This window comes from Centroberyx gerrardi, chromosome 11 (assembly GCF_048128805.1).
Source record: "Centroberyx gerrardi isolate f3 chromosome 11, fCenGer3.hap1.cur.20231027, whole genome shotgun sequence".
Classification (NCBI taxonomy): domain Eukaryota; kingdom Metazoa; phylum Chordata; class Actinopteri; order Beryciformes; family Berycidae; genus Centroberyx; species Centroberyx gerrardi.
In genome coordinates, this window is record NC_136007.1 from 24,577,534 (window position 1) to 24,709,087 (window position 131,554).

Here is a 131,554-nt window from a genome sequence, read left to right on the forward strand (position 1 = left end):
GGAGTCATAAGTTTAAGCCGAGGTCAAGGTGTAAAACTTGACAATCGGCTGTTTGTCTGTGGCTTGCTCTCTTTGATTTCCTGACCTCAGCGCGAGGCCAAAAGGATGTGAATGCTGCACACACCAGGCCGCCAGTGACTCAAACACAGGCCAAGGACTCTGAAGTCACACAACAGGCATTTCATAGTTATGAGGCCTCCGAAAACTATTTCCTGGCATTATACATGTTTGTTCTCTGACAAAACAACTTCATGACTGTACTTCGTCTAAGAGTTTCCAGTGTGTTATCTACATGGGTACACTTGAACTTAAAAACCACATCCACTATCCTACTGTGTCTTCTGTAGACTTCAGTGTTACTGAGGTACAGACTGTTCTGTGTTTTCTGGTTGGGTGAGGTGCTTTGTTTATTCACATGGAGGCCATACAGAGCTAACACTTGTCATTAGTTGTCATGGTGACTGGTGTGATAAATATGCTCACAGATGTTCCATCACCCCGGCCTCATACAAGTGTTTGAACTTTGAGCACACGGTTTGACCTCAGATGTTAGGCAAACACACACACACACACACACACACAGTGTAATTAGCATTTTATGGGTCATATAACCTTATTTGGAGTGTCATTCCGGCAGTACCTCGTTGATAAAACACCAGACTTTCTTCCACAGTAACACAAGTGAAAACGCGGCTTTTGCTTTGCCTTGAAGTAGTATTACCGCAACACTTGAATGGGTGGAAAGCACAGAGGAGCAGAGCCTCAAGTCAGACAACAACAAAGAGGTTAAAGCAAACACCTGGGGAAACTCCCGCTCGGAGAAAGGAGGTCAAATTGGTTTATTTTCCCAACCTCAGCAGCTCCCCCGACGGGGCCGTAGCTTTTTGAAGATGTACCTCTTTGTGAAGTCTGTTCCTTACCTCCCCCCGGGGTCGTGACCTCTTGAACCCCCCCACCCCCCTTCTTGCCCTGACCTGGCTGATCCTGTTTCCCGGCCCAGGATCAACTGTTGGCCTGCAGCTGTGACCCCCCCCCCCCCCACCTTCCCCCTCCCCCACCCACTATCCACCCCCCCACCCCCTCCTGGGCATTACAATCACAAGGCCATTCTTCAAACGTTTCGCATAAATATGACAACTGGCTGCGGCCCTCTCTTTTAATCACGGCTGATAGCCTTCTGACCCGCTCGGCCTCCTGGTCGGCCCGCATATATGCAGAGCTAATTATTCATAAATGCCTAATAATGTGGATGTGCAGAGCTTTAATGTCTGCAGGAAGGCCAGAGAGACAAGAAGTGAAGTGATTTTTCTTTAAAACTGGGTTCACTGGGTGTAAGGAATAAGACGAAAGTGCAAAGGTTCACATGTTTTCATTATTGATAAGCTCAATGATAGGTATTTTGCGAGGCCTCCATATTGATAGTCAAGTGCATGCATGTAAACAGAGCGAATGAAATATTGATGATGAGCGAGAGTCCCTGCAGTCCACAGTGCAGCCTGTCGGCTTGAGGGATCTTGGCTGACATTGAAAGAACATGGATGACATTTGCCATGTCAGATAAGCACAAGGGTAAATGTTTTACAAACCGGCCGGGGAGAGCAATGTCAATCTGCTGTCTGCGAGCGCCTTCTTCCTCTGGGCATCTTTCTCATGCAGATAGAAGCTTTCTCTTGTACTTCCTCTTCTGACGAAAGCCCTTGTTCATATATTTTTGAGCACTTGATTGTTGAAGATAGAGGCAAAGCCCTGCTGGGTGATGCTTTCTTCGCTGATTAATTTCACTCTTGACCTGATTCTGACCTGAACTGACTCAATTTAGACTGAAAGACAACTAAGTCAACAATCGTTTCACCGATTTCTATCTCTTTGATGTATAAAAAAAAAAAAACTCCCCATCTCCAGGAAATGTATTTGCCTCTAATTTCCTGCATGTCCCATCACAGATGATGACATTGCGGTTGATCTGCTGGGTCATGAACTTTCTAAGTAAACATTTCTCAAAATCCCCGGTAGAATGAGAAAGGGCAGTTCAGTGTCAGCCAGCCAGTCTAGCTAAGACCAGCTTGAGATGTGAACTTTGTGCTGCGGGGGCTAAGGGCCATTTAGGGGGAACACATGCCAAATTTAACTCTGTTGAGTTTGTGTTCTGATGCTCCACCATGTGTGGAGGCGTACAGGACAAATAATGCTGCATCTGGCATTCAGAGGGGTTTTAGTTACATCTAAAAGACAAAAAAAAGATGGTGTGAAGATTGAAGTCATTAAAAGTTTGACACTCAGAAACAGAGGAGGGAAGTCAAACTGTGAGGGAGGAAGGCGGAAGGAAAGGACAGAAATATATCACTTTGCATATGTTTAATCTGTATACAAATTGACCTGGGCAAGGGTTCAGTAAGTTTCAAGTTAACAAGTCACTTGCAATCAGAACTGGTGCGTCGATGAAAAACAGAAGACTAAACAACATAGATAGTACGGTCTCCTCCGCATGCTATCTATGTTGTTTAAAAACATGATGAAACCGCATTTTAAGAGTATCTTGCTTCCTTAATGTGATGTATTTCCTGTTGAAATTGGATATGGGGGCGGGACATAAAGCAGGGAGGGATCATTCAAAAGAGTAAACCAATGGGAGATCAGTTAGGGAGAGAAGAACATTTTTATTTGATGGGAAGGACGGAGGGGAGGGATCATTCAAAAATCTTTGAAAGTTTTATTGGTTGGAATTTTTATTCATGTCTACTGGTACAGTCACCACTAAAGATTTTCCATTTTCCAGGAAGTAAAAGTAATAAGATTTTGATATAAAAATACAAGAAAATATTTTTATATTATTTTTTTTTTTGGCAGAAATTGTCAAATAAGTGTATGGTATGATAGCTTGAATGAACTAAAAAGGCAAAAATTACATTTTGTATTTCAGTGTGACTAAAAAATGTTACTTCCCATCAAATTCTTCAACAGTCTATACTAATATAGCTACATTTATATGGCCAAATTCTGGATTGGGGCATTAACACGGGCTGTAGCGAAGAAAAAAGACCTTTTAAAAAAATCATGATGGTGGAAGTCCACATAACACACATCTTGTCAGGATGCACTTCAACCAGTCGCGACCGGATTTAACTACTTCATTCATTACACTGTCATAAAATCAATGCTCACATTGCACTCTGCACACAAAAAAAGAAAAAATAGTGATGGGGAAGAACAGGATCAGTGTTTGAGGATTGCTTCTAATTAAGTGAACTGTTCACTACTGCTGCTGCCAGCAAAATGCATTGATATGTGCACACTGAATGTAACCTTGGAGCATGAGTTCTGGTATGTTTCTCAGGTATGGTGCGTTCATCTTTTCCGTATCACATAATAACATCTGTGATGGACGTCTATGTCTGTATTTGATATTAAATGTGAGGATCAGCTGCTAGAATCTCTATGTGGCATTGTAATATCCCCCTGCCTGCAAGAGATACTGAGGCTTGTCTTGCTTATATGAAGACCAAAACCTCATATACTGCACCCCTGATGCACTAAGACTCTCCCACCCTTCAGTCTGGAAAAAGATTCAGATGATGAATCAGTTCTTACTGTTTCATGGTTTATGGCAGGTAATATCCTGTTGGGCAAATAGAAGTCCACAATGGTGACAATGATTATTGGGCATCGCTGTGAGAAACAAACAGATTGAATGCCTTGACTTATTGACTGGTCACTTTCTCTGTGGCATCTGTGTGTTTCTAAATAAAATGAAAGTATAGCGATGATGAGTAATGATTCTGGCATCCAAACCCTGATGTAAAGACGTCAGGAATCAGGGAGCTGAATGGGACTGCTCAAAGATTAGGTAAGTTTTCAGAGTCAGTGTGTTGCAATGGTTATATGCCTTTTTTCATAGTGACACTGCAAACACACTTTAGCCATGATGTGCTTGGTCATGCTGCCATGTCCCATTCACAACCAATAATCACTGACTGACTGATCTTAAGCCTGAGAGTAGGTGGTCCAAATTCCATGAAATTTGATCAGCAGTAATTTGAGAAATTATCATGGAGTCTGGCATGCCTGCTTCAAAAATAGATCATCAGTTATATCAAATGTCATAGTGACTGTGCCAACCCATTTGCAGTTACAAGCCATTATGTGATGGGCCACACCCATAAAACACATAATTCACAACCCAACTTCATACAGTGACCGGCACTAATACTCAGCTCTAGAGCAGGTGGATCATATGCGATGACAGTTAGTCAGCCAGATTCAGAGAAATAAACTGAAGTGTTGTTAGTTAATATAAATAGTACTTTATCCAGCTGCAGCCTGTCTCTGAAGCCCCAGAGTAAAACATGGACTCTGAGTAAAACCTCCCAGTTGCGCAAACTGACTGAAGAGGGCAGCACAGCGGAGATGACCATGGCTGCATTTCAACACTTTGTTTCCAAAACATTGTTCTGATATAATGTGTACACAGAGCGCCTGCATGGAGCCAACACCCCCCTCCCTCCCCCCTCTCTTTACTCAGGGGCTAGTTTTAGTGACAGCCTAGGCACCATGCTGGTGTGCTCAAAAACCGAAAAACCTGAGGGGAAAGGACTGTTCCTCAAAAGATTCAATATGGCAGTAAATCCATCCTAGTGGGACTTTGATGTTCCAAGAGGTAAATTTGTGGAACAGTAACAGCTGGATATACAGACCGAGTGTCATGATAATAGCACACATGGTGCAAGAGTTTTTATTTAGAGAGTGTTTATTTTATTTTATTTTTTTTTTTATTTTTTTATTATTTGAGGTAAGATTTGCTGTGAAGCCCAGACACACAGTTATTGATGAGACTGCAAAGGTTGATGTCTCTAGCATATGGGATCTCTTGGGGAATTGAGCAACAGCAGAATAATATTAAGCAACAGAAAAGCAAAAAATGTCACAGTTCTTTGGGCTTGAACCTCCACTGGATAATGTGCACTAACAAGCAGGACTGTAACAATAATAGACATGGACCTATTTTAGTACATCTGGGATCGAACCCTAATAAGGCATTAATTGAAGACAAATACAATAGGGGTGCATGCTGTGCAGGGTCAGGACCCCTAATAAAACTAGGAGTAATAATAGCTACATGTCTTGAACCCCTATTAAACTAAGAGTGAATACCAAACATGCTTCTGCTCCCATGAGAAATAATAGATTTAATCACACACACATCTATGTCGCTGTTCAGGCCCAAACTGTACTGTTAATCCATAATCTATCTGCATCCATATTGACATTCACACGAATGGCTAAACACTCAAAGTACTGTCATTTTGCTCCCTTTAGATGGATTTGCATGACATTTGCATGCTCCAAGCGATGCTCCTGACATGCATATCATGTTTTCTATTGATTGTGCAAGCCCATTTTGAGATGAGCCTCTACTAATAATGAATCAAGACAAAAAGTATGTTTATTAGCCCCCATACAGGATTTGATATCCACATGCTGTTTTATTACCTTGTTTCATGATACTTCTGACTCGACTGAAGATTTTAATATTTTAACCCTCCCTTCATTTTAGCTTCCCAGTAGTGTGCTTGTGCTGGATGACATGGTCGGACTGAAGCAGACAGAGCAGCAGAGGGACTCTCTAGACATCCTGGTGTGAGTAAAGCTGTTTCCTCGCTGCCCTCAGGCTCGCTTTCAGGATCCACTTTGATCTTGAACAAACAAGTCAGAACTCTTTCTGTCTGCTCTCCAGCCAAGGGATCTGTTCCGAACGCAGCGGCTACTGTTTGACTTTGCCAATTGATTCATCAATTTCATTTCTGATTGGTTTCCCCGACAGCTTCCCAGATACTCTGACTGATAGCTCTACCTCCTGCCTTGAGGTCAAACGTGTGTGATGTTTCTGCTCCGACAAGAGCGCCGTTTTAAGAGGCCTTCTGAGTGCTCAAGGTAACCTTCACACACTCTGCTGGTCAGTCAATATTTCAGCATGCTGCACATAAAAGTATAACATATTGATTAAGTCGCAGTGCTGAAAATTGGAAAACGGACTTTACGATTTACAATGCGACCCGGTTTACCAAGTGGAATCATTTTCATGAATCATTTGCTTTTCCTCGTTCATCCTGCTGCGGTGAGGATCTGTCATTATGCAACCTGACGCTCCAAATGAGATGGGATGTTGCCATCTGCTGGATGTGGGCGCAACACTGAGCAGCAAGGGCTTGCATTGAATGAAGCATTGCTGTGAGGCTATGACAAAAGAATGTATTGATATCTGTATATACAGTATGTGCATAATCAAATGACATGCAGCATGATTTTGATTACATTGTGTTATGAAATTGCAAAACATATCTAGACAAAATCTTTCTTTACACACCCACTGATGCTAAATCTTCCTCCTGATAAAAAACTTCTGAATATGAATATTTATATGTACTAGTTAGATGACACACAAAAAACAATTCGTATTAGCGAAGGCTGGTGAATACTTCAGTTATAACTCTTACAACAGGGCTGTTCCTGAACATCTAAAGAATGACCCAGTTCTGTGTCAGAGGACTGTTCCCTTCCATCTTCCACTGAATTAATAACAACTGACAGATTTGAATGCCCCGTGTTTGGATGTTGCTACTCTCCTCTCTGTTTGGAATAATTAGGACACAAATTGGACTATGGTTTTGCGCCTTTATCCACAAGCGACAAACCCTGTGATGTTGACGCAACGTGCATGAAACCTAATAACACTCTGCCCTAGTTGCATTGCACTATCAACCATGCAGCTGGGAGCAGCAACTCTGGGGTTCACACCCTGCAGGACATATTAAAGATTTAAAGCTGTTAGAGGTCAGGAGATGTGTGAGAATGTTTGAAGATTAGGTTTGGACACGCTTATCAGGAACTTCAATCCAGTGGCACTGTGACAGTTAGATGTAGGGATCCACCTATGTGTTAACTGTGACTGGATAAACACTCAAATCACACCCACATGAACACATCATAGCCAGTGTGGATATATTGACTTATATTGATCAAATTGCATGACGTTTAGTTGTGATTTCTGCATCTATGACATCCAACATTTGAAAATCATGCTTAAACTTGAGGATGAAGTTTAGATTGGACAAACTGTCATGTGGTTATGATCGGCTTATGATTGTTTGTAAGTAACAGCTATATAGTGTGATAAATTCCACTGTAAAATGATCAGATGTTGTGTTTTTGTATACTAATGGCATAGCCAATTGGTGCAGATAACAGTTTAACATGATAGAGAGTTTATGATGGTGGATCTACATAGTCCCAAGCAAATGTTCACCAAAACCAGATGGATCTGAGTACCGAGTCTGTTGGACTTCAAATTGTGTACAAGCTACAGCATTGTAAATGTGTTAGGTTTGTACCACTATAGCACCTCCTTGAGGCCAAATGACAGTGTTAAGTTCCATGCTCTTACCTTACCAAGGGAAAGAGTATAAACAGCAAAAGTTCAGCAAGAACAATCCACATTTCGACAAAGGAAGGCAAGTGCAACAGGGTTGATGTTGGCACTGGCAAACCCATATGGAACAAAACATCGCCGTTACATAAAAGAAAATGGCAGCAGGGCAAACAGCTTGTCAGGAGGGAGCAGCAGTTTGTACCCAAAGTGCTTCCTCAAGCCAGCCAGGAGCAACACATTGGAAAAAGAGTAAAGAGGAAGTAAAGAATGGAGGCAACACCGTTTGGATCCATTACTGGAACAGCGACCTATATGATGTGCAGCCATAACACTACAGCCTAACCAGGGGCAGGGTGAACACGGTCCTCACATGTCCTCTGTGTTCAGACGACTCAGCCTGTCAGAATGCAGAGGAAATCCTTCGTAAGGTTGAAACACTTGGCCAGAAAGCCAAGTGCTGAAGTGTCTCACAGCTGCAATCGAGAGGAAATGAGCAGCTATCAGTCCTGCGTCTCTCAGAAAGCAGAACCATATGCATTAAAGTGCCTTTTTGTGTGAAGAGGAAAACATCAGGAACATAACAGAGCTGCAATCTATCTCTCTTCCACTCACTGGAATCGCTCTCAAAAAATCCCTTCTACCTCTTTCCTTAGCTATTATTCTATTTCTTCTCCAAGCACTTTACTTTTACATGATCTTTCTACGGCCACAGGAATATTGCACTGAGGCCATGACGATTGCACTCATTATTGGTTGCTTGTAATGTTAGTGATTGAGAAATTTCAACTTATTCTACTGTTGCACTCACTGTAAGTCGCTCTGGATAAGAGCATCAGCTAAATGCTTAAAATGTTAAATGTAGTTCCACAGTTTACACTCCAACAAGTTTCTAGCAGATTTGAAGTTGTCAGGAAACAAGAGCTGTAAACCGTCATCTATTATCTCCCCAGGCCACTTTTGAATCTCTTTTCCATCTGTATCTGTTTATCTGAATCTGTTTTACTTGTAATTGGAGATATTAATTAACCCCAACTGGTTTCTCCAATCTCTGATCAAATGAATCAAATCCCTGTTAATGCAAATTCCTTCCTTCTCAATGTTAAAGTGACAAAACGACCTCAGAACAAAACCTATTAGAAGTGTCTTTAGAAATCATTTCCTTACTGCATGTATTATACTGAGATGATCAAGTCTTAGTAAAGTGTAAATAAGGAGTAGCATTACTAATGTGCAACATGTATGCACAGAAAATGCGGATATCATAGTTATTCCAACTTTCCCACAATAAATATCACTTTGTTGAGTAGTTCATGTGTGCTAAACTCGTAATTAGAATAAATCCAACATGGCTTGAAGGCACCATTAGCACAGTTATTCTGTACTGTCCAATACATATTCATATTGTCTAAAGTGGGTGCCACAAACATTTATGAATCTGGTTCACAATGTTGTTAAAATTAGTGCAGATGCTCAAAGCCACAATATTTATAAGGTTTTACTGTTGTTTGTGCATGATATTATGGCCAGTGCTGAGGAAAGTCCTCTTAAACTGTAATACAACAAACTGCTAATTACTTCACACTGAAAGATGTTTAATAACATTTAACTAAAATGAATGCATAACTAAAGCCAAATTGCATTGCTGATAAGCAATGAATAAAGATGATTTATAGGTGCTATGTGAAGCATTGTAACATTGATAAATCATTATCACTTTAGTTTTGAGCCATTAGTATAATTACTGTAAACAAACAAGACCATCGCCAGGAAGATTGGCAGCCTCTTCTGGCCTCTACTCTGCATTTTACATTGTGTGACACCAGGTCGGGCTTTATAATTAAACCACGGTATCACAGTTAACTTGACAATTATATATCGATGTTTAACAATGATACACATTGCACCTTCAAATCTTCAGCAATCTGGGGTGTTTCCACATAAAATACAATTCTTCCTGTTTTTAACCTCATTGTGTGTCTCTTTTTTTTTAATATCATAGACCTCCTGTGAGACTGTGAAGCAAACCTGTAGACTTATTCCCACTGAACCCTTCATATCCTAGGCTATTTGGATTTGGATAATGAGGATTCAGGAGAAACCCATCCAAGTTATCGCTGTCATTTTGGAGTCTGTACACTTTCCTTCTTCATCGTCACTGTTGAGGCTTGTTCACTGGCACTGAAATGGCCTCAGTATCAATTGACAGTGATTGACACTTAAGGAAACAAATTAGCAGATAAGAAATGTCCTTTATATTAAAAAAAGGCTTGTATGAGAGCAATGAATTACCCAAACTAACCCGAATATAAAATGAGGCAGGAGGCAGGAAACTGGATGGAGATATGTGAGGACTAGTACTTAGTTTTTGTTTTGTTTTTTCAAAGGAGAAAATGTAGTTTGCAGTTAACTCCCAATCACTGGGTGTGGCCTATCTCATAATAACTGAGTGGTTGAAATCACTATGGATTTGGTATATACAGTATGTCCAATATTTATAATGTAACATATTAAAGTTAATCTAACAGTCTAACACCTAAACAGTCTCATATGTGCTTAATGAATCTCTGTCTATGGCTTTATTTATCAGTCACACTGAAGGAATACCTTGGCATTTATATTTTTACTTTTTTCATATTGTGTGGGACATGTTTCTCTTGCAGATACTCTAAAAGAGCTTATTGTCATTCTGCATTGAAACCATTGGGTGAGCAGCCACAAGCTACCTCCTTCATTTGGAGACAGAAGTACCCTTTGCTTTCAATGCAAAATGCTACATTTTTAAGGAGCCATTGCAGAAATCCTTTGCCTCAACTGTGTCAAGTTCCCGGGAAGGTAAAATAACAATAACGTTCAAAACATCAAGGTTTCCCTTTAAGATTTGTTGCATAAGAATAAACAATACACACAAAATGTATACCAAGTAGCTATATAGCCCTAACCCTATATATATAGTGTTATGTAACATAATTACTAGAAGACCTTAAGGAAAGATAAATATTTATCAATTTCACATCCTTCTTATTGGAAGAATGTAAGATAGCGTTCATATATTGTTCAATATCCTTGTTGTGAATAGGTTTTTTTTTAACCTGTAAACTTACATTTATGAAGATGAAATTTAGCAAAAAAGATAAAATGAATTGAATATATTTGATTCTCCTTGCTTCTATTACACTCAAAGAAACCAAAAACAACATTTATCTGTGAGAGGACAAAATAATTGCAGATATGGTGAATTATTAGTCTACAAACAAATGAGCTATTCCAAAATAATTGGACAGTACAGTTTACATTATATGTCTTTCTTTAGCTTTTAGTAGTAGTCGACAGTATAATATTTATTAATGATTTTAAAGTATTAAGATCTCATTATCTCCATGGGTAATTTGAAAATGACGTCATTCTCACGATTTTGATCCGTGACGTAAATGCAGTTCAGCCAGACTTGAGTAATCGATCCCAGATCCCAGGCAGGGAGCAGCAATGTTTTCATGCCTGACGACCTGCGCTAGTTACTCTGCTATGGCGCCCGTTATGTCGCTTGTTAAGGAGGGGACATCTTAGCATCGTGTTTTAATTCGCTTTGGTGACAATTAAACTGCGCGTTTTGCTTCTCCTGGTTTCAATTTAACTTCATTTCACTCTGAACCGGCCATGACCGTGGAGCAGAATGTCCTCCAGCAGCATTCTCAGAAGGTAAGCTTAGAGAAGCTAACTTGGAGGCTTGCTAACTTTAGCCTAATTGGCTAGCTAAATAGTTTTCGGACTCAAACTACTTGCAGTCAAAGTCGGCTAGCCAGCTACCTAGCTAGTTAGGTTTACATTGCAGAGTTGTTTCATAAAAGTAACAGGCTAGTTGAAGGCACTATTTGCAAATCACAAATAAGTTAATTCAGGCCTAACTTAACGTGAAGCGTTATCTAATGTTTTGCTAGCTGCTATCTAGCGTTTGCTAACTTGAGTACGTAAGTTAAACCTTGGCGTTAGTTTTGGCAGTTTTGTAACGTTAGCAAGTTATGATGCGCATGTTAAAGACGAGCTGAGGCTTCGCTTGCTAACGTTAGCTACCTTAGCTAACTGTGTCGTCAATTGAAATAAACAAGGCCGAGTGACAGTGACAGATTCGTATTTGTTATCATCAACCACATAATATTGAGTTAGTCAATCTGGTTACTTTCACAGGACGCTATGTTAAAGACGTTGCATGATCTATGTTCCCATTTACGTTAAGGAAGTTAATGTTTCGTGTAAAGGCGTAGCACTTGGTGGTTTCTGTTTGCAAATGTTTCTTAGGTTACTCATAACATATCTGATATCTTTGTTTACAAGTCATGGCCAGCGGTGACGTTGGAGAGACACATAGTCGAGCTCTTAGCTGTTGCCTGGTGGGACTGAGCTGCTAGCTAGCATGCCAAGTGTGTGATAGTTACGTTAACATCTGCAAGGCAATGCATGTTATTTTGAAAGATTGCCAATAATTAGAAGAACTTGGACCAAAGGCAGATCACCGGGTACAGTTGACCGTACTGACATTTTAGCAAAGTGCATTTATGGTTTGATTCCGTTGCTAACTAGTCGTGAAATTTATCCATTGACCATCATGGCCAACAGAGCATAGCTTACCGTGGTTGGTTATGTAACGACTTGACTGATGTTGTTAAATCTGGGTCCAACCTTAACATTTTCATTTGCAGACATTTCTGCAGGTCCCAATGAAAAATATATATTTATGTTACAAATGAATTATATATTCACTATCATGCTTTTACTGCCCTGCGCAGATTCCAGTACCTCTATTTTGTGGCATAGGCCTACTGTAGAAAGCAAAGTCTGATATACAGGCCTAAAAATTGGCCACTACAGTGAATTGATTATTTTCTGGGCTGATGTTCAGAAGGCAGGAATGTGGGCCAAAATAACTAATTTGAGTCCAGGCTTAAATGATGACCCAAACCAAAAAAGCAGCAGTGTTACACAAACCTGATTATGCAGTATGTCCTGTGATTGGTTTGAATGAAGGCATGATTGCCACATGAATGTCGAAACAGACTAAAATAGTAGAATACAAATCATACATAATTATAGCCCGCTATTAGTGACCCACTTCAAAGGACTCAAACTGTGTTGTTTGTGGCAGAGCAACTGATGCAACTTCATCAGTGATATTTTAGTGAATTATCAGACAGGCATCTTCAGCGGTCCAGCCATATTGAGCATATTGAGCATATTGGAAGAACTGCGATGGCACAGTCTCTTTCAACTTCAGATTACTTCATTTTAGGCTGTATCTGGTAATAAGTGCTGATTTAATCAGGAATGTTTGAGTTCAGGACATTGTCTCTATGGCTCATTTAATATTAACAGGAGTTCTCATTTCATCAAACTTTTAGTGAAGGAGGAGGAGAGGCATGGAGAGTCGTGACTGTTATAAACAAAATGAGAAGAGTCCAGTGCTTATTTCAGTATTGTACCTTGTTGCCAGAGAACAGTGATGTCTTATTTTGAACACAAAGGATCTTAAAATGTGTCCTTCAATTTTATTTCTTATTGGCATATAATAATGTTTTAGGCAATTGAGAGCAAAAGGATCACATCGTAGAGCCCAGCCAAGGGTTAGTTTTAACTTGGTATGGAGCTGCCTTTATTGTTTAACCTTGTAAGAATCAGAAACTGATTCAAGCTTGTGTTTTTGAGATTTACTACAAATTAAGAGCAAAATAGGGTTGCAGCAAGATCATTATTATTATTATTATTATTATTATTAATATTGCACCCTTATTGTTATTATTAGTATTATCCTCATCATCAGCTTTTGTAGTAGTAGTAGTTGTTGTAGTGGTAGTATAGGCTAAATGTAATAATAATTGTAGTGGTAAAAGTAAACAAATCTCTAAAAATCGGTGGCTTCAACAGATGAGGGTTTTTGACGGGACAGTTCTCATTAAGTAGGAAGCCATTTGCTGTATCATGATCTATTTAATTTCAAACTCTTTATGTATGTTTACACACATGTTTATGCATGTTATAACTGTCTCACCTAATTTATGTAATAATAAAAAAAATCCACATCTTATCTAAGGCAGGCAGTGAATGGGTGATGGGTTAGTCTGATTTATTTGTAAAACCTGGGCTGTAGACTCATCCATTTCTGTCTCATTCCTACATCACTGCAATGTAAAGTCAGCTGAATTGATTACTTTAGGCCTAAAAAAATGTTTATTCTTAGAATAGTCGGCACAACAGCCCACAAAAGCAGTTCAGGTCTCAGTGGTTTTGACAGTGTGGCTCACCTGAGGAAGAAGTTTGTAAACCACTGCCTAAGTGTCTTGTCGATGTGTTTCAGTAACAAGCATTACAAGGCTTGTTACTAAGTTTTGCTCCGTCATTGTAGCGCTCCTTGAGAACTGGGTGTGGTGCAGGTAGGCATGTTGTGACCTGTAGATCATGGTGAGGTCATGTCGAAGATCAACTAAGCCAGCCTCTGTTATTTATTTTGTATGCAACTCCACCATACACACATAAAACAAGGCTGCGAGAGCCTGATAGTGCTGGAGCAGTGTAGTCCACTGAGAACGCTCATGCCTGTAACATGCTGTAAAGCCACAAAGTTGGCTCCCGCTGCCAGGCAGAGAATTCTGTTCATTTAAAACCCAGTGGTGTCATTCACAAGCTGCCTCTTAAGGACAGACGACCAGTGTGACAAACAGGCGCGCCAGACATGTCACATGAAGATGAGAAGTGTGTGTGCGTGTGTGTGTGTGTGTGTGTGTGTGTGCTTGTAGATGACTTGGCCCAAATCTGTCACAGGTGTGACTTCCCTCACACTACACTGACCCTTCTGTCTTCCACGCTGACCAACCTGCATCCATTAGTCTCTGACAGTAACCAAAACACATTGGCCATCTTCATGTTTACTTGTCTACCCAGTGGCTGAAACACGGCTGAATGAAAAGCCTGTATAAGCACATGAACTACACTGAATTTTGAATGGTTTGTTCATGGAGCTCTTAAGGATAGTGAGGAAATGCCATAAAGCATCCCAACTCCAGACTGGAACCACAGGCAGCCATCTTAACTATACAGTCCTTAACCTGCTATAATTGGAGCCTGTGGGAAAAGTAGCCTGTCTAGTGCTTGTAACTCGTTTTCATGTTGTGTGTGTGTGTGTGTGTGTGTGTGTAAACATCTCTGGTGTCTATAATGCCTTGAAGTATATTTTAATATGATGTATTAGATTGGGTTAATGCAACAAATGTTATATTTTCTAGGTGGCCCCTAGTTATGAATATTTGTGGAAGAGGAGTTTTATTAGCTAAAGTTAAATGTTTGCCATTGGGTGTATTATGTGTAATTTAGGCACTGCATTTAGAGTGTTCAGAAACTTTCTCTCCTAGTTTTAGTTTAGACACTGTATTGCCTGGGAAACATTACTGATTGTCAGAGTCCCACTGCAGCATTTCTCCCTCAATACAGTGACAAGTCAGTTAAATCAGGATAGCTGTCCTCTGTGGGAATCTTCAAGGCTGGGAGGGAGCAGTGTTGTGTTGATGCTCAGCAGCCTAGTGCTTTGACCTAGCTAGCTGCATGAGCACTGAGCTCATCGTACTGAGCTGTGTATCCTTGCCTAGTAAACTGTGAGCAGGGCCAGAGACAAGATGGGTTTGGTGCATTATTTATATGCTTTTACTCTAACAGGGGGTGTGAACTCTGTTTTCACTCTCTAATGCCTCTGTGAAAAGAGCTGCCCCCTGGGGTGAAAAAGCACGGTTACTTTTTAAGCTTATAGAAAATTGTGTAGCTACTACACAGTAAATTTTGCAGTGTTAAAGTAACACTTAAAGCAGACCTGCAAACTCATAAGAGGTGAAAAAGGTGACATGTTTGTAAACCAAACCCCTGTAGTGGGGTCTGGGGGCATTCTCCCCCAGAAGAAATTTTTTGTGATTTTAACATGTAAACAAAGCATTCTGGTGCACTCTGAGAAGAAAATAAAGGGAAAAGACAACATTTATCTTTATTTTATTGAAACTCCGTCAGTGATGTGATCCGTCATACGAAATATGACATATACGTTCGATTTAGTTGCTATATAGGCCATATCAGCATGACGTCACAACAACAAAGAACTTACTTCCAGGTGGAGTCGGTGGTGCTGCATTGGCGCTGCAGTATTTTTTGTCATATTTAACCAAAGTAAGACCCCTTTTTAAGCTCTTGTGATTAGAAATACACAGACATTATGTAGTTCTGGCTGTCCACCGAAAACGAGACGTTCCTGATGTCGTTGCTGTTGATATTTGTTAGTGTATAACCTAACATAACTTAAATATATAGCCTATTTAAGCATGTGTCCACAAACTACTGTATTTTACCAAAATGTTTAGAAATGCTTAAAAGTTCTGTTCTGGCCACTGTCTTATACAAATGAATCATAACTTTCTGTTTTTATTTTATATTATGTTATATAGCCAAACAGTGACAGCTAGTGACACAAAGTAGGCTGTTAGTGTGATTCAGCGAGCAGAAGTTCAAATTCAAGTGCTGATCTAACAAAGCAACCTCAAACCAGTCATTCTTTAGTGTTTTGCTTTATAGTAGAAACTGTGGACTGTTCGTTATTTACTTTCAGACTCGATTGTAAAGCATCTTGACTGTAAAGCAGGGTATGACAGCAAAGCCAGATCACAAACCACTGCGTGTGATGTGCTACTTGTGCTGTGCTAGAACCTCGGTCCATTAAAAACCATGTGGATAAAACATTTGTGGCACTTTGACAATATGTTTTACTCGTGTAACAGAAAATGGCTCAAGGATTTCAGAAAGCTTATCATGTTGGCAAAATTTCGGTCAGGAAACCTTACCTACATGAAGTGAAAGATTTTACCCGAACGGTTTTTAATGGAACGCCTTGGGACTGGCAGTGCAGTGCCAGTCACAACGGAGCTACTGCTGTGCTAGACCCAAACAAGACCAGCAAAACCGAGAGACTGTATTACTGTCACTCTAGCAAGCTTGCATGTTATGCTACCCAAAGATGCTCTATAACAACAACTTTCTGAACCCTCTCTGGTCTCACTCCAGTCTATGGGAAATTGTGCTAGCCACTTGCTGGCAGACCTCGTACCTCAGAATTCAAAACAGCGAATTTCGACTAGTGCGACTAGTTTGCAGGTATGTTAAAGAGTTAAATTTAACACTATTCCCGAGTGTATTTGGTCCCATTCGGAATTGGTGTTAAATTGACTCTTGCCCTAGTGTTAAAATTTTAGAGTTAAATTAACTCTAAATAGAGTAAAAAATTAACACTCACTTACACTGTATCGTGTTATTTTAACTTAACACTACAGGTTAAATAACTCTGGAGAGTGTAAATATTATTCTCAGTAGTGTTGATAATTTACTCTTCTGTGATAACAAATCAACTCTGAGTTAAATTCCAATGCTCATTAACACTGCATTGAGTTATTAAAAGTTAACACTGGAGGGTCAAATAACTCTGACAAGTGTTGATGTTACACACTACTGTGGTGATAATTTACTCTCTTGCTGTGAAAAACCAGCTCTGATAGAGTAAAATTCTAACACCCATTAACACTGCTCAGTGTCTCTGAAACTTGACACTATTTGTGAAAATAAATCTCAGTGGTGTTAATTTTACACTTAATTTACTCTTTTGTAGTGTCAAATTACATCTAAACAAATTTGTTTTCAATATTGCTTTTTCAAATATACCATTAAGTGAGTAAAAATCACAAGTTACCACAAAATAATGCATTTAACAACTTTATTTTCAGCTCCCAACTATGTCAGGCCAAAATATCAAAACATCTCATGGAGAATACAAAACCACTTAAAACATTGACCTTAGGTCTGCATAAAATGGCAATATGGAACAACATACAAGGAGGAATCTGTCGTTCCATACTTCATTTGAACATCAAATGGTTTGAAGTAACACAGCTCATTTATGTGCAACACCTTTAGAACTAGGGCTGCACGATATATCGTTTCAGCATCATCGCGATGTGCGCATGCGCAATAGTCACATCGCAGGACGTGCGATGTCAAGTAAGGCAAATTAACTCAAACATGTCATGCTACAACTTTTTTGCTGCTTGATACAAAAGGAAAACTCACACGGTTCTCATTTTACATTATCTACAAGAGAAGTTTGTCTGATATAACATAATTTACTCCGATTTAAGGGTTTGTTGTAAGAGTATCGTATGTTACCTTTCCAGCTTTTGCGGCTCCGAACCGTAGTTGGGAAGCCTCTGCTGTTGTGCTAGCCTATTTTAGCTTAGCCTGGCTCGTAGCTGGTAACAAGCTTTTTACTAAGAGTCCGGACCAACTCTGCAGTGGAGAACTGGCACTTTATTTCGGTACAGCAGCGAACATAATGCACGGCCTCTCGGTGACGTTCTAAGCTCTTTTCCCGCTAACTATGATAACTTTACTCACTTAGCATCCTGCAACTCACTCTGGCTGCGGCTAAAAACACACTCACTTCCTACTACGTCACCCGCGCAGGTTACCCACAAGGCCACCTTCTTAAAGGGGCAAGGCTTGATAGAGCTATTCAAGTCATTTGGTGAAAATTCCTGTATTTTTTCATATCACAATATATATCGCAGAAGAAAAAAATTGCAATGGCAGTTTTTTCCCATATCGTGCAGCCCTATTTAGAACCCTGTCTGGATGCAGCCTGACCTTAAAGGCATGGTAATGTTGATCAAAACACATAGAGCAATACACTGTCATCTTTCACAGCAATAGTCTTGATCTTACAAAACACAGGCATCTCAAATGCTACCTCAGTACAGATAATGAAGTCACGGCGGTACTCTGTACCATGATGTTTTGTCCACTTGGCAGAAAACACACTGGTTGACTACAGCTCCAAATTTGGAAGCAATCTCTGGACCGTCTTTGAACTCACTAAGTGTCACCATCTTTCCTGGACCTAAAGTTAATCTTTCCTTGCTGAAGGACTCCCGATACATTGCCATACAACTTTGGTGCTTTTTGGCTAATGTCTTTGTAATGTTTTTAAAGCTTTTTAATTGTTTCTTAAAGAAATTATGTTTGGCTTCATAATGCATGCACCACATGTGCAGAATTGGGCCGATGTTCTTTATATTACGAGGGTAATGTATCATGAAGTGATGCTTTGGTAAGAGACTGATTGCAGGAAATAACTGCTTGAAGAGCCGATGATGATCAATGATTAAATGTTTGAGGTAAATGGTCATGCCTTCTGACAGGACTGGTGAAAATACAATGTTAACAATCTGTAGAAGCAAAAGTAGAAGATGCCAGTACTTATCATCTGTCTGTATTAAATCACCAAATAGCAAAGGCATATTGCGCAATAAGCACCAAGACTGTATGACCCCATCCATCAAACAACTTTACTCTTGGCGGACAGTTTTGCTGCTGATTGTAACCATAGTCAAAAGCATGTATTCTACCAGCCAGTTGTTCAGCATTTATGAAGTTGTCCTTAATGTAGTGCAGAACAAGTTTCACCTCAAACTGAGCAGCCCCTTCTAAAATATCATGCATTATATCTACAGAAAAATTGTTGGCTGTGTTGAAATACTGAAGTGACTTCAACAGACAAATGCGTTTCACACCATATATATGAGGTAGCGTAGGATCTGTTTGTATAGTTTGACAGTGCTGTGCGTGCATCTCGATAGTTCTTCGTACAACTTCCGGATCATCTTCACAGAACACAGTTTGAAAACAATTTTTCTTAAGGAGACAGAAACGAACAGTAATATCGAGCCCCAAATGACTCCACAAAGCCAAACAGACTATGCAATCCAAGATTATCCCCAGTGACCTGAACTATGGTACCATGAATCATGTGTTTAAACATGGGAATTTGAAGTCCCTCTGTCTCGAGTACTTTCAGATCATTAACAAGTGGCTCAAGTATCGAATTAAAACCATAACGCTTGATGTCCTGTGCATGGAAAAGAGCACACAAATGAATATTAATCAAAGAGGAATTAAAGATTGGGGGAAAATTCCCTAATGTAAAATATATAGCACCTAATTTATGTACACCCTTTTTAGAGCCCAAGGGATTTACAGTTTCAAAGTCGTCATAAAACAGTTGAATCTGCAAGGCATCTTTTTCTATAGAAAATAGGGGACTTTCTTTAAAATAGGTGGCATCTCTCAAGTAGGGCTGCAGCTATCGATTATTTTAGTAATCGAGTATTCTACCGATTATTCCATCGATTAATCGAGTAATCGGATAAGAAATACTTTTGCTTTATTAAAGAGCAATAGTAAATATACAAAAGAGAAAAGCTGTCCGCACGAAGCTGTCCATACGACACTGTGATTTACTGAAAACGAGGTGAAATAATTATTATTATTGATATTTATTACTAGGCCTAAATATCATACAAGTTCATAAGACTGGCTAATGTACATTTATTTACTATGTTGAAGGGTTGCCCTACACCTGCTGACCCTACTCACTGCAATCAAACTAAACTGAATATACCTGCTGTATTGGACTGGTGCATTTTAGGCTCCAATTGCTACTTACACCACCTGATATTTTGCTTTCTTGGGTATTTTATGCATCACTGTGAGCGGAGTAGGTGTGTGTGTGTGTGTGTGTGTGTGTGTGTGTGTATGTGTGTGTGACTATCATAATAATAACATGAATGAAGCTCAGGCTTTCACAAATTGACTGCAGCATTTTATTTTCTGTGGTTATTTTCTTGAGCAAAACTTAGCTAACTTAGGGACATCATAACTAGCCACCATATTGATTTACGTTCTTAACTAGCCATTACATATAGCCATAATTAACGTGCATTCTTTACTAGCCTTCATCTCATCCCGTTTTAATATTAAGTGCTGACGCCGCCCACCCGGGCCAGTTTCGGGGTACGCCGGTAGCAATTACAAGTGGACCCTATCCTACAGTCCCTGCTCTCAGCGGAGGGAGGAGCTACGCTGTGTGGGAAGCGCTGTGACCGTCAGACCCCTCTGGATTAGACAAGCAAGTAGAGAAAACCGGCATCAGCCGAACCAATTTATTGCCAAATACTTTGGGATTCAACACATTAACATTGCTTCCCATGGTCAGAAAAAGTCGGCAGATTTGTCACTAGTCGCTTTTGAGAAATAAAGTCGCCAGGGGGGTCTGAAAAGTCGCTAAGTCTAGCGACAAAGTCGCCAAGTTGGCAACACTGGATCCGAAACTTTGGACACTTTCTGTCGTTTTCTCTGGCCTGTCTCTTCTCTTCGCCCCTCGCTATTTTCTCTTTCTCCAGCGTGTTGTGCAACAGTAATAATCATCCGTGCGAAACACTGAGTGTGTATATAGTTATATGGATTAAACGAAGCTTCGATGCAAAGAATTTGCATCGATGATTTTTAGTAATCGAGTTACTCGAAGAATCGTTTCAGCCCTACTCTCAAGTCTGCATACACACCTTCCTTGGGCATGTGCCTGGGCTTGAACATGTCTGCAAGTTCTGGGTTTTGAAAAATTGTCTTCAGTGTTTCCAAAATGGGAACATATGCAAACTTATCAGTTACAATTACCTGGTCATATGTCCCAGTAGTTTTGTTTCTTCTGCTGTCAAATCTTGTGCCAAGCACCTTTTCAACGGGTTCAACATTTCCCCATTTCTCTATGAAGTGTTTGTTTCATTTAGCTTCTGAATTTAAGGGTGTGAATGGGTTTTCCAACTTTTGGAAGGATTGTTCTATTTTGTTGTTTTTTTCTGTGTCCTGTGGAGATAAGCACTGTAAAGCTGCATCTTTAGCCTGACTATGAATCTCAAAAAACACTTCTTCCATGGATGAGACATAACTATTTACATTAGACTGACTTAATCCAGCTGCCTTGAGTTGTGCGACAGCAGTGGCACACATATCTAGAGTGCTCCTATTGGACTTTCTCAACAGTTCAGATGTTGTGGCTGTCTCATCTACATTAGCTGTCACCGCCTCTCCTGCACTGCTTAAATTAACATCAGTGTCAACCTGTTGGTCAATATACTCAGTGTGTTTGGTGTTTAAATGTTTCCTAAAACCAGAAAAAGTACCAAACACACGGCCACATCCAGTCTGAACACATTTAAGGCGAAGATCTTTTCCAGGCAAGTAACCGTGAACTACTCGTAAATGCCTAACAAGCATATTTGAACTAGTTAACTCAGCCTGACAAACAAAACACTTCATGATGGAGGAGAAACTTCAAGCACTAATGAAGCAACCTCGTCCTAACTTCAGCAACACGAGGACTCTCCTTGACTTTGCCAACATCAATGTTGTACACAGTGGTCTGGATTAACGTGTACATGTTGTGGAGCATGGTGTTGTATGATGTGCCAAACACAAAATGTGCCTTAAACAGTTCATCCAAAGCACCAAGAGAAGAGGTTGACCTGCAAGGTATGGCATTCTTGTCAAGAATGATGAAGAACTGGTGGATTGCATTCTTCCTAACTCCAACAGCCAGGAGATAGGGTTGAGTGCTGGTAGTGATGGCATCGAGATGCTCTTGGATGCTTGTTCCAGTCTGAGAAGACAAACACACATGGAGAGACGATTAGAATTACATGGTTGTAATATTATAAAAATTCTTATCATAAATTAGGAAAAAATACAAACCTTCTTGAAGACCACAAGATGCTTCTCTGCTTGGGACGCCGACACCTTTCCTGGTCTCTTCCGACCCTGAGCAGAGGGTGGAATCAGGTGTAACAGCAGTAAAACCGATGAAAGGTCACTGTCCCAACCTGTAACAAAACAAGTTTGATGTTAACACACTTGAATTATGTGGACCATCAACAAAATTCAGTGCATCTGCAATGTCAGCAGCATTTTTACAAAATACAGAAAAGATAGCAGTTCTATATCGTCACAAGAAGCTCTCCCACTCCAAAAATCCTTACGGCTGAGCCAGACTCTTCAGTGCTTTTGAGGTTTTGTTCAATATACAGTACCAGTCAAAAGTTTGGATGCACTTTCTCATCCCACTACTATAATTGGAGAGCGGTTTGTGTGTGTGTCCCACCATGGAGGAGAGGAGAGGAGGAGACAAGGACAGGAGAGGAGAGGAGACAAGGAGAGGAGAGAGGAGAGGAGACAAGGAAAGGAAAGGAGAGGGGAAAGGAGACAAGGAGAGGAGGAGGTTATAAATTCTAGTTCAAGTGAATGGGAAGGTATGTCCAAACTTTTGACTGGTACTATATACAAAATGTCCTCTTACATTATTCACAGATACATTATTTTTATATCTCAATCCAGCTTTAAGTATTATGTTGATATGTAAATGTTTATACATGATACATGATGTCGATATATTACAAGTCTATGAGTGCAATACAACAAGAACAGTATGCTTACAAGCAGCTTACCAAAGTCAACATCCACTTCAGTGCCATCCTCAGGATGATCAGCTGCCAGCAGGGGTTCTTCAAGCTCACTGATGGATGGAAGCTTTCTGCATTGTTGGATGATCTTTTTCTTGAATGTGGTCGGCCACCTCTCCAGAAGCTTGCCTGATACACCCTCTCCAAACATCAGACCAAAATCCTGTTCAACCTGGGGTGGGGGGTGTTGGGTGATAATTTCAGGATTTCACAGCCAACCAAAGTTAATAGGTGCTAGTTGTTTGAGTATCACTACAATACCCATCTACTGTCTAAAAAAACTATTCAATTGTCATAACACTGTCAAAATAATGACAGATAATTACCAAGCCTTTGACGTCTTTGAAACGTGGAAAGTCAGACAATATGTTGCTTGACTGCTGGGGGTCATGGACCATGTTGCGGCGATAGACAAATGCCAGCTTCATCTTCTTCTTGACTGTGTCCTCATCAGCTGAATGTTTCATCAGTGAGATCGCTTCCTTGCACTCATCTTCGCTCGGGGCAGTCTCTGGAACAAATTGGGACTCTCGTCTGACTGTTGGTCCTCCAGACATTTCTTCACCAGATGGTCCTTCGGCTGATGCTACACAATATGGGAAAATACCTTATTATCAATACTGATGACAACCATGTACACTCCTGGGCAAAAAAAATTAGGCAAAATTAAGGGTGCTCCGATCAGCATTTTTGGGGCCGATCGCTGGAAGCAGTATCGGCCGATACCGATCACGGGGTCTATTTGAAGCCTTCTATTCATCGTGTAGCATTATTTATTTCTTTATTTAACTATTCTTAACAACATTGTACATTAAGTATTAAAATTTAGAGATGAGAAAGTATCATGAATTGACAACTGTTTATTGGCAGGCAACATGTGCAACATATTCCACTCTCTCTCTTAGAGACACAACTTAAACCATAGCAGCCTACGCTTGGTTATTGGGAGCAGCTTAGATCTTAACAAATATATCTTACCTGTGGAATAAAATAAATAACATTTTATAAAATAAAAATTAGAATAAAAGCTAAATGTGCACAACACACCAAGTTAGAACAATAAATTATATATAGGCCTACTGAGGCAACAAAAATCAATTCCAATAGACAGAACAAAACACAGGGCCTTTATCAATTTACTCCAACTTTCGAGACTATAAAAACTGCAACATAACAAAATATTTTTCAATATTAATCTGGATTGAGGGAGCAAACATTCAGAGTTAAAAAGTAAATATTAACGTTTTCAGTCCACTCAGTGGATACTGACTAGCACCTACAGTAGCCTATATACAGCTAATCTGCTAGTCTCGGAAACCCAGCTGTATTCCCAATAACGTTAATAACCCTTAGTTCTTCTTTTTGGGAATTCAGCCGGTCGTCTTCTTGGCATCGAAAAAAAAATATCCCTCACGCCTGCGTGTGCAGTGGGAGGCGAACAGACGGGTCCAGCAAGAGAGAGAGAGTGAGCGAGACAGAGCGAGAGAGAGAGAGAGAGAGAGTGAGCTAGAGAGAGCGCGACACAGAGAGAGAGAGAGAGAGAGCGTGAGAGAAAGAGAGAGAGAGCGAGAGACAGATAGCACAAAGAGACTACTTCTGTTTGGATCTCTTCCCAACTCGTCTCTCCCTAACATTTTTGCAAATTTATTGTCTTTTTCAGACACCTGGTAGAACTGCCAGACCGGTGAAGCCATTTTAGCGGCGCGTAGAGAAATTGTCTCGCGTGTTTTGCGTCATCTGATCGGCGCTTCTGATCGGCCTTTATAGAGACCACCGATCAAACTATTTAGAACGAATATCGGCCGATAACAATTGGTGGCCAATCGATCGGAGCACCCTTAGCCAAAATCTTTTCAGAAAAAAAACATCCCAGAAGATATTTTTGGAAAATTTTGTACATCCAGACGTGTTAGTTTGAATTTTATATCAAACATTGTAATCATTATCATTATTTTTACCTTTGTGTACAAGAACACTATATAAGTGAATTTCCCTGTTTCCAGCTTTCTCCCAAACAATTCTTTGCAACAAAAGTTAACGAGCAAATGGTGGCGCAGAAGGTCTCAGGAGTGTATTTGTATAATTCTTGCTAATTTCCTGACCAATGATTTGTTATTAAGACCATTAAAAGCTTAATGTTTTGTCATTTTGGGCTTGGCCCATTTTTTGGCCGGGGGGTGTACATTTCAAAACACTTTCAGTAACTTGGATTTGACCTAACTTTTAAGAAAAATGATTTTGTTTATTATTGGCTGGAGAAACATTATGTGCAACAAAGGCAATAACTGATCTTGTGACTGTTTTGTTCCATACATTTTTCTGGTATTATTACAGTGTTACCCCCAAATGATGATCATCTGTCTTTAGCAGTGCATCTCTGAATAGTTTTAATCCTCCAGGCCAAGTACCCAGTGCCACTCTCGCCATCATAATAATGCTCCTTGGACGGTGAAAGGATAACAAAAACAGACACTTCATTAATAACATTTAAAAGTGAAAAACAACATGCTCTGGTAGGATTCAAAATGTTTCAATATAGCATTTAACATTACCACAACCATTACTGTGTGCAACTCACATAGCCATTCTTAGAGTATGGGTCATTGAGGTAGGGGAATAAGGTCACAGTTCCTCTGGCATGCATTTCTTTCACCTGTCTGGGTGGTGATGTACTGCAAGATTGAAGAAGAAAGGATTTCTCAGTCATATTCCCTGGATTTAACTTAGATTTCAAATTAATCTGAAAACTAGATTGAGAACACAAGGGCTAACTAAAAACAATTAGCACATGAAATCATTACAAATCACGTTTCTGTACCTGGGTCCACTACCAGCAATGTAAGAGGCAAACTGGCTCCTATCTAGACTCAAAACACACGTTAAGTTAATTAAAAAGATTATTTTAATTAGCACTGGTGAGCCACTTAGCATGGTGTCTCCTAATCATCACTGAACACCCGGGAGGTTGTCAGACATCAGAAACTGAATGGAGTTTGTCAATAACAACACCTGTAGTAACGTTAACGTTACTTTATCTTAACGTTACTGAGACAACACCGTCAAGTTACATTTACTGCCAAACACACATTAGAAAGGGCTACACGACCCGGACGTCAATCTTCCCCGTCTATTTCTCCATTGTGCTGGTCTGGTTTTCATCCTAGTGCTGCCTTGGCCGCAAAGTAATTTTAATGGACTGTAACATCATTGTGTGCAGCTGCGAAAGTAATTTAACAGCAAAGCTACTTTGAAAACCCCTCATTTAGTTTAATCAACTAGCCAAAAATAAAGCGATTACGCAGTAATTCATACGAAACTAATTTGTTAACGCTACGTTAGCGTTACATCTTCTAGTTAGTGTTAATCCTTGTAGGATTGCCCGCGCACGCAAAAGTTAGCCACGGATAACTAGTCAAGGTAACATTAGCTAGTTTAGCCAACTCCCCACACATGCAGTCTTTGCTATTTTACTGGAATCTATGGACGTTACAAATAATACAACACAATCACCCCTCCACATTGTATTAACAACGTTAACGTTACCTCTTGCTGACATTGTCTATTTTGACGTTAGCTAGTTAGCGTTAATTAGCTTAATGCTGCTTGCACATTTAAGCTAGCCATCAACTCAGTCACGTTAGCCCTTTGGATTTCGGTATTTTAAGATACAAAACCAGCTGGAGTGTATGGTGAACAACAATATAAAGTTATTCTAAAATGCTGCTTCTGTTGAAATGCCAAATAATTGGTTTAATAGTTGATTAGGAGAAACATACCGCAGTCTTTCGACGTGGAGAAAATGGCGCCTTGACAATTCTGGTCGGTTTGAAACGAGAAGGAGGTGGGCGGGGCTTTCCAGAGTACTTCTTACACCACGTGTTTTAACTACGAAAATTTTCACCAACACTGGGGGGCATCTTACTCAAGCTGTTGTTGTAATAACTCTGAAAGAGTCCATGTACTTTGACACTGCATATTTTACACTGGGGGATTTACTGTGTAGGCATGTAAGGATGTGGGCAGGATTGAAGAAAATAATCTGTCTCTCTGCTCAGCTGCAGAACAGCACCCCTGGGGCTGGTAGAGGTTCAGTGTCTTGCTCAAGGACACTTCAGCAGGGAGGATGGCTTGAACCCAGGACTGTCCAGTTCACCATCCTGCTGCCCTGAAAACCTCCTCTGACCCAAACAGGAGCTTGAACCCTGGACTTTCAGATTAAAAATCTAATGCTTTAATGACTGAACTATCTGGGCTCAGTTGGAATTACATGTCCTTCCACCACCACCAACTCTTACTTTATTATAATTATGACGATCGCGATGATGATAAATATTCTTAGTAGTTGCTTTTTTTTAATTAATTGTTGCCCTATAGGCCTAGGTCACTTTAGCAGCGGGGTCCTTCCAAGCTAGCATTCTCAAAGAATTATAGGAAAGTTATCCAGGTTTGTTGGTTTCCCCAGGGCCTGGCTATTGAATCAATCCTAGTAATCCATGTTTTCCACACTGCAGCACTATGCAGAATCTTTCGCACTGCCAAAGTCCCATTGGGTGACATTGAGGAGATTTATGGGACTGCATTTGTATCTCAAAGGAACTAATCAACAATCTGCTAATATTAATGGACCAACCTAACAACTTTTGGGGTGCAAGACCAAAATGACCATGTACAACTTAAACTTAACATGTCACCAACAATTCTGCAGATACTTTGGTTCGCGGGTGCACCACAAGAGACCAACACAAAATCCTTCTGAGGCGATTAACACTAAATTCACTTGTTATTCAGCTTGTTATGCCACTTGTCTAGTGCACTAGCAAACATCAGTGGTTTCTTGTGGGAAGCAGTCAAATTAGAGCTGGAAGGTATATGTTTGCCGTTTGTTTGGACCACTGTTTTTTGATCAAAACAGTTTCTACATGTTATTTTGAATGCTTGGCATCGTAACTGATGTGCACCAGCTGCGACATCTCACTTTCCCCCTCTCCCAGCCAGCTGGCATTTCAATGGTTGAATAAAGAGTGTATTTTACGAATTACCATGCTGTTATTTTGCAATTTTGACAGCAAATTATGTGACGGACGACTACAGATACATGTTGTAGTTGTTGTGCTGAAACAGCTTGAGGTCGGAGGTGATGAAAGGAAATAATTTTTACATCAGTGCATTTTTACATTTTGCAGATATGATCTTAGTTTTACCTGCTTCTGTTCAGGATGCCTTTGAATTAGCACACTTTCCTAGTCCTATCTGTTGCCCGCTGCACTTGTGAAAGCCTTGGTCTCTTGTTACTTTTAAAAGATGCCTGCCTTGGGCGCTGACAGTAAGTGCACTCCCCCATTATTTAGAGTGCATTCATTCAAGGCGGGCATTGCAGGTTAAGTGTGTGGTAAGGCCATGCACCCCAGCTGGGTTTGACATATAACAGTAGGTCAGACACTGGTGCACTCATTAGCTAAAGACGCTGGCCTCCAGGATTGACATCTTTCTTTCTTCTCTCCTGGCTCATTTGTTACAGCAAAGCCTAGCTTTTCCAAACTGATGAGAATGTTTGAATGCTTTGAAATGTGCGAGGGTTAATTACTTCAAACCAGGAGGCCAAAATCGGTAGCTGGTCGTCTCAGAACAATGATTCTGTTTGAATAGGCCACTGTTTCTCAACAAGTGTGCTTTTTAATTAGCTCAGGTGTGCCTTGACAACATTTATGTTTTTTTGTTTTTTTTCCAAATGGAAAAAAAATGGAAGGAGAAAATGAAAACACATTACCCTGAACTCATTAACATCTATGAAATCTGCTTATGACAATACTCCCTGTCCCCATTCAAAATTAATGCAATTATGTTTCTTGTCCTGCAGCGTATTTTGTATTTTGCTAGCTCCTTTTGTAGACTTGCTGTTATGTCTCTACACAATTTATAATTAGATTTTTGTGTGTTATATAGTGGCAGCACATTAAAACAATTGAGACCCTTTGGCCTAGCAATAAAGTAGTCTCACAATGTTTTGCTGTAAATATCAAATGTAGCTTTTGTTCTTTTACAACCCATTGTATCCCATACATAAGACTTATTTGAATTGTCCCAACACAATATCATACAACCACAAACAGACTTTCTATTTTTATTTTAGATTTGGTTGAAATGGTGGCAGTTTTTTCAGTCATGGCCTTACAGTTGTCCATGTTTGACTTGTTTATTGACTTTTTTTTTGGTCTGAGACCCTGTTTATTCACCTGTCTTCTCTGCCTCTATGCTCCCCTCTGACCTTTCCTGTGTCCCACCTCTCCTCCAATAGCACCAGCAGACTCTATTAAACCAGTTGAGGGAGGTCACAGGCACCACAGACGTCCAGCTGCTCCAGCAGGCGCTGCAGGTACAGTACTGACATGGCACACATGCATCACAAACACTACTATCAGGGCTGACACACACGTATACAGCCTTTCCCTGTTTGTCTCTTTGTCCGTCTTAGACATACATTCAGACACTGTCTTATGCAAACTCAGTTTCTCTCTTTTTAAAAGCTGTCTTCACTTATTATCACACACATACAGACACACACAGAGAGAGCAGCTCCCTCAAAAGCACCATCAAACATTCCCTGTGTTCGAGGTGCATGTAAATTCTCAATTTTTGCTACATTTATCTTGGTCTTTAGAGGATACTAATTATCATATATACACATATTTACACAATTGTCCTAATTTGAATTTGTGTCACTGACAGTTTGCAGAGTTACTGTGCAGGTCTGGAAAAACTGGAAAATCAATTTGATAATTTCCAGGTCTTTCCAATTCCCAAAAGTATGGGAAAAGTTTTATTTCTGATATGAACATGACCACACATTTTTGACATGCAGCTTGGGACACACTGCCATTACACTCAAGCTGAAGAATAATCTTTAGCTTGAGTAGAGAGATAGCGTAATTTAATTTAGTAGTAGTATTCCACAGCCACTATCAGCTTACATCACACTGAACATCAACCAAAATCTTTAAATCCAGTTCAGAAAAAAAAAATTAAAAAAATGCAACAATATGTAGGATCCTTGTTCAAGTTGAGTTTTGATGCAAATTCATTTCATATGTTCTTATCCAATCAGCACTGAACCACCCATAAGCACTGTGCAGAAACACTAGCCGAGACATAAATTATGAATCATTGTGACAATTCAGAAGTGCTTCCCCACAGTCTTACCTGTCCCCTCTGCTGCCGCAGGTGAGCAATGGAGACCTGGCGGAGGCTGTGGCGTTCCTGACGGAGAAGAATGCCAAGGTGCCTCAGCAAGATGAGGCCACCTACTACCAGACCTCCCAGGTGGCCAACGACAGATACATCAGCGTGGGCAGCCAGGCAGACACTAGTGAGTAGCATACTTAGACATCGCTGCTGGCTTCGCTCCTAGCTGTCAATCAGCTGTGTGCCGATTGCCACTGATTTGATGGGTAGAGGAGAGAAGTGTGTTCGTCTTACTGTTTTCCTTCAAATGTACCTACTTTAATTATTTAATTTATTTAATATTATTATTATATTTTAATATGAATTCAATTTAGTTTTAATGCTGCCTTCTATACATGCCTGCCAGCTTTGTCTGCATCCTCCCCAAAGACAGAGTAGACAAGAGACCTCCTCTTTGGTCCAGGCACTTGAATTTTCCTGACTCTCCATGTTTGTTCTTGCCCAGATATGTTGCTGTTTGTTTATGTTGCTTCCCGCTCAAGTCGCAGCATATCAGGTCAAACGTTGCGCAGGGGAAAAAAACACTTGGAATCTGATCACAGCGGTCCAACTGAGTCACATGCCCACAAATACGATTTGAATTGCATTTGTTGACCACAATGGAAATAAGCCTTAGGGCTTTATTGTATCATCCTTGACCTTTTCTGTTTGTAATGCATTGGCCTGTCATGATATGCCTGCTTTTATATGGAATTGTTGAATAAACTCAATCAATTCAAACCACACACATATGAAACCTGATTTGAAAAGATCAGATTCCATGTCGTTTTTTACTATTCACACATGAGAAAAAAAATATCCAACTTGCCAAAAAATCAGATTTGAGCTGCCTGGCTGAACATAGCCTTAGTCTGCATGTGAACATAGCCAGTGAGTCACACATGAACAGAGTGAACTGTTGTGTGTGTGTTGCTGCAGACGTGATTGACCTGACTGGGGATGACAAGGATGACCTGCAGAGGGCCATCGCCCTCAGCCTGGAGGAGTCCAACCGGGCTTTCAGGGAGACGGGCATCACCGATGAGGAGCAGGCCATCAGCAGGTGGGCTCATCATTATTACTCACCTGTTACAAATACACCAGGAAATTCTGAATGCAACTTATGTCCAAAAAAAGAAAAAAACCTGTTGATACCAATCCTTGGTTTAAATGTCAACTTCAGTCTTGGAGTAAAAAACCTAAGGGAGGCATTGGAGTATAACTTGGTGGAAGGGATGTTCTTTGCTTTATTTGGATGTGTTTGTGATGTGCCTCCCTCCCTATGTAGAGTTCTGGAGGCCAGCATAGCAGAGAACAAGGCAAGTCTGAAGCGCACCCACACAGAAGTATGGAGTGATTCGCCCAACCCCCATGACAGGAAGAGGATGGACAACTGCCCTGTGGGGCTGAAGAATGTCGGCAATACCTGCTGGTTCAGTGCGGTCATTCAGGTGCGCACACACACACACACACACACACACACACACTACAAGACCAAGTGAAAGTGATCATATGAAATTTAAAATGGAGCCTTTTAAAAACAATCTTTACTATTGAGCCTTTTTTCTGAATGTTAACCTCTCTACTCCTCTCTAATTGTGCTCTAAAAATCCCTTCTGTTTGTTTCTGTTTTATTTCTTCTCCTAGCACTTTGCACTTACATAATCTTTGTGTGGTCACAGGAATATTGCAAGGGCACAGACTTTTACATTCCTTATTTCATTTCTTTTTGGTTGCTTGTAATTTTGGTGATCCCGTAATTGAAGCTTATTCTATTGCAGTCATCTTAAGTCGCTATGGATAAGGGCATCATCTAAATGCTGGTATGCAGAAACATTTTTCCCCCGCCGTCACAAACACCATTAGTTTCTTGTATCCTCGCAGAGCCAGTGGTAGAATGTGAACTGAGCTGAAATATGCCAGATGAACACTGGATACACCGTCACATGCTGCCTGGCTCCTGTGTGTAATGTAACCCCCACCCTTTAAAAGATGGCACAGTCCGAACTTGACCCCACTGCTACACTTACTGAAAACAGGTGACAAAAAAGGAGTAAACAACTTTCTCTTTTCGTTACTGGATTTCCAAATCTTAAGAGCCTCTCTATTTTTTTGTTCGCTTTCACATACAACAGGGCAAATAACAGCACTATGACCATAAAATTCAACTTGTGACAAGCATTAGGACTATCACACTCTAAAACACTGTAGTTATGAGCATGAAGAGCTCTTGTTAAGGCAGTTACAAGTGTGACATGTTGACCGTCTTAGGCCCCAGTATGTGCCATTCTGTTGTATGGGACAAACGTCATGTCAAATTCTGTCAATTTAATGTGGTCTTGCTTATAGGAAAACATACAGTACATACCCCATAGAGCATGACTTGAGACATTTTACAAATTGTTAGGATCCATTCTTCAACATGCACTAGCACTTATTTGAATACAATTGAAACGTTTAATACTGTTTTGCCTCCTTCCACCAAAATAGACTGTGGTGGGCAGTAGCGTTTTAAATTGGTGCTGCTTGCTGCATTGGAAGTACGCCGATTTGAAGAGTGGATCCTAACAATTTGTAAAAAGTCTCAAGTCATGTTCTGTAAAGTATATATTTGTCAGTGAGCAAGGCCACACCAAATCAAAGCCACACTAGATTTTTCAGTGGAGTTTGCGTGACGTTTTCTCATGCAAGACAATGGCACATATCTGGGCCAAGGCTGCCTTATCACGAGATGTTACTGACCTGTCTATTCCTCCCCTGCAGTCTCTGTTCAACCTGCTGGAGTTCCAGAGGCTGGTGCTCCACTACTCTCCCCCGGCCAGGGTGCAAGACCTGCCCCGCAACCAGAAGGTGAGACACCCTCCCATCCTCCCAGGTCTCCAACAGAGAAGGATGAAATGGCGATAGCTGCATCGCAGATTTCTTATATACTAATATAATCATTTCACTTATTTTCAACCTGGGCCTTATTTTTCTGACCCTGTGGGTGTGTATTGGAGAGAAACTGGAGGAACGTAAAGCTCGAAGTGAAGTAAGTGATTAAATTTTGAACACAATCAATCGTCATGATGGCAAAAACTCGGAAAGTAAGATCCAGGTTGAAAATAACTGGAATTATCCTTTAGGTCAGAGTGTGATCTCTTTTGATGCCAGTTCATCCGGTCCCCTGTGTGTGGGACTTTGTGTCTGCCCAGCTTACCTCATAGCAGCCCTAGCCTACCAGGGTTTTAGCCCAGAAGGCTTTAGCCCAGAAGGCTTGACCCTCTACAGAGAGCCATGAGCCACCAGGATGAAATAGATGTAGGATGTTAAGGCACCACTCAGCAGCTGTGTGATCCCACCCTTAGGTCACACAGGCTTAGCGTTGCCCCCTGACAGTCCTCTCAAATATTTGATGGAGCCTTGGCATTTCTCTACCAGCACACACATACACATGAAGAAGTATGTTTCAATTGCTGCAGGGGTTTCGGCAACTTTGAGCTGCTTAACTTGGCCTAGCCGCTGTCCACGTTACATTAGCACTCATAGTTGTCAAAATGTTGCCGTTTTCCCCTTCTTTCCTTACAGAGAGCTCACCATAGGGTTGGCGCCCTGTCACTAATCTGGTCTAAGCCTCTGCCGTGGCTGTATGGCTCGGGCAGTCATCTCTTGATCTCAGTCCCCTCAGTCTTAATCACTGACCATTTGCTTCCAACAGTGAGAGACTGCTAGAGCTTAGGTCCTAGTCTTGACATCAGCATCCCTGACTCACCAGCACAGAAAAACAGAAAAACAAGTGTTTTCTTATCGTGCACTGTTAACAAATCTCAGTATGGAGTGTTAAGTTTGACTTTGCCATACATCCTCGTTCTCATTATGGTCTTTATTAGCAGATCACTATGCTGGTATTGTTCAACTTTCTATAAAATGACCAATTTAAATGAAGATAATATAGAAACTGCCTTGAATACTGGCTACCACAATTTCCAAATCGCAATAGGCACAAAAATTTTCAAATTTGCAAAAATTGCAGCCCTACTACGTGTGTGTGTCACTGTGTGCATTAAACACACACCATGTATTATGATTACTATGTCATATGTTGTTCTGCTGTGACAATTGAATTTCTCTCTTGAGATAACGTACCTACTTAGCGATCTTCAGTGAGTCAATTACACCAAGTAGTTGTGGTAGAACTGTTTGCATTTCTCCAACCAGGAGCACAGGAACCTGCCCTTCATGCAGGAGCTGAGGAACCTCTTCTCCCTCATGGTGGGGTCCAAGAGGAAGTACGTGGATCCGTCACGTGCTGTGGAGATCCTCAAAGACGCCTTTAAGTCCAGCGAGTCACAGCAGGTAAGCCTCTTCCAACCATAAGCTAGGCGTGATTACATCATTACACTTAATAATGGCAGTGTCCAATGAGGAGAACATCAATACTGCGGTGGCGCTTTTAAGCAAGTGGAGAAGGGTGGTATACTGGTATGAGTGGGAAAACTTACTATAGGCTGTCAGAGTTTACGTTATATACAATTGCCGCCGCTGCTTCAGAATTTTATGAAATGTCATGAAGTCGCAATTACGCAACTCTGCAGAGGGCTTTTAATTTGAAACGATGGATACAGGAAGTGGCGACACGTGGCGACACCCGGCCGAGGTGAGAGGGAGAGAAAGAAGAGAAAAAGAAAGAGAAAAGAGAGAAAGGTAGATTTAACTAGCTAACGTTAAGTTAGATCAATTTTACATTCGCAATGTATTCTCTATTGATGTTCATGACCAACTAATTATTATTAATAATAATATATCGTGAAATAATGTTCCAGCTAACGTTAGCTAGGTAACGTTAAAGCCTCTGGAAATGTGGCTTGAAATAGTAAAAATGCATATATGATATCAAAGTTGAGTGTCACATTAAGCATCCACAAAAATCTGAGTGAAAATAAACGTTCATAACTATTAGAAAACCTAGTTAAAAAAACAGCTGATTTTGCTGTTTAGACCATTTCTCAAGACTGTGTGGGCGTGGCAGATCACGTTTTGATTGACATCTCCCTGGCTTCGTCTTCTTAAGAGGACTATGAAATCAACTGCTCCAATTCACAAACTTCTGTTGTACAACATACCGTAGGCAGTTCACTTAAGTTTCACAATCACAATTTAATTCATAACCAACCAAAATAATTAGTTCAGAGAGCTAATACTTTTAGTAAATACTCGATTGCAGCTGGCGGACTTTTAGATCGCTAACGCTTTTAGCATAACTCAATGGAGTTGAACATAGCGGAAATTAGCATCACAGCTAGCGGACTTTTAGATCGCTAACGCTTTTAGCATAACTCAATGGAGTTAAACATAGCGAAAATTAGCATCACAGCTAGCGGACATCTTCTATAGTTAGCTACATGCTAGTGTAGCAGACGGATTTCTGCTCTATCTGTTTCTTTTTCGCTCAACAACAAGTGACAACTGACGTGGATTTTTTTATGATTGGTTCGCGGAATTAATTGCGTAATAAATGTCCGAGCATAACCACGCCCAATTCAAACCCAATATCAGGAAAGTTTACAAAAACTTAAATGACAATATTTCGAATTTGGATTGAAATTAATTTCTAATACTTTTTAGATGCTTACTATTATGTACTATATATGTACTATTATGTACATAAGACCCTAAATTACATAGTTAGAAGGTTATTGTGGATTTGGGTTTCCAGAGGCTGGATTTGATTGATCACATTTGATTTGGAGCAAAAAAAAAAATTTGGAAAATGGGAAAAAAAACAAAAAACTTTGCCTTTTTTTCTGTTTTCCAATTTTTTTTGCTCTGAATCAAATGTTTTATGGTCACGATCCATCTCGTAGTTGGTTGGCTTGGTTACAGGCTTAAACCTCTTTATATAAGGATTTTCTGAAACGTCAATGGAGGAATGAATGGGAAATTCACTTCCTGGAACTGGAGCCGTTCAAAAGTGGGCGGTCACTGTTGAGCTCTATTACCTATTGATATTCACTCCGACAGCCGGCGTACTACGCGCGCGCACCACCCAGGTACAACAAAACCCTTTCCCCCCGCTGCTAAAAAAAATCCTAGAGGAAACACTGGCTGTACCTGTTGTTGTTTTTAAACTGTTGTTAATTGATGCATAGAAGTATTTAACAACAACAGCAACAACAGTAAATAAAGGTAAGTTTAAGTAGTGTCTCACAAGTTCTCTATGTTGGCAGTTCCTTTTTGTGAGTATTTTTTATTATATTAATGTTTCAATCAGTAGGGCAGCTACCATCTGACTTACGCGAACATAAATGATTCCATAAGAACCAGGTCTGTGAGGGTAGACCTGAATTGGTGACATCTGTCCCCCCTTTATCCTTTGGAAAACAAGCACTGCTTCATAGTTTTCCATTTGCATACACCTGATAGATTTAATACCTTTTCAACCCCTTTTTGTGTCTTGTCCTTTTGGTCGAGAGCTTGACCCCTCAATTCCATTATCGTTCTGCTGACTCGGCTCTTTCCATTCTGAGACGCTTAACATCCCATGTCTATAAATGTTAATCCCCAAACCCACAAACCCCCGCTGAACTCTGCAAAAAACAATATCGACCAGGAATTAGCCTGTGTGCAAATATCCTGTAATGTAATGCTCATATGATGAATGTCCCAAAACTGTCCCCGGCCCCTCTCCTTCCAATAGCAATTGCACTAATGTATCTGTGTAGGTTAACTGAGGTCAGCCCTCTGGCCACTGTACTCATCAGTCATGTATCTCCTCTGTGTATTAGTCAGGTTGGAGAGGCACTGACCTGAATTACAGGGCGGCATTGATGTCTATGAGAGAGTGGCCTCGGGGCCTGCAGGTTCCCTTTGAAGTTCAGCAATCTGTGAACTCCTCTGCCAAGACGAGTCATCTCATATCCGAACTTTAACTATATCAGCAAATGACAGACACAACACTGATTTAACTGAGCGCTTGCTCCGAGGCGTAGAAAAGTCCTGTAGTTTGACTCTGTGACCTCTGTGTCCCAAACGCAGCCCCGTAATTGGTCTTTATGTATGTATGTCTGTGCTTTGCCCAACAGCAGGATGTGAGCGAGTTCACCCACAAGCTGCTGGACTGGCTGGAGGACGCCTTCCAGATGAAGGCCGAAGAGGACAGGTAAGCACTGCTCCGCTATGCTAGCACTGAGGAGAGAATGGACATAGGAAATAGACACATGCGTGGTGGTTTTAGTGTGCAAAACGGAAAATGAAATGAGCGTTATTTGCGTGGCTCTGAGGCAGAGATGCCCTCTTTAAACAGCTGTGGCTTGTGCATTTGTGACCTCCTCTTCTTTTTTCCGTCAGGGAGGGTGAGAAGCCAAAGAACCCCATGGTGGAGCTTTTCTACGGACGCTTCCTGGCTGTGGGTGTCCTGGAAGGTGAGATGAGGTGGAATGGTGTTAAAACACAAACCGATAAGAGTGAGAGAAAGTGAGGGATATCGAGAGAGAGAGAGAGGCTTAGCATGGCCTCGACGCAGCAGCCAGAAAGCAAGCGAGTCCTTGCCCCCGGTAATGAAAGGTGACCTTGTTTTAATGAGATGTGGCCCATGTAAAAGAGGAAGAGGGCAGCTGCATTGATCGCGGAAGACCTTGACGGCTGATTGACATTGCGCTTATTATGCATGACAATACTGGCCCAGAGCCACCGAAAGCTGGGCCAGCGGACACTTCTGCTCATAAAATGACCTTAATGCCTCATCTGCATGTCCGCTAACAACTCCCCTCCGCCCCTTTTTATTTTTTGACTTCTCATCAGTACTTGATACAAAGAGGTCTGTGCTGCTGTTAAAGTGGTCATGATGAGTGAGCGACTGCTGAACTAGTGAAAATCAGCTTGGATGCAAACGAGTGTGAAATGGCTCCTATTATTGCTTTTTCTCTCAAGCGCTCTGCCTTTCCAGCTCTTCTCTCACGCCTGACCCATTTCTCCCCGGGCCTATACATATGGTGCTCTCCATCTCTCTCTCCTTCTTCCTCTCACTTTCTCGTCTCTCTCTCGCTCTCTCTCTCACTCACTGTGGGGACACAGCTCTAAGGAGTAGGTTGCATAATAGGGAATGCAACTGCCTCTAATAGGTACACACTGTGCTTGTTCTCAAAGTCTCTTTCAATTAAGTCAACAATTATGACAATCTGTGTGTCACTCCATGGGTGCTCATCTGTTCATCGCGATCCTTTTTGTGTGTGTGTGTGTGTGTGTGTGTGAATTCTTCAGGTAAAAAATTTGAGAACACAGAGATGTTTGGGCAGTACCCCCTGCAGGTGAATGGCTTCAAGGACCTCCATGAGTGTCTCGAGGCAGCAATGATTGAGGGCGAGATCGAGTCCCTGCACTCGGCAGAGAACTCTGCCAGGTCCGGACAGGAGGTCAGTGCCAAGATGGGCTGAGATGCAAACACAGTGGTTATGTTTCCATCCAACTATCAGGCGAATTTTGAGCAAACTTATTTGATATGTTGGAAAAATTTAATGTGAATTAAGTGTGTATCCCACAGCTAGTAAGCGAGTAAATAGGCTTCCTGAACGTAGCTAATGCAAGTGAAGTCAAAAACACTGAGAGAATGAGAAAAATGGAAAGGATCTGAAAACAAATTGAGAATTATATTTTTTGGACTTGACTAATTTTGGCCAATGTTGTTTTCATCCAAAGATGAAAACAAAGAAATGCATTTGGTACATGGCCATACAACCACAAAAGAGACTTATACATGGGAGTGACAGTGTATGTGACATTTCTAGGACAACGTGGTGGACAGATATTCGAAAGACAGTTGGCAACGATGAAAAAAATGCTATATCAGTATTTATTTGACAAATGCATTTCCATAAAATCTGTTGTGCGATATTGAAGAATTTTTTATCAAAATTTGTAATTTACATTGAGCTTTTCTTATTTGATGCATCATAATTGCCATGAAAATACTTGGATGGAAACCGACCTAAAGAAACATTTGCATTAGTAATATGCATATGTTTATGCATCTTTGTGGTGAGTGTGCCATGGAAATGATTTCACAATAGCACAGTGGCAAACCAAGTACAAATTACTGAGGCTCAGTAACAAATCAAAAAGTCACAGTTATTTACTCTTCCACAAAGGAGTCATCAGTCACCCGCTACCAGCAGCACTTAAGAGAAGACATTGGTGTTAAATAATTTGGGATTGTGTGGTGGATCCTCTCCACAGGGTTGACCCCCCCTTTCCCCTCAGTGACCCCCCTGCTAGTCTGGGTTTGACCTCTGGTTAGCTGTAGCCTTGCCCACGCTGTCCCACAGCAGCTGTGAGCAGCTAATTACCAGGCCAGTACACAGATGGGCATGGCACCCAACCCCCTGGAATGAGCTAGAAGGAGGGAGAGAGAGAAAGACGGGGAGAGAGCATAAGAGATAGAGTAAGAGCGAGGCTGCGTTCACGTCATATGGGAATAACCATCAATGTGAATTGATGCTCAAAAGCAACAATTTAGATGTAGAATTACCATGTTTGAAGTTTTCTGTAGACTGGTGAGTTATTTAGTACCCAAATATAGAAGAAATGACAAAAATAATGGGGGGCTGTGCTGAAGAACTGTGTGTTCTTTCCATGGTGTCCAGACTCAGATACACTGTGATTTATGTGTTTGTGTGCCTCTCTTCAGTGGTGAAGAGAGGCTTGGGTCTCAGCACATAACCTGGCTGTCACAGTGCAACTAGGCCATGTGTGTGTTTGCCAGATAACATTAATGTTGTTGTAATGTCTCAGGTGTCCGTCCCTCTACTTCTATTATGAACACACTAACACAACAGCAACAAATCTGGTTTAGATGTCCGAAGCAGTAGTTTTTAAAGTGGGGTCCTCAGTAAAATGAGAAATAGTATAATTTTGTTGTATTTTAATTTACTATAAAATGATTAGAGAATGTATAAGGACTCTTTTAATCATAGGTTTTATTCTCACTGCTATTGTCTCCCCACGTAGGCAGTTATACAATTCAATACTAATTCAACGACAACAATTCTCCTAGACGGAGGTCCCTGAATCTTAGGAAATGAGAATCCACATGTTTTCGAACCCCTGGTCTAAAAGGAACATGTTCTAATTCATTCTAATGTAATGTATAAGTAAATAATCTCTATGAACATTTTATTTTCTTTCAGCACTGGTTCACTGAACTCCCTCCTGTGCTGACCTTTGAACTGTCCAGATTTGAGTTCAACCAAGCACTGGGACGACCTGAGAAGATCCACAACAAGCTTGAGTTCCCCTCTATGCTTTACATGGACAGGTGATGTAAATCTTAGCACTGGTCATCAGTATAAAAGAGGGTGTTAGATAATCCATTTCTCTCTGCTGTAAATGACACTTGGTTTCCTTAAGCCTGAAGCCCCAGCTCTGCTCTGTGTGCTGGCAGGTACATGGACAGGAACAGGGACATCACCAGGATCAAGAGGGAGGAGATCAGGAGGCTGAAAGAGCATCTGACGCTGCTCCAGCAGCGACTGGAGAGGTACAGCATGCCGGCCAACGCCCGTTTACTTAGCTAAGGTCAATAAAGCTTTCTAATATAGCCATGGGAATAATTTCTCACTCTGACCGTGCCCTTCTCTGTCTCTTCTTCCTCGTTATTCCCTCTTTCCTTTTATCTCTCTCCCTCTGCTTTCCTCTCTCTCTCTCTTTCTCTTTCCCTCCCTCAGGTATCTGAGTTATGGCTCGGGCCCCAAGAGGTTCCCTCTGGCAGATGTCCTCCAGTATGCCATGGAGTTTGCCTCCAGTAAGCCAGTGTGCACTTCCCCTGTGGAAGACATTGACACATCAGCGCCCCCCGGTGGCACAACAGGGCAACAGCTGCCCCCACCAAGGCAAGTTGCGCAATGGACACCACCCCCTTTTTATTTTCACTGCTTTTCCTCCCCCTCCATCACTCTTCTTGTTTCAGGAACTAGGAAGTAACTGGGAGGAGATGAGAGAGGGAGGGAAAGAGAGGAGGAGCAGAGGAGGGTGATGGGATTACATGTGCCTCAGTGTTATACCTGAGACATCAGCTGAGTATTCAGGCAAATTAATGAATAAGCTGAGCGGCCCTACTTAACCATGATTTTGTTTACCTCTTAGAGAGATAGAAAGACCAAATATGTTTGATAAAAACATTTATTTTTAATTAATAGTAATTAAATAATAATAATGAAATGTATTTCTTCTCCTAAGCAATATCGTTTTTGAACAGTAGCTAAACAACATGGTTGCTTTGTGACACATATGCACTGCTATTATCAGTTATGCAATCATGTGTGTTTATTTGTTATTTTACAATGGCTTTGACGGATTTAGAACTGAAGACCGGCACTATCAGTTTTATCAGTATACAGTGTAATTTTATCAACTTTAGAGTAATTGAATCTTGAAGGTTTATAGTTTTATCAATATTTTCAGAGATTTCTATTTTTCACTGAAGGGCTAAGAACAAGTAAAAAGTATTTTTTCCATTCCAGGTATTAAAAATGCATACATGTGCAGTGGTTCTGTATAAAACTCGTAGGCAGATAGCAAGGAGCATGAAAAGTAATTGAATGCAACACGAAAAAGAAACACACAATGAAAACATGGTATACAGTATTTACATGTGTTTTTAAGTTCAGTTTGCCATTCAAATGCAGTGTGAGTGCATTCAAAGTGCTATTTTGTTCGGGGTATGTACTGTTTTGGGGAATAGAAGTAGGAGAGGTTGCTCAACTCAGGAGAAGAAATAAAAAAACACCCTTGTAGATGCAAGTAGTCTGAGCAGAATTTACCATGATTGGACTTGCCCACAGTCAGCGCTTGCCTGTGACTTAAAAACATCCTGCAGTGCAAAGGCTAACCATGTCACAGATAAACAAGGCATGGCTGTCCACATCCTGAACAGCCAGAAAGCTAAAGCACCCAAAGGTGAACAGTCCATAACTGTTTTCTGGTACTTGTACCTCTTTATGTCCTATTAAGTATTGGGTAAAATGGGATCAGACCTCTGTGTCATGGAGGAAAGCAGAAGGTAGGTGAAGAAAGGACTAATGATTTTTGGACTAATGGGTCAAGGTGAGGTCAGTTCACTTTGAATTGAATCACTTTAAGATGTGAAGTGTAACTATTTGTAAAGGATAGAACATTCACTCAATAGGATATATGAGCCCTTTTAAGAAAATGGCTTTTCAGTCAGTGGTTTGAAGTACATTTACTTCCTGAATCGGTTGAGTTGACAGCGCTTTGACCCCCAACCCGAATAGACGCACGCTGTGTGATTCAGTATGTCATTGTTGTACCATAACTTCAAGCTGCTAAGTGGTAAGTACTGGAACATTGAAGACCATAAAAATAGTGTTTTGCTTTTTTTAAATCCCACGTCCTGCGCTGTGTCTCTGATCCTGCAGCACAGCCGAGCAGAGCTCCTCGGTTCCCCCAGAGGGCTCGGCCCCGGCCTCGGGCCCCGCCACGGCCCCCGCCGCAGCCCAGCAGCAGAGAGTACCCATTCATAAGCCCTTCACCCAGTCCCGGCTGCCTCCCGACCTGCCCATGCACCCTGCCCCACGCCACATCACCGAAGAGGAGTTGAGGGTGCTGGAGGGCTGCCTGCATCGCTGGAGGAGCGAGGTGGAGAATGACACCCGCGGTAGGACTTCCAGCCTCCCATATGCAGCCCTTTATGTTTGTCACTTGTGGAACCTTGAGCATGATTTACTTGCCCAACACATACTCATTGGGCAAGGGTAGCATATAAGATGAGCCTTAGTAACAGTTCATAATGGTTGTCTTCCCTCCAGATCTACAGGGCAGCATATCCAGGATCCACAGAACCATTGACATGATGTACTCTGATAAGTCTATGATGCAGGTGAGCAGCAGCCTTTTCTGTGTTTGTCAACAAAAACAAACAGCAAATATGTAGTTTGAAAGGCCACATCAACCTCTTTGTTATTATTTTTCAGCATTTAAAATCTCCTCTCTGTGGTTCCAGGTTCCATACCGGCTTCATGCGGTGCTGGTCCACGAAGGCCAGGCCAACGCAGGCCACTACTGGGCCTACATCTACGACCCACACCAGCGCCGCTGGATGAAGTACAATGACATCTCCGTCACCAAGTCCTCCTGGGAGGAGCTGGTCAGGGACTCATTTGGAGGCTACCGCAATGCTAGCGCCTACTGCCTCATGTATATCAATGACAAGAAGCCCTTCCTCATAGAAGGTACACATGGAGTAAAGATTAGTGCAGTAGTATGGTTCCTATATTTCAGATTTGATTATTATTTTACAGACTTATTGGTGATTGCATAATCTCATACCTTCAAAAACGAGGACACCTTAATTGCTTCGACTGTGAGCTTCTTGGTGAATTATCAGGGGAATCAAATATCATTGATTTCCAATGTTCTTGTCATCCTTTGGCTCAATTAAATCAAAGTAGTTAGCATAATTTCACCCAGAGAAAGTAAACTTAACTGCCATTTTTTTTCCTGTAGGATAACTCGTAGCTCAGAGCTGCAATTGAACAAGTCATATTCAAGCTGATTAGAGGGGGTGATAACAAAAGTAACCATTTTTTGATCGGTAACTGTAATACTAGACTGGAAAAAGCAATAATATTGCAGTAATGCTTTGCTAACCAACCATACTTGTTATTAGGCCTAATATGTTCTGTCCACTGTGCTCCCCTTGTGTCTGTGCAGAGGAGTTTGATAAAGAGACGGGTCAGATGCTCAGCGGCTTGGACAAGCTGCCTCCAGACCTGAAGCAGTATGTGAAGGAAGACAATGAGCTGTTTGACAAGGAGATGGAGGAGTGGGACGCCCTGCAGGCCCGCAAGGCCCAGCAAGAGAAGCTGGCGCTGGCCGCAGCGGCTGCTGCTGCTGCCGCCGCCGCCTCGGCAGCATCCAGCACCTCCACCTCGTCCTCTTCCCCTCAGCCCATGAGCATCGAGTCCAGCCCTCCAGACAACGCAGGTCAGGGTCACAAACTCAGGGGCACCGAGTAGGGATGCAGAGCAGAATGCTTAATTGGAAATCAATAGTTGGTAGGCAGATCAGCCCAGGGAAAAATACTTGTATGGTCCCCAAGAGTATGATGTAAAGAATGAGGAACTGACCTTGAAATACTGGCATGCAGGCTTACAGCTATAATGCTCTGTCTGCTGTTGTATAACATATATCACAGGAAAAGTCCTAACTAAAAGATTGAAAGTCGTGTGCAGATGAGCTTAGATGTTCACCATGCAGCCCACATCACACATACGTATACTGTATTGTGGCCTATATTTTTGTTGAATTATGGTGGACAAACAGTATGACATTTGGCTGGATTGAGCCCTAATTAGGCAGTGAAAGTCCGAGGTTGTTAGCTTTCTCAGAGCACAATGAGCCAGAAACTCTGTCTGCGACGGCAACATTGGTCCTTTGTGTGTTTGGGAAATGTTGCATGCATTCCACATTACTTTATCGGTGTTGTCGTCGTCCTCCAGCACCCCAGCAGGAGCCAGAGTACATGGAGCAGCCGTCACCCACAAATGACTCCAAGCACCTCCAGGAGGACATGGAGAGAGCCATCTCCAAGGCTGCTGCTGAGCAGGAGGAGAGGAGCCCCGAGGCGTTGCTGAACGCTGTGTGTAAAACATGCAAACACACACAAAGACACACACACGCACACACCTGTCTTTTTTCCACCTGTCAGTTTGTTGACATTAAGCCCAATTTCTCCATCTATGTGTTCTCACTTCTTTATTTATTTTTTATTTTTTTGGTGACCACATAGTACCAAAATTCTTTCCCCCTCAAGCAGCTGAAGTCATGGGATACTTTGCTAGAAGCGCAGTCAGGAGTAATTGTTTTACATAAGTTTTCATTTTATTCATTAAATGTGGTGTAAACTGTCATCTTGGCTCCCAAACATTGAATATTTAAGTATTACTACAACAAAGTTATTTCCATCTCTGTTTCGTGGCTGTTCAAGCTTTTCCAGCGGTGTCTTTCCCTCCATGCTTAAGTAAATGTGCTACTACTACCTTTAGCAGCCTGCTACCTTGCTGGCTAGAGCAGCATTCAAGACCAAGGCAACAAAATAAATGGAGCTAGTGCGCTCTGTGACCAAAATCAAACTAATGGCAAAGTCACTAAATCAACATGTATCTTGACCTTTTGTGAAATGGTATGCAAGACAACTTTATTTAGACTAACAAAAAATTCTTCTGGTTGTGTAATAATTAAAAGAAAATAACATCAGAGCCTACAAACTCCGTTAGTTAGTCTATGAAACTAATTTGTGAAATGACAACTAAGCCATCTCAAAACCCCACGATGTAGCGTTCAGACATAAGATGAGGTTTCAAAACGGTTTTCCCTCCGCGTTTAATGTTCCATGCCTTTCTGTCTGTCCTCTACCTGTCCTGTCTCATCTGTCCCATTCTCTCCACAGTCTCCTCCCCCTCTCCCTTCCCCCCAGCCCGAGGTCCAGGTGAACGCCTCCTCCACCCCTCCTCCTGACCTCGTCACGGAGGATGAGGCCCCTGGCCAGCGCACGGTAGAGGTGGCCATCCCTCACGTGGGAACCTTTGTCATTGAGTCAGAGGAAGGGGGGTATGACGATGAGGTAGCTCTCGCCCCACCAAGTCTTCTCTCCCTATTGTGCTGAGAAGTCAATGCCTGTTTGATATGTGGAGTAAGAGCATCACTGCTCGTTCTACTGGCTCTTTAAAAGATTTTTCACACCTGAGAAAATCCTACGCCTTATGCTGACTGACGTCAGGATTGGCTTGAGGCTGACCGTCACCCAAGTTTTAAAAGGCCTGTGCTTGAAACCGCAACAGAATAAAATAGGCCTTTTGTTTAGTCTACCTGCAAAACTCCTGTGTGAAAAGTCTTGAAAAGTCTCCTGAGCCAATCCTGCATCTTGGCACAAAGGCATATTGACCTCTTGACAGAAAGCTCAGCTGTGCTTCTTCACCCACATCACTCTTTGAAGTGAACAAGGCCAAGGCCACGGCCACTTTAGTGACTTGAGGAACGTTAAGATGTTGTCCATTTGAGACCTAACTTGTGTCAGCATACACACTGAAATGCATCTAGTTCTATTGGTATTGTGGGTTGCACAGATTTCACGAAGATGTAATAGAAGAGTAGCTTGATATCTGCAGTAGTTTTAAGTCGGTGTGTACAGAGTATGGAGCTGCTGTTGTACAGTCAATCTAGCCTGTCTCCTTGCACCATTAGCTGGCTGTGAGCCATATTACACAGCCTTCATATGGCTGCCTTGGTTTTTACACATTATCCTTGTTAGGATAAAGCATTGTGCCATTGAACTGACTGGCTGTGTCTCTCACAGTTGTGTCACTCTAACCATTGCATGGACTGCTGAGTGATGTCTGGCATGCCCTGACTATGGTATGCCTTATTGTAGTGCTTCAAAGCACATAACAAAGTGTTTGGCCTTGCTTGGTTTGTCCCAAGGATCTGTTGTCTTGTTTAACACAGTTCCCCCTTCTTGGGCAGGCAATGATGACCCCAAACATGCAGGGTATAATTATGGCCATTGGCAAATCCAGCAGCGTATATGAAAAGAGTGGGCCTGAGGCGGCCTTCTTTAAGGTACACCACCCCATCTCCCCCTCTCCTTTCTCCTCTCCCTCTCCACCTTCATCCACCCTTCCTTTGATATGTCACTCATTTCTTTGTCTTTTCTTTCTATTTATACTTAGTGCAGAAGTGAAGTAAAGCTCGCACTAAATTAGCACAAACCCTCCTAAACACAAGGAGCTTAAACCGTTTTTCAAACTAGTATAAGTCAGTCTGTCGGTTGGTATTCAAAATAACTGAACTGCACATGTGCCATTGCTGGACACCGCTATAAAGACTCTGTGAGCCAGATTGCTGCATCACTTTGAGTTTAGCTAGCTCGGTTGGTAAAGCATAGGTTTGCCACGCCAGACATCTTGGGTTCTAATCCTGAGTTAGTCAATTTAGCACCAAGCTGGTTACAGTTTATCACGAATTACGTCCTTGTTTTACAGCGATGGGGAGGATGATGGGGATTATGATCACATAAGGTGTTGTGATTATGATTGCTTTTATATTAAAAGGCTTATATGATGTTGGTAAATAATTATTTCCTGATGGTTAATGTTGTCAGTAGCTTAATCCAACATGTATTGAATTCATATGACAGTGTTTGGACGGTTTGCTTATGAATCTTGTTGTAGTATATACATGACAGGCCTGTCAGTACCTTGCAGGCCATCTGGATCTCATGAAATCACATTTTATTTTGCAAATCTGAGCTCCTGAGCTCCAGATGTCTTGCAAAAGTATATGTCTAAAATGGTAAGCGTGTTGCCCAAATCATTCTGCTTTGAGACATATTGTTGTCATTTTAGTGAATCAGCTCATAGCTATCTGCCCAAGTTTTTGTCATGTGCAGACAGAAAATCTTTACCACATTTCCATTAACATCAGTCTGAAATTACATCTATAACTGATGCATCTGTGCTCATCTGATTGTTTTGCTATAAAGTTTGTGAAACACATTTCAATGCTAGCCATAAAAAATCAACTTGTGCCATTGCAGATAATACGCCTAGTGGTTTGCTTTGTGCTTTCAGAAGTTTTCAGATCCCTTCCAGCAGACTGGTGTGTTACACATCAAAAGCAGTGAGAAGGGGATTGATATATACTTAATAAGATAATATCCTGATTAAAAAAGCAGCTCACAGGGGCCCTAATGTCACACCGACAATTATATCCACAACTCATTTAACCGTGATATGAAATCCAGCGCTGGTTACCTTTTTAATTAAGTTCTTGACTGAGGAGGAGCTGAATAAGCAGGTGCAAGTATGCATGTCCGTACCGCCTCGACCTCAATCAGAGTTCTTTATCTGTCCCTTCGTCCCTCTTTCTCTCTCTGGTCAGGCCATAAAGGTGGAATACACTCGTCTGCTGAGATTCGCCCAAGAGGACACGCCTCCGGAGAATGACTACCGGCTGCAGCACATCATCGTCTACTTCATCCAAAACCAGGCGCCCAAGAAGATCCTAGAGAGGACTCTGCTCACGCAGTTTGCTGACAGGAACCTGGCCTTCGATGAGAGGTAGGCTGGACTCCGCACCTTGCCGTTAGCAAGTATTTATCATGTGCCTTTATGTATATTTATTCAGAGATATAAAACATGATACACCATTCAGTGGGCACTTCTCTTCAGATTGTCAAAGACTACCCCTAATGCATCAGGCTTGGTCATTTACATAGGATCAACTTCCCAAAATCACCAGCAGAGGGTAGCAGAGACCTTGACTCTGACAAGTCTGAGACAGTCCTGTTGGCTTGCCGTCAGCTGCAGTCTGATAATGTCTCATCTGGTCAGTGCATTTTTGCAGCAAATCCTTACTGATGAGCATTGCCTCCACCTTTGTACAAACGCACATCTGAAGAGACACATATCCACTAATGACATTTTTTATACTGCTAGCGAATATCAAGATTCCTTCCCTATTAACATACCGATTCTCATGTCATTAGGGTATCAAGTGCCCCTTACTATCTCTAAAAACTTTTCAACTACGCTTGTTGGCCTCAATCCATATTCATGAGTGAAAAATTGATTTCTCCCTTCTCCTCTATTTTGAGCAGGATAATTAGATTTATGTGTGCATGTGGCCTCAATAGGAGCCTCCGGAGGAGTGTTTCACTTCTCCTCTCAGCACTAAAGAGTGATTCATTAGGCCATGTTAAGGCCTAGGGGCAGGGTGGACCGTTTCATCTGGAGTACCTCGCAATGACTCACCATCTCATCACTAACGCCAGTTCCTCTTCCTATCTCCCCGCCTCCCGCCCCCAGATGTAAGAGCATTATGAATGTGGCACGTGCCAAACTGGACCTAATTAAGCCCGAGGAGGTCAACATGGATGAATATGAGGTCAGCAATACTGTGTTCTGGCTTTTATTTATCTAAAATATCAAGAGTTTTGAGTCCTTTTCAGGCTGGCATTAAGATAGGATTACAAAATGACTTTGCCGTCTTTGCCTTTGCTGTGAAAAACTTAAAAATAAAAATTGCAAGTAATACTTTAAATCAGTTTTACACATCCCGTCTGGGAACTTCAGAGAGCTCCTTTTCATTAACTTTTGTTCCGTACCTCTTATCAGATGTGGCATCAGGACTACAGGAATTTCCGTGAGACAACCATCTTTCTGATGATTGGCTTGGAGCTCTTCCAGAAGACAAAGTACGGTGACACCTTGCCAGCGCTCTTCCTAATATTTAATGTCTTCCAGGAACACTTGACTTTGTTATTCTCCGCCTATCTTGTTAGAGATTTTCTGTGCTATTGCATAAGAGTTAAATATTATTAACAATAATTGTTTGCATGTTTGATTTACTTTGAGTATTCCCCCTCATCTGGGGCAGCCAATGAATCTTCAAAAGTCACCTGCAGAGGGCAGCAAATATATGCAACCCATTTCTAGCTGGATCTAAGTCTGGTATAGGACAAGATGGTTGCACATGTTCACTGAATTTATCAAGTTTATTTTGTTTATTTCTTTTTTTAAATTGTTTCACATCACAATGTACTTTTGGCCAAGTTCTCAGTACAGTTGTAAATATTCAGTATAATATCTGAGTTTTCTGTGTGTGCATCTCCTCCTGTCCAGTTATGTGGAGGCCCTGATGTATCTGATCTACTCGTACCAGTACAACAGGGAGCTTTTGTCCAAGGGGCTGTACAGAGGTCATGACGAGGAGCTTCTTGGTTATTACCGCCGCGAATGTTTGTTGGTGAGACGACACACACAGTCACACAGCATCTAGATCGCTGCTTTGTTTGAACGACTTCCAATCTCGACTGAAGTTAGCGGATTCTCATGTTGTTGCAAACTCGCATCCGCAGCACAGAGTACAGCAGACCAAAATGACTAGCTTACAGACCCGAGCAAGATATAATGATAAAACATTGACCTATTTAATTTATACAGTTTTGACAGGCATGGTCATATGTCTACAATTAAAGAAAGTGATTACAAAGGAGGCATTGCCAACATACAGATTCTGTTTTGAAACGGAAACCTTTGTGTCCAGCGGTTCTTCCCTGTGATCCTAGTCTCCTTTTTGTAACTCCCTTTTCCTCTGTATCAGACTTCCTCTGCTAAAATGACTCAGCGAAACAACGCCAGACGTTTCCCCTTCAATACTGAGCCATGGTGCTATAATCAAATTACTTTTGCAGAGATATTGCTTTGGCTTCCTTATGGCCCACAAAAGGTTCCGATGAACATTTTTCATCTGATACTGACAGATGAAAATCCTTTCAGTGTTCTGATGCGAGCCCCCTTTTCATTTAACTCCCACCAGGCTTCAGGCTGTGCTTAGGCATTATTGGTCAGGGCTGAGGGTATTTTGGTCCGATCAGCCTTGTACTGGTCTGCAGCGGTCCTGTTGCTGCTGCACTCAGTAACCTTACACCAGCATTGTGCTCATAATGTAATCATTGGAGTGGGAATAGGAAGCAGGAGGGCCAGCGAGTGTAAACACATTACCATGAGACACAACCGTGTCCTCGGCTAACCTCGAACCTCAGCTCTGCACAGCCGGATCGGCCATCTCAGATCTCCGGCCAGAACCTCTGGCTCCCTGCTCCGTCCGCTCAGCTGTTTACCTTCAGCTCTTGTTTTAATTGAAAACACTGCTAACATTGACACAGTTAATGTACTTGGATGTTTTGCAAATCCAGCCTTATAGCCAATGATTCCAGGCTAGCTTGCAAAAAATGGTTGTTTCCTCAGGGAGGAGGAGGTCAGGGAGTTTGTCTGTGACAGCAATGTGGACAAGAACAGGGATAGTGTCCACATTCATCAACAAGTACGTCAGGCCCCACATCAGTTCCAGCGGCTGTAGGCTATGTGACATTGATGATGATGTCTGTGGGATTACTAACAGCGCTGCTACACTTTAGCTATCTAGCACTTTTCTAATAACGGGGTATACAAACCGCTTTACAGACAAGCATACAAAGAGAATAAAAAATAAATACATATGATGAAAAAAACATAAGAAACATCACAGGATTATAAAGTGAACACAATCAAAACGGAATCTATAAAAATGTGTTTTTAAGAAGTGATTTAAAAGGTGGTACTGAATTAGTTATCCGAATTCCACCTTCTAGGGGCCCCGATGGCAAAATCTCACTCGGCTTTAGTCTTGAGTCTAGACTGAGGGACAGTCAGTAAGTCCATTCAGTCACATTTAGTCTTTAGTCTAGGGCCCAGCCTAAGGATCTCAGGCTGCAGTCCAGCTCATAGGCAACTAAGAGACGTAAAGTCACAAATGGACTTCTTCGGACAAATGTCAAAACTATACATCAGCTGTACAGGGAAATATTTTGCTTTCAGTAACTCAAAAAAGCATAGCTATTAATGAGTCGTCTGCGTCTCCCCCCATAGAAACTAAACGAGCAAGCGGCCGCCATGTTTGAGTCGGGGGAGGAGCCGGAGGTGACCACGGGGCTGGGCATCATGAACGAGCTGGTGGTGCCCTGCCTCCCTCTGCTGCTGGTCCACGACGCGGAGAAGGACCTGCTCGCAGTGGAGGACATGAGGAACCGCTGGTGCTCCTACCTGGGCCAGGAGATGGAATGTGAGTCCCTGAGGGAGAGGGAACACACTCGGCCTATTAGATATTTCTGGAGAGTTGAAGGCTCGGGTTACTAGTACATTCCCCCGTACCCCTGCCAAAGATCAGCAGAATCAGGCCACTGCGTAGTTCACAGATGACAGTCGCTAGGAGGGCGTGCAGGCTTCCTGCTTGTCCTGGAAAACCTGAAGATTTAAACACTGGCTTTTGCTTTATGTGGAAAAACAAAATTTAAATAATGAATTCAATGTCGGGACCTTGGGTAGCTTAAGAAATCGGATGATGATTGCAGGCCCTTTTCTCAAATCATTAAAAATAACATTTTTAAGCTACTTTTCAAAAATCTCTTCATGGAGGGAGAAACCCTCCTAGTGATAATTGCTCCCCTAATTAAAACCATAGCCTTAAAATGTCTAAAAAGATTACCAAAAAATATCTTTGGCTGCTTTTGACAAGTTTGAGTCGGTCCCATTGGCTCACTGTCAGCATATCGCCACATTAGCATACTTCAACCTTTTTCTGAAGTGCTGTAAATGAATGCAGAAGTCCTAGAATGTGAGAACTGTCAGATTGTCTGTCAAATTGCACTAAGATGTGTTCAGGGAATGCTCCTGCGTAATTATTTTTTGGTAGAAAACTGCTATTGAGATGAAGTAGCCTTTATCTTGGCAGTACGTCCCAGCACCAGTCCAAAGAGAAATAGTTCTTGGAGTTCCTGGCCTCTGTTCAGGAAACACTAAGCGCTATCACCCAGAATCCCTTTCATCGTATTTTTACAATCTGGGTTTCTTTGTGGAGCACGCCTTCAGACGGCGATATCGCAGCGAAAATATTTACCTTGTGATTTCTCTGTTTGAGGATCTGATTGTCAGTGCCATCGCGATGCCAGGCCCGTACAATGAATCGCTCACTCTCTTATCTTCCTGTCTGTCCCAACTTCTCATGGCAGCCAACCTCCAGGAGAAGCTGACAGACTTCCTCCCCAAGTTGCTGGACTGCTCGACGGAGATCAAAAGCTTCCACGACCCGCCCAAGCTGCCCACCTACTCCACCCTGGAGCTGTGCGAGCGCTTCGGCCGCATCATCGCCGGGCACAGGAGGGCGCCCGCCGAGGGCAGATGAGCTCGGAGGGGCAGCTAGACACCACCCGCCCCCCGCCCCTCCTGTATCACAGGCCCAGCCCTGGGCACAAATCCATGGACCTCTCTTAACCCATGCCTTCCTTTATAAACCCAGGGGTCACTCGCTTATAGCTGTTATTCCTCCGTTTCTCTTTTTGCTGCTATAGGTTTTATCATTATAAATATGATTTCACTTTTATTTTACGCAAAACGCGACAGAGGAAGGAGAAGGAGAAGGAAGGACTGTTGGGAGGAAAAAAAATAAATGAGCGAGGAGAAGTTACAAAAAAAAACATAGCAATCCTGCAGTGATTGAAAGCCAAGCACATTCTGCTTCAGCTTTGCAAAAAAAAACAAAAAACGAGGTTGAGGGTTTTTTTGTAGTTTTTTATTGTTGTTGTTGCTGTTTGGTTTAAGCGCCCCCAACCACCCACATAGCCCTTTCTTAAGCACCCTTCTCTGCGTGAAAAGGATCACCCTGCTGCTCTGCCACCAGTTTGGTACAGTATTATCACGTTTTTGTTTTATTTTTCTAAGGAAGTAAGGAAACGAGAGCCTTAAGATTTATCAGCGGCTCCGAGTATCTCAAGTGGGTCTCATGTCTTTGTGGACTGCGACAGAATGAGACGTTTTAAGTGCTGTGGTAGACGGCCATGGACACTCTGTGGCTTGTTAATAAATCGAGAGAATAAAATTTTATTTATGGCCCTTTTAGGCCAAATAAACAAGTGTTTTGTCTGATGTCTGTTGATTTTTACTTATGTATTAATCCATATTATCCTGTACTCACTGTACTTATTTTTATGATTTGACCTAGTGCAGTATTTCACCTTGGGACAGTGTTTTCATCTTGGGGCAAACATACTGTATATCTGGGGTGGGATCGTGAACGGTCAGTTAACGTGCCTTTAAGTCACATTCATTTGAAAGTCATCCCAGCTAAAGTTAGAAGTTGACTGTTGTCATCACACTGAGGTTAGCACACTGGAAAATGTTACAAATTAAATATTACTTTTTATTTAGGGCATTTAGCTGATGCCCTTATCCAGGGTGACTTGCAGTTAGCAGGGTAGGCAGGTGTTCAGTGTCTTGACATCTCTCTTGCTGGGATCAAAATTGAGACCTTCTGGTTACAGGATGGTCTCTCAAACCATTAGGCTACCCAGCTGCTCTAAGTTGGTTATTATTATGCAGGTTATTGGATACAGAAATTCATTACTGTGTTAATACAAACGCCAAAGCATACAGAATCTGGCCAAATGAATGAAAATGCAAACAAAGATTTTATGATGGCGACTTTGAAATGGAGTAATTTTTTTCTGACATGGTTTTGGACTACTCAGCATATGTGATGAAGGTAGAAAACACTCAGAAAGCCCCTCCAGAGGTTCAAATCATCACGTCTTGTTTATGTGGGTGTTGTCATCCTGGGGGGAAAAAAACACCACTCCCACCAAGGTGAAATGGATTCTAAGATGAAAGTGATCGTTCAGAATTGTTTGGGATTTGTCTGATGGATGACCGCTTTAATTGCAGTGCTAGGAAATTGACTCCACACTAAAGAACCACAAGAACTCACACTGAGGGAGAACTTCATGCTGGTTTGTCTTTTAGTTCAAGCCTATCCTGTTTCTTCTCTAGTTTGTTACTCTGATTTGGTTATTTCCACACATTGCCTGTTCTCTACCTGCCCATTATATTGTCATGACAGTGTTCACATTGTATGAGCTGATATTTTATTGACTTTAATGTGGTCATATGTTCAACATACTATGCCATCAAGGGCCACAAGTACAGCCTTGGAGCTATTTTGGAACTTTCTGTCGGTTAAGGTTGACCTAAAGGCTACAGAGGGAATTCAATATATTTCAGTATAGCTGCACGGATGGAGCAACTTCTCAGCAAGACAAAATCGTGAGTAGGAAAATGAATTAAATGGGTAAGTTAATTCACTTCAGCACTTAAAGAACGCCTACCACAAAATACTACCATGCATCCAATCCAGGTAGGTCAATAAGGCAAATAGAAGCTGCTATGACAAGTTGGAAAATTAGATTTTCATTACATCTTCATTCCATTATTTGTAGTTTTTGTCATCCTTAGCTAATGAAATGCATTAAGAAATTACACATGCTTTTTGAGGAAAGCAACTCAGCCCAGCCCACTCTTAACATTCCATCTTAAATTCAATAGTAAAAAGTATTCAATTTTCATGTAGTCAAAAATGCTTAATGTGCAATGAATTCAAAATTTATGAAACTCATAAAAAGCACCGGATTCTTCTCATTTTATTGTCCGTACTGCCTGGTAGGAGTAATTTCAAGCCAAGTTTACTCACAGCTGAATCCTGCTGCATATATAGGCCAAAAGGCTGTAACAGTGAGACATGTAGAGATTGGGGGGGTGTATGGGTTGCACATAAGACTCTTGTGGTTCCACGAAACCTATTTTAACACGGTGTGAGTGGTCTTAACAGCTCCGTTTAAGGCAAAACAGATTTTCCAGTTTCACCCCACTTTGCAGTGACCTGGTGCGACCTCTTGTGAATCTTTGTGCCCAGACAAGAGAAGCTCGGCCCATTCAAAGGATGTAGGGATATAGATTCAAGATAAGAGTATCATTTACAGGTTCAGCTCAGTTTGGAGCGGCGTAGGAGTGCGAAATAACACACTCTCCACTTTCATAATTTGAATAGGCAGAGAACATTGCAACACACTGACAAGCTGGCTGACAAATGCTCCCTCTTTCCGATGGCGTATAGCGTTTACGTCTGCCATCAACCTCGGACGAACTTGTATTGACAAGTTAGATTGCTTGTGCGTTCTATATGGCTCTTTCAGCAACGCTGTTGGACTGTCAGTTGACAGCCTGTCTGTTGCAATTTGTGTCAGCCTCCTTTGGCCTTTTTTTTTATTTTATTTTTTTATCAGTGATCGTTGGTGCTTAGCGTGGAAAAACCTAGCAGTGTTGCAGTTCTTGAAACACTTGAACTGGCGTCCCTGGCATGTATTTACATGTTCCAATTCAAGCTGCACTCCGAAAGATTTTTATGTAAAAGTGCATCTGTATTATCGGCCTAAATCATAAAGGGGGGCTGCAGTAGAGAAGAATTAAATTCTGGTGTTGGGTATGGGCTAGGGATGGGACGATATATTGAAATTCAATATATTGCAATACAAAAATGTGACAATGCGTATCGTTGGGAAGAAAAATGAATCGTGATATTGGCTCCATTTTATTCTGCTGTAGTAATCACAAATGAGACGCTTGACCATCACAGTTTCACACGCTCTCCATCCAAATTATATTATTTGCGCTTTGTAATGACATTCTGACTTAGACATTAACATAAATCTGCACAGTCATACTTTGTTATTATTGAACTTTTATTCATTCGATTTTATCGTGGTTATATTGAATCGTGAACCCCATATCACACACTGAATCGTGAGATGAGCGTATCGTCCCATCCCCAGTATGGACGAATCCAAACTTAAGGGTGAAATCCAAACTGTCTCCTAAACAGCTGCCAGTCAACACTCCGTCCAGAGAAAGCTGGACTCACCAACGTTAGATCTTTTCCCTCTCTCATCTTTTTGGTCTCAAGGCATCAAGATCCTTCCTTCGCTCGTCTCCTCCCCTTCATCTACACTGACTGAGGCGGATGTGACAGATGAAATCGAACAAGGCATCACGGCTGTTCACCTAGTTTCACCTTTTCGCTCTGTTTCATGGAGAGAGCGGGACAGTCCTGATGTTTTGTCCACTCAGTGTAGTGGAGCTTGGACCCTTCATTTCCATAGTGCAAGGCTTTCTTTTTTTTTATTTTAACGCCCTCTAGGTTAATTAAAATATAAGTCACTCTGTTAAAAAACAAACTATTGTCTTTGAATCCCTTTGGAGGGCTTTCTCCAAAACGAGGTGGTTTTCCAAGGCCAGACGGACTCTGCGACACGATCCATTTCCACGCTGATCCGTCACTGTGAGCGTCTAGACAGCGGGTGACACCTGATACACTGTCCCATCCCCAGCTGTGGTGGATCACATCTATCTGGAAATCAATGGCCTACCTCTCTGCTTCTGAGTATTTAACCGTCGTCATAAGACCCAACAAGTAATATGAGGTGGAGATCTATGTAAGATATGTTGTCCTTGTTTTATCCTCCGGCTTTCAATACCGACCATGTGTGTTGCGGTGTGTGTGTGTGTGTGTGTGTGTGTGTGAGAGAGAGTCTTGGGTTAACTCACAAAGCCATGAATATGTGATGACAGACACTGGAATGAAATTATTTATCTTATTTCAGCGTGCACACCATTGGTTTGGGCCGCAGAAACATAAAGGATGGTCTGTCCCGTCCAAAGACGAGTCCCCAAGCCAGTCTGCAACGATTTCTCAACATAACCATCTTTGAATTGACCCTTGATAGAATTGTCTAAATAGACCTTGTTGGCTTGCGCATGATTATGGGAAATTCATTATCATTATTGGCGATGGCACCCCCTCATTTTGCTCATTATTTTAATTGACTTTAAATAGGGCATGATGCCAAGTTCTGTGATGATTATAGACATAGTTGCATGTTTGATCCTGATGCACAGGCCAGATCAGTGGGTGGAACTGGTTTTGAAACAGCATCCATATTCAAAGCCTCTCCGTCCATTTCATGATCCATAGATGTTGGGAGGGAAAAAGTTCAGCTAAGAAAATCTGCACACCTCTCTGCCAAGTCAGTTTAATTGTACATGCAGTGAGTGCGGTGCTTATTGAAGAACTGTCCAAATAAGTTTGTTAAACTGTCACAGGGTTACATGCTCCTATACGCTTGATGTAAAGTATTATGGTCCAGGAAGTATACAGATATTGTATTCTTTAGTCTTTAGACATTTCACTGTTACAGCAAAACCAGAAATAGCACGGTTACAGGCAAAAATAGATGAAGGAATGAGGACAGTGCAATTTCCAAGAGATGCAGACGCTGAATAAAATGTACATAGGCTTAAATGAAAAATATGAGAAGAATATGAGAAATATGAAAATGACCATTCCATTCATTTATTTTAGATTCAATGGCCCCAAAATCTCAGCTGAAGTCAGTTTAGGTGGTTTAACAAATGCAGCCAGTTTTTTTTTTTTGCTTGTGTTTGTTTGTTTTTCATGGTTTTGAAGTGGTCAGTGACGTGTGGGTGTGTGTGTCTGCCTCCTGTGTGTGTTTATTTGTCTCCAGGTGGGAATAGGAGTCCCATTGTGATTGATGTGATGTTGGGAAACGGCTCCCAGAGACTTTCTTTTTTTTTTTCCCCGCACAAATTTCCTCACCAGCCAGCCAGCCAGCCAGCTACGGTTTAATGACCGCACGTTTGAATAAATGAGCTGTAAATAAGTCGGATTTTCTTCCCACGCTAAAAAAAAAAAAAAAAAGGCCCAGGCAGGCAGCATCATGTCTGCCCCCCCCCCCCCCCCCCCCCCCAAAACCCATTGTGCTACTGCCGCAGTGAAGTGAGAGAGGCGTGCAGCTGAGGCCGATAGATGGCAGGAGAAACAGCCGAGGGGCTTCATCTGAACACATCTGATAGGCCTACGAGCATCTTTTAAACCACTCCAGATTCAGCTGAGTCAGCTCTCTGCGTTCGTCAAAGGATTCATACGTTAGAAGTGTGCAAAAGGAAATAAAATAATAACAAATGGAGGCTGGTTCAGGCAAATATAAGAGGAGAGGGACCGTTCTAACTTCATGCTGCTGCTGGCAATTTGCAGCCACGGCATGAATAGAGAGCAGTGGAGGACTTTTCTTTCTCTGAACACATATTTAACATCTTTGTTCATGTGAGGTTTTTTTTGAACTGAATATCAATTAACAAGCACCTCTTTAGCCGGCTGAAGTTTGAGAATAGACGATGGGGAGGGAGGGAGGGATGGAGGGAGGGGAAGAGTAAAAGGGGATTTCAAATTGCTGCCCGTTCACTTAGCACTTAATGATGCTTTCTGAGAGTCCTGCCCTCGTCGGCACCGTGTTTTACGGTCAGATAAAAGTTGCGCAGGGAGAAAAATGCCGTCTGGGCTCGGTGCCAGCGGCTGGTGTTTCAGAGCCGCCGCTGCCTCGCACCGGGGCGTGATGAGAAACTTGGTGGGGGGGCCCAGGCCAGAGGGGTGGGGTGGGGTGGGGCGGGGCGGGGTGGGCGCTGGAGAGCCTCTCAAGGTGCCACTGCCATGGAGACGCAGCTGGGCCGAACAAGACTTCCACCGGTGAGGCGGTTTTCTGAGGCTGGAATCCGCTCCTTTTAGCCGACCGGTTAGGACCGCCGCTCGCCAGCGTCTTGCGGTAACGAGCGGTGTTGAGCATAAATCTTTTCTCATGGAGATCGGCTCTGTTGTGGCCGCGAGCAAGGTTGCCTAGGAAATAGGCAATATCTCACTGTAAGCTGCAGATTGTCTGTTTGCACTTTTCCCTCAGATCTTTTCCCCCTTTTTTTTGGAATTAGGTCCAACCTCGAAACTGGGCATGCTCTCTGCCGCTTGCCTTGATTTGGTTTTAATTCGTTTTCTCGCCTTGTTGACTCTCGTAAAGTCTGTCAGCACAGCCCAGGATTCTCAAAGGGGGGGGGGGTGTGATGGTGGTGGTGGTGGGGGTGGGGGGATGGGGGGGGGGGGGGGGGGGCGGGCAGTGAGGTGACCTGGTACCTACCATCCCTCCCACCACCCCCCTCCCTCTCTCTCTCTCTCTCTCTCTCCCTCTCTCTAATGGCAGACCCTGGGACTCCTGGAGCACTGGCTGAAAAGAGAAAAAAAGAAGTACAAAGTGCCACCAGTCTTCCTTCCAAACGCACGGCACAGGGTTCATGATCTGCATTCAATCAGCGCATGTGGAAAGGAGCCGGCATGTGTTTGCCCCGATAAGACTGCAACAGGATGGAGCAGTGACATCACAAGATGCTCACAGGGGGATTATGGGACTGTGCGAGCCGGCTACCTTGGTAATGGGGTCCATAACCTGTTGTGGCTGTTCACATTTACCAGCGATGAACAGATAGAGTTTTTGCTTTGTGTCATTACTATGTATATTACCATATGATGCCTGTCTAAATGCAGCGACTCCATAAGGACAAATGGCACACAGGCTACAGAGGAAGACACAGCCTTGGCATTGGCAATACCTTGAACACTTTGTGCAGCAGCTACATAGAGGACTATTGTAAAAATAACTCTGTAAATGGGGTGTTTGACTTTTGGTGAAGGTCCAGATGGGGACTCACTCACTCATGATATGCTGCTGTTAATGTCCACAGTAAGGCAGGCAGGGCTGGGTACTAATGGAATACTTGTAGCGTAAAAGAAAATAAGTATTCTGTTATGTGACCTAAAAAACAAATGTGAAAAAATGATTTAAAAAAGGAAAAATAAAGAAAAATGTCAGAAAGCGAGAAACTCAGAAGACCATTTAAATAGTGGCCTTTTATAAAAATATGGCACAGAAGTAAATTAGCATTTTTGCATGCAAAACCTGAAATAGATTTCCTGAACGTTGTCATTTTTCACTTTTTCTTACTTTTATACCTCAGATGTGGCAAAGCAATCTGAAAATAGCACAATACATTACTGAGGCGACTAGTAACTGCAACTGAATCCATTTTCTAAGTTACCTACCCGACCCTGAAGGCATGCTACGGTGAAGCAACTGGCACTCTACTGATAGCATGGGATAAAAGAGAGAGGGATGAGGAGAGAGGAGACGCAGGACACCCCCGACTCAGACAGACTTCAGGCTGCATGAAGCACTCCAGACTTGAAGCGTTCAATTTCCCATTTAGACAAAGTCAACCATCAGCAAAAAAAAAAAAAAAAAAAAAAAGCGTCTTGGCTTCCAGGACTGATGCATTTAATATAAGAAGAAGAAACGTTCATTTAAACACAGGGTCATAAATCATTACCTTAAGCCCTTTCAGTGCACGGCTTTCTTCTTCAATTCCCCCCCACCCCCCGTTCCCCCCCGTCCCCCCCTCCTCGCCTCGTGGCCCAGATCACTGAGCAACTCACTAAGAGCATTGTTTCTCTTGCCAGCTCACTTGGCATATCTCGTTTTATTTAGAACCCATGGGCCATTTGGCAGCGGGAGGGAATAAGGGGTGTTAAAGGTATTTATGAGGCTGTCCTCAAGAAACCTCTCTTTATATCAACGGTCTGACTAATGCATGTGACAGTGAACTTCATGCTGGAAACGGCCATGAAGAAGTTGTCTGCGTGACTGATGTGGGCCGCGACGGCTGCCAAGCCAACATGTATTAATTATGGTGGTTTTTAAACACAGCCACTTTCCTGTGAAAGACACAATGTTTGGTTGCTACCTGGTATTACAGTTCCCAACAAGTTTTTAATTAAATCAGAATCCATATTCTGAGATGGTATTTGATTAATATGTATCACCAGCAGGCAATGAGTTGAACTGGGGTACTGGAAGTCTGAAATGTGAGCAGGAGTCACAACTATAATTCAGTTTAAACTTCTTTTTGAGGAAAGCATAGAGAAAGAAAGGGTTAAAATAAAAAAGGGTTCCCTGCCTTTGTATTCTACTGCAGTTAGCTTAGTCAATGCTGAGTATTTGGTTATAAAAATAGATGATATAGCCATAAGCAGTGATTCTGAAATTCAATCCAATGTGGAAATGATCATTTCCAATTGTCAAAAGCTCAGTCCAGTCAGTGATGACATCATGACAACATAAAATAACTTGGAACTGAAATTGGGCTCTCACAATCACTTTGAAACGTGGCAGCTACAATATACAGGAGCTCTATTTGAAGCGTGCATACCAAATTTCACGCAAATCCATCAAAGGGAGAGGGCATCCCTGTGTAATGCCCACTGCAGGTCAGACCTGTCTGGATGGATGTCTGCATCACGCTTAGAAGTGCTGTGACTGACAAAACCTAATCCTAAACATTCCCACATCGACGTCTGTCCGCCAAGATATCACAGTGTTTGCAAAAAAAAAGAAAAATAACAGGATGCTCAATAGCTAAATATCAGTCTCATAAGCCAGGTGGCATTCAATGACCCCCCAAATGAACTATCTTTCCATTTACATTTCCATTGTCCAGTTGTTTGACAGCAGCAATGACAAAATATAGCAATAATGACTCAACCACTGTGGTATTTAGGCAATAAAACACATGCTAAATTATAACAGTCTTAGGTGAGATAAGATTATTTTGGCTTCAGCCCCCTGAATCGCTCATAATCATTTGTTAAGCACAGTGTTGTTTTTTTTATTTTATTTTTAAGATTTGGGGGTCATGAGGCAGTTCAACTGGGCATCCAGTTTGTTGGCTGCACTACTAAATGTGAATTCAGTTGAATGCTAGACAGAAAGTAATGTGTAGATTTGTCTCAACTAAAATTAAAACGATTAAGTAGCCTTTGCGAGCAAATGGCCAACTGGAACATAGCCTATTCATTTTTCTGAGCCACGATGACCAAGCTGAGCACTCTTTCCCCACCAGTCTCCCATAATTCAGTGCGCGAGTCACAGTATTCTGCTCCCTGGTCGTTACAGCTAGTGCTATCTAGCCGGAGCTCTTTCCTGCGAGGCTCTTTGTTTTCGTCCCCCCCGCCCCTCGGGCATGACCTTCAGACTGATGCTGACATGTTACAACATGACACAAAAGTTTACAGACACTTTCGACGCTAATTTATTGCCTCATTTCTTCGCGCACCTCAATGACAAGGCTTTTTGTAGCGTATTCACCTAGCCTGTTTACAGTCGCTTTACAGTTAACAGTTAACTTCCAGCTATGAAGTATGATGTAATTATCATGCAAGTACCTCGTGAATTATCAATCATTGTCAGTTACATGAGAAATTTGCGTCATTTGGCTGTATAGTGTTTTAGTCGGATATTATATCAACTTTAGCCAAGTTACAGGACTTTTACAATTAGTTTACAATAGGTCACAATAAGATGCAATCATCAGTAATCTATCAATGACTAATGTAAAACACAAATGTGCATCAGGTGTAAAGTGCAGCTAAACCTTGTAACAATGAGGTCACTGCCAATTGCGCACATTGTAATCGCTGTAGGGATGAAAGAACAGAAATGTTGCTCAGAAGACGCAAGCTGCCAGGAAAACTGCCGTCTCAGCCAACCATAAAACAACGCTTGGGATCATTCCTCTCCCTCATCTGGAGCTGACATCTCACCAAAACAACGGGCAGAAAACCACGGGGTGAGTCCAGTCAAGCAGCCGTTAGTAATTGTAGGCTACCTCATTTTCATCAGAGGCTTTAGATTCAGCCTCACGTCCTCCATTTCCCTGTCATTCCCTGTTGTAAAGTCAGCTACAGATTTCTACTACTGAAGAGAGGCAGGGGCTCCGTCTCTTCTGCTGATACATTTTGTTTGTGTAGAGAGCAATAAGCTCCATATCTCTGGAGTCTGGAGTATTGGCTTCTTTAATTTGTTGATGGACAGAATGGAGAAGTGGGTAGGCTGTAGTTTTCCAAAGTTTAGTCAATTTTACAACTTAAAGCCGCTGGAAAGTCACTTTTTATTCATTGTCTTTTATCTTCATAAATAAATCATTAAGTTATGTTCCTTCTACAGACCAAATTCATACACTGTGGATGTGGTAACTGCATTAGGTCTGTGTAGGTTGTTTTTCATCCATAGAAGACAAAGTGCAAAGAAATAAGCTCCCTTATGTCATATGCTTTTGGCCACTACAGAAAAGAGAGGATATGCCAGTAGAGGTTTCCCAAGTGGTTTGTGTGTTTCACCAGGGGTTCTCAATCATTTTCATGTCATGGACCACCAAATATACTCCCATTAGGCCACAGACCACCATTTGATAAGATTTTATCTCAGGGAAGATTTTTGTTGTTGTTGGTTTTGAATGGTATAAGTCTACACTGTATGTGAGGAAACAGGTGAGAGTCAGACCTGTAGCCTAATTACAATACTCATTCTAATAGCCTGCATTTGCCAATTGGGATGAAGTTAGTGAATTCAGTTGTAGTGACAATTATGAATTAGTAAGTTTAGCAGCAGTCACATTTTAAATGGTTTTTATAATGTGACAAGGTGTGAATAATGAAAAATGATGGCTAATTTAGCTGTCTGTCAGCATACCTGTAACCTGGGTGACCGCTGACCTGGCTAATGAGTTAGCTGCTGGCTAGCTTAATCAAGCTAGCTGTGTGTACATGTCCTTGCCTTACCTGCAAACCATTTTTGCTTTAGGTTTTCCTTTCGTATTTCTTCTCTGTATATCCAAGTGTTTGTTTGTGTGCAGAGAAAGCAAGAGAAGGAGATGGATAAGTAGCCTGTATTGTATATCTGCTATGTCTTAATTGAGAAGTCATATAGCCGGGGCAAACCTCAGTCTGTTACATCCAGCACTCCATCAACTGAGCAGCTTTGGCAAGGTGTGGTACTGACCATATGTTAGCCCTAAGCCTTATATGAGTCCACATTTGTTGTTGTAGTCTTTATCATTATAATGGAAGGCAAAGATCATGCAACATGTTTTAGATATGTCCAAAAGAAATCACATTCAGGGACCAATGACCACTCAGGAGCAATGTTTGTTCTAAGCTGTGATAGTGACCTACATCTTTGGTCCACTTGTCCCCAAATATTGAGTCAGTATAAACAGGATTTGGAATTTTTACAGCCATATATTAGATGTAGGGATTTTTCCATAGCTTAGCTTAATGAATTGATGCTCCTGCATCACACACACACACACACACACACACACACACACACACACACACACACACACACTCTCACTCTCTTACTGTGAGTCCTTGCATGTAATATCACACAGACCAAAACTTCTAAACCTCGCTGATAATTATATATAATACACTCACTTATTTATGTGTGTGTGTGTGTGTGTGTGTGTAAGAGAGAGACAGAGAGAGAGAGAGAAACAAGACTCCCGAACTACTCAGCATCTCCATCAGTGTCTGTACACCGCTCTATTTATGAGCCTAACTTTGCCGTGCATGTAATATCCAAAAAGTGTCATTTTTCCCATGTAGAGGAGAAAGGCCGTCAAAGGTTTACAGATCTGTAGCCTGCTGTGAAATTTAACCTGGAGACAGGTGCTGCCACACATTAAGAATCAGAGAAACAAATCCTGAGAGATGTAAAGGTATATGTTTTCCTGTGACTTGCTGAGTGCGGCATAGCTACAATATGCCCATGTTTGCACAGGAAATATGATGTGTGTTCCACTTGTCTGAGAAATAGGCTCATAGTTTAGTTATGAGTTAGTTTATTAGTGAGTTGTCACAAAAAGCAAGAGCACATGTTATATTTCCTACACATTCATAGCCTGCTAATGCCAGATCTCATGTTTAAATTAATTATTTCCAAAACACCTAAAAGTGCATAAAAGAGCTATTTATTGTTGCTTTTTATTTTAATGTTGAAATGCATACATTAGAGAATGAGAGTAGAAAATACACAGCTCCTCAGTTAATTTCAGTGTTCATAATCTGGCTCTAGGTATGTCTATTCATTACCTGTGGAGGGCAGCAGTAGGCTGGAGATGCATCTAGACTGCCTGAAATCTTTCAAGAAGAATAAGATTAAGAAGGAGAACAACAACACACCGCCCCTTTTCTGAAGAACAATGTTGAGGGCCTAAATTTTTAGTCCAATGCTAGGCCGAAAACCTGGATGCACGTCTACCTCAGGCTCAGCCCCTGCTGACGTTCTAGGCTCAGACCCGGCCCTTTTAAAGTCATATCCACCAATTTTCCAATTGCTGAGTTGAAATTGCTAAACTGATTACACAGAACAGGCTGAGATTTAACAGCAGGCTATAAACAAACATCTTGATGGAATTGCAGTTCAAAAGTAGCGACAACACACTAAACAAATCATGAGGGCCAATGCTTAGTAAGATGCAATAAGAGCCTGAGAAGAAATATAGGCTACTTTAAAGGAGAATGCAAAAGAAAATATTTTCCCAATACATCTTAGTTTGAGTATGGAATCCTAGAATCATCACACTGCATTGTTTGAGATGGATATACAGAACATTTTATGGGGCCATTTTCCCCATGCCATAATTAAGCAGTTATTTGATTTTTTAAAATCTATTTTTGTGACATAAAAGCTACGTAAAGAGATAAGTAAAGTAAATTCTTGGGCAAGTTTGGATATTGAATTGAGTTTAGTTGATGATTCAAATGTCAATATAATTCAGTGCTGATCATTATTTGTCAAACCAGTTTTGTGTCTGGTCACATGTTAATGTGTTTTCTTTATGATTAGTCAGGAACTAAATAATGCAGCTAATGACTTGACTAGTCAGCCAAACCATGTGTGTGCTGGGAGCTAGTGCCTTTAACAAGGGAAGCTATTGCCTTTATATTGCCAATCAAAAAGAATTTGCTCTTTTACACAACAAATATATTTCTGCATAAGTTTGCATTTTAAAGCCTTTGAGCACACAAACTGTGGGCAGCTTTGTCCCCATTTAATATAGGTGCTAGAATATGACCATTCATTTAATGTCCACAATCCACGGCTTTCATTGTGATTTACGGGTAATTAAAACTGGCTGTCATCAGAATAACGATGAAAAAGCACACACTCGTGTTCGTGAATGAAATGACGCACAGGTAGCATCTAAAGTCAGAACAAAATGGGACCCAAGATGGAACCCTGAGGCATTCCACATTTTACTTGTGCCAACAGTAAAACATAGCTCTCTGAACTGATTAAAAAAATACAAAACAAAACAGTCTGTTAGAAAGATACAATCCAAATCAGTTTAGCTGCGGAGAAAGTCTCAAGTGAGAGGAGTAGTCTCTCTAGATCTGTGATTAGAAATAGTCAAATACTTTATTGGTCAACAATCCATTAGCTACTAATAAACAACTGTCTCTTAGATTTAATAAGAATGGAAGTTTGGAAATAGGTCAATAATTACTAAGTATAGAGGTCCATGCCTTGCTTTTTAAAACAGGGTTGGACAAGTGCCTATTTAAAGTAAGGATGAATTAGGGCTCTAGCCAGAGGACACAAGTTCAGTACTCCTCTAATATTTGTCTGTGTTAATCATAAAACATATTTGCGGATATTTCCCTCAGGTTAAGAATTCCGGTGAAGAATAGCAAGGACTTTTGACAATTTGTGATGGTGCTCAACATTATAGCTTTCCGTAACACAACCTGATCAAGAGCTGTCAGTGATTGATTGCTCTCAGAGATCAAATTACAGAGGCATTTCGTTCTTGCATCCTTCATAGCGGTATTTACATGATATTAAGTTCCTTTATATGCAAATAAGATACATGCAGTTTTGAAGGTCTTCAGGTTTGTTTCTGTTTTTCCCCACATTTAAACTGTTGGATGAATCTAAAAACTTTACAAACCTGACAAATACACAGAAAACAATGACTGCTGTCATTTAACTTTAAATTTAACTTTTGCGGTCCCATTTTTCTATGTTTATCAGCTGTTATGAACTCAGATAACTACCCAGTGTGCAATATTCTGTAACATTACAAAGATAAGAGACTGGCGATAAGAGCTAGCTAGCTTGATCATCGTGACGGAACAGGTCACCCCAGTCAGCAGATGGTAATGAGATATAATAGAGGATATTCACTGCCATGGCCTTAAAAATCAATGTCTGCTAAATTTTAAACAGTTCAGCTATGTTTAAATAAAGCACAAACAAACTCATCAGTAAGGGTATTCGTGACACATTTAACAGTGATTAACAATTTGCTGACTAACATCAGAGGTCTTTTTTCAGCTAGAGGGAGTCACTGGTGCCCAAGGAGGAGCAAAAATGCATCAAAATTTTGTATCAAATTACAAAAAACTAGTGGCAAGACATGCATTTAATTAAAATTCATGTATTTTTGTATTTTTAAAATACTGAAAATACTTCTTTGAAACAGCTATTTCCTAACTTCCATGAATAATACAAAATCTTACCGAGTGCCTTATGCAAATTTCAGCAAAAATGAAAATGTATGTAACCCAGATGTTATGTAAATACCTTTTATCGTCCTGTTGGGCTAGATGTCTCCATTTATATGGGATATATAATCTCATTATATCTTATTTTATGATATAAGGACATCTGGGTCCTGCAAGTGGATGTATAATAGAGGGTAGATTATATCCCTTGAACAGGATATCCTGTTAGAGCTACCCTTCTGGTTTGAGTCTGAGTGAAGCGAAAACATAGATGTTCAACTGCTCTGAGCATGAGCCTTATGATCTAGTTTTATTGGTTTGATCAGTTGCTTGATTTTTATTATTTTAGTAAGTTATCAGTAGTCTCAGCTTCTTACTATCATAGCATTGAGCTGGTTTTTTTTTGTCTTAATGTTATTTGTTCCTATTATATAACTCTTTGAAATGCAAAAATACTGTCATTGCAAATAATCATATAAATGCAATTAAATGTGCATTTCAAATAAATGTATTGGAAATACCGCCCATCTGCGTTGCTGCATGAATTTAATGTTTTTATCTTAATAATACTGTATACTAAAAGAAGACAACACTCATTCGCATACACATTAGTAAATATATGTCTTACTTTTGCCAAATGGTGTGTACTGCCATTTGTGTGTGTGTGTGTGTGTGTGTGTGTGGGTGCGTGCGTTTGTGTGTGTGTGTGTGTGTGTGAGAGAGAGAGAGAGAGAGGACAGGAGAGACCCGTATTAGCAGGGACACTTGAATGAATTTGAAGAATAGGTTCTTACATGCAGAACAGCCACAATACTGGGCCCTGACTGGCAGACAGTACCAGCTTCCCTGATTCAAATGACGCAAACCTGCCTGATTGGAAGGATTTAAGCACTTGTTTAGGGAGGGCTTCCAAACAAAACCAAGTCCAGTTGTGAGGTTTAAACCGCAGCTAGTCTGAAATCTCCTGAAAAAACGTGCATGGATAAGTCGATAACTTTAAATCGAAACAAAATCAGTCTGACAGTGTCTTTGAATTGCTAAAATAAAACCCCATTAAAATTCCCTTTTGCATACCAACTGGCATACAGTGTTTGAATATGTTGTTGAATATGTCAATTGCCATAAGCTGCAAGTGACAGCAATTTCCCTCCTATCTTCAACAGTCATTTTACTCTCATGATGTTTCTGTTGTTCTGGGGCAGCATTCCCACAGGTTATTCATTGCAGAGACTCAAGAGGCATGAAATGTAGCTGTAAACAAAGATAGTAGCTGTAAACATCAACAAGTCAACACATGGAAGGCATGTTGTACTATAACTCGCTTCCACAGTCAATTAACACATTATAACTCTCCAATAATGTGACTAATGCTACAATCTGCCAGAACCTCAAACCTCAAAATTATTCACTCACATACCTGATTTTCTAAACTATTTTTATTTGAAAAACATAAAAAAACACAAACATAATACTGTTATCCTGAGACATACAACACTTGGAAAAAAAAATCAAGCGAATAATATGGGTCCTTCAACGTAACGTTCTTTCCCAACTAAAACAGCTTAATAAAATGACTCTCATAGGGTAAAGGCAGTCATTGTGCGCATGTAACAATAGTCAATATCACATTGATTGTAACTTAGTGCTGTGGTGTGGATGTGAGACAGTATTATCTTTGTCAAGTGGCAGTCCGGGTACGGATATGTGATCTCATGAGGCAAAGCTGGCCCCACAAATTTAAGCATACACAGACACACTAAAGCTCCCCAGCCCTCCTACACACACACACACACACACACACACACACACACACACACACACACAGTGTCTGACCCGAGGGTCAAGGTGCACTGACTCTGAGGGTTGTCTAACTGGGCCTCTTGAAACTCTTGCCTTGCATTCCAGCGCCCTGAGGAGGGGGTTGTTGCAGCCAGGCGTATTACCAGAGAGAGAGAGAGACAGAGGGAAAGAGTGATAGAGAGAGAGAGAGAGAGAGAGAGAGAAGTGGGGGTAGAAGGAAGCTGGTAGGGATTATGCACTGTTTCCTTGCCTTCCTAGAAGCTCTTGCTAGTTCCCTCCCACTCAGCCAGCTGAGGAGTTCCACGACAAAGTAAAGGAAACGCTGAAAACTTGAACCTGCTATTCTCCAGCTGCCCCGGCCTTCTAACTAGCCCACTTGTTTTCTCTCTCGGCCTTTCTCTGTCTATATTTCTATCCCTCCCTCTCTCTCTCTCTCTCTCTCTCTTTCTCCCTCCCTCTCACTCTCCCTCTCCCTCTCTCTCTTTCTCTCTCTCTTTCTCTGGGCTGTGTGTAAGAGGATCACTTTGTTTCCGTTGGCTTTTTCCGCGGTGCTGCAGACACACATGGAGGAGAGGATTGGATTTGAGGAGATACTGACGGGGGTGCACAGCTGCAACAGTCCCCTCCACCTCCCCATCTCCACACCAGGACTATCGCCTCTCTCTCTCTCTCTCTCTCTCTCTCTCTCTCTCTCTCTCTCTCTGCCTCTCTGTCTCTCTCTCACTCTCTCTATCTGTCTTTCTGCCTCTCTGAGGGGTGGGGGGCGCCATATGGGAGCTCAGAAAAATGGAAGTGGATCGGAGATAGAAGAGAGAGGAATCTTTCATTCTTGGGCTCGGATGTCGGGATCTATGTGGTGAGTGCTTGTCTCTCTCTCTCTTTTTTTCCATTTGAGCACTTTTTGGAAGTTATATACACACAGGAATCTCCGTATGCCTGAATTCTCAGCAATGTGTTTGATTATTCTTTTGTTCACTTGTCGTTGCTTTTGATCCACATGTTGCAAACAATTATTTTGTAAATTATTTTGCCGTACTTCCAGTTCTGTTTTTGACCAGAAAGTCAAGCCTAATTTTTATTTTTTTTGGGTGAGGATTTCTTTAAGTATATTCAAGTTCAGGCTTGATCGTAACAATTAATTGGTGTGCTACGGTGACAAGGGGGCTTTGTGCTTTTGAATCTGTACCAAGTTTGAGGGTCAAGGTAGAAAGAGAAGGGAGGTGGGGTGGGGGTGGGGGACTGGGGGAAGGGAATCTGGAGGGGTGAAAGAGAATAGCACTTAGCCCAGACATAAGCACAGCACAGAGGCTCTGTAAACTTTTTAGTATGACATGGTCATTGTGAAACATGTGCCTGCCGCAAAACTTGGAAACAATCACGTTTCAACTGACTCATTGTGGAGGCTGCTTATTTAGCTAATTGAAATTGATCAGCTGCACAGTGAGGTTTCACTATTTAGTGAGCTTGGAATTATAAGGTTCTATCTGGGTGGAGTGCAGTTCTGAGATATTGAGCATCAAAGTTTTGACATCAAATTACCATCACCATCTGGCAAAACTGTTATGTACTTTCTATCTTTAAATATTTAACCCAAAAAAGGTAAAGAAAAAATAATAATAATAACACCACAAAAAATAACATTCAAAAATCATGAATATGTGGATACTTAAATTTTGATAGGAAAGAAAAAGTCAGAACCATATAATCCCAAGATCACGATCACAATCTAGATTTTGTCAGCCCAGAACGTTATGCTCCATGAATCCTGACTGAACAAAAAGGCTTGCTGAAAGGACGCTTGTTTGCAGATTATTAGCAGTTGGTTCATCTCTGTAGCATGTCTTAACTGGTCATGGTAGATTGTTGCTGCTAGCGCAGCTACTGTATTACTGCATAGTCACTGAATTTATTTATTATGTGATAAATGTAAGGAATAACTGTTGAACAATAAAGTTGCATATAGATGATACAGCTGCATTCTGACATTTGTTTCCATTTGTTTATGGTAGGTTTTACAAGCAAAATGCCCTCTGAATTGTATCACAACAGATAAGTGGTAATGTAAAATGATTCATCTTAAAGAAATACCGTACAGTTGTATTTACTTTAAATAAATCATAATTTTCTGAGGGACAAAACTTCTTTACTTGGCAATCCTTAATATCATTAACTCTAAGAAAACACGAGGAGTCTTTTCAGCCTGTTAACAAACTAACATAGAACTTTAGTATGAAAACCCAGTGAAAGAGGTCAGCTAAGTAAGTGAGTGAACTTTCAGGAACCTATTGGAGTTCAGAGCTTTGATTTATGTATCTCACTTCGATGGTTCATTGGCAGTTTGGGGTTTTGACCTCACTCCCTTCTCTCTTTGAGGTCTCTCTCTCCCTGTCTGACTCATTCTATACCTCCCTCGCTCCCTCCATTCATTAGGCAGCCGAGTAACATGGAAATTAAGTATTTCGACCGGCATTAATTCTGTGGTTTCTCCTTTGAAAGTTGGTGTTAAAACAAAATGGGCAATTTTAAGGAAAGACAAAATTGCAGAGTTGAGCCAGAATGAATTTATTTTGGGCCCTGCTCTCAGTGCGGCATAATGCAGGTATAACTTATAGTATATGAGGAGGGACTTTGGTGGGTCTTGATCGCCACCACTGCTCTTTTATAAATACACACAAACTGTGTCTGCTGCAGAATCTAGTTCTCTATTTCGGGCATGTAGGTCACAATCTAATGAAGTAGCAGAACTGCACACCTTTTTAATGAGGACTCATGAAGTTACTGTCAAAAAGTTATATTTTTGGTAGAAGTGGCTGCTGCTTCAAGCATGCAGCATTACTGCAGCTGGAAATTTAACTTGCCTGTTCAATACTGGCAAGTAGATTTTATAATGAGCAATATGAATTTGAAGATTGCTTGCTCAACAGGTAAGCCCTAGTGTCAAAACTTTATTCATAGGTCTTTATTCATAAGTCAACTCTCACAACATTATGAAGATCCAAACTCAACTTATGAACACGTTTGTTTTGTCTGGCACCCTTAATGTTGTCTGTGTATTATTCATGGAAAAGTAATTGGTAACAGTGCACTGCTTTGCCTCTCATCTCATTTCGTAGGCCCTTAGAGCCACCAGAGTTTGCTATTGTGCATATTCTTTATTTACTTCTGTAGAGTCTGATCCATTACCACTGGTTTTGATGCCATTCATCTCGACTTTCTCCCTGCACCTACAATTTACGCAGCATGTTCAGAATGCAATTATCCCTCGTGCTACTCTGCAGTTCTACAAATCATACCGCACTATTGTTAGAAGGGGATGTCCTCTGTCAGCCTGAATAAGAACAAGCATATTTTAAGTGAGTAAATAAATGACTCAGTCCAACATCCCATGAAAGAGATTATTTGAATCTGGGCTAGGAGGTACTTTATATTTTTATTGATAGTGCATATGATCTGCAGTTTGTCTGTAGATGTTCTGAGTTGTTTGTTGTCTTCTATGCCAGGTGAATATATGTCATCTGTTGACCTGCCTTACCCCCATAACCGATTTTAGCATATCCCTCATGCCTCCCCTGGTTATAAATTAGCCTGGTTGTTGTTTGCAAGCAGTGAAAGGAAAAGCTCACTTAGTACCAGTGATTTATTAGTTGCTAGCCTGCCGCGGCTATGTGACTGACAGAGGTGCCATTCAGGATGAAAACAGAAACTCAGAAAGCCAGCGGGAACTGAGGATCAGCTTCAGGAAATAGGAGGAGGCTGCTCTCCATGCCACTCACAGAAGAGAGAAGTTGCGTGCTTTACATTGTGTTGTGTTTTTCAACGTGCTATTAGCTTTTTTTAGAGTTCCCCACTTAAGTAGGGTGAGGCACAGAAGCAGGACTACTCTAGGACCCCACCTCCCCATGAGGAGGACAACAGGGACAACCCTGATGGCCTCTTCTGTTTTGTTCACAACACCCTCTGTAGTAGCCATGAGCATTCAGGCAGTGCCAGCAGCTCTGGAAAACCCCAGTCTTTGACTTTTGAACAAGACTTTTAATCTAATGTTGAGGAACAAATGACATGACAACCTTGCCTCCAAGGTGTAGCAAAGATATTTAGGGTCCAGATCCTTACCACAGCTGGAGAGCTCTGGGAAGGCATCTCTTCGGTGATTGTGAAGATGATGTAGGGTGCACCCAATAACACATTTCAGTTCCTTGCTAACTGTAGACAAAGATAAGTTAAGAGATAGAGGGGACGTGCCTCCAGTTGAGTGGGACATGGCTTCTTTGACCAATCTGGGCACAGCATGTGTGGCTGTTAATCCACACTCTCCCAGGAAGGAATATGATGAGACTGGTCATGAGGTAAGCTGCTCCAACAATGCAGCTGTTCATGCAGCCTTAGGAGCCTCTAACCCAGAAAACCAAGATAACAGGGGCCTGATTGACTCCATCTTGCCCCAGCTCCCTTGTCCCTTGTGAATACAGAGACAGATATGACTGGCACAGGCATCACCCCCTTGGAAGGACCTCATCAATCTGCTGGTCGGGGCGGGATGGTCGCTCCATCCTGACTCTGAGAATGTCTTGGACAAAGCTGAGCGTTCTCAACGCAATGATCCATGTGGTGATTCTGCAGTTACCTTTGGAGAGCTTGGTTAGTAAAGGTCCTTCATTTGGCCTGAGCCATTACCCATCTCTGCAGATCTCTAGGAGGATGGATCAGCCTGCTGCTGAAAACATCTAACAGGAATTATGCCTTATAGTATACCAGAACACCTTCCACACACTCTAATAATACCCATAAGTTGAAACTTTTCTGGATGTTAGGACAGACAGGTTGACCCGGTCACCTCCTCTGTCACTCTTGTCCTTGACTTCACTGTCTAGTCCCAGTTTGGATGGCAAACACTATTAAAATGTAAGTCCATCTTTGTCTTTCATGAAGCAGTAGATGCTGTGAAGCTGCGCCTGTTAGTGTTACAGTTTATCAAACCGATGTGCCGTTTCAGTCTGGGCTGCGTCTGAAGCACTCCTTGACAACTGCTTCATATAACCCTGTAGATCACTTTGATCTAAGATCACATCATCACGTTTCATAAGAGGGTTTTCCTCTTCGCAGGCTGTTCTGTTCCAAGCACATGAGCGAGCTGCATACCTTCCCTGTGGTTATTGAATTAAGTGGAAAACTGATGACATGGTTGTGTTGCTTTGTCCAAAGGCCTTGTTTTTGCCTAAGATACTGAATCCTCAGACTGTGACAACTAGTGAGACTGAGAAGAGGATCTGCTCACCTAGTTCCCAGTCAGAGCACAACAGTCTTCCTGCACACAGTCTCTGAGATGCGCTCATACTTTTTGTATGCTATTTTGATAAGAAACTTAGGTTTCCGTGATCCATGAGTCCTTCCAATTGACTTGTTGACACTTTCACAGGCCTATGTGGTCGAGGCCTTCCAGCCCCGAGTGGTATTGTGGTCCCTTCACCAGCAGGGCGACTTCTTTCTGGAATGAGTGAACCCTGAGTGGAGATATGTTCAGCCTCCGTATGATCCATATCATCCAGCCTCTTCACTAAGTTTTACAGAGTTGATGAGGCGTCTCGAGCTCCACTGAGCTCTTGCGTCTTGCATTCAGTTGTCAAGTGAGATTCTGAAGGGATGGGAAGGGAGGGATTTTTTTTCCTCATTACAGTGGGAGCGACAATACTCATCCAAGGCCATAGTGATTGTTTGAGTGAGATCAAAATGAATCTTAAGTTATGCATCTTTGAGACCCAAGGGTGACGAATACCATTTCTCGTCACTGTGAATGTTCTGAGGCGTTCCAGTCAAGACATGGAAACAAACTTGAACTTCATTCTTGTAGTGAAGGAAAATCCTGTCTTCATGGATCATGAGCATGACTTATTTTGTGGTATGGTCTCAAGGATAGATGGATGCAAGGCGTCATTCAAGGCTAAAACCATAATGACAATAGACTCATGGTCATATGAATAACTTACATTTTTCATGGGATTATTAATGATTAGAGTGGGTGTCATGGTTCATGGAACAAAATAAGACTGATATTTAGTTTCATTGTTTTCTGCAAAGAACTAATACCCTTCATTAAACTTTTAGTTAAAACCTGTTATTACCATAAAAATATAGGCAAACTAGAACAACATGTTGGTGTTTTAACTAGAAAAAGATATTGCTTACACACAGCTAGCCTGCAGAGTGCACGTGTACACACACACACACACACACACACACACACACACACACACACACACACACACACACTCAGCATTGAATTCTACCACAAATGGCCCCCATTGGGTTGATTATAAAGGGGGTGATGTCATGTCTGTGATGGAGACTGTGTCCCTTTACCAGTGATCCATTTCTTATCCAGCTGTCCTTACTGACACAAAGGAAAGAAAGAAAGAAAGAAAGAAAGAAAGAAAGAAAGAAAGAAAGAAAGAAAGGAGTGAGCAAGAAAATAAGAAAAGTATACTAGGAGTGGACTATATGTCTCCATTCTGATTTTTTGCAGCCAGTTTTTTGTATATAATTGCGATGAAAATGTCCCAGTGATTAGTGAAAGATGCTGAGGCCAAACTCACTGCCAAATCTTAGCCAGTTAAACACCATTTATGAAAAGTGCTGATCTTTGTCTGAGCCTTGATGGATCCAATTTACATATTATTCCATTTCGCAAATAAATGTGTCTTATTTTGTGTTTCATCAATTTTAGAAGGGTTTATTTTGGACAGTTGCCTGTTTCCTGGGTCAGGAGATCACAGGCAATTTGTCTGCTTGCCTTTGAGCAGACAGGAGCTCGTCCTCCTTGTTTGCGAGCTGAGGGGAGCAGGTCTTGTTTGTGGAATCAGTCAGTTGCCTATATGTGTGTGTGTGTGTGGGTTGGGCCCACCGTCGTTAGCCACATGACATTAACTCTACACCATTTTAAACAGCTAGGCTTCTTTAACCGTCTCAGCGCCGGCCTCTCAATGGTCACACAGACGCAGGGGGGTTGAGGGCCGTGGGGGAGGGGAGGCCATACAGAGCTGAGGGGTACACTAGGAAATGGCTTCCATACATTTAGTATTTCCTCTTTGGGGGGCAGTCCAGTGTGGTGCAGTGGGTTGTCGCGTCAAAGCTGTGTGGTGAGGAGGGGTGGAGAAGCTGGATAATGCAGACACAATAGGCTAAGACAAACATTAGGAGTGAGACAAAGGCCACTCCACTCAGGTCACAGTGGGGCCAACTCTTCCCATTATCTGAGGGAAGTGATCTTAATTGAGGGAGTTTTTAAACCCATCAGCAAATTAGGGGCTGTGCTGAGTGGCTGGTGTGCGTTGGGTCATGATCAAAGCCTGGAGAGCGGGTCTGTTTATAGAGGGAGGCTGTAAAGCATAGGACAGCAGTCACAACACCACACAACATGGGGCTGGGTTAGCACTGAACATGCTATCATGACCATGTTATCATTGTCACAGCTAGAGCATTTACTCACGGGAAGCAGGGGATAAGTTCTTTCTCATCTGAAAACACCACAAGTACCATATGTTAGAGGGGTCAGCTGAGGGGTTTCTGTGCCTAGTCTGCCTGTGTTATCATAGTCAGTCTATAATCAATCATACTGTCTTTTTAATGTTGAGTGAATTCAGAATTAGAGTTGGGTTTAGGTTTAGGGTTATAAATTGACAATATGAGGAATAAAAAAGATGGGTATCTTTTCTTGAGCAAGATATAAAATCTCCATTCTTCCAATTTTTTTTTTACTGAATAACCAACTTACAATTGAGCTCCCTTGTGTGAAATGGCCAATGATATAATTATAATTGTGTTTTCAGTAATTATGCAACTGTATTAGTGTTTACCTATGGGTATAACCTTTTTGATTATGCTTTCTAAATAATATCTTAGGTACTCAAAGTGCTAACCACTGTCTGGTCGAATGTATGTCAGCCTTTTAGCAGTTAATTTATTAGCTAAACAGCCTGTCAAGTTGTGCTCTAATTTATTACTTGAAAACAAGAAGTGAATTACATGGTAATTACACGGTCTTAAAGCTAGCGTCTAACTGCTAGACATTATGAAGGTTTACACTGTTGTTTCTCAATAAACACGCCATTGTATCCTGGGATAACAGTGTTGTTTAGCCACTAGGAAACTACACATTCAAGCTTTATGCATAAACCACATTTAGCCTCGACAATTTCAATATTATAAAAAATATTTTGCTAGAGAAACCAGAAAAAAGAAAAATAAGAAAACAAACTCAGTGACAGCTTAGACAGGCAAATACACAGAACTCTATTTTAAGAATCATTAAAATGGCTCAAGTGAATGGCTATATATTCACATGTGGTTGTGCAACTGTGTGTGTGTGTGTGTGTGTTTTTGTGTGAAACCCTATGCGTGTTTGTGTGACTGAAGGGCCATTATGGGACAGGCTTTTAAGGGAGATCTGGGAAGTGGAAACCTAATACTGCCTGACTGCTGCTCTTGTGTACATGAACCCCACAGCTGCTGGAGAGAGAGGAAAGAGGGAGAGAAAAAAAGAGGGGGGGTAGAAAGAGAGCGTGGTGCGCTCAGTAATTAGTTGTCTGGTTTTCTATTGACCAGTCTGGTGCTTAGGCCTTAGGGACTGTTAAATTTGCTATTGAAAGTGAAAGGATTATGCACCCAAAAGAAATTAAACGGGAGCAATGAATAGATTGTGGGCCAAATGGTGGACTGCTGTTTTTTTTTTGTTTTTTTTCCTTCCTTCTCTTTCTTTCTCTTCCACCGGCCTTCATGTCCCGGTCAGACGAGGTTGTATTTTTCCTGTCAGAAACTACTCCTTTTCGCGTTATAGGTAAATTGAAAAATGCATCACAGGGTCATGACAGTTTTATGTCGTGATAATGACACCCCATTTTGAGGCTGACCCATTAAAAAAAAAAAAAACAATACCCTCGTTTGACATTCGCCGACTGTCAAATCCGGAGCCTTCACCAAAACCTGTTTATCAAAACAGAGGCAAAATCCAAAATCATTTCCGCATGTTAGCTGTTGAAGGGTGTGATGTCGCGAGGGTGTAATGAAATCCGTTTGAATGGAGGAGTGGTGACTGCGAGCGGGAATTGATGTCTCCTCCCTGGGCCACCCTGGGGGAAGAGAGATTTGTGTCTCTGTTTACTCCTGCTGAGGTTGGTCTCACTTACTTTACAGCGGACATCGTCCACATGCCTGCAGAGAGAGTGCGGTCCCTCAACATCCAGCATGGTCAAACTGCAGCGGATCTCTCTCTGTCACCAGTTTTTTTGTCTCTTTTTCAGGGTGGGGGAGAGGGGAAAGGGGGACAAAAAAAAAGAAAAAAGAAATGCCTCAGACCAAGCAGTAACACAATCCCCTTGTAATGACTTCCAGCGTCTGTTAAACAGGGCAGCGCTAGGGGGAAAAAAAGTAAAAAAGCGGTGCCTATAGTACGAAGGATCCCTTGCCTCAGTGAGTTAACATTAGCCTCCATCTGCATTGAGCATTTGAACCTGCTGAACTGTGAGCCTCGAGTGTATCTAGTGGATGATAGAGGGGTGATGTCATGTTCTCTCCCACTGTTTGTGTAGCTGGCAGAGGCTGGGCCTGCTGCTGGAGAGGGTCACACAGTACGACTCAGTCAGGACCCAGAACAACCCAGCGGGACATTGTCCAAACAGTCCGATAAAATCAAACCCCCCCTTATTTTTTGTCCCTGTTGCCACAAAAATCCACAGTCCCCTTTTTTTGTGCTATTTTTTGGTTTTCTCTTTGATTCTGTTTTGACACGATTCAAAATCTTGCGCCAACATTGAAGGATTTGAATCTGTCTCGAGTCTCTTGTAACTTTTTGATCCGGACGAGAGTGAGCGCGTTTTGTAGATAAGACGCGCAATCTGGTCGAAATCCCCCTTTGTGATTATCGCAACGTAAATACAGGAGGGACCTGGGCACAGGTGGCCGGCGCTGGGCTGATGGTAACCAGACCAGACTGAAGTCTGCATAAGGAAAATAAATCACTGCTGCAATATCACAGAGAGCAAGAGTCTATTTTTTAAACTGTGTCAGGGTTACTGAAACAGCATACAACGGAAGTTTTTCACAGGATATTATAGAGAAAAATAATAAACCAACCCCAGCATAGCAGCATAATCAAACTTGCTTAAATATCATCAGGTTGTGTATACATGGGAGGAGGCCTCGCAGCGACTGGTCCTAACAAATATCACCTGTGTCTTTCAAGGGGCGACCAGGGGAGGCGAAATCCCCGCTGTCTGATTGGCTCCGTCTAAATAAAAACACACACATACACGTCTCTCTGTGTCCCAGTGATCCGCAGTGACAGATATTTCCGAGTAGCGCGACTCGCCGCGCCCGAGACCCCGGTACTTGTGGAACGGAGCCCAGTCCTCGTCCTCTCAAGATGACGAGGACAGAAAAAGGGAAAGAAAATGACCAGAGGGAGAAACACGGAAAGTCACTCTCCAAATTTACATTAATGCAGTTAGCTCGCACATGAGACGGTTATAATCAAATTAGCCTGCAATGTTGTCGCAAAGTAGAGGGCTACTTGCTTTACTCTGTTTATGATTACTGCACCATGGCCAGCTATGAATGTTTTATAGTTATTTATTTTACATACACATCACTGTTGACGATTAAGGACCGAATGAGCGAAAGCAACAATAACTCTATTATACACATTTCCACCTATCTTTTCCTTTTTGTTTTGTGAAAGTTTCATTAACATCACACTGGAGCCTTTCACTGCTGCATGATTGCATCTACAATGGATATCAAAAGTCTACACACCCTTTCAAATGTTCTAGTTTTTATTGCCTTGAAGCCTGAAATGAAAACCCATTAAATCAGACTATAGGTCCCCTTGCAGTTTGAGTGATGTTGAACTCTTCTGCTAAGAAGAATGGGAGAAAATTCCTCGATCCAGATGTGCTAAGGTGGCAGAGACTTATCCAAACAGACCTACCGCTGTTATCAAAGCAAAAGGTGCTTCTACCGAGTATGAAATGAAAGGTGCACACTTATGCACTGTTATTTTTCCATTTTTAATACATTATCAGAAATGAGTAGCTTGTTGTTTTGATCTTGACTTTGCTGGTTAGTGTTTTCAGTGATGTAGTGTTGAAACTATGACCCCCCAGTCGGTGATCATCAGAAGGCAAATAACCACTAATGGAAACACAAATGAATCAAACCAAAGCATTAACATATGTTTTTTTTCCCTAAAAAAGATCCTAGTTTTATGTAACATACATCAGTTTGTTTCTACTTACTATTATGCATACTCTGGTTTTACCTCATAAAGATTCATGCCAGCCTAAAAAGGAAGGTAAGCTATTCTGCAAATAAAAGGTGGGCACCTTTACCACCTTTTACCCTCCGTCCCCGACTATGTCCAAAATGAAAAATGAAAAAATCTAATTTAATGGGTTTTCAGTTCAGGCCTCAAGGCAGTAAAAACTAAAAACATTTGAAATGACGTGCAGACTTTTGAGATCCAGTGTATCTGTGTCCCCAGAATGCGGCGGCAGGCTCTGGGCTCCCGGTGCTCGTCGGCGGTCACAGACCAAAGCTGACTGAGCTCTTCCCCCCCATCTAGGGGTCTCCGTCTCCCCTCCCCTCCCCTCCCCTCCCCTCTCGGTAATAGATGGCCTCATCGCTCTGGGTTTGAGCCCACCTTTAAACAGCTAGACGGGACTGGGGGTTTGTCTCCGGCCAGCCCACGGAGGGGAACAATAGGAGCGTGCGACACTGTCTGTGTGCGCGTACGGAGGCCCGTGTCTGGCCGAGACACATGTAGGGACACGTGACGGCGCGGCGGTGACGCGCCGAGGGCTTCACCTCGGGCCTGCCAGGTAGCAGGAGCGAGGATGCGGGACATCCAGGGTATGCAGATCTGCGCTATTCTTCCTTTTTCACTCTTCCTCTTCGTCTTTTCAATCCGCGGCTGTTTCTCCATCACAGGGTGTTTTTTTTGTTTTCGCTTCTGGGGTCGCTTGACGCGTACGTTCATCCCTCCTCTCTCTGCGTCCGTTGCCGTTTCCTTGCTTCCCGCTGTTTGTCTTTCAGTGCGGACTCTTTGTCTGGCTGAACCCCTTTTTACTGAGGTGCTGGGATGTAGCCTGCATGGAGCTGTCCCTTCTGTGTGTGTGTGTGTGTGTGTGTGTGTGTGTGTGTGTGTTTATGATAAAGCATGTCTGAATGTGTGTATGCATTTGTGTTTTGATTCATAAGCTGCTGGGCTGACAGCGGGGTTGACCTTTGTCTGGCTTGGTTTGATTGTATGTGTGTGTGGGGGGGAGATAGAAAGAGAGAGGGTGTTTGTGTATGTATCTAAGCTGTTATGCACCTAAGTGTATTCATGTTTTTTTTTTTATTCGATCTAAATGCGCTTACGGTGCCACTACTCCTGTTATTTGCCATGGAGGGGATCTAGAGTCCACTCCGCAAATGTGTGTTTTCTCACCCTGTGGTGGCTCCCCGGGACAAGGATCTTGCTTGTTTTTTTTCCTTAGCATATTCCACATTCATATGGAAATGGGGGGCAGAGGAGGGACAGATTCTCACATCAACTTGATCTGGTCATGAATGGCTGCCAGTGTTTGGACTGACCCAGAGCCTGGCTTAAAGACACTGCCCAGCTTCGGCCCCCAGACCAGAGAGGCTGAGAGGCGAGTGCATTTTCAGCAGCAACACACACGTTCACCCCATACTTACACATACACACTTAACGCTTAAAAAAAAAAAAAAAAAGGACCCGCAGATGCTCATAATTGCACTCGCACAATTAGATACACTTGAGCACTTGGGAACACTGAGCGCCGTCTCGTTCTCTGTCGCTGTCTCTGTCCTACACATACACAGACAGCCATGCTAAATCCCAGGGAGACGCCAGTGTTGCAGTGCTCCCCTCGTTTTGTTTTTTTTCTCTCTCTCAAATCCTTTCTTTCTTTTATTAACCCTCACTTCCCTCTCTCGCCCACCCAAACCGTCTCTGTAACCAGATGATCGTCCTCCTCGAGCAGAATGAAGAAAGTTTGGCTTTCAGTTTTGTAGTTGGATTGTTTTTCAAAGTTTTTTTTTTTATTGTTGAGCCGGCCAAGAAATTATTACTATATAATACCCAAATAATGAAAAGCTTAAAATTTATAGAGCAGTCAGTGGTAGATTTTTTATTTTATTACATCTGACAATGAAATGGGACTCTTATGTGTTTATGTGATGCATTTGCTTTAAAAAGGAGAATGCCCTGCAACATGCACAATCATGAAAATATTTGCACTAATATTTTATTAGAGTATCTGCAGTTAAAATATACATATTAAATTCAGTAGGTGACAGCACAGAATATTAATAAATACGGATAGCAATAAATAGTTTCTTTAGCTGAGATTATATAAGGACATAAATGCTGTAGCAAGGGCATTAAAACTGTGTATTCCCATTGAGAGAATCTGCATGGGCCTACGTTGGATTAAGGCAATTTGCTTTTATTATGATGTCTCTGAATTAATATTGTATTTGAGGAGTCCCGTTTCTAATAAATTTGGAGTGTGTTTCCTTCTCGAGCGTCTCTTACACAATGGGCCTCCCAGACTGGAGTGCTGTGGCTGGATCTAGCAGCAGGGATCCATCAAACAAGATTTGTCTCGGTGGATATGCTGGTTTTGTCCTCCAGGATTAGAGCCCACCACCCGATCCAGCGCTAGTCTGAGTGACTTTGTCTTTTATACAACTAGGTGGTTACGAAAAGTGTGCCTCTACAAGTTTGATTAGCTCAGTAACATATCAGCTTTTTTTTTTATTATTCCAAAACCATTTGAAAATTATCTCTGCAATTTGGCTTATTTCATTGAAGTGAAATTTTACTGAATTAAACATACAAAATATAATGAAGTAAATAAACAGGGCAAAAAAGGCTTTACTTTCATTTAATTCAATCAAATGTCAAATTTTTGTTTTAATTAGAAAAACTAAGGCTATGATAGCAAGAAATAACATTTCACTAAAAATTCTTTTTTATTAATTTATGAAAGATTGGAGACATTTAGTGTATATATAATACTGCTGCATTTTTTTGTATTTAAAATGTATTTAACATTTTGCTTTTTAATAGTGAATTTATAATATTTTCTTACATTCTTTTGTGAATTTAAATTAAGCCTTTTCATCTTAGAAGGCCTTATACAGTTTTTTGGAACTCATTTTATTTTCATTTTCATTTTCATTTTATTTGGAAATATACACTTGCTATTTTTCTACTGTCTGTTTAATTACATTTTTTGGAGTTTCTCGTCGTGTTCAGGCTCAACCCGACATGTGACAAGCTGAAGCATGGCGAGTCGTCCCTCAGGTTATAAACACAAGTGTCCGGTCCATAAAAAGAGCAGCACATTGCAGGAGGGCCTCAGTGTGTGTGCTGCTGTTTTGTCTCTCCATTAGCACTCATTCAAGAGACAATGAGTTAGAGAAGCAGACGATGGGCTTGTTAACACACGGGCATTTAGCGAGTCAGTGTGTGTCTTTGTGAGGGAGGGGACACTCCTCTAGTGTTATGACGGGAGTCTTTCACCGACGATACACTCCACTCCACTGCCACAAGTGTCCGGCCACTGAAAAGGGAGGATTTGTTGCTCTACACCTAATTAAATGGCCCTTTGAGTAGTGGTTATGGCGAGGGCCCATTGTTCCAGTTCACCTTCTAAAGCACCTTCGAAAGCTTAATGTTTGACTTTGGTGACAGTGATGGTGCGCGCTTGAAAAGCCAAAGAGAATGATCATAGCTTTTCTTACAGTTTGTGATCTACAGAGGCGTCCCGCGTGACGTTTCACCTCGCAAATTAGCATAACTTTTCATGTCGAGCCTGTCGGATGAAGAGACGGCGTTGAGTTTTCTTAAGACGATTTCTCATGTCCACAATCGTTATCACAACTGGCAGATTTAATTATGAAGCTCTCAGATTTTGTTAACTAAATCAACAATGTGATAAGTAATTTTCACATCAGCCAACACAAAGCCAAATATAGTGAAACGGTACAGGCCAGATGATGTAGTGAAGATGTTTTGGATCTGCTTAGCGTTGTGGATTTTCAGCAGGGCCGACTCCAGGGGTTTAGGAGATTATGATGCCCTCTGTGCTTTGTGCCGGAGCCTATGGGCTTGACCTGAGGGAGGGCGCCACAGGCCTTTGTGGCTGTGAGAAGGGACAAGGGATCATGAGTGACGGTGTCTAAGTTAGTATGTCTGTGCATGAGCATGCGTCAAGGAGGTTTACGGGGGGTTAGACCGGTTTGCCGATATATCGGGCTGATATTGGCCTTTTAATGAGAATCGGATATCAGCCAGTCATTTCATCCACTGATATGATGGAGGCTCCTCCCTGACCACAGCTACATAAAAACAGGCTGTAAACCCCGCAGTGAAATTTTATTTTCTTTGCACATTTTATGTATTCGTTTAATTGTTAAATAATGTTTTTAATTCTTCATTTAAAGGCTTAATGTCTCCCATAGTGTCCCTTACCATTAAATAGGTGGGTCACCCCGTCTTAAAGAGCTGCACACCCTAAAAGAATTGCATCAGTCTGGGTTTCAGTGGAGAGTTTTAGTGTCTCACGACGGTCTAAATGCAGCTTCAGAGGCGTTTCCACCATGACAAGAATACAATTCTGGGGAGAACAGTGACTATTTGTAATTTTTTGAAAAAGGTCACATTTAGAGATATTGAATGTCAGCAGAAAATATGAGCTATTTGAGACACAAGTCTAAAAATATCAGTGTCTTGGCCTTCAAAACCCCATATCAGTCGAAGCCTAATTAGCAGTAATGGTAATCAAGTCAAGTCTGTATCTTCTCTCCTCCATAACCATCGTTAAACAGGACCGAAGCTCTACAGATATGTCACATGTAAGCCGAACAGTCACATGGTTTGCCGGCTGCCCAATCTGCATCCAGAAAACCAGGAAGGGATCGGGTCAGAGTGGGGGGGAAAAAAACCCCCCAAAAAACAGAGAGACACATCTAACTGGGTGCTGGAACTTCTAATCCCTTGCAAACTTTCCCTTGTATTCGATTAGCGTCCCCGCCTTGTAACGACGCGCGTGTGCTCCTGTCGTCGAGTCGCGTCTTTGCCGCAGTGAAATCAGACATGGCGGGGCTGCACTTGGCATTCGGCTGCCACTGTATCCAGGCAGGACGATGGCGATGACGGGACGCCTGGTTTGCTTGCATGTCCCAGGGAACATCTGCCGAGGCTGTGTTTCATGTGTGTGTGTGTTTGTGTTTGTGCGGTGCAGAGACAGTGAGCGCTGCAAAGAAATCCAACGCCGTCCTTTGTTACCTTTTAATCGATTTTTGTTCTGCCTGTCATTCAATTACGACCCAAATGTGATGGATGATGCACACTACAGTATGAGCAGCACCAGGCAGGACTAAGAGTCTCACTTTCTGCTCCACTCCTCCTAAGCACTCAAGGAGAAGTTGAGATGACGTTGAAAAAGATGTGCCTCATTGAAGGGCATATTTGGATCTTTTTTCTGTTCTTTTTTAACCATGCTGTAATACAAAGCAAATGTAAGAGATGACCACAATTGTTTAACTCATTTTGCAATTGGTTTAAGGCTGCAGTGACTGAGTGCAAAAACGATTTTAGCTCGCATTGGACAGTAGATAAAATGTTTTTCCTGTAGTCAAGCACAAATTGCACCATCCTATAATTTCTGTTAAAATGAAGGCATGTGTGTGTGTGTAATATGAGATAGGAAGAGAGGAAGGCTTAGCGTGTCTTTGTGGCAGATTTGGCTCGCCTATCCCTGCCGGTGTGCTGTGTGTTGGTTCAGCCGAGGCGTCTCGCCGCTCCTTCCCCCCCCCCATCTCCACCATTGTTCCCAAGTGTGTGTGTGTGTGTGTGTGTGTGTGTGTGTGTGTGTGTGTGGCAGTCCCAGTCACTGAGCTGCAGTCAAAACCATTGTCACCCTCCATTTTCTCCAACAATCCTCTTCCTGCTCCAAATCATCCAGCTCTAGATATTCAACCTGCCACTTCTGTTGTTAGAGTATTGCAGGCCTTTTTCTTGAGCAAATTAATAAATACAGTTCTGCTTTATTTTTGGGGCTTGAATTGACTAAGATTACTTTGCATCTATTTTAATTGAGGATGTTTTCTCTCTTTTAAATTAAAGGAGAAGAAATAGCAAAAAAAAATGAAAGGAAACCTGAAATTGTCACATCTTTAACTATATTTTTTTACTCTTAAAAATGATAATTATTTTCTTTAATGTTATCATTATTTTTGTTCAATATAGGAATGTTAAATGGAATATAAAAATTGTAATTGATATATATGATCATTTCCCTAGTTTTCACTGAAATTATCAAATATATATAACACAATTGTAATTGTAAATAATTATTCCTATTCATATTGTTTAGATCAAAATTTGTCAAAATTAATTTCTTCATGGAAAATTGTCTCAGACCATAATATTTCTTACAGTTTTAGCAAATTCAACCCAAAGCAAATAAATGCTATTGAAGTGTCACTTGCAATGTAACAGAATTTTTCATGGTCATTCTTGCCATTGCATTTTCAGCCAATTTATTAAATCCAGCTATTTTCATGTTTCTCTCATAAAGCCAGATTTATTTAAACGAACACCAGACTCCGGCCTGAGCCTTAAACTGGTGTGGTTTGGTTTGGTTGAGCCAGCGCTGCTCGGCTGTGGCTTGTGGTGGGAGCAGTGTTTTCGGAGGCAGGCCTGGTACTCACTGTGGGAGCAGCCTTGATTGTTTTGTGCACACAATGCCTTTGCCTTCTTACTTCACTGGTTCCTTTGCTTTCCTTCCTCTGCCTTTGAATTTGCTCATTTTCTGCCCTGTTTTGTTCCCCCTTATGCCCCCTTTGATTGGCCCCTGCATAGCAACTTGTCACATGGAGCCTGGGAGCTGGAGCTGCTCCTCAGTCTCTACCTTCCAAATTTGACTGCAAGAAGCAAATTTACTACATTTATGATTTGTTTTTCACCAGATTTGATTATGTGCTGTCTTTTAAACTAACATTACCCGACTTAACACAGTTCAAATATATATATTTACCTCTTACTATTAGAATCAGTTTCTTCTTTAACATATTTAGTCTAAATATTAAAAAGGGTGTTATCATGATGACACTGTAAAGTCAATCACTAATACTTTAACCAGCTATGTGAACATAGCCTAATTTGATTCTGTTAATTCCTTTTAAAAATTACATGTAGATAAATCATGGAAAAATACCTGGGATGAATTTTGCTGTTTTCTTTTTATACTCATTTTAAAAGTAGTTTAAACTTGGAGAAAAAGTGGGTGACAAGTCATAAAATATTATGCCACTTGGACAATGAAATGAGTTTTGCTTTATGAATCAGAGGCTTGCACAAATAGTCACCTTATCCCCGGCCTCATCCCTGATTGAACAATATTGATATGTTGACATTGATCGTCTCACCTTTTACTAAAGCTGTTGTCGAAGCTCTCGTTGTCCTTCTCTGTTTCTCTCTCTGCCTGTCAGATCCATATATACTCAGCCATAACCATTTACTGCAGGAGGTCAATATATAAACGCAAACTACTTTGTCATGTTAATATAAACAGATATAATTTTGGTGGCATTGGAGTAATCATTATATTGAAGTAATTTACTCAATTGACAAACTGAGCCTTTGTTGACTTGAATTGAAAATTGTAGTCATTTATGTTTGTCATATTGTCTAAATTAAAAAGTACTAGTTGGAATCAGGTAATATAGCAATGTATGCATTAACCTGCAAAATCTACATCTGAAAAAAATCAAATTTTTCTCAGGAAAAAAAACACACATATATATATATATCTGGAAAAAAAAAACTATTTCAACTTCAATTTTCAACTAAACAACAGTCTTTTGAAACCAAGCTGCAATATAAGGTTTTTTATTAATTTTGTTCTTTTTTCCAAACATTTTCTCCCCAGAAGATTTAAGGTTTCAATGTAAAGGTTTTGGATTTATTTGAGGAGTATAGCAAATACATTTAAATATCTGATTGATATTTGAATAAATACACTTCTCAATTGCTACACACCTCAGTTTGCACCTAATTTCACTTGTTTATTCCTTGATTCATTCTAACATCCATGATTTATGTTGTTTTTATTAATTATTTGCAATATTACATCATTTTAGATTATTTTACAGATATGTAGCAATTGTTTTAGCACCAAATGAAAATATCAGAAATAAACACTCAACAAAATATACACTCATCAGACTAATCAGTGTTCAGTGAAGAGTAATGAAATCCCCAGACCTCATTGCTGTGTGAATCACTTATCAAAATATGAGGCTATGCCAGAATTAGAAGGTAGCAGGGATTATTAAAGAGGAACAAAAAATGTTTCAAATAATAAAAAAAATTATAAAATTCTATTCTTACAAGTGAGAGTGAAAAAGAAATCACAGCTCTGGGCCCACAGCACAGACCTGGGGAGAGAGAGGGGGGGAGAAAAAATGCTTGCTAAGCTATCCGTTTCACACACGCAGGGACAGAAGGTTCGATATTCATTCGATCGATGAATGAAAAGGCACAATGGCAAAATCGGACGGGCTCCTTTTCAAATCCACGTCTCCAATGTCCCCCCCGCCACCCCTCCACAGTCTGCAGTCGCTGGGCGGCTGGTGTGGCAGGCAGAGAGAGAAAGAGAGAGAGAGGAGAGCAAGGGTTACATCAAGGCTGCTCCCTGGACCGTGCAAACAAGTCTAGACCAGTGACCTGTTCAATGGCTCCTTTTGAGGAGCGGGGCAAGTTCGGTCAGAGCGAGGAGAAAGGCAGGCATGGCCTCTTTTCACTGCCGAAGCAGCTCACAGCCCGCGACCGCCAGGAGGTAAGGAGGGCCGGGAGGGCAGGCATCTGCTTCCATGGTTACGGGCCGGGTATGGGGACCCTACTATTGAGGAAGCTCCGTTCTCATGCTCCCACAGAGGCAATGTCACGCATTTTAAAAATGCGTCAGGCCGGGGCGAGGACCATATCCACAAGCGGGCAGAGTCGCTCTTTGAGAGGGGAAATAAAATGATAGCACATGTCAGTTTGAGGAGGGGAAAAAAGAGTGGGGGGAACGCTTTTTTGCGATGGGGGCGGCGGCATGTGCTTGAGAAAGAAAGAAATGCGTCACATGATCGTGGCGAATCCTAATTCAAAGTAAGATGTTTTTTTTTTAGCGGCGAGGCGCAACGCTGTTCTCAAATTTGTTGGGTCTAGATTTTGTGCTGCTTTTGTGCGGAAATTGTATTGTTCTGTGGAAGTCACTAGCATAGATGATTTATCCTCGGAGGGAGCAAAGGTCAAGGTTTATGTGCTCAACTCCTTTGTTGGGAGGCAGGGATTTCTTCTTAATGAGGATTCACCCCAACCAGCAACTTTCAACTTTTAGACTATCGTAGTCAAATAAGCAAAAAAAAAGGGTGTGTCGTTAAAGGAAATTATTGCGTTGAACACATTGTGCTTTTTCGTAGCGTTTTATTTTTCAACAAATATTTTCAGCATTAATTCGTAAAAAACTGTAAGCTGTTAAAAAAAAAAAGCAGTATTTATACGTATGTTTAAAAGACCAGTCTTAGCAAACTACAAATGTTACAATTAAATACAGAATATGCGTGAGGATTTTTGAATGCAAATCATGCTGAATGTGAAAAGTCACATCTGTCTGTTTGTTTGTTGATTTGTTTGTGTTTGGGCACAAGCTGTGTGTGTGTGCGCGTCGAGTTGAATGGATGCTTTGGGCTTTTCTTGACGGAGGAGGGGTGTGTTGGAACGTTGAATTTGGTCATGCAGCTGACGCTTTACCCCCTAACACACTCCAAACAGAACGGACAGATGGCCGGCCCTCAGGAAGGGCTCGGGGCGCTGGATTTGCTCTCAGACCGTGGGAAAGTCTTTGGCTGACTTCACCTGCTCAGGGAGCTGTGACTGGATTAAATAGCAATGAAAGAAATGAGAAATGAAAACTAACACAGGCGCACAGAGAATGGCGCACAACGCTTTGTGCAAGTGCTAGTGTCTTGTTTTGTGCAGAGAAAACTGGAAGAGCTGGAGACCTATGGAAAAGATGTGCTATTTTTTTAAAAGAAAACATAGAGTACATTTTTTTTGTGTGTGTGTGTGTGTCAAAGGCGGCGGGGTTGACGGGTTCATTCTATTTTTTGCATGTGTCTTTACAATCCTAATTGGAAGCAGTTGATTTTCGGTTTGGGGGGACGTCGGACATGATGTTTGGCCATCTTACTCTCTGCTTTTGATTATCTCTGTCTCAGAGAGATGGCCATGTGCGCTCTTTGATTTATTGTTATTAAAAAAGAATGGGGCCGCTTGTCAGGCTTTCATCTGATTGATGCTAAGATGCATACACACTTCAAATTCATACTCGCAAGAAACCACAGGCCGTGCATTTAATGGGTCATTAATTATCTATTTGAATGTGCAATAAAGTTAGATGGATTACTTGCATTGAAACATTGTGTTTTGTTTATTTCATTTAGCCTGTGGATGTTTGGATTTATGAAGACAGCATGTAAAAGGTATGCTGACAAGTTTTAAACTCCATTTCAAACCATACAAATGAATCATGAGGAACAAAAAAAAAAAATGCAGTCAGTCATAACTGTGATAAAGATCACTGTGGCATGAAGTGAAGGCAGGTGGCTCTTCATTCATCCACTCAACACATTTCATTCTAGCATCTCAGTGTAGATATCAGAAAGTTGAAGGTAGTTATGATTTAAAAATGTCATCTTCTGTACAGTCACTATTGCAGTTGATATTCTTGATATAGCATTTTTGTATTACTGATAACCTGCCCTAACCATATCAGTATACTGTACCTTTAATAAATTGAGGGTGGTGTGTGTTTGTCTGTTTGTGTGTGTGTTTAGGGGTAGTTACTGATATTAGTTTGTCACAGATTTGAGACATAAATAGGGAAAAAAATCGCATGTTATTTTGGTGCCATTGCTTAGGGATCTTCTTTCTGGCTTCATTCTGGCAGTGACATTCAAGTTATCTCTCAAGTGGAAAATGTGCAGTATTTTGACATAAAGCTCTATTGAAATACATTTTGCACCATGTTTTTATGCGTTGTCAACTAATTGCGGAATTTCCACGCTGTTAACACCGGCTCGGGGATCTCCAAAAGCTGATTTATAACCACAAGAATCCCTGATTGCTGCTACTTTGAGTGTCGGCCTCTCAATAAAATACTCCATCGCAGTTTGCCTGTGAAAAAAGGCATTATCTTTCATGGAAGTAGAGTGCATAAGAGTTCAATTTGGGTACGAGTCAAGTGCTCTCCATCCGAGAAGGGTGTGTGTGTGTGTGTGTGTTGTTGGGGATGGGGAGGGTGGAGGGGACAGGGGGTTGGGGGAAACTGTAGGGAACTAATCAAATGTGGTTATGCGTACAGCGGTGTAGTCGCAGGGTTTGACGAGAAACGCGAACTTGACGCTCAAGAGACCTTCCAAGATTTTTTCAGTTCAGTCGCAGGTTTATTGCGCTGTCCGGATTCAGCCAAAGCTGCTTCAGACCTCCGCTGATTTCTGGGAATAATTTGCGCCATAAGGATTAGGTCATGCAGTTGTACATTTGATATTTATTTGTACCACATTCCCTGCCAGTGCAGCGATGATGGTACAATGTCAACAAGAATTTAGAGGACATCGTTCATCATCTCTCCCTCTCTCTCTCTCTCCCTTACTAGCTCCCATGGCTTTACCCAGGCTAGCCCATCACTGTCATTGCTAACATATGCTCCTCCGCCCTCGTTTCTGTGCCTGTTCCCAGTGTAAATGCACGATAGCATCTCAGACTCTCTCACGAATGTCTCATATTTGCCGGCGAAAATGCCAGCACAACATATATGCTGTCGTGTACGACTATAGAGCTGCATAGCACGGTGATGTAGATGGAGCTGGTTTGGGATGAACACTAATTGGGTTACTAGACCTTGTTCCCCGCACGCTCATACGCTGTATATAAATACACACTAAGAGACATTTTGTGCTCTGGCCTCGCTGACCTGTTCACATCATGGTTTATTTTTATCGTGGTAATTTGCCATTGGCCCGATGGTGTGGTTTCAGAGGCCCACATCATTAATCATGGAGGGCATTACTGCAGTATAATTACACTTTCTCTCTGTGTACCCGCAACATTTCCCCGCGTGTGCTCTCTCTATCTCTGTCTATAACAAATACACACACGGCCGTCGTGATGCAGTCGACTGCAAAGTGTTCATTGCTATGCTCAACACAAACACATGAGAGAGGAAGAGAGAAAGTGCCAGCGCTATACTGCTGACATGCTACATAGCAGTGTGTATTCAGAATAAGAGGTATGATATCCAAAGTCAATATCCCTCTTATCCACAACTGTGAAGAATTACTGAATGCCCACTGAGTGATTTTATCAACAACTGTGTTGGTGGTGATTGAGAACATGGGGACATCCTCCTAGGGAACGTCGTTTGAAGGTGTTTGCAACAACTTAAGACAAGGGCTGACAATAATTGAAACTACAAACACCCCAGGAAACAAATGAATGTGTGTGGGGGGTGGCGGGTGTCGGGGGGGGGGGGGGCTGGAATCAGTGGCAATGCTATGTAACCCCTTTAAGATCATTATTCCACACAAAATGCCCCCCCGGGGTGTGTGACACTTCTCTGAATGGGCTCTTCCGCGGGATTTAACGGGTTAACAGCAGACAAAGGGAGCTGGGACCATGTAGCCCAGCAGGGGAGACCCCAGTGGAAACACCAGGCTGCCTTATAATCCCCGCTCTGTCCCATCCCGTTTGCTCTGCCTCGACTCATGGCTGACTGACACATGTGCTCTGTAGGGCTACATGGCTTTGGGGTGAGAGGAGCCACATGTTTTCAACTGGGGCGCATCTCTCTAGCACTCCCTCACCCACCGCACACACACATACACACACACACACACACACCCCTCCAGGCCATGTGAGGATGTTTCACGCTTTTGTACAAGCTGGCTCGAAAACTGGTAATTAAAGACAAATGGTTTAATTCCAAATGGATGAACGTGAACTTTTGGACCGATGCCTGGCTTCTTTCTTTCTCTCCCCCCCCCCCCCCCCCCCCCAAGCTGCATGTGATTTCTGGGTGTGTTGCATGCTGCCGTGATATAGATGACACAAGCCTCGATCTATCATACATATCTAGAAGAATCATATGTTTCAGGTCTAGATGTGCCATATGGCTCTCGATGGATGGTAGAGATCATATAGGCCCAGATGAATGCTAGATAAATCCAGTGCATAATGCAGTGTTGCACAGTTGTTAGTTCCACCGGTGTTTGCAGCACTTCTTTTGTCTGTGTGTTGTACTTGGCTAATCAAAATCTGGCTGGTTTTATGTAATATCATAGCCCCGTTCTCTGAATGAGCAATTATATTCTCTGAAATGATAAATCAAAGCATTTTAATTGTCTTTCATCACAGTCAACCCCAGAGCCCCGCTTTTCTTAATGGTAAAACATTTCATTGTTTTTCATAGAATAATTCCACCTCAAACCTATATATGAGCTAATCAAAAGTTTTTATATCTTTCATCTCTTACATAAAAGAAAGTATGCTATGTTTCAACATTATTAAAAAAATAAAATAAATTCAAGTACGGACAGATTTTCACAGGTTCTGAGGCAGTCCGGGTCAGTAACCCTATTTAAATTCCACATTTCTGTGCTGTGAAAATGCAATCAGTTGTTCATTAAATCCAAATGAGTTTCCGTTTGTTCCTCAACATGTTTCATTTAATTCAGGCTAATTCAGTACTTCATTTTAAAAAGGCTCAATATACAAAATACAGCCTAATGGTATTTGTAGGAAGAGTGGATAAACATGACCATGAACAGACATTTTCACGGCCAGAGGCTCAATTACAAAACTGTCACTCCCATACCGAGCACATCCTGAGGAATCATCAGGTTCTATCTGGGTGGAGTTCTGACACTCTGACTCACCAGCTGGCAAAGCTGCTATGTACTTTCTATCTTTTTAAATATTTAACCCCAAAAGATAACACCACACAAGTAAAACAATCAAAGATTATGAATATATGGATAGCTCAATTTTGATTAAAAAACTGAAAAGTCACATAGAACCTTATCATTTAAAGTCCCTGTGTGTCCTGTGAAGCTCAATGGCTACATGGCACTAACCAGGCATAGGGGTTTGACTTCCACTAGGGAAACCCCAGGGTCAAACCCTTGCTGAAAATATTTACCCTCATGCTTCTGTATGATGCCTCAGATAAATGTGTCCACCAAATAGCATTATGCATAAAACCATTCTCTGGGTAGGGACAGCTCTGTTGTTGAAGTGTGGTCCAACTTTTCTTCATGAATATCCTGTTTCTTTAAGTGAAAATGGCGATAAAGCAAATTTTTTATACTAAAATATGTGCATGAACGCATTCTAGGAGGGCAGAATTTCTGGCAGGATAAAATGGCAGGGGCTCAATTCCCCAGTGGCCCTTATCTGTGCACAGGCTTCTGGATAAGCATGAAGAAATGGCAAAATAATGATAACGACTATTCGGCTTGTAATGGCAGTTTATTTTGGCATTCTTCTAATTCCTGACAATGAACCGTAATGGACGCTGAAGCCGAGACGCTATATGGAAACTCCGTTAGAAGAAGTTTCACGTTGAAAGTTGTTGTCTGACCTCCCTGAAATTTGTATGGCGCGCTGTGGTCGTCTTAAGGATTCAGCGCATGTCTCCGGTCCCACTCAGACGGTGCTTAGAAAGTCAATTACAGCCTAATGGTCGTTTTCGTAGTGAGGCAATGCTGATTCACCTGCTGATTTACCTGCAAGTCACCTGCTTTATTAGCCACTACAGGAGCTGTGGAGACTTTTCACTATCTAGTGCCCAACTGTGAGCGAAAGGCAACTGAGCTCCAATAGCCATTTAGAAATCATCAAATATTAATTCATTTCCCCTTGCTTATGAGTTTTAGCTTATTGACTGGTACCTCCTAATTGTGTCTGATTGTTTTGCAAGAGCCTAATTAAAGTCTTAAATCGGCAATCATTTTTCCATAGGCTTACACTAATTCGCGTAATTTCCAGTGTTCTTTTTTTCCATTGTCAGTCAATTGCTTTGATGATGAGAGGGTGTACAGGGGGATTATCTTTGGGAAAGCATTTGGTAAGGACACGCTGAGAAAAGGTATCATTATGATAACTACCTCCTCTGCCTCCCAAATGAGAAGTCATCCTTAATGCAGTCGATTACAGTCTGCTCCTCTGGAGATGGCCTGTGGAAAATGATTTGTGGGATATAGTATTCTGAGTGTTTTTTTTTTTTTTAATTTACACACCTGTCACTATCCTCTTGCATGGCAGAAAGGAGCTGAAGGCTGTTTTTCAGTTTGGCAACAATGTCAAATATTAGTAATGCTTGGTATAACTGAACACATTGCTGTATGTGTGCTGATTCCTCAAGGAACCTTTAGGGACTCTCCACATTGAAACAGCAGGGAGCCTTTTTTAACCTGTTTTTGAGGAAAACTTAAAAAAAAGGTTATTTGAAGAATTGTGAAAAATGAAAATGAAAAATGAAAAAATGAAAAAAATGAAAAATTGTGAATATTGTTATAGAATATGGTATAATGTATCTTATTTATCTCGGTCTAACAGTATTTTTGAGGCAAGTTGTTTTCATAAGACCCTTAGGGTTTTGTCTCACCTGCACTAGTGTGCTGTTTTTTTCCTCTTCTGTTTTTTATAGTTTATTTTCACTTATAAGCTTTATCACTGCTGAAATAAACTTACCTAAACTTAAGTATTGTTACTTAATTAACCAATAGCAATGAAACAGTGCTGTATTCCAGCCACCAGATTAAATGTTATTTCACCTGTTAGTCAGTTTTTAGTCAAGTGCATTTCTCAACCCTCTGCACAGGCATCTCTTAGTAATGACAGTCCACATGAATAACAGCTAATGTGAAGCCTAAAATAAAACTCTCATATGAGTCCTAAGTCACTAAGTAGCCTATGTAATAGTCAGAAAAATTATCAAAATATTAAAAATATATATTTACAAAGCATTTATGTACGTGTGAATTCTATTGGAAAGTCAGGATGTTTACATTTCAAATTATATGATTAAAAACACCCTAAAACAAGTTTTGTGCTGCTAAAAACTAACTACAGTAGGGCTCCTCAAGCAACTGTTTCATAGTGAGCAACATAAACACAACCACTAATGTTTTTTAACATACTTTGTAGCAATATTTTTACCTTAGTATTTGGAATATTGTACTTTAATAATTAAAATACAGAAATTATACATTCCTGATTGGATCGGGGATAAAACCTCACACAAAAACATGTATAATGTTGACTGAGATTCGTCATTGACTTCCTGCAGGACATTCTTTTATTCCTCAACATTATTGGCCAGCAATTATGTACTTTTTAATTACATTTGATTCGGTAACAATGTTAACCTTATCTCTGCATAGTGCTAATTCAGTCACTTTGTAAATGCTAAACCAAGATTTGCATTTCTCCGTTCCTTTTGTTGCATTGCCTGAGCTGCCTGATAGGAGGCGGTGGTAATTAAAACACAAGGCCAGGTCATGAGGTGAGCTGAACACACAATACAAAGCTCTCCCAGATCCCAGGACGAAAGGTGCCACACAATCCAATCCATTTTAATTGTCGTTTGAATTAATTTGAAATGCTCAGGTCAATTAAGAAGATGCATTTCTCCGGCTTTGTGTAATGTCATATTCATCGATCCACAGAGGTTACTTTATGCACTCATGTGTAGGATACATTTATGTTTTTGAAACTCCGCCGTTTGGAATTCATTAGGTATTGATCCCTTTTAGCGATGGTAAAAGCACGGTCTGATAGCAGCCCTATCTGAAGCCAGGTAATCAATTCAGTGCCATTCAGAAACTGATGCCCTTTTAGTTTGTTATTGTTATGCGTCAACATTTGCTACCCCAGCAAAAAGCGCTCATATCTCCAGGAGCGTAATGACTTTAAATCAAACTGCAGCATGTATATCTATTTACCCCAAAAGACCCCCTTTGTATTCGACGGTGGTTGTTATCAGATTTGTTTCTGTGGAAAGAGTATTGACAGGAGAACTTGTTGTGTCTGGACGGCGCAGCTCTCTCTTGGTGTGCTTCCTTGTTTCGAGGCAGCACCCGAGTTTGCTGGAGGTTTGGTTGTCGCTGCACAACCTCTTCCTCTCCCCCTCTGCTCCAGGAGCCCGGTTCTTGCCGTCCATCCATCCCTCCCTACGTCCTGATTGGCTGTGGCTCAGTCAGCTGCAGCCAATAAGCCTCGCCGAAAGTGTCAGTGTTTAGTCTGGTGCTAGGCAGCAGGATCAACAGACAGGTGGGTCAGGCAAAGTCATCGTCCCGGCTGGCTGCACGGCAAAGCTCTGTTAGCATTTAAAGCAACATTACACCCCGGATCAGCATTCACAAAACACTATTTCTGTGATCCTAGACGGTTTAGTCAATATTTGTGAGCATCAACAACTCGCTCCCAAAGCCAGAATACTGAGAACCGGGGCTCTGATCTGTGAAGTCCTCAGCAGACAGAACATGGAGCTGCTCTCATGAAAGTGAATTGGAGTCTGACTTTGTGCCATTTTCATTTTGTTTTGGCTTCATTGTAGTATTAACATGTATGGACCAGAAAACATGCCTGTTTTCCTGTGAAATTACTCTGAGCACATTGTATTGACAAAGACTCTATTATAATCTCTATTAATGGAGCAGTTCCAGGATTTCTCTCTTGTGGACATCTTCAAATGTCTTGACTCTCGTGTTTCTAGTTTTGGGAATGACCTGCTCATGTTCAGAATCATGGCCGATGTGTGTAAGATCACAGGAATAGCCTTTGCGATTCCTGTTTTCGGGTGGATTGAACGTAGAAGAAGAGGGGCCAGACCAGGGCAAGGCAAGGCTAGGCCTCTCCACAGGGGAAAACCAGTAAATCCTGTGTGCAACCTCAGCTCTCTCTCATTGTCATTCACAGCCTGCAGTTTTGTCAGTCTGCAAAATAACTCAGGAAACAGAGTTATCCAAAATATGCTGTGCAGAATGTCAAATTTTGACATTTGGGGTTTTTATTGTGTTACTGTATTCCCGGCAGTCAGTCGCACACTTGGGCACCATGCAATGTGTGGATTGTACGTCTCTCATCATTAAGCCGAACTGTATAAACTTCTGTCTGGATCAACCTGTTGACTGTTTTTCTGTCATGGCTTGAGGCAACATTAAATTAGTAGTGATGAGGGCTTTGAGCCAAAAATAACACCCTGTCTCTGGTGTGCCTTTGGAGAATAAAATAGCACATATTATCTCCCTTCGGAGTTTTGGCTGCCTGTAGTGCAGGCTGTGTAACATCAGACTTTCTAAATGTTTTAAATGTCAAATGGAGCAATTCCTGATGAATACAGGCATTTTTTATTTAAAAAAGTGAAGTGTATGTTGGTCCTCTTGTTTTATGGAATCCATTGAAAAGCCATTACCTACCACGCACTACTTTGATATTTTATTTCATGTATCTTATTATTTATATATCAGCATTGGTCTCTTTTCTTTTTGTTGTAAAAACATCAAAAATGATATTTAACTCTCAAATGATTTGTCCATAAATGGTATACCTCAGAAACATATTGGAAAATATTCAAATGTATGTTCATGTAGGCTTATATTAGTATGAGACCAGGAGGATGTTTTGCAAAGATCAGCACTGGCTTATGTGATACAGCTTTTTTTTATCCTTCTCATATCTGTATACAATGGACGCTTTTTTCTGTTTCTACCTCTATCTCTCCCTCCCCCACAATCCCATCTTCCATATTACCAGGTTGAAACGTCTGTCTGATTTTCCACCCCTGTCTGGTTTACAATGGTATATCCCATCCCAGGGGAAGCCCCCCCCACCCCACCCCGATCTCATTTGAACTTTGACCCTGGCCTCCTGCCTTTCAGGATATGAAATGACCCCCTCAGTGGGGGAATGTTTTGGAACTGTTTCAGCTGAGTCTGTTTAATGGAGGCTGGAGCAGATGAGGCTCGGAGGGCTGCGCAGCCTTTTGTTTGGGAGTCTTATTACTCCGCTTGGCCCGGCCACCACGCCGGTCTGTGGTCCACAGCACTGGAGATGAGACACACTGGCCACAGTGGATTTGGGATAAATAGGCTATGGTTTATCATTTCTGCTGCATATATTTTCTTGTCTTCTCTAACTATTTTCATTGTCTTTCTCTGATTTTGTCTTCTTTTTTTTTTTTTTTTTAACTATGGCACCAGTAGATACACAAGGAAAATTAAATAAGATATATATAGACAGATAGATAGATAGATAGACACATACATACATATAGGGCTGCACAATCATGGCAAAAATGATAATCCTGATTAGTTTATTAAATTTTGTGATCAGGATTATCAATCATGATTATTTGTCTCGGTTTCTGTTTTTTTATTGCACTTTTGCACCTAAACATATTTTTAATTTTTCTCTCCGTATTTCTCACAGTAGCAGCAGCTAGAAAGTCTTGTTTTCACTCTGTCTTAATCTTACTATGGTCCTTATTTATGAAATTCAAATCAAATAAAACTAAACAATAAATGTCACTGAAAATATACATGCATAGCTTGCAATGTGCTGTGTTTTTTTTTCTGAAGATGGTCTATGTAAGGTTTCTCTGCCTGCTTTTCCATCGTAATATTTGTTTTGGTCACATGGGTGCACGTTGCTCAGGTTGTGATTGGTCACGTGTGATGGAAGCGCTTGATATACCACACCATGGCTTTCAGGGAAATGAGAAAATATAACAAACACAGAAATATCACATAATTTATGTGAAAACATAATTGTAGAAACATAAAATCATGATATATGATTATCTATGATTAATTGTGTAGCCTGACATACATGCATACAAATGTTTTTCAGATAGACACATGGATTGGAAAACAAAGAGACAGACAGAGAAAAATCCAAATATGAAACAGCACTTGGCATAGCTCTCCTGCTCCGAACACAGACCGAGCATTTTCTTTTTTAATCATCAACAGAGGTGAGCAAGCAAGGCAGATGCTCAACAATTTAGTGCGAAATTGGGTGAGACACACATAAAAGAGGCTCTTGGGGTAGAACTTTAATCTTTTCTCTGGCGGATACCTTGCTGTCGGAGTCGGAGGTCCATGTCATATGCTTGTGTTACTGCCACAAATCACCTGATTCCTGTGTGTTGCTACTGTTCTGGCTAAATTGCAAAAGTCTGCAACATGGGAAAATCCTGCAGTCTGCTGTTGATTCATAAGACATTCATTCTCAAATGACGGTCGTATATCTACCTGTAAATCATTTCCCTGTCAAATTTTTCTGGTTATTTGACATCCGGAAGAAGAAAACAGGAATTCCACCCAGAAGTGTAGGTTTGATCAAATTTGCAGCATGAAAAAAAACAAGTGAGTTATGGCATATACAATCAGGTGAAGTTCCTCATATCTCTCTGTGCCCCAGTTTCGAGCATTCTCCAACAAAACCACATGAATTGATCGAATTGCTCGGTATATTATGAATCTGATCTACCATGTCTGCTTGCTGAAAGGACTCCCATGGTTCAGATGAATCCCACATTCTAAAGTTGGAGCATGTCGGCTTAGTTTCACCCACCAGCGAACGTAAATGTACACCACACAGTATTTGCATCACCAGGTATGACTTTGTCATTAGACTGTCATGCGTCGAGCCCTTTGTATTTGCTATGTCAAAAAAATCTGGTATCCGAGCTGAAATCTTAAGCAACCAGCACGCCCATAGAGTTGACTTTGGAAGGCTCTGAGCATTCCTGCTCCACACCACATTAGCCCCTACTTCTCCCCACCTCGGGGTGCTGGGCAGCCTGCCAGGTAGGGTTGCCATGACTCCTAACACCACCCCTTTGCACTGCCTCCCCCCCCCTGGAAGGTGCCAAATTTTGGGGGGGCAGGCTGGGCTAACATTTTGATTTAGACAAAAGATGTCTTCACAATGTCAGCAGAATACTTACTGGGAATGCTGTGGCTTTCTGGTAGGAAATCATGTGATCTTTCCAGCCAAGGTTTTGTAATGGTGCCAGGCGAGAGGGAGAAAGACACACAGAGGGAGAAAAGGGGAAAACTTTGAATAACGATGCCAGCGAAAGGTTTTTATCCAGTTTTTTTTTTCTTCCTCTCTCATTCTTGTTTGTTTCTGAGAAAATGGCGGACAGTGCATCGCTGAACTGAACCCGTCTTGACAGCGGGCTCAGTTTAGAAATGCCCCTCAGTCTTTTCATCATGAACGTTATGCCTGTGCGTGGTAAAAAAAAACGTTTCCTCTCATTTTTGGCGGTGACTTCTCGCTGCTCGTCTCCAGGTAGAAAAAGAGTGGTCAGAGAAAACCCCAGAGAGAAATAAGAGATGATAAATCAGACAAGATAGTAAAAGTCTGGGTAAGTGGCATTTTCACTCTCTCCTCACTCCATACCTGCCTTTGTCGCACTGCGGCCGTAGGAATATTCCGTTGTTTGTGGCTCTCTGGCACTGGCACGGTTAATGGTAGCTGACCATGGCATGCTTGATTACACTGGCATCCCTCTCAGTCGGTCTGATTTATTCAGCTCCTTGCCATGGCTCTCTCCTATCTGCGGTCTTGGCTAAGTTGGGCTAACCTCGCACCACAACCACAGTGCTCATGGCCAGGAAGAGGACCGATATGGCGATTCTGTGGGCTTGTTTGGGATAGCAATCCACAGCAGAGTTAGTTCAGAATTATGATTGTTATTATTATGGACTTAATTTCATATCTGGGAGCTGCCGAAGCATGTGGCGCTCCCAAACCGAGGCACAGCAACTTAAGAATGTAATTTGTGTTGGAGTTTGTTTTTTTCTTTTTCCCCATGTGGATCAGACGCTGTCAAAACACTGTTACTGGCAATATCTCATAACTTAATTTTCCTCTCTCTTTTTCTCTCTCGTCATCATACTACTCACGGGTTTCTTACGCGTTGCATTGATAGTGCTTGTACTAGCTACCGATTCATTGTTTCTAACAAATCCTTAATATTCAGTCAGAGGCCTGAACAAAAACATGGCAGTTACATACCATTGTGCGGTCTTTAAAAACAGCTCTCTTTTTCCTGTTTCCAGAGAGGAGGACAAAAGTTGACCCTGGACAACACAAACTCCTGAACGAGACTCATCCATGAAGGGTAAGTTATCACAAAACTCTTACCATCTGCTTCATGAACTGTCTTTTTTTTTGGGGGGGGGGGGGGCGGTGAATCACAACAAAGGCTCTTGCTGCAGTTTCTCTAAATGCCAGCTGAACTGAACTCAAAGTCATTTTGCTCTAGACTATGGCTTCGTTGTTGTGATCATGCGCCGTATGAACACTGTAGAGATCTCACACCATCAACTGATACTCAATACACAAGGCAAGAATTTTCGAGGTCAAGTCCTATGTTTTTTTTTGATTGGCATTCTCTTGCAATGACGTCATCTGAGACACTTCGCTCACATCCACATTTATAGCTCTTTGTCACATCAACAGAGACTACAGTGTTTAGCTTTTACGATGCATTTTTAGTCGTGTGTTCAATTATTTTGATACTTTGGCCTTAACCATTTGGCACAAACCCGTAGATCCGATCTTGTGGCAAATCTGACAGCACAAGCTCGCCTCTGTGGGTCTTTGTCATTGTGGTGAGAACGTCGTCTTTTAACCACTTTTTTTTTTTGGTTTACTCTCTCTCATTACATGTAGGTTGTATTGGTTACGGACCGCATCTTTAACGATCATATGGCAGTATTTATTTTGGAAATCCTTCTTCGGTCTATGAGAACGGAATGCTCCGAACGTCCCGGCAATGCATGTCTCCGCTTATTTGATGCAAAACCTTACCTTAATTTGAACCTTTAATAACAATGATCATGCTCCGCCATAGAAAGAAAAGGCACTGAGTAATTTAAGGCAGAAGATGATATATTTATATAGAGAGGAGGAACCCTAGTGAAAATGTGTGCATCCGGGTTGAGGTAGTAGGTTGTATGGTTTAGAATTACACCCTGGGAGTTAACTGTACAACCTTCTAGCTTTCCTTGGAGTACACGTATGACAACGAAGACTTATCACCACTTTTATAAGTCTGTCCAGCAATTCGCTTTGTGTAATATTGACTGCATACAGTGGCAGCGGAACATTGTTAATTGTTGTGGCACACTCTCTTGCGTAGGCTGCCGTTCCTCTCTGCAGTGTTAATGGTCTTTACATTAACATAGTTCTTGCCCACCTGGGGTTCTCGGTTCATAGCTGACCTTTAGCCGTGATCAGGTATGGTCAGCCTGCCTGCTGCGGCTCAAAACCTTCAATTAGTGTTAGCTTGACGCATGGTATATTTTTAGACATAATGCATCGCGGTAAGTCGGAATGACCACACTGCATCGATCGCATTAGAGTATCACTTTAACTGCAAAATGCACAGAACAAACAAATGGGCAGTCTACTCTTTTCCTCTCTCCCTCTCTGGGTTCCCATATATCAAGTCTATTGATAAATCTGCAGAGGAAAACCGTTTAAAGTGCAGTTTTATGCTGGTTAATGGGTCAAATTAAGCAACTCTTTGTTTAACCAACACTGTGCCATTTAGATCTACAAAGACTTCGGATGGTAATGTAGAAAAAAAACAATAGTGTTAGAATGTTCCAGCAATGCTATATTATTGGTCTTCTTGTGAAAGGTCATTTTTCTCACTGAGGCATAATTGTGTGGTGGAACCTATTTCACACAATGGTGGCTTTGCTTTTCAAACTGTTGCTCCTTCTTTGAGGCTTGGTATCGCACCTCAACCACAGTTTGCTCGGTGTGGGGCCGTGACGTCGTCTGAATCAGTCACATGCGCGCTGTGAACCCCTGCCAAACTTTATGATGCACAGATGGTTGGAAATAAACACAAAGTATAAAATGTAATAATCATGATAAATCTGTTGCTCAGAGTTGCTCTGTTTAACAGATTCTTCCCAACAACTGACATGCCCTGTGGTTTTTTGGAGCATAGCCATTTGCACTTTACATTTTAATATTTTCTCAAGCTGACTCAGGTTAGATACATTTCTCAGGGATTTAGAGGTTTGATTATCATACCGAGCAGAATTTAATGCTGTTCGCCCCAAGCTGCCTCACTAGACCTCTGTAATATTTCAAGTTTCCCAACGTGGGAAAAAGCTGAATGTTTATGCGTTGTCAGTGGGCCTTGTGATATATCGGCCGGCGTTCCATACAATGAGCATTTGTGATATGAGGTCTAGTTTCAGGTTGAAGCTTGCCTAGGCGACACTGAAGTCTCTGTTTACTGTAGACTTGTCCACTAGGCTCAATGCTTCTGACTTCATCTCTGTCTGGCACGAGGCCACGGCTTGTAAAATGACTCCAGAGCACCGCATAGGAGAAAAATGGCCCGACGGATCAGCTCAAGATTTACCACAGTTTCTTACTCTTCAGGCCAACTTGATTTGAAATGCAGCTAGGGTAGGGAGCAATGTTGTAATTTCTGTTGTAGTTCTCTATCATTGTGGCAGTGTTTTTGCTTGTTTGATGGATGACACTGCTCTTGCTGTGTTGAGGGCCAAGGCTGAGTGGGCCGCCATTCTGGGACCCATTTCGTGTCATTTATCCCATTAGCCCTTTGGGTTCAAGTTGTTGAGGTTACGTCTTTTTTCATGGAGTTTGGTCTTCAGAATTTCCACTAAATTGGGCCTCACACTAAGCCAGATGTTTTGTTGTACTTTCAAATTCTAAATCAAATATATAATCGTTTATAATCATCTTTAAAGGCTATGCTTGCTCTTGAGATATTGTTAACATTTCCATTGGTTGAAGGATTGTGTATACATTAGACCTATAATAATAACCAAGTGAGGCCATTTGTTTTACAGTAATAGTGGAAAACTCAAGCCACAGTCCCAAAGCGCTCCAGTGAGCCATAGAGACTAACTTCACAGACAGACCAGTAGTCTTTAAGTTTAAGTCCACAAAGACTTTGAATTCCTAGGAGCATCTTACAACACCCGCTGGTGATTGTACTTTTGGACTCCCCATGAGAACCTCTCAGCTGGAATCTCTTATCAGTATTGAATGGGATTAACTGGAAACAGCTATCAATTAGGGCCAAACAAAGTAAGAGTGATGTGAACACTCCAACTTCCGCTGAAGCCCAGTGATCCCACTCAGCCTGCTCACGTTGCCAACAGAGTCACTGTCATCAAACAGATTCCTGTGAGGGAATATGATCCTGGTAAATCCCTGGAAACCCAAGAAGTCCTTTTATCCGCTGCTTTCCAACCCCACGGTTAGGACGATCACGCCTGCTCATTCAGCCAACCGTCACCAGGGTTCACAGCACCTCTGACCCGCTCACATAGGAAATATCAGAAGAACTGGAAGTGGATGGGGTTCAGAGTGATGGGAGGGGAATATTATGCACAATCAGCGTGGAACTGAAGAATTAGTTAAGGCAACAAGGAAGGAACAAGTAGTGGCTGCTTTTATTGTATCAGACACATATACCTTATTTTACAATTTAGCTAAAATAAGAACCTCTTCCTGTTCCTCAGCCCTCACCAATTTAATAGAGCAAGAAGAGTCAAGCTGCGCTGTGCTAGAGTTTATTTTAAGAACTGCGTTTTTCTCGTCTTTCCTCACCTCTGAACCCCAATCGGTCCTCCAGATGTGTAGGGGAGAGCTTCGCCACGGAGAATCGCGCTGCCTCAGCACTCCTCTGTCCAGCTGCCCCAGCAGCGCAGCTAAAAGTCATTGGTTCCAGCTGGGCCTTCATTTATGGGATGGTTGAACAAATAAATTATGGGATTAGACAGGGGCGGATCGGGCCGCTGGTTTTTTGTCTCCACTGCCTCAACAGCCCCTTTGAGAAGTCTGCTGGCCAGGAGAACCCAAGGTTCTTCAGCTGACTTTAAGAATTAAGAAAATAAAGATTCTCTTTATTGAATTAAGTATGTTGCAGTCCGGAATATGTAGCACACAGTGCTGGCAGTACCGGGCAACATAACAGTGACTGAATGTCGCCTTTACACCAAATTTTATTAATGAAAACAGAAACAACATAATCAAACAGTCGGCCATATTTCTACCTAAATTTTGTGTTTTGTGGCCAAGCAATAATGAAAATGATGGCTAATGAAATTGTGTCATATCCTACCTCATTTCAACACTTGCCATTGCTTTCTTGTTTTCTAAAACTCTTCTGAAAAACACAAACCACTGAATTTCAGTGTTCAAATATATTTTCTTCAGCCTAGGACAGTCCAGTATGCATTAGCAAATATTGACTACTGCCTCTTATTGCCAGTGCAGAAAGAGAAGAGTTTATTCTGTCTCCTATTGTGTATTCTCACACTAATGTACAGCTAAATTGAGAGAGAATTGGATAGAAGATGGAAAAAGTGACTGTGAGAGCATTCATAGGGGGTTTGAGGGAATACATTATGAAGGTATATTTTCTGGTTCAGAGCTCTTTATAGCACCAGTATAAGATAAATCTCATTTGGGTAGAAAAGCTAAAACAAACAGTCCACAAAGTAAGTCGCTTTAATTGTCAGTGGAGTAGATCCAAGGTGTACATTGTGCTCCTGCAAAATGATTTGCATCAAATTGTGGATCAGAGTCTTGCTTTTCTTGCTTAGAGCTTTGGGAGAGTATATACACAGGTATTGATGGAAATGACCTAGGTCACAAGGATAACATATATGATTTTTCAAGCTTTCATGAGCCATCCAAGTCTATCACAGGGAATGACACTTTGGCATAAAAATACTTGTAAAGTCAGCCGATCGCTGGTTCTGTCCATAACCGCTGTGAGAGCAGCGATTGGCTTGTGGTTCCTGTCGTCACTAAAGGGTGGAAACCTTAGTAACAAATCGGCTGGAACCTGAAGACGGTCCGTTCTGGCCAGACCGGTACCGTAGTTCTGAACTCATAAAACCACACAAAATCACAAGCGAGCAGCCTCTAGTACTATTTCTTCCCAAGGAAAGATATTCCCTTAATGTGATCAGGTTAATGGCAAATGAATAATCATAACACACCGATGGCAGACGGGGGGTGTCATTGATCTGTCTGGAGTCAGCCCCTCTCCGCCTGCTGCATCAGCCACTCTCCCCCTATTGATACGCTCTTGCCCCTTGACCCCTGGGACAGATCAATGCCATTGATTGGAGAAGGGCAGGGACAAGGGCAGGATCTGCTGACTGGCCCGACAGCTAGTGTGACAAGACATGATCGTCATTAATGTCCCGCTGGCTGGCTGGCTGGCTGGCTGGCAAGGCGCTGTGCATCACATATTCTCTGCCCCCCCCCCCCCCCTCTCTCTCTCCCACTCTCCTCCTCCACTCTCCTCCTCCCTCGCCCCTCCTCCTACTTCTGCTCCTCCATGTTCCCATTCTCTGCTGTTTGCGCTGTCTGAGATAAGTCCATTGTTTGGATACCTGTCTGATGCTTGCCTGGCATCTGTGGCACAGATATGCATCTCCAGGCCGTGCAGAGCTATTTTGGGCTCATTGTAAAAAACGAATGGTGTCATTGCAAATGTCTGCTGCATAATGTCGCTTGGCTCATTGTGCGTGCTACCTACCAATCACAATGGAGCCGGTCCTATTTTTGGGTGCTTTGAAAAGCTCTGTCTTGTGTCATTTTTTGGTGCAATTGAAAACGGGTGAATTATAATCTGCTTCAACTGTGTCGCATCAACTTTGTTCTGTATTCTCTGATCGGTGGCAAATCCTAGCGTAATAAGGTACCTACTTGCCCCGATTCCCATCGCTTTTCTCATAATATGTCGCTGGTTCATAACAAAGACAGGATTGTATATCTGCCATTGTACGAGGTATGCTCTGGTAGACCAATTTCATCACTGGTATGGGTTATATTTCCAGTCTAGACGAGAGAAATGAAGGAGTAGAAATGGAGAGAAAGCTGTTTGTGTGTTTGTGTGTGTGTTTGTGTGTGTGTGTGTGTGTGTGTGTGTGGAGGGGTGATGGGCGGGCTGCGGCGGCAGCTCCAGACGCTGCAGTGACACGGCTGTAATGGAGCTGATTGATCACCTATATGGCCGCCTGCTGGCCCCGCTGGCTCTAGCATACAGCAGCTCCGCCCCCCCCCCCTCCTCCATGCGTCACCACCGCCATCACCAGGCCGATCTACAAAGACCAACCCTCCCCCATAGACTTCAACCTGGCCACGGTTTTGACATTGGCTGAAGGATTTACTTCTGCACCTCTTTCCCGTTCTCGCGCTGCGTCCGTACGTTTCTGCACGGATGGAAATGTACCGATGTGTTTGGCATCGTCGGCGGAGAGACGTTTTCTAATTCAGCCTCGTCTGTGTTGCAGCAGAGTCTAAAAGCTACCGTTTTCCATTTGAATTAAAGGGCATAATCAATCAATGATAACATTTGCAGATCTCTCTCCCTGCCCTCTCCGTGTCGCACAGGGTCACAACCCTAATCTATCCAGGGTGTTGAAGGTGATTAGGCTCGGAGATTAGAACAAGCCGTCAAGGGCAGATCTCATTCAGACATGAGGGGGAGGAAAAAAATGTCTCCTTTTCTCTTTGTGTTTTTGTGGGGGGGGTATTTTGGATATACCATGCATTACACAAAATATCCAATACACAACAAAAATAGCGACTGTGTCATGAAAACATTTATGGCATTCATAAACATTGGAAATAATGGATTTTTGCTGTGTCTACTAGGGCTGCAGTTGTCAAACCTTTTCATGATTAACACCCCCAAATAGATATTCCTGTTGGGAACCCCCATCTGACAAATGTTTCTTGGAGAATATGATCAAGATACAAATTTAGTCATTTTTGCTAAAAAAGTAACATTGAACATAATATATTTCATTTATTCATTTTTCCCCATAGAGTCCTCCCATCGGCGCCTTGGAGTCTTTCCACACCACTTTGAGCAATTGTACTTTAAATTGTGATAGCAGAGCTTGAACGCATACTGACATGGAGAAGCTCTGTTTATGTGTGTGTGTGTGTATATGTGATTATTATTCAGCTGGCAGTCTACAGTATGGCGGGATGGTTTTGCTATGTAAGGCCCTCCTCCATTAACTACAACATTGTGGTGTGTTTCTGTGGTGCTGAATATTAAGCACGAGGGGAATGCATCAGTTTACATGTCAATAGATCAGGGAAGACAGTTTAAACATACTTACGTCTGCAAATTCTGAAGCAGACTAAAACATAATTGAACAATGCAATGCTTGGCAAACCCTGAAAATATTTAAGTCTAGTTTCCAGGGAATGTGGAATTCTTTGACGCTATATCAGCCGCTGCTTTTGCCGCCTGACTCGGCCGGTCCTGTCCCCTCTGCTGCCTTCAAGCCTCGGTCACAATATTGTGACAGTGACTGTTTGTGTTCATGCTTGGGCTGACCGCATCGCTGTCTGCGCTACACGTTGTGTGTGTGTTGGGTGACAGCGATAGTGTTGTCAGTCTGTGTTCTGTCTCCTGCATCTCCGTTCAAACTGCGTCGGGAGTCTCTGTCTTTTTTTTTGGGGGGGGGTGTTTGTTTCCGACTGTGTGTTGTTTGTTTGTTTGTTGTTGTCTGCGCATTTACTGCCAGCGGTATTCGCTGCCGGTTCTGACTGTGCGTCCCCGCTTGTGTGTCGTCTGCGCTGTCTCAGATGACTGTGTTTGCGCCTGCCTCCAATTTTTTTTGTCAGTGGCTATATCTGTTCACTGGTGTTTGTATGTGTTTGTGTCTGGGTGTGTGTGAGCGCGAGCTGCATTCGTGTTACAGTGCATGTTACAAGACAGTGTGATCGCTAAAGCGCATCCTCCTCCGCGGCCAACCAGTTAGCTGCAGTGTGTGTGTGTGTGTGTGTGTGTGTGCGCCTCTGGAAAAGAGGAGAAATTGATCAGCACAGGGAGGAACGTGTTCGCTGGCAAGGGCTGGATGGAGGGTGTGAGAGAGAGAGAGGGGGAGAGAGAGAGAGAGCGAGGGCTGTCGCTGCAGACTCCTGCTGCAGTATCTCACTCTGGGCAAGCAGCCGCAGACAGGGAGTAACAGACAAGCCAGACAAGCAGACAGGTAGAGACCCGGTGTGATGGGAGGGGGGTGGGGGCGGTGGGGGGCGGTGGTGGAGATAGTGGTAGAGGGCAGTAGAAGCTGGAGAGGCAGGGGGAGGGGTGGGAGGGGGGTGGAAGGGTCAAAGGGGGAGGGTGGAGGTGAAAGGGGGAGGGGGGGCTGGGGGGGGGGGCGGCGGCGGTGGTGGCGGCTTGAGGAACCGAACGCTTTTTGGCATCCCTGTTTTTTTCTGATGGCAGCCCGTCGTGTTGGACCTGTGAGGAAAAGAGGGGGAGGTGAAAAAAAAAAAAAAAAGAAGAACAGGGTATAGATGACAGTGTCACGACACGGCTGATGTCCCAGTGTCTGGAGCTGGGGAGAGGAGGGGAGGGGGGAGTGAGGTTGGTTGGGGGGGGTGGGGGGTGGATGCTGAGATGGAGCTGACGATGCAAGCGCTCGGAGGGGGCGAAGCCGTGAAGCGGGGGGGGGGGGGTGGTGGGGGGGGGGGAGGCGTCCCACCTCACTGACCTGCGTCTGGCTGCAGCTTCCACCGGACACCTCCGCTTTCCCCCCCCCCCACCCATCTCTTTCTTTCTCCCCTTTTTCCCCCTCCACCCTCCCCCCTTCTTCTTTTACTGCTGCCCTTTTTTTTTTTTCACTCTGTTCCTTCCTTATCCTCAGCTCAAAGATGGATAACAAAAGGCGTAGTCGGCGGCAGACAGAAGAGTGAGCGTGCGAGGCGAGGCGCCGGGCGACGGGGAGCATTCATTTCCGGAAGCCTCCACTTTGCCTGGCGTTCCCCAGAGAGAGAGAGAGAGAGACAGGCAGAGACATCTATCTGATTTTTTTTTTTTTTTTTTTTTTTTTTTAGTCTGAGGGGGAGGAGTTGTGAGGTGGGTGGCGGGATGGGGGAGGGGGGGGTGCATGGGGGGGGGTGGCGGGGCAGTCGGTGGTGTGTTTTGGGTACATGACAGGCGAAAATGACATGGGAATGTTTTCAATGTGACTTTGTTAACATGTATGACAGAGCAGTTTGGCGTTTTGTGGCAATGAATGTGTGGATTCTTTGGTTCCAACCGTGCGCCTGTAGCTTCTTCTTTTTTTGGCTCAGACGGAAGCTATTTTAAATCTGACTGAGGCTGGTCGTCTATGACACTGACAACTTAACGTGTGCCAAGCTCGCCGCCATGGCGGCAGAGTTCGCAGGGTAGGTGGTGGGGTCTGGTGGCAAGAGGGTGCTGCAGTCAGTGGTGGAAAGTAAAAGGGGGGTGGCACCACTAGTTTGGAGGAAGCTTTCTGTAAACGTCTACCTGTGCTGGAGACGAGCCTGCTCTTTTCTGCTGTTGCGTTCTTAAAGCCTAGTTTAGTGTGGAATTTTACCTGCATTCTCCTCCATGCTGACCAGCCACAGAGCAGCGCCTCGCAGCGCTGCCTTTCATTATTTAATTTCTGACTGAGCATTGTCGGTACTCGCCCCTGTGGTGGAAGCCGGAGGCTGGGGCTGTTAGGTGGCTCTCCGGCTCCGTCGGCCGGCGCGAGCGGACGGACGGTCCGGCAGAGGGGTCTGGGTCCAGCCGTCCTGGAAGAGAGAGATCTAGACTGATGATCAGCCGACGCTCTGAGGACAAAGAGGCGAGCCCGGCTGCTTGGCTGGGGGGCTTTTCCTCTGCCAGCACAAAGGCTAGTTAGCACAGAGCAGGCAGCGCAGGCTTGTCTGTTTGTCTGAGCCTCTGCCTCTGCTCCTATCTCGCTGCTGCGATGGAGATAATTCAAGTCTGGCCGTCTCCAACGAATCTAATGCCTCTTTCTCTCCCTTTGTCATCTCTCCGCTGTCCTCTGCTACCGCTGTTGTTGTCTGTTGTCTCGTGACGTTTACTGCGTGTAAGCATTTGTGTGTTTTTCTGCCTATGCATGTCTTATGTCTTCGTGTGCACAGGGATCAAGCTGAGCCTTCTGAACGAAATAAGTTACCTGCAGTGAAGGAAAGGGGACTAAGGGGAATTTTTTTTTCTCTCTGCTCGGTCCAGGGCAGACGGCTGTTACGTTTTTTTTGACGGAACCAACGAAGCCCAAGCCTTACAGTAGTCAGACACTTTGCGGCTTCGGGTGCCTTCGGGGCAGTAATTTGGTACCTTTAGGTGGCAGTGGTTAAAGAAGAGAGAGAGAGTGTGTGTGTGTGTGTGAGAGACGGAGAGAGAAGGATGTCAGTGCCACTCAGTGCCCTGCAGCTGACTGCGGCTCCTCAGTAGACCCTGTCGTACTTCACCTGCTCCCTGAGACCCTAACTTGTGAGCTCTCTTGATAAAAAATCACGGGTTAGGCTCTTGGGACGCGGGCGGAGGGCACAATCGACTTTCTACCGAATGTTCCAAGGGTGGAGTCGGCACGAACCAGCCGCCGACTTACTGTTAAAAAACGCACATCTGGTAGGGGCGACGCGAAGGAAGACAGACGAAGAGCCGGCACACGAGAAGTGGCAAGCAGTAGCGCACAATAAAGAACAAATATCTGTAGGATTCCTATTCGACAATGCTGTCCCTCTCGTACTTTACTAAAGTGTTGAGTGAACAGCATTGATGGAGCTGTATATGCAGGAGTGTGCATGTTCGGGACGGCCAGAACCTTTTGCTTTTTCGAAGACTCACCGAGACCGCCATTTCTGTCATCGCCATTACCCCGAAATACTATACCCATTGACGCCGCATTGCATTGTCAACCGATAGCGTAATCTCTCATTGTGTAAACATCTTTGTGTGAATGCCATTCAAATGCAATACATGATCTGATTAGAAATGGCAGGACACCGGCCACTCCAAACCACCACACCCCAAACTTGTGCTGATTAACCCCTGTCTCCACCACAGCACAGCAACGGAGAGACCCAATGGCAATATATTTGATCCGCCATTACCGAGGCAGTCGCTCTAAATTTGATCATTCCAACGTCATTCAGACGACTGCAGCAGCCTGAGACTTATTTCCACATCTGCCACTGCTGTTTCAAACATGGTGGAAATACAGACTGTAATACATGACTGTTTTCCAGCTTCTCGTTCAGCAGCCGGCGAACTTAGTCCGCTGCCAGCAGCACAACTAAAATTCATTTACTGTTCCGTTTCTTTATTTTCACATACACACACACATACTTTCTGTTATTTTAATTATTGTAATTCATAATTTATCACAATTCTCATAATTTAGCATATTTTTATGTAGATTAAATCACCCCAATGAACTATCAGCATGCATTAAAGTATTTTAATGTTATAATAATTTATTTCCAAAATTAAGATTAGAATGTAGCATCATCTGAAATTCCCTTACAAACTAGACTAATTTAAAAAAGCCACATAGAAAAAACACATAGTTTACCTACTTATTTATAAAGGACCGTATACGAAGGCCAAACAAGTAATATTGTCAGTATTGCTGAATCATTTTTATTTTTTTATGAAATTCTTTTCAATTAATAATTGGAGTGGTTCAAATCATTTCTACTAAGGATTTATTCATTTTTTGAGTTAGACAGTTATTATTAGACCGTTATTGTTGCAATATAATAAAAGTTCAATGACGTCCAAACTCCAGAAAGTTGCAGACCACTTTAAAATCAAAGACTGCCTCTGTTTTTTTTTGAAAGGTTATTTATGCTCTTCAGAAATCAAACCATGAGCAAACGATAAAAAATGTTGAATCAGTTCCACACATATTTTGTTGTTTTCTTAATTTGATCATTTGTGTCAAAATTTTGCATTGTCATAAAATGCCACAACCCAAATGGTTAATGGACTAATTCAATATTTAAAGGCTTAAGATTACTCAGACAGACATTGTAATTCAGCAAGACAGCCTGGTATAAAGAGACAAGATTGAACATTGAATAGAAAATGAAAACATTGGATTGGTCTCTTGTGAACATGACTATAGAAGTGCAATTACAATAAATTAGGCCTGCTAAAAAATTTGTTCTATTCCTTTATGCTGTTTAAAGGTGTGAATTCATTCGCCATCACAGCTTGACCTGGTTTTTAAACTTTCAGTTTTTCCCAAGGCAGCATGCTTTTCTGAAAACCTAATTTCTGCTAAATTACCCATATTAGGAATGCAGTTCAAAACAATTGATTTTCTCTCTAATACCCCCCTCTCCATCTCTCTCCCCCTGACTCCCTCTCTCCCTAATTATGTTTTTTTTTTCCCTGTCTCCCCATTTGGTTTCATAGCGAACAATGCCGATGCCAACTAATCAGTCTGTGCCTATGCCACAGAGCCCCCAGCAACAGCTGAAGGAGTGCCATGCCCCATGAATACCAAACAGCCAGGCACAGTGCGACAAGTGCTGAGCAGTCAGACGCAGCGCAGCCAGAGCAGAGCTGGTGCCCACAAAACAGCCAGACAGTTTTATTAGGATCTGTCTGACACGCAGCAAAGTCTGGCAGCACCCGAGCCCACTGATGAAATCCTCCCCGCTCCCCCAACAGTAACAAAGCAGCATGCTCAGTCCAATCCGCCAAGGATCCAATAAATATCACCCCGTAAAAATCAGCTCAGGGCTAGTTTGCAACCGAGTCGAACGGGGAATACAAACTTTGTTCAAAGTCAAACTAGTTATCGCTGAGCGACTGGTAGATTGATCTAATTTGTGCCGTCTAAACACGGCGAAGCATCTGACACAACAGATGTGCGCAGAGGGAAATTCTGCGAAACGTTATTTTTGTCGAAACCCACGTCCAAATTTGTGGACGTTTTCACCCTACATAGCTAATCCACTAGCTATTTTATTGAGTGGGAAAAATGATAAATGAATTGTCTTTCGCATCGTTGACCTGTAGAGTAAAATTTTGATGAAGAGTGTTGATGCTAAGTGACGATGGGAAATGAAAGTGTTTACTGTACCAAATGGATACAAAATTGTCAGAGGAAATGCAATTGAAGCCATGCAGAATGAGAAACCTGCCCATATTGTGTTTCATTTTATTTATGTCAGACTGTGAATTATTGAAGTGCTCTTGTATTCACATTATTCCAGCAGATGTAAATTGTATGAAATGTAAATATCTTTTAGATAAGGATGGGTTGGTTTGAAGTGAGGACAGTGCTGCTATTTTACTAATTTACTTGACTCTAAAAACGGTCATTCCATTAAGTTTCTTTTAATTCTGATGTAATAAGATGCAATCTTAGCCAACTGTAGAGGTGGTTGCCAAGGTCAAATCACATAATACAAGATTGCAATATTGGCTTTCAATTCAAATGTGGGTTTTTTTTTCCATCAAAATAAATGTTCAGCAAAGCAATTTCTTTTTCTATTTGCACAAGGCCAATCACACTACAGCCACTGTACATAAAAAGAAATGAATCACAGACATTTGAGACTGAAGAAAAATTTAAAGGAAATTTAAGAAATGAGATATTAATATGCACTTAAAAAAATAAATTTATTAAACTGATAAAGAAGCAGACAGAAAAAAACAAAGCTTGCTACTTAGAGTAGCATTTAACACACAAGTAACTGTCACAGTGGCTCAGCAAAATGTGTGATATACTGTAATGGACTTTTATCAGTACAGGTCTTAAATAAACACTGTTCAGTATGTGGTCCATATCCTTGGTTAGTCTTCAAGTTCCTGCGGTAGGAAAGATTGATTCAAACTTTGAATAGGTATAGATAAACCAAAGGCTCCAGCTGATTCTAGATTAAAGTGTGTGCAGCGATGGACCGGAGTGTGTGCTGGAGATTACACTCCATTGTTCAGAGGTGGTCATGTAACGCACTGCGCTGCCACATCGGTCCGTGATAAAAGTAATAAGGACAGATTAACATTTATCCACCACATTTGGATTTGGGCGAGAGCTGACATGGAAATCAGATGGATTTAGTGAATTAGAGGGCTTGTTTTTTGCATTGATTGTCAGGTTCTGTTGTCTGTTGAAACAGCTTAGTGCTCAGCGGATCTCTTATCGCAAAGGGGTGGGGGACTCTGTGTGTGTGTGTGTGTGTGTGTGTGTTGGGGAGTTGGGGGGGGGGGCGTCAGGTATGCCTGATAGGAGAGGAGGTGTGGAGGAGGGTGGGGAGTAGGGGGGGTGTAGGGGGGGGGTGTCTGAGTTTCCAGACACTGCGGCAGGAGGCCAGACAGTCACCTGAACACACACACAAACGTGTGCTGATGACACTGTGTGCAAACACGCACGCGCACACACACATTCTGTACACAAAGCCTCCCTCAAGTCTGCGCTAAAGCAAATTCAATTTTGTTTTTAATTCAATCAAGGGCATAAATTGTAGTGCCACTTGTAATGTAATCATCCTTGTGCACTGAAAGCACAAAAGTTTCTCTATTATTCTCATGGCGACAGAGATGAGAGATAAACTCCATTAAGTTTTGCAGATTACAGTAAATGCTGCGGGGCAAACAGTCTGTTGAAACGACAGCAGAGCTGCCCTGAGACTGGAGGATTTTCACCGCGGGCCTGTGGGCACAGCGCAGGAGTCTGGAAAGTGGAGCTGATGATTGAAAACCAAACAACAGAGCTCAAAGGGAGCGCTTTGAGGGCCGGCCGGCCAGAGGTCTCAGCACTGCCAACTGGAATGCACTCAAACCCGGTTTGTGTGCGTCTGTGTATGTATGTGTGCATGTCAGCATTGCACACGTGTATTTGCGTGCGAATATTTATATTGTGTAAAGGTCCGCGGTGTTTGAGACGGGTGGACCCCCCCTCCCCTCAGCCCTCCTGGCCCCCGCTCCCTCCCCAGGTCCGGCATTATCTCCCCTTGTCCCTCTGATCTGTGAATCACTTCGGAGGCGTTGCCAGGGAAACCTGGTATCTGGCTAGCAGCTTGATGGAGTTATTGAACTGTAACTGGCTGGGATAATTATGCTCTGTCTTGCAGGTTGGCTTTCCAGTGGCTGGGACTTGAATGTGACCTACAGCTGGCCTAGCGTTGTCGCCACAGGCAAAAGCTTTTAACCCCTTGGCCACCGGACAGCCGGGCCGTCGTAACCTTGGCAAAGATGCCCAGTCAGAGAGCTGCACTTGCCAGTGCTGTAGGAGTCTTCCTTAATGCGTCCTGCACCGATGCCGCATTAGTGCTGCAGTCAGGTCTTTCTTGGACGTTACAGAGTAGATCCAAATTAGTATACAGCTCTGCTTCTACTATTAGTACAGCTTCTTACCAGATCAGTCCTTGTACATTTTTACAGATATCAAGGAATCAAAACTTGATTTTTGTGCATGGAGTCATAGCTCAGCAAGTATGTAGTAAAAAGTTGTACTTCTACAGTGGTTACATCTGCATTTCAGAGCTTACACAATGCTTTTTCACACACACACACACACTCACACATGCACATACGCGTTCAGCTAGCCACATACTGGCTCCCTTTGTGTCCCTGCTGAAACAGGTCATGACCAGAAATTCCTGGTGTGTCCTCAAGTGCATCACTGAGCCCACGGACAGGTGGGCACTTGGATAGACACAATATGTTTACTGTGATTTCGCAGCGAGCGGCTGTGATATTCCACCCTGAAAGGCTGGTGTTTGCGGAGATGAATTCATTTTGTTCTCCGTTTGTTCTCAAGTTTTCCTGAAGGTTTTTCCTCATCTGTGTAAAGGGAGTACAGTAAAAACGGTCAACATCCTGCATTCACGTTTTTACCTACACTCTTGCTAAATTGCTATCATTATCTTTTCTTGTCTAGGAGCCCTGGAAATTGTCTCTCTCTCTCTCTGCGTGCACAAAGGTAAGAGAAATCACAACTATTACTTCCAACACACACGCACGCACACCAACAAAGTGTCGGCTAATTGTTGTAAAACTCCAAAACCTTGCCCCCAGCCTCTCCGCGCGGTCCCTTTCGTTAGCGGACGAGGGTCGGGGCCGAGTGTTTCGGCGTGCGACTTGCCTTGTTTTGCTTGTGCACTGGCTGTAGATGAGTGAGTCAGTAAAAGTGTCAGGCTGCCATAACAGACGGCCCGGGCTAGATAATTAGCCCCGAGTCATTTGGAAAGCCGCTCGGCTCTGCCCAGGTGCCCACTGTGCACAGAAAGAGACCAGACGACCTTTTACTCAGCCCCGTCCCGCCGCAGTCACTTAAAACAGTGATGGATGTTTCCCTGAACGCCCCACTCCCTATACCGCCCCCTCTTTCTCCTATCCCTCTCTCTCTTTCTCATTTCACTCCTCCTCCCCTCCTCCCCTCTCCCCGCCTCTCACCATTCCAATACCGCTCTCACCTTATGTTTCCTCTTTTCCTCTCCGTCTTATTTCTGCTATCTATCCCCCCCCCCCCTTTTTTCCCCCTCTGTTCTCCCAGAGTGATGAGGAGGAAAGAAGAGCAAGAGGAGGAGGAAAGGAAAGGAGGGGAAGGGAGGGGGGTGTTTCTCTGCCGGTGCGGAGCAGAGTGGAGCTTCCTCCCCCTCCCCTTGTCATTAGTATGCAGCGGCTGACGCGGCCGCTGGAATTCGGACCCGACCGCAGGAACGTCAGCAGCGGTGGCGGAGAGCGGGATAGCAGGTAAGGGCAACGAGTGCAGGCAGAAGAAAAGGAAGAGAGAGAGAGAGGGAGGTGGGGACGGAGAAGGACGAGAGAGGAGAAGGAGGGCAAGGGATACACTTCCTCGAAGGACCTTAACCTCACACACACACACACACACACTTACACACCACTCTGATGCATACACACAGATATATTCAGGTTCATGTCCAGCCTCTCTCTCAAATATCCATAGTATATCTTTTAGAAGCATGCACAAGAAACATATACTCATAAAACAAGTTAGTACAATCATATGTATTCTCTTATGAAAGACATAGAAACTGTGTGCTGGGTTGTGTTAGTTTTTGTAGTATGTAATCTCTGGGGTCATACAGTTACGTCTCTGTAAATAAAAATTATGTATTTCATATGGTGCATGCAGTATGTACTCTCGTTTCCAAAATGCATTATTTGACAAATTACTATTGTATTATGTCTTGTGTTTTTAGGTCTTATCAGAAAATATGATTGTAGATGTCGAAATACCCATGCTGCATATTGTAAATCTCGTGATGTCATTAAATGTACTTATTGAATATATTTTGTGTGTTTGGTTATTCATAAAAAATGACTGTTGTCTGCCAAATGTAAGCAAACAATGAGGCGATCCTGCAGTATTCTCTCAAAATATTTTCATTGTTTTCACTTGTGAGGTTTTCATTCCCCTTGATATGTAGGATATTGGTTTTGTGGCCAAAGGCAACAAAGAGAGAGGTGTATTAGACAAATAGCACATGCTCATACTGTGTGTGTGTGTGTGTGTGTGTCAGTGGAAAAGAGAGGGAGAGGAGAGGGAAAGAAAGGAGGGAAAGAGAGCCTGTGTGTAGGTGTTTTTGTTTGCTCTATTTGTGTGTGTGTGTGTGTGTGTGTGAGAGAGAGAGAAAGAGAGTGTGTGTGTGTGTGTGTGTGTGTGTTGGGGGAGCAGTGCGGCCAGGCTGCAGATATCATCCATCTCCCTGTCACTGGCCCAAGGGCTGCTGGGAAAGCGGCAGACAGCTCCTCGGCTCTGACAACGGAGGCTGCATCCTAATTTCCCAGCACAGAACGCTTGAAAAACTTGCGGCCGCTCCTCCCTCACCACCCAGTACGGAAAACCATTAACCCCCGCGATGTGGGAACAAAGCACAGAGCTCAGCCGGTCCACCGCTGGCTGCAAGTCACATCACCTCCCATCATCCAGGAGCAGTGACTCCGAACGGCCGAGACTTTGCATGAACTCCGCTTTATAAAACATTCATACCGCCTCGACGACAGCTGCACAAGCTACATCCATGAATGCAGTAAAATGAGATCATTCCTTAAGTCAGCTCTAATTAGGCGGTCATGTGTTACTTACTGATGGTTGATGACATAGCAGTGGAACACTGATTTCATTTGTGGAGGACAGTTTCAAAATAAAAGTCCTCCCGGGCAATAGCTGTTTTAACTGGATTACATGCCTTCTGGCGAGCCGTGACAAATTGGGATGTGAAGCTGTTGTCAGACATTGTATGGCTTTTGTTATGTGCGTCACCACTTTTGATTTCCCACCTTTCCCTGTGTTTGTCTTCTCTGGTCCTGAGCACCGAATGAAAGCTGGCATAAGGATTAAATTAGTATTCATTCATGTGTCATGTAGCTGTTGGGAAGTGCATTATGTTATAAAGCAGAGGTCATGTAATTTGTTGTCAAGTGTTTAGAGCTTGGTGCTTTTACTAAGGTACGGAATTTAAAAAGCCTCTGTAAGAAATTTCTTTTTGTTTAAGTCATACAATGCTCACCCAGGCTTTAGGTCAAAAATGTATCATACAAATGTTATTTATCAGTAGTCAAGATTCCAGTGCAATGTCTAGTCACATTTTTAAGACTTATTTTCTATAGCAGTTGGTAGTCTGATTAATGCAGAAACATAATAAAAAGGTTCATAACTATCACAAAGTATGAGGCACTAGCCTGTTACGAGTCTGACACATTATATAGCAGGGAAGAAATAGAATAAAATAAAATGCCTCAATGAATAATCATTTCCCAGTGGAGGATATGCTAGAAATACTCTTTGTGTAAAACAGGATATTTGGTCTATTTGCAGTAGATTAATCTACTTTGCTTATGTTTGGCGTGACTGAAATGAGTTTTTGAGACACTGTGGTCCCAGTGGTATTCCTATAAAAATATATCTTAATCAGCTTGAGCAATATATACCCAAAACTTCCTGAATGTCATTATGTGAGGTTATAATCAACTCTAGGAAACATTTAACTCGTTAAAGTTAGAGACAGAACTGACTGAAGCTTGACTGGTCATGCCCACCCCCAACAATGTTTCAAAGGGTTAAAGGAAAGTGGCACTTAAGAAATGATTTCTCATTGATCATGCTCTCATTAAAATATTACATTCTATACTCAATAAAATTGAGCTGCCAAGTTGCTTTAGTTGCATCGGTCCATTCTTACGTTTCTGGCAGAAAAGTGCTTTTCAGTTCTGTCCCCAGATACGGCAACGCAAACTTGTGCTCCCTGTAAGCAATTTAATTATTGGAAATAGGTCACCAAAAGAATATAAAATTTACATCAAAAGATGAATTACTTTTCCATTCAGAAAATATCCATGGGACATAAATCTCCCTAACAAAGAAGTCAATTTATTTTTTGCTATTCACCATTTTGTTTTAATGCAGAAGCAGATTTTTTTCCTGAAATGATGAAAATGAATGAACTTTAGTAGTCTACTGAGCAGATGATGCTGTTTACCTTGCCATTCAGTTCCTATCATTTGATTAGAGCAATTTGCTCAGTGGTAAAAAAAATTAGATTTGCTTATCCCATCAACAAAATATCAAAATACATGGTCTGTTTACTTTTTAAATTAACTTTTCAATAAAATAGTGACACAACATACTGTGTCTCGGGTGGCCATGGTAATAGACATTGGTCTACTGTAATAATAGAGGCAGAGATGGGAAAGACACTGCTGTAAGGGCTTTAAAACCCACGATTAGATGATTAAAGATGTAACGACAGGGCCTGGTTTGGGTCATTTGATCTTTGTCAGCAAATTTAATGAAGGGGTTATACCACCATATTACAGTACAACATGCCAGTTGGATAAATTAAACATTTCAAATTGAACAAATCAACTTCATGTTGAGTGGGAGATATAATGCTAATTAGCTAGCTTAGCCTGCACATATTAGCCTAATTACATCCTACCACTGAACAAAACTTCATATGCATTATATAACAATAAAGCAAAAACAACACATTTAATAGCATGAAACTACGCTGTCTATAAATGTCTCAAATCCATTAAATTGAATACATGTGAAATTGAAGTGTGACATTTTGTTTATTGCCAGTTTGCTAAGCTGCTAAGCTGTTTAGCTTTTAAGCTGTGTCCCATGTCAAAACAATGACAGAACCAGTGTTGGGTGCTAATGTGTTAGCCGACTCACAAACACATCAAAGTAGGCTAATATTAGCACTTCTCTCAATACCAAATAGTGTAACACATGAAAATCTCAGTTTCAGTATTCATTTACAGTTACCAAGCAGAAGTTGTTACTTTTGTTATTAAATCCCACCTCTACCCCCTGATTCCTTTTGCTCATTTTTAGTCAATGTCCTCTCACACTACCAGCTAGCTGTTAGCTAGCTTACATGAGAGGTGGTAGAAAAGTTGTCTTTCTCTAGTTGAAACTATGCTCACTACTTTGACTTTATTGAGCCAAAGGATGACAAGAACATTGGACAGCAATGATATTTGGTTTCCTAATCATTCACAGGAGAGGAAACAGAGTTGTCTTGATTTTTTAATGTAAGAGAGGATGCAATTGCCAATTTTGTGGTGGTAACAGAAAACTAGTAGCCTTGTAGTAAAAGTAATATGAAAAAAGTGTGATGAATTACTGCTGCCAGGGTGTAATAAGTAATAATGTACATTACATTACATATGACACATTATAATACATTACTTTTTTTGAATAACATGCCCAGCACTGGACAGAGCTAACACATTTGACGTGAATATTTAAACAAACTTTGAAGTGAATATTTAAATGAAATTAATTAATTAGATGGTTTAACCTAGCTTGCTTGTTACACTCAACATTAATGTACCTACAACAAGCGTAGCCTACAACATAGCCTACAACCAGTGGAGGTCATATTAGTAGAAAGGATAATTAAGTGAAAATGTCTCCCCCATCTCTGATTGGGTGGCTCTGTTTTTGGGAGGGTCACAGTTTGCATATGCGGGCATGACTTATGTTAAATCCAAGAATGATGCTGCTTTCATGTCATATGGGAAAATATGGGAAAGATGGTAGATATATGCTTCTTACTTGAAAATACCATTCATGTTCTCTCTGGGTTGTAAATACTACATGGAAACTTGGGGTTTGGCGATGTATCCTGAGTTCTCTGACTTGAATTCTATGTCACCAACAAGGAAATACCTGTAGTCAAGTCAAGGGAATGATAGATTCATCTCAAATAAAACAACAAAATTAAAAACTTTCTTTTGCAATTCACAAAATGTAATGGCTGGAAGCAACTACTCGCTGGATCTTTCACTTATGGTTGCCGTTGCAGTGTTTAGTTTGCCGTACAACATGAACTCATGAACCAGAATGTATCACTCACTAGGTGCATGTGTGTAAAAGGTGAGCAGGAGCAACCAAAGTCTACAGAAAACTACAATCATGGCGTCTTTACGGCTTCAAAGGAGTTCGAACATGAACTCTTCCATGTCTTTTCTTTTAACCATCAAGTCTTTTCCACAGTTATTCATAAGAATAAGACATGAACGCAGCCTGAGCCTTTACTCCTTCCTCCTACACACAACCCATCATGCAACAGCCGCCTAACTAGAGCCGTCGTCCAAGAGGCGGTGTCTTTCCTGTCAACACGCCCGTGTCAGTCAGGGAAAGTTTACAGTAAAAAAAAATTAGGTCCATTCTAGCTACACATCTAGCCTCTTTAAACAGAATTAAAAATGTCATATTCTAACAATCTGACTTCTCTATTTCAGGGTGAAACGTCCTATTCATGCATCGGTTAACAGTTTACACATAAGCTCTATATGGGATATGGTTAGGTGTTTCCCTGCATCATTGTGGGTGAGGTTTTGGACCGGGCTCTCCGGCTGTTTTTAAATCCCTGTGAGCGTGATTCAACCGCAGCTTGCGAACGCTGCGCTGAACTCAGAAGACCTTGCTGAAGTCACCGGGGCTCGGGAATCCAACCCCGCTTGGCACAAAGACGACTTTGATTTCTGATGAGTAAAATAAACATCATGCTTGTACATGTTATCAGAATCTGCTGACTGTTTCTTTTAGAGTTTGGCCTCCGGGGATCTCATACTGAGGGGGGAAAAAAAGGGATATCTGCACATGGCCAAACATAAGCTTCTCAAATGTTGCAAATGAGGCTTGAAAAGACAGAAACTCAGCCTGAGACAAGGACTGAAAGTAGGATATGTGTGTGTGTGTGTGTGTGTGTGTACACCGCACCTATTCCTGTAAGTGTGTGTGGTTTCATCAGTAAATTGATCGGCATCAGATAAATATGACATTTTGTAGGTTGTCCTCTTTTCAACGTCCAGGTTCCACAAAAAGTATTGAAAAGTCTCCTATTTGTAGTCAATATCAGAAACACTTTGGACTGAAAACTTGAATTACAATGTTAAATTTACTGTACTTTTAACTACACAGAGTTTTACCTATTGATGTAGTATTAAGTAATAACTGTGGCTTGTTATATTATCCTAAATCTGGGGATCAACATCCAAAAATGAACATCCATTGGGGAATAGAAACTGTAAGATGTTCACGTTTTTTGGCCTGCCTGTGTGTGCCTTGATACAGCAAAGCCACATACTATCCATATGCCTCTCTACACCAAACACACACACACACACACACACACACATATATACATATATGTGTGCAGTTTATTGATTCATCTTTATTTCACAGTCTCACACAACAATGATGGCGGCCACGGCTCGCCACGCAGCCAGGCGAGCGTGTGTTGCCTCGTGTCCCGCCATGCACACTGAGCAGCAGATTGTAGGAGTAGAAAACTTGAATATACAGATGTCTCCATCCCTCACAAGCTCACTGGCGCCTGCACACCAGACAGAAAACACACACACACACACACACACACAGCACCGCCGCTTGTGCAACAGCCTGTCAAGCAGACGTCCATCACTGGTATATGACGGAGGATACGGCAACACACAGCAGGATTTATCGCAATTACACCGTGGAGGACGGACCTGTGTCAATATGAACCACCTGAACAGGAAAAGAGAGCTGTTGTATGTTCCCACTATGCTAGAATTCCAATCCATAATCTCAGTGAGGAGCCAAGTTTCAGTCAAAACACAGAATTGGAAACATTTTAGACTGGAACACTAGTTGGCACAGCTCTTCATACAAGCTTATGTGACAGCTAAACACATGTATAGCTTGTGAACCTTACAAAAAAAGAGACAGTTTTAGACTAGTTGAATATGCTTCAAAGAAACCTGGACTGAGCCTTTAACATGCAACTGCCATGCTGTTTTTCTCTGTTTCACTCATTGGAAAGGCTATTGGTTTCCTCTCACAGTGACAATGGGTCAGTCATATTTTTTCCCCACCAAGCCCTTCGCTCATTTCTGCTTTTTGCTTTATGCTAAGGTCTGATTCTCAAGTACAGGCCTTACTTTCTGTTTATTGGATGAGCTTGCTAGAAGCGCTGCATTGCTGTCTTATAAACAGAAAGAGCTCTAGCTCCATCTTGTGGTACGCTGTGAGGACATCAGAGTGCTACAAGTCCTCTCACCAATGTCAGGGTGCTTGAGGGTCTTCCTTCCTTCCTTCATTCATTCATTCATTCATTCATTCAATCAATCATTCGTTCATTCAGTGAGTCAGTCCATTCTGTAATATTGACATTTCTTCTGTAGCTTTATTCCTTTGTGGAGCCTATTGTGAAAGTAGGCCTAACATGAAAGAACATGCTGTCATTTCATAGAAAAATACTTTTTTTCAAGGTGAAAAGATGAAACCAAGGCATCCTTCTTTTGTTGCAAAAGTAAAAAAAAAAAAAAAAGCATTTATTTTTCTCTAACCGTGGCTACCTTACATGTTTCAGTATAGGTGCCTTATCCAAGAAGCCGGGCCAGCTTTCCTTTTTTCACATATTCTTTTACCCTTGACTCCAGTGAACACCTTTTTTGGCAAACTTTACCGGTTTGGACAAGCATAAAGCCAGGACGAGCTCAACCTGACTCTTCTCCAGTTTCATGAATAACCGATACTTTGTTCATCTATTTAATGCCCAGAGCACCGAAGTGATGCAGTGGATTGGGTATAAGGTTACACTTTCATTTATCATGCGTACAGTAGTCCATTTGAGAACAATTTCACCACCAACAGGCTCAAAGAAATTTGGTATCACTAGAAAGATGAACTTCTCTTCTTTCATTTGTGTTTGCTCTCTTTGGGGTATGGACAGAGATTAGTAGAGGTTTTGAAATCTATATCTTCCCTATTCTTGCTAAAACCATTATGCTAAGGTTTTGGCTAATGTATTATAAGACCTCATGGAAGAGATCTTTTCAAAAATGGGACATTGGTGGAGCTTGGAGCTCTTTCAAGAAAAACCTCAAGATCAATCAAGAGGCTGACATGAGACCAGAGTGATATTTCAAGAGGCACGGTCACTAAGTTAACACATAACTCAAATATAATAATGAAATAAGTGTTGGGGTTAGGGTTGTATGACAACAAAGGCTGGTCCATTGCCCCCTATACAGTTAACTACTCCAATAACTATTTTGAGTATTATGGGGTTCCTGCTGAAACTTTATAAAGTGAACACTAAGTTTTTTGTCATGTTTGCCATACAGAAATCGATTTGCATTATGCAATACATCACAGTGGAGTCACCGAACAAACTTACTGGGATTGAAACCAGTTGTGGGTTGAAGTGAACGACCATAAATGCTTAAAGATGTAAATGAGGCTAATGTGCAGAACCACTGTGTTTACAAGTGTTGAAGAAAAAACAAAGATTCCCTGGCAGCCATGCTGTCACTATCAATGAGTGTGAAGCACTTTTTAACATCGTCCTCACCACCAGAGACCAACCAGCAGGTGACAGTGCTGCACCTTTTTGAATCGTGAGAGGCTGAAATGTTTTTAGTCATTGCATTTTGGCTCAGTGGCTTTATGCTAATACCCAGCATGGAGATCCCAGACTCTCCTTTTGCCTGATGGAGTGTATTGTGCTCTTGTGAATCAGAGTCCCATTGACTGAGTGCATTGGTTCATCACAGATGTATGTACAGAAGTATGAGAGAATGTGTGTCTGGTAATCAAGGGAATATGATGTAAACCATCACTTCATAGATTACTGAGCATTCACTCAAAGTAAGTAAAAAAAAATGAGTTGTTAAGTGTTGCAGCAGTACAAGGAGATGACACAGGCCAAAACAGACACTGCAATGAAAAATCGGTGGTTAAAACAGTCAAAAATGATCCTCCTTTGTAACCCTCCTTGCACAAAGATTAGTTCTTTTACACTGGAAGCAACCACAGCCCCCTACATACAATATGTTGATTAACGATGTTATGCAACACCTTAAAATAGAAAAGCTTAGGCTCACTCTTCATGGCTCTACTGATACATTTCTCAAGATTTGGCAACCTTTTATTGACATTGCACAAAGTCTTAAACTTCTTATTTTCTATTTATGAATTGATTTACTTATCTCACAAAAAAAAAAAGAATTGCTCATACCTATTTCTTTGACATCTGTTTATTATATCAGACTTATCCTAACAAGCAGCTCCATGTTTCTATTGTTTAGATGTATGTGTGTGTGTTTGTATGTTTGAAGGGGAGGGGGGCGGGTTAGCTGGATAACTGTGCTCTGCAAATATATATAACTTATATGGACTATTCATAATTGTTTGTCTTTTTGCTTTGTTGTACAACGTGTTGATATATATGTTTAATATCTTTTTGAAAATCCAATAAAGATACTTGGGAAAAAAAAAAAAGATCCTTCTCCATTCCTTCCAGGTGCTGCGCTGGGGGGCTAATTTCCAAGGTAGTGTATTTTATATAGTGTACAAAACACAGTTGGGTTGTCTGTACCACAGATTAACATGCTAGCTACTTCACAAAAGTCACAACAAGTATGTAAATAAGAATCTACACGTATAGAAAGTGTGATGATAACATTTGTTTGGCTGCAATATTTCATCACCGCTTTGCTTTTACTGCCACTGCCTCAATTTCTGTGTGATCCGTTGCTGCCATTGGACATGTGCCTGGCAGCGTCAACCCCCACCCCTCTGCCACCTCCAAACACGCACACACACACACACACATACCCCACTCCCCTCCAACTCCAACTTCTGCTTCACGGGGTGTTTGAAGGTGCAATCTGGCACCGGGGGCACGGCAGCCTCTGTAGGGGCAATGTCACCCCATGTTGAATTTGCTCATGTTTATTTCATGGGATCAGAGGGAGGTGAGAACACACCCATGCTAAAATGCTGACATGGAAACGTGCTGAAATGTTCGAATGGGCATGCAGGCGCGATGAGACGGTGAAAAACCTTCTGAAATATTTCCCGCTGGTATGATAATTTATTCCCCCCCCCTCTCGTGGATTCTTCTTGTGTTGTTTGTCACTTAGTTTCTTGAGTAACAAGCCAAACGCTGCTCATAGCAAACCTTAACGGCTGTGCGGAGGAGCAATAAAAACTTCTACTTCCAGGGGAGAAAGGTCACTTGTTATGACCTTTGAAAGTCAGAATGGATCTGTGCAGGAATGTGGGGGATGAATGATGTGAAGTTGGGTTTTCCCTTCTATCTAATCAGGATTAATTGTGCCTGAAAGCAGGTTGAGGGTGACATCTGTCCGCCATAGGGAAGCGCAATACTGACTTCATGAAACATCTCTCCATTCAAGCATGCAGTGAGTGAAATGTGACATCAAAGTGACCATGGCAGCTCACAGGAGGACTAGTCTCTATTTACCGCTCAGCCAACTGCCCATCCACACGTTATCATGAAGTATGATATCGCCCATCCAGATGGGAGATGATACTCAAAGCAACAAAGCCCAGGATCTAGCCAACATCTGACGGTTTTATGATTTTGTTTGTGCTTACGGCTTATCCTTATGTGGAGATCCTGCTGATTTATCTTACCAAAAGGCGGGTAAATGGGTAAATACTGGCGACAAACAACTCAGCATCTGCACCTTCTCTCACCAGGTTCTAGTTATTTGTCCTAAAATCAGCTATTGGCTGTGCTGTTGGCTGTCTTGTATTTTTAAAAAAGCTCCTATATTTGAAAAAGAGCCTGCTGAGGACAGACATGGTGATATAGTCCACTAATCACATCAGTAGTGTTTCATCTACATGTGACTTGTTGAGAGACACGTTTTTGAAAGGTTGTGAGGTTGAAAGACTTTTTAACTGATTTGGAAAATGAATTCACACTCACTTGGCTGAGAAATTGTCCATTTCTCTCATAGGTTCCACTGTGACTGTGATACCATGTGTTCCCATCAAGTGTTTCAGTGAAAATATGTGTGAGCTTCTTCATCCGTCCATAGAAGAGGTGTAGATGGAAACCTCATGTCAACTCCGAGACGACAGGGAATGCAGGCCGGCAACATGTGAGTTGTGGACATTCAATCCTGCTTCAGAGACGATCAACAACCACCAGAAAAGATGGCTGCCATGTGTCTGCAGGTACATTGATGCTCCACTGAGCTGAAAATATCTGAACTTGCAAGCTGGAACAGACTGAAAGCGGTAGTTGAAGTCAAATGTTTTGTGGAGAATGCTGGGAATAGCTTGACTGTGCTTTGAGGTTGGTCGTTCTGTGTAGATCACTTAATACTGGGAACATGCATATCATTTCAATGATATACTTCATTTTGGCAGGATTCTCATGAGCTGCATTTCACTTGTGGGTTACAGAGTGTAGCAGCTAAATACACAAGCCTGTTGACATGGTGCTACACTGTATCACCTTGGTCCACTGGGACGAAAACACTAAAGAGTGTTAAATCTGTTCCCATCCACATTCCAGTCTCCAGCAAAACAAACTGCATAAAAATTGAAGGTATTTTTTACAGCTGCATTTCACTTTATGTTACTAATTGAGCATATTCCTCACTTAATGAATAGTCCTCTAATGTAACCTCTGATATGCAGTTGAGGTTTTCCCCCCACACATCCATGATTGCAAACCTGTTAAAATTGCAACCATAGAAATATAATCTGGTTCATATTTCCTCCACTCATATAGTCAGACTTGTTAAAATTGGAACCACAGAAATATAATCTGGGTCAAGTTTCTGTGGCGATTTGTGTTGGCATGACTTTTGTAATAGCTATATGCTAAAAAAGTCAATATTCTAACAAAATGAAAGATTTAAGAGTTCTACAAAAGTGAACTTGACCAAAATTAATCCATCCTTGTGGGGAACAGTGGGACTTCACACCTACCTTCTGCTTCACTGTGCTGATCCCCCTTTCCAAACTGTTTTTCACCCAAGGATGACTCATCAGCTGTCACAAAAAAAGTCTGAAACTCATCCCAACTCTATACCATATTTCACACACACACACACACACGCACACACACACTGAGAATGAATCACACTGCAGTCACCACCAGACGATACAGTATGAGCTATTTCTGCTTTAACACGACACCAAACCAAGGTGCATCCAGCACGAAGGACTGATTCCAAACACCATCTACTTCTCATTAGAGGCACATTAAACTGTCAGCAGTATTCATGGATCCTGCAGCACACCTTCTGAGTCTGATTTCCTGGGAGTGGAGGACACTACAGTGCACTACACAGAACAATGTGAAATCCATTGATCACTCGTTTTCTCATTTCGGAGAATGAATTCCAGCCTTATCTGTGCAGGACTGTGTAGTCGGGTTGGGTTGACAGGGAGAGATTTTGTAGCACTGGCTGCTGGCAAACCATAGGAGGACAATGTCCAGTGTAGGCATTTGTTTCCATCTCCTTATGACAAGTGGCAGATTGGGTATGACTAACACATTACATAATGCACATACTGTTTAAATCAAATGTATTTAAACAGTGAAAAGCAAACACATCCCAGTTCAAACAAGGTGCTGGAGAGAAATTAAGACTAAACTAAGAAGTGTCAGTGCACTCAGAGGTTCTGACAGAAACATTTATTCTATTAAAAATAGAAGCACATCACTTTT

The 131,554-nt window shown here is 42.0% G+C and overlaps 1 protein-coding gene and 1 long non-coding RNA gene across 3 annotated transcripts; both read left to right on the forward strand.

Annotated features, from left to right (window-relative positions):
• The first annotated feature begins 10,934 nt into the window (after nt 1-10,934).
• usp25 (ubiquitin specific peptidase 25) lies at nt 10,935-53,554 on the forward strand. 2 transcript variants are annotated; one of them, XM_071898323.2, is made up of 26 exons: nt 10,935-11,119; nt 29,135-29,212; nt 30,058-30,202; nt 30,997-31,120; nt 31,346-31,508; nt 32,821-32,907; nt 34,255-34,392; nt 37,119-37,195; nt 37,384-37,457; nt 38,296-38,447; nt 40,218-40,345; nt 40,472-40,567; nt 40,755-40,919; nt 42,465-42,703; nt 42,855-42,925; nt 43,049-43,277; nt 43,759-44,031; nt 44,547-44,686; nt 45,497-45,670; nt 46,570-46,665; nt 47,986-48,164; nt 48,912-48,990; nt 49,221-49,300; nt 49,728-49,851; nt 51,516-51,708; nt 52,655-53,554. In XM_071898323.2, exons 1-26 carry the CDS (start codon nt 11,078-11,080, stop codon nt 52,825-52,827), a joined length of 3,519 nt encoding a protein of 1,172 aa, XP_071754424.1. In that variant the 5' UTR covers nt 10,935-11,077; the 3' UTR covers nt 52,828-53,554. The 2 variants fall into 2 exon arrangements, with proteins under 2 accessions (XP_071754424.1, XP_078142622.1); XM_078286496.1 differs by lacking the exons at nt 45,497-45,670; nt 46,570-46,665.
• Nucleotides 53,555-70,060: 16,506 nt separating this feature from the next.
• LOC144541791 (uncharacterized) lies at nt 70,061-119,746 on the forward strand. The gene is made up of 4 exons (XR_013506852.1): nt 70,061-70,426; nt 102,823-102,884; nt 118,468-118,509; nt 119,083-119,746. It is a non-coding gene; the product is annotated as an uncharacterized LOC144541791 (long non-coding RNA).
• Nucleotides 119,747-131,554: the final 11,808 nt, after the last annotated feature.

What these genes read in the sequence shown, in the direction of transcription:
- usp25 (XM_071898323.2), top strand. Translation starts at nt 11,078, where the DNA reads ATGACCGTGGAGCAGAATGTCCTCCAGCAGCATTCTCAGAAG. An exon ending in GGGCAGCCAGGCAGACACTA is followed by an intron (nt 30,203 to 30,996) that starts GTGAGTAGCATA and finishes GTGTTGCTGCAG; the next exon opens with ACGTGATTGACCTGACTGGG. An exon ending in GGCTGTGGGTGTCCTGGAAG is followed by an intron (nt 37,458 to 38,295) that starts GTGAGATGAGGT and finishes TGAATTCTTCAG; the next exon opens with GTAAAAAATTTGAGAACACA.